Here is a 132405-nt window from a genome sequence, read left to right on the forward strand (position 1 = left end):
AGCTTTTCTTCAAGCCTACTTTTCCCCCTGCTGTGGTTTCAGCTGTTGAAGTAACATTATGGGAGACAACCAAAAGCAGTAACATTGGCATTTGTGGGGAAAACAAGAGAAACACAAGGAAGTGGCTAGACACAAATGTTTTGTCACAAGAACTGTATGTATAAGACCTGCAGCCACAGGGATTTGGGCTTTGTAGTAGTCAAAAGGCGATTAGCCCCTTGCAATATTTACCTGTAGCTGTACCCACTGCCACTAGCTTGTTTTGGAAGTGTAACTGCTTATAACTTCACACATGCTTCCCTACCATCATACCATATTAAATGAGCTATAATTGTAGTCTATTAGAGTGCAATAACCTAAAAGTGATAGTGCATGACAGCACCTGTCAACACATCATGGAGGATTGTACAGAAAGCTGAATTATACCCATTTTATAACACATTAATGAGGCGGTTCATTCTTACCCAGTCATAAATAAACAGGTTTCAATTTCTTTATACACCATGATAAGCTCCATTTTTTTTTTCCCCTTTTGCATTGAGACTCACAGAAGTCATGATGAGATGAGCTATTGCCTGAAAAAAAAGTATCAGAGTATGGTCATTAATGACAGCAATGATGTTATTTTTATTATTATTATTTGCTCTATAAATGTATCTTGGTATGATGCTTCTTTCCATTTTTCTGGAGAATAAAATATAGAAACACATAAAGAAAAACAATATTGGTTCTCCCTAATAAAGTTTTAATATAAAATGAATGAATTGTCTGATTGCTTTAGCAGCAGCCAAAGGATGGACTGATATGGGCAGAAACCTGCTCCCCATAAGATAAATGTCTGTGCCAGGGCCTGGTTCTTCCACATAAACTCTTTACATCAGGTTTGAAACAGGAATTGAAAAGGGAGAGGACAGAGTGTGAGAGGCTTTCAGCTGAATCAAAAGAAAAACAAATGTATCAAAGTGCATGTACAGAGCCCATTATCTTCTGTAACCTGACTAAATCAAGGTGTCTTCTTTCAAATAGCTTAGGCTCCAGAGTCATAAGTAACTGCATGTACTCTTTTGTTGAGTCCATATGAGGAGTGGTTGACACAGTTCCCTGCAAGCGAAGATCTCTCCTCACCAACTCATACAGAAGTCCTGTGCACCAAATACTGACCTGGCGGTCAGCAATGATGAGAGATGAATGTGGAAGGTTGGTCATGTTAGATAATTTCTTTCCTGTTCTTGCTTGCAGTTACTCAGGTAATGCAAGAAGTAACCCATTCAAGCATTTGAAGTACGACATGCAGAGGTAAAGGACACTTCTTAAAAGAGAACACCAATAAAGAGCAGATGGTATTTATAAGAGAGAGAGAGAATATTTTCAATATAAGGAAAACTAAAGGATTGGGAGGAAAGAACAGTGGCATAACCAAAAAAATCACTAAATCCTGTCATTTGCCAGGCACCTCTTGCAGGGCCCCTGTAATGGGTGTCTTTTGGGATCCTGGGAAACAGCTTCTGATCCTTCTCTGATCATTGAACTGCTGCAGGAAGAAGACCAAGCTTGAAAGCACATCTCCCAGGAGGCACACCACACCACAAAAGCAAGAGATTCAGCCTTGGGAGCTGACACTCAGGCAACCAGTGGGATCAGACCCTGATCTCTTTCACCCTCAACTCCACACAGGCCCCATGAGTACCCCTCTGTACCGGCTGCCACCACCAGTTTGTTGCAGGATTGATGACTTTGTAATTCCAATGCAAATTTGTGACACTTACCTGAGTACTCTAATACCACACATTATTTTATTCTAGTTTGTTTATTTCTTAATTCGTCAAGCCTTATTTACTTACTGATACATTACCTTAAACACCCTTACAGAATCACTTCACTTGAATATTTTCTCTGTAATGTTAGATTTATAACAGAGCAGTGGGTTTAGAATTATGTCCTTTGTCTCCAACAGAAGTGAGCTAAAAATCCTCACTTTAAAAAACAAACTGCCATTTACCTCAGAAGTTGTTTCCAAACTTTCCACCAATAAATGCACTATCATGTGAAAGTAAGGTGAAAGGACAGAGGGAACCAGAGTCATTAGGTATTAGCCAAAAAGATCAGGTCAAAATTGTTCCTCACTTTGACTTCATTTGACTAATAATTCTGACTGAATAACAGATTGTTTAAAAAAAATAAATTATTCTGATATTTTTCACATTTTCACAATATTTCAAACTTTTGTTCAAAAGTTTTTTACTTCTAAACTTTTCTAAATTAAAAATGCACTTAATGGGCTTTTCCATTTCCCCATCGAAATGAATCACTAGCTTTGACTTCAACCCCAAATCAGTATTTTAAACTTTTTTTATAAATTTTCCAAGAAGCCAATAAAATATTATGTTTCAGGTCAATCCAACATGAGTGCTTTTTTTTCTTCAGTTTGACCAGTGAACTGAAAAATCAATTATTCACACAATTATTCACACAAGTCCACTTTAAAATGGCTTGCAACTGTCTAATTGTGCATGTAGGTAGGTTCTTACTCTCTGATCTTATTCCTGATCTCCTAATTCTTACTTTTTCCTTTCCTAACTATTGTGGGTTTTTTCTAAGTCAAACTGTAGACCATTACAGGCAGACACTTTGCCTTTCGATATGTCTGAAATGTGTGTGTAGGGCAATTAGCCCTATAGCAGTGGTATAGGGCTGTGTCCGCTACATGTCCATCAGCCCTCCCTAACACCTAGACACCATACTTCTTCACTGCGAGTGACACCCCCAGCATGCAGGATTCATGGCCCTCTATTTTCTGCTGAAAGTAATAATTCAGTTTAATGGACTAATCATTTAACCTTTCGTATTGGACCCATCCACTGCTGTATGAACTGGAAGCCAAGTCAGGCAAGCAAACACAACAGAAACCTTACAAATCTACATAGCAGAGGGAAGCTAAGTCTTTGATTTCAAAACTGGAAAGCAGATGAAAGAAGCAGCAAATTATAGAGAAGGTTGGAAGAGTTTCATTTCTGTATGCTCGCCAATGCTGGCAAAGGAAGAATAGATAAACGAATGAATGGTTCTTGGTGTACATATAATTACCAGATCATTCAAATACATCTTTATCTTTCACTGTCTCTTCCAGCTTTTTTGTTGTTTCATTTGTTTGTTGTTTTTTCTTTATTTTTAAAAGAAATGTGTGGTACTGTTTTCTAGTCTCTGCTTAAACTGGCCTGAGTTCATCTCAGTAGACTTACACCCCATTTTCAGTGTGGTAGCAAAGCTTTCTTTGCAACCTTAAAATAATACCTGAACTAAGATGATATTTGCTGTAAAAATGTTTGCTTTGTCCTCAGAACCAAATGAATATTTCACCTTGACCCAGACAAATTCCAGATGCTGCCAAAAGCTCACTGTAACAAGCAGAGACAGAGAATAAAATGAGGCTTCATTCACACAACAGCCCCTACATTACTCTCAGTCATTCATAACTCCTGTGTTGTCTTGGCTTTGTTTTTTCTTTAATGATTTTTTTTGTGTCTTTGTGAAGTTTCAGTAATTCTCTCCTCAACCCATAACTAACAATGCAGCTGTAACAAACCTGCTTTCAAACAACATGATGTGCAGACTGTAAAATGTTTCTCTCTGAACAAAGTCTCACTGGCAGCCTATAAAACAAGCCCCTTTCTATTTGTGAAGCATTTCCCATATATCCTCTGTACATATAAATCATAGCTCTCTGGCTCTGTGGATGATCGAAGCTGATCCATAATGCCTGCATTAGACTGCTGTGTACTGTGTCAGTGCTTTGAAGGAACAGTGGTGGGGACAACCATGAACAACTGGCATGAAGCTTCCACAGAAATCCAGCTGCTAGCCTAGGTAAGTGACCTTGTCCTGTTCCCTGCCCTCCATACTGTTATTTTCCAACAGCAAAAGCCAGGATAGTAGACCTTCTTTGGGATGCTAGCTTAGAAGATAAAAGATGGCAAGGCCCCAGAGCCCAAGACTAGCCAAGATGTTAGTTCAAGAGAAGACAATATTTTATTGGTGCCAGCCAAGGCCTTCACAACCTCAGGTTCAGGGCACTGTCCCACACAGAGAAGAAATTAACACCTGAGACCAGGACCACAAGAGACAGCTTTAGAAGTTATATCCTACATTGCAAATAGAAAAATGCACACCATTTTGTATGTAGGAAACATATTAAGGTATAAATCATACCTACTTAATTAACTACACTTTGCAGCTTTATATTATTAGCTGCTGAGGGCAACTGGTAGCTTGGCACTGTAGGTAGTGTGGATTACACATGCAGTCTGAACCTGCTAATTGAGTATGATTGAGTGTACGTAGCTCAGCTGGCTGATGTCCCAGACCCTCCTGCACTGCTAGCAAAGTGTCTCAGGGTCTTCTGCTAAACACCCGGTGCAACTATGTAGGTTAAAGTAGTATAATTTCTCTAACCTACAAAAGGAGAACAACTTTCAGAGCACTTGCTCACTGCATGATACCAATTTCAAGCCCTGATTTACAAGGGCTATGCTGGGTTTGGAAGAAGGCTTTCTTCTCCTCACCTGCATTTCTAAATTAATTTTTATCTGACACCAGAGTACCACCCACATTTGACAGCTGACACCCTGCATCATGCTCTGCTCCTGGTTTTGTGAATTCTGTGGAGAGCCCAGGAACAGACAAAGTGCAACAGTAAGTAGATAGATCTGGGAATATGGTTTTGGTGTTTGCTGGGTTTGGGGATTTCTTTGCTACTCCTTCCCTATGCCGGTGATTTAGAAAGCTCAGTACAAATGATACAGACTTGTGTAACACTTAACATCGATTTCAGAAACATCTGAGCTCTCTACAAAAGAAGTTTGCAGTTTAATTAGAATGGCTTACATCCAGCAAATGTGTTCAGAATAAACAAAATTAGAGCATAGGGATGTGGACCTTTTTTTTTTTCACTAATAGTTTCTCAAATAGGGAGAGGGGAGAATTTAATTAAACCCACACAGTCCAAGTTTGTTTAAGAAGCACACTGCCAGGGCAGCTGCTTGTGGTTGGAGGCCAAGGGGAGACCCTGCAGACTAAGTTAGATAGGGTGCATGTTGTCCAATGTGCTAGTGGGAAAAGGGAGGGACTGCTATTGGGCCTCTGCCCAGAATCCTTCTCTTTGTGGTCACAACTCTGCATAAAGTGCAGGAAAGTATACGTGAAGTCTAATTGTCTTCATAGATGATTTCCTACCTTTTGAACTCCTTGCTGAAAGTATCACCAGTAAATCACATTAGCTTTGATCTGAGCCTTTCATAGCACCCAGTAAAACACAGCTTTGTGCACTAAGGCATGAACAACACCAATAAAAGGGGTGCACTTAAGGGCAAGATTTTATGGATCCATCTGCCAAGCATTTCTTCACAAGACGAGAAACACATCATGAGTCTAAGCAGATGTCAGGTCTCACCAAACTGTTTGTTGCCAGCAAAACATCAAGCCATCAGCCTGACCTGGTTTCTACACTTTGGAGCTGAATCTGAAGAAATCACCGAGGCAGTGACTCAGATGGAGCCCTTCAGGGAACAGAGATGATGCTGAGGGTACCAAAGCTCTTTCCCTATTAACCATTCATCAATCACAGTCCTCACCTGCAGAGTTATCTGAGTCCCTCCCAAGCTGAAGGAAAGATGTACATCAGATTCATAATCAGTCAAGGAGATGTCACATTCAACTTTCCTGATCTCTGAGAATGTCAGAGCAGAAGAACAGACATTACCACTGCATAGAAGTGGTAAATGGCACACAGAAAATATTAGGGCATTGCTCAAAGACATGGCTTAGTAAATGGGTCTCCACAATCTTATACAGTTATGAAGTTATTTTAGCTTGAAGCACATTTGGAGGTCATCTGATGGGACCATCTTCTCAGGACTGGGCTAGCTTTGACATCAGTTAATCAGACCTACTGTAGTGAGGGATTTCAATCAGCATGAAGGAGAATATGCCTTTTAGGAGCCTGGCAACATCCTCTGACATTCACAGTCCCCTGGAACAGCCAGAAATTGCTAGAGTTCCTCATGAGGAACTGAGGAGGGACAAGTGTCCCTTGCAGCATCTAAGCTGCCATGTATAACTCATCAAGTCTTACCTTTTGGCTGGAACAAAACTTTAAGAACTGGGCCCACCTCAGTTTTTCCAGCCAGCAATGTAATCCAAACCAGGCCAAACCTTTGTGTCACCAGTGCATCCAGAGCATGCCTCAGAGGAACTTTCTGCGAGGTGTTGAATTCTCCTCTGATTCTTCACACATGCTGTGTTTACTGTCACAAAAGATACTGCACTAGGGTCATCTGGGGTTAAAACACATGTGAACACATCTCCCACTGTCTCCCATTCCTGGTTTTCCTGTCTTCCGCTGTTGCTTTTGATGATGTATGAACTCTTCTTGAGAGAAGTGATCGTTTAACCTCTGCCTCTGCAGGCCTCTGAAGACCTTTTCACAAGGGCATAGCATAGGCAAGCACTCACCAGAAGGGCCCAGGCCCTGGGAGAGAGGTACTATTTGCACAGACAAGAGCTCCTGATTCACACCTAGATGTCAGCAAAACCTGACCACCCACATGTTTGTGCAAAGGGAATAAAAGGAGCAGGAACGTGATCAGATGGAATCGCTAGCCAGCTTTAGCAAACAAGGGCTCTAATTAATTTTTTCCTCCCATTGTTTACTCAGCTTTGTATGTAACTGAGAGCTGAACTGGGCTTATCAGTAATTGCCAACAGTTCTGGAAACTTTATGCATTATTGTGCTGTGTTGCTACACTGGGTAGTGATCCATGAAGATGGCAATGTCTTCTCCATTCATTGCTAAGCAATGTTTTAAAAAATTGGAAAATTTCACCAAGCCACTATTCGAGTTGCTGCAACAGAGGGGGGAAAGAGGGGAAGCAGAGGGCGGTGGTACGTTTCGGATCCAATTATGAAAGTTTCCCGGACCCAGCCGCATGCTACCTCGGCCGCAGTGTCAGAGGATGCTCTGCCTGCAGCCTCGTTCCTTTCCTGGCCCTGAAACTGCGTTTTCCCATTCCATAGTGACACCTGCTGGGAGCAACTGAGCGGAGACTCTCCCGCTGCTCTGCTTGTCAGGGGGCTGCGGAGTACAAAATGAAGGGTCTACGGCAATCAGGCAGACTGATTCTCCTCCTTTCCTTGCAGATTGAGCCAGGCTCTTATCAGAGGGAAAAAGGATCTCCACGGCATGATTAATGCTCAGAGACACTTCTCACGAGCAGCCCTTCTGAAGTCATCAACTGGATGACTGTGGGAGAAAGGAGTGTAGGATACTGGAAAGTTGTTTGGAAGTAGATGGCCAAATATAGTGTGTGTAGCAAGGAGGTTGAAAGCAGGGGTGAATCTGTGCCCGATGCAGAAGTTGAAAAGTTACATGAAAGGAAAGGTCACGTTGCACTTGATGTTTGCTGACAGTCTTTCTGCAAATACTGGACACTGCGGAAAGACAAGATCCTGGGACAGTACCTTTGATCTAATTCATTACAGCCATTTTCGTGGCAGCCTGAGCTGTGGCTTCTCTGTGCATTCTAATCTCCATTCCTCCTGAGGATTTCACTGTTCCTGCTCAGCATTTAGATCCCATCATGCCTGGCATGTGGGCTGCAATGCATGCATGCAATAACCAGGGAAATTGAACAAAAATCTTGCCCTAACCTTACACTTTCCTCTCCCCTACTTGAAGCTGAAGGGAGAAGACAACCTGGCAGGAAAAGTGCCAAAATGTTTTAGAAATAAATGACAGACATCAGAGTCATCACACATTTTCTTAGGCAGGATAGTAATTTCTGTAATGTATTTTTAACTGTGAGGAGTGATAGGAGGGAAACCACTTAAATCTAATGCAAACGGAGGATTTGTCAGTTACGCAGTTTGTATAATGTCATACGTAGAAAATGTTATAAAAGTGGAGGGATTATGGAGAGGAGAGACATTTCTAAAATTGGAGGCCTCCTTTCAGGGTTTAGCCCCCTCATTCTTCCAGATCACTGTGAACATTTTCCTCTGAGGAAGGGCAGGAGCCTATCTCAAAAATTTGACAGCTCTCTGTGCTACATGTTACTTAAGAAACTTCTCTCTCCTTCTCACTGCTACCTCTTCCAGTTTTTGCCAACTGCTGCTTCTCATCATTTCAGTTCTTCAGTGATCCCCAAAGGTTTTAACCACAGCAGGGCAGTTCCCTGCTTCCAGGCTGTTTTCTTTCCTCCCTTCAAGGCAGCAGCAGCTTCTGTGACCAAAAACCTTATCTAATATGGGGGCTTCCTGCCGTTTAGTTTCAGTTCCAGCCTTGGCTTAAAGGTGTTAGAAATGGGACCATTTGCCCAGCCGATGCATGGTGACAGCATCAGTTATAAGCCATGTCTGGAAATTCTTCACAGCAGTGATTCGACAGGGTTAATTGTGCTGACCTCATTTTAAAAGCACTTTGAGATCTTATGAATGAATATAAGCATTTAAAAAACCCCATGTATTACAGTTATTAATATGTATTACTCTCATAGCTAATTATTTAAGCAAGAAATTATTGAAGCACCCGTTTCTAGCAAAAAGGAAAGCAGCGCCACAGGAACAGGAGTCTGGCAGGCTGTAAAGAGCTTTTGCCAAAACATTTGGGGCTGTCCTGCCCCAGAAACCACCTTTGTTGTTATCGAGGTAAAGCAAGACTCCTGTGAAGGGTAAAAGGCTTAAGTCTATGTGAAGGTCGACAGACTTGAAATTCCCAGAATAAACAGGGACGCCAAGAAACCTTTAAATGAATAAAACCCGAGCTAACAGCCAACGCTCCAGGATGACAGGAGAAAAGCCAGGCTCTCATTAGCCCTAACGAGCCGCTTTCCCTGGAAGCCGCTCCTGGTACAGCTCCTTCCGAGGGGAAATGAAGCCCTCCGGTGGCGGCCGGACGCCTTGCAACCTCCGCCCGCCCGCAATCTGCACCGGCCCGAACCGCGCCCGAACCGCTCCCGCACCTTGGCCCTGCTGCCCAAGGGCTCTGCTGAAAACCTCGCGGTTCTGTCGCAGCCTGGCTTGCCCCGTGGCGCGGTGCAGAGATCGCCACAGCCACACAGCCCCTGGCCCATGCCTATCCACTCCAAAAACTTTATTGTCGTCTTCCTTCTTCCCTCCCTCCCTCCCGCCTTGGTTTTACGAGTAAAGAGTGGCCGGCTGACAGAAGTAGGCATCAGCTGATGGGATTTCTATCCTGTATAGGTTATGGCTTGCACAGGGGTGATGTGGCTGTTACCTGTGTTCCCTCTTAAGCCAAACAGCAAATACAAATCTCTATAAAGGAAATACAGGCTGCAGTTCTTCCTTCACAGAGAAATCAGTTGGCAGCCATGTCTGTCTCATGAGGTGAAGGTTTGTTTTTGCCAACTGCTTGTCTTATGCTGGAGGAACAGGTAGCTCATGTGTTATAAATCCTTTCCAAACTTAAAATCATGCCTTCATTGCTCTTCAGCAGCAGAATTCAGGTGCACCAACAAGCTGGCACAGGCCAAATGCATTTTGTTAAACTGCTCCCTCAGAGCCATGCCTTTTTTCTATTTTTGATCAGTTTTCAAACACTCTTACATCTAAAGGTGTCCCTGTGTCTAGACAGACAGGCGATAACTGAACAGGCAGTGTGTTTGTGCTGGAATAAGGATCTGACCAAATAACCCACACAACTGATCAGAGAGTCCCAGATACCAAGATGTAGGGCATTATATTCTAACTGGGGCTTCTACTTTGGTCACTCTAGTTCATGAAGTTTCTCCCTCTCTGAGTGCAGAAGCTCCTTATTAAATTAGAGAGCCCATAGCTGATTTACACAGTCTTCAAGGGAAGCGCTCATTTCACTGGAGCAGCAGAGATATGGGCACAGATTGCCAAGGACAATCTGAAGGGTATTTCACTGTCACCAGAGTATGCACAGAATTTGTTGGGGTTCTTTTCTGCAGAGAAAAAATGTCAGACATGCCTTTTTATAGAAATTAATAATTGGAATATAATGACTTAATATTCCTCTATATCTGAATTACAACGTAATGCTTTTTACTTAAAGGTTATCCAAATATTTTCCTACTGGGTGAATCACAGGTTAGAGCTATGAGAGGGTCTCATGTACTAGAACCAGCTGTCACCATCCTGTCTTTGAGCATGTACGTCATTGCCTTGTGACATATTTCAATGGGACTGTTTGTACAATAAGGTTTCACTAGGTTTTGATTAGGAGTAGAAAAACTGGGCTGATCAGCAATGGGCCTTTTTATTTTATCAGGCTAGAGGGATTTTTTTCTGATAGCAACTAGAAGCAAATGCCTCCTGTGGATTTCATTTTTGATAGAAATAGAGAGTTAGTAGTCTGTCAGAAATGTCTTCCAAGGCAATATGGAGCGCTGAACAGCTTCTGTAAAATACTGTACCAATCTGTCTGAAGAGCCACAACCTCAACATACCACTGAATCCCACTAGGCTCATTTGCTCAGACACAGCTATCATTTGGGAAACCCACAAATTAACAGTGTATTGTGCAATTTCAAGAACAAGAGCATTTGCAGCTACAGTGATGGCACCACAGTACAGGCATACTGGGCCTTGTCTCTGAGGATAAGGCAGAGAGCATAACCCAGGTTACAGTTACTCCTCTGTGACCAACTCTGTCTTGCACACCAGACCTTAGTGATCATCAGCTGTCAGAGTCCAGTACTAAAGCCAACTTCTTCAAGCTAGCTTTAATGTTCACTCTACTTTGCTATATAGACATCTCTGGAGACTGCATTTTAAGTTGCATCTTCCTCCATCTGGTGCACAGTGTGGGTCCTGGAGCAGTTGATGTAGCTATGCAGGCTCATCTCAGCACCAGGCATGTCCAGGACCATTACGTGCACGGCAGCAGCACACTAGTACTTCAAAGCATGTAGTGCTCCCAGGGAGCCTTAACAGCTCTCTTCCTAAAGCTTGCTCCTCAAGGAAGGCTGAAAGGATGCTCTCAGATTATGTGATGTACATGCCAAAGAAATAAGTTGGATTATAACCTTAGCACTAGTCCTGGAACATATAGGAATATGCTGTTCATACTGCTTTGACTAGCAAGTTGCTATTTAAAGTTCAGGGCAAAGCTTTAAGCCCTGAAAAGGTTTTGACGTAATTGCTAGAGTGGGGGGAAGGGGGGTTTGGAGGGGTGTTGATAGGGAGAATGCTAACGAATGACACAGACAGGACTTTACCAAAAAAAAAAAAAAAAAAAAGGCAAAAGAAGGATTGCACATGAAACTTAAATTTCCTAATTAATACCCACTGAAGCTTCTGGGTAAGGACTATCCCATATTTCCTGAGAGAGGTTAAATGCAAGCTGATTGCCCCAGCTTCTCAATTTCATGCATCTAGCAGGGTTAACAATGACCTGGGTGGGAGATCAGTCACTTTATTTCCTACAGAAAATTCTCCTATTCTCCAGTAATAAAATAATTAAATCCTCCACAGTGTAAAGTATATATTGGTTAATTCTTCTTGGGAGTCACTTATCTTGACTTTGTTCAATGTTTTGTAACATTCAAGATTAGGCTCGTTATACTTAGAGCAGGATTCAAATCTATTTCAAATCTCATAATGGCATCCTCTCCTGCTACAAAATCTTGTCCTGGACAAGATTTTGACTATGGAAAGACAAAATTAGTTGCTTTCAGGAAGCAATATCAAAGATCAATGACCACCAAAGCTCTTGGGGGAAGAATGAAAGAGGCCAAATTTCAAGACAGTGCAAATAGTCAGTGAGACTGGAGTGCTTGAAGCTGGTGAAATTTTTTTAAGTCATTCACAAATACTATATCTACCCTTGACAGGTCATTTCATTCCATTTAGCACTTTTTATTCTCTGTGGTTTATAAGCTCTTAAGCAAATGTAAGAGGGAGGAAAAGCTAACGCATCTGATAATACACTATACCAGGCTGACAACCTAACTGAATTTCCCCTGTGGTGCTAGGAAAATGCTGCTCCAAAAAGTAATAATGCAGACCCCCCCAAAAAAAATAATAAAATGACAAAAGGCGGGGGGAAAGGATCATAGAGATCATGCCATCACATTTAATTTCAGAGAACAAAACCTGAAGCTGATTTCTCTTTAGATCAGTTGTATACCAGTTGGAACATGGGTGCCTAGCACCGCGACAGAGTAATATGATCTGAGCTTTAAATAGCTGCCAAATAACCATGTGGTGGCTGGCAGCATTAAATGTGTTGCAATGAGAATGATCTGTTTCAAAGTAAAGCCACATAACAGAGGATAAGTCAATCTGATGTGGTATAGAGAAGGAGGGGGGAACGTTTTTCATTATCTTTCTGGGTTTCTTTCTGTTTTAAACATGCTCCCATCTTAAAGATGCATTAATTTAAGGTCTTTTTCTTAACATGTTTAAAACCTGATCATGCACAAGTTGTTTCAGAGAACATCTCCTTAGGCACCCAGGGTAAATAAGGGGGTGAGGGGGTTTGCCAAATGTGAAGCACCACTACTGAGACTATCTCCTTACTGCAACCCAGTTGAGAGTGGCTGCTTTCCAGTATGAAAGGCACCTTCCCTGTACAGAAGTTCCAGTTTACAAACAGGTAAGAAACAGATCTGAGGCTGAGGGAGCTGGGATTGTTTAGCCTGGAGAAGAGGAGGCTCAGGGGAGACCTTATTGCTCTCAACAACTTCTTGAAGGGTGGTTGTAGCCAGGAGGGGGTTGGTCTCTTCTCCCAGGCAACCAGCACTAGAACAAGAGGACACAGTATCAAGCTGCACCAGGGGAAGTTTAGGCTGGAGGTGAGGAGAAAGTTCTTCACTGAGAGAGTCGTTTGCCATTGGAATGGGTTGCCCAGGGAGGTGGTGGAGTCACTGTCCATGGAGGTGTTCAAGAGGGGACTGGACATGGCACTTGGTCATGAGGTCTGTGGTGATAGGTTGGACTTGATGATCTTTGAGGTCTCTTCCAACCTTGGTGATTCTGTGAAATTACAATGGCCAGGGAGGTGGTGGAATCCCCATCCCTAGAAGTACTTAAGAGTTGCGTAGATTTAGCGCTTAGGGATACGGTTTAGTCAAGGACTGACTTGTCAGTGTTAGGCTAATCACTGGACTCAGTGATCTTAAAGGTCTTTTCCAATGTAGGCAATTCTGTGACACAAATAACTGGACTTCTGTTCCAGGCCCTCCCCTTATCCTCACAGCAAAATGTGGAGCCTTGCAGCATTCTGTGAGGCCCTCTGGGTTCTTTGAGATGTAAAGAAAAATGGAAAAATGAGGTGCAGATTTTGGCAGTGTCTAATATAGGAGATGCTGCCAGCCCTTCACTCCTTCCCTTCATGTCAAATGGCCCTACTGATCCCAACTGTCAACATGCCTTCTGAATAGGTGAGTCACACTGTGGACTGAAAGGACAGACCAGTTTAAACTGGTGACATTAGTAAGATACATAGAGGCAAAAGTGTAAATACTTGTGATTCTTCATTCTTTCTGTCACTTTCAATTGTTGCTAACTGACTTCTGTTTTCAATTTCAGTGTCTCCACCAACTTCAGCTGCATCAATCCTGACTAAGCTAACACAGCAGAATTTCATATGAACATGCTTTGATATTCACTGCCTGGAAACCACACTGCTGAAAGGACAGATAGGAGCAGGAGCCAGAGTAAAACCCAGCTGCTGCATCAGAAGGCAAATAGCTCATTTAAGAGGTTTAGTATGACTTCTTGAAAGATAATAAGCACAACACACTTTGCAACCAGGGGACAGCAATACAGACACTACTTGTGATTGTCCTGCTAACACTTTACTAGCACACTATAGACTGCAGTCTTAGTTGCAGCGGCTAGGCACCTTACAGAGAAATAAAGTAGGCTTTATTGTGCACATCCTCAAAGGAGAACATTGTTTTACCTCACTAATGTAAATATCAATAGTCAGCCATATTATTTCATGAAGGTCAGCTCCAGTCAAACCTCCAGCAGCCACTCCAATGAATTGCAAGGATAAACCAGAGGCAAATCTTTTATTGACTGTTTTTTGTCTGAGACACCTTTGCCATACTGTGTCAGCGTGTCCTCCAGGAATCCACAACAGTTGCACAACAGGCTGGCAAAGGGCATCACAGAGGGACATTCTCCCTCCTTTCTCTCCAACCCTTCTGTGGTGGTTTAGGCTGGGTGCTGGCCCGGATGCCACTGCACAGACCACACCTGGGAGGTCCCAAAAGGGTCCAGTCCAGTGGGTGGTCACAAGAAACCAGGTATTTCACCCATAATTCCCTGCTCCTCTATAAAACATCCACACGGGGTCCTTACTTCCTCTTTTTGTCCCTTGCTGCTGCCTAGGTAAAATGGTGCGAGCTGCCTCCCTTGGGCCTGCCCAGGTCCAAGGCTGGGTTGGGGGGCGGGGGGGGAAGAAAGAGCCCTGGGGGGGGGGTTGGGTGCACCCCCAGGTGGGGATGGGACATTCTTGGGTATGTTCTGGGATCTTTGTCACAGTGCTTGTGGTTTTCTGTAAAACTTTCATTGTTTTTCCATTTAAACTTTCCACCATTTTTGCAATCTGTTTGTCTGAGTCTTTTTTTTTGCCTGTGGTGGGAGAATTGGTCTCCCAAACCACTACACCTTCTTATGTTCAACTCCTTGTTTTCTCACTGTCTCCTTTATGGGCAGTCATGGTCCTTGCCATGTTTGCACTGGACAAGAAGATGATTGTCAGATCAAAAGTAATCAGAAAATGCTTCTTATCTAACTGGTCCTTTTACCATCACTTTTCCAAATATATTACTTAAAACAAAAAACAATATTATTTTTTTCCAATATTACCACAGGCTATTAATCCAGTCAGGCAATTAAAAAAATCAACCACACACACCAAAAAAAAAACCCACCACAACAAAATCAACCCCAAACCATGCAGATTTGTGAGAAACACAGTACTTTGAGCAATTTCACAGAATATTTTGATTACAGTATTTAATCCCCTTTACAATCTTCTGCTCAGCCCTAATCATGAAAATCCCTGCATCGCCGCCAAGGATTTTCTAGACAAAAGCATATCTGGAAGAATGCCATGCAGTGACTCCCTAGCTGCTCTGTCTTCCCCAAGCTCTTGCAAACCCATTCCCCTGCATGATAATCTTTAATGAAATCAGAACAATGAGAGTTAGACTGTGCTTTTAGGTGATGCCCACACACAAATGCCTCACTGCCATCCTGAACACCAGTCCCTTGTCTGCAGCAGCCACTTGTTACCTATTATATTGTTTATCTACATACATATTTTGGGGAGAGCAAACAACCTGCCCTGACCATTTCAGAAGGAACTTAACTCTCAGTTCTATTAGAAGAAGGGGGTATCCCATTAAAGCAAATTGACAGCACTACAGACTATTGCCAAAAGTGTGAGTCTGAGTGAAAAATTTATAAGCACTTTCTACTGACACCAGAAAGGCATCCTGAAGTTTCTAAGGCAACCCTCAGAAACACCCTGGATCTTCAACAGCCATTATGTTCACAGTCTGACCCAAAGGGATACCTCCAAGAGAGACCGCCTCACACAGAGTGTAACTAATTTAGCTGCATAATGGAAAGAGTTATGAAGATGCACATGGGCTGAATTAAGGGCTCCATGGGAGCCCTTGGCTCATTCCTCATATAGTTTATTAGTTGCTGCTGCACACATGGTTAGGTTTGCTGGAAGAAGTCCAGCTCTGAGGCACCTCTCAATTCCTCCAGCTTCTAAAGGTTGCAAGAAAATGGCTCAAGCATATTGTACTTCTAAGCTCTTGTGGAGAAGGACTTTCCCCTGCAGAGAAGCAGACAGGGTTTGGGGTTACCCAGTCAAATAACTCTTGATTATTGAATTTGCCTTCAAAATTACCAGTGAGTATCCTAGACTGTAAAGAGGGCAAATACCGACATACTGTATTGAGAAACAGTATGTGATTGTGTAATTAAGGGCAGGAATATAATACCATATGCACAAGGGACAGGGTTAATTTCAGTATTTCCTGACTAACCAACAGCATTATGGTGAAATCCAAATGTTCTCCGGGTGGCAATCATTTACATGGAGTTCATATACATGCTTATGAATATTTGGTTAAAATTCACCCATCTTACTCTCTAACACAGTAATTAAAAACAATGTTACCTGCCAATTAAAATATTTTTGTGATTTGGTAATTATTCCAAACTGCACAGATCTAGTCTCCCTACTCTGTCTTTGTTATCTTCCTGGTCTATAATGTATAAAGCTCATCTTGACGATGGAAAAATAAAGAAGCAGCAAGGAAGGCTGGAAAGATCCCAATCACAAAATGCAAGCAACATCCAATCTAGCCCACCACATCTCCTAGGTGGGCACTCCTTTCCTGCCTTTTAGTATTGCTTTTAGCATTCGTAACAGCTGTGGAATTAAGCATTGTGAACAAGAAGAAATTAACAGGCAGCCTATACTTTTCCCCATCAGTCCCAAAACATTCTGCATTGAGTTACAAAGTGAGAACCTTGCAGATGGATTTAATTTCAACATGGGGCTGATGCCAGATAAAGTTTCCCCATTGTTAAAACTCCCCCCCATCTTTTCCATATAATGCATATAGCCCCATCCTAACGCCATCTTCCAAACATATGTGTGCGCACACATACACACATACACAGCCAATCCCACAATACAGAACCAAATTCACCTTTCCTGCTGTTTTAGCTGAGCTCATTGCTTTCCTTGGGATGACTAGTAGACGACTTGCATTTGATCTATAATGAAGATTTTTAATATTTGGGAAAATCATGACTACATAAAACACACGTTTTCATGTCCTGGATATTGTCTTCATAATAAACCTTTTAAAATAAAATAAAAGACATTTTACACACCCAGAAAAATGTCTGTTGGAGGAGCCAATTATTTCATTTAAAAAAAAAAAAAAAAAAAAAAGGGTTACAACTTGATTAAAATATTAGTGATGTAATTCAAAGTACAATTTTGGCATAACTTCAGCTAGTGATCATAACTCCAGCATTTTGGATTATAGAATGATGCAACAAACATGGACTTCAGAATACAGAAAGATACAGCCTTCTAATGCATACAGAAAAGAGAAACAGTTACGGTTTTACATTGTGTACAGACTAGCACCAGGTCGCTGTTCATGGCAATTGTCTCCTCTCTTGTCCTCTTCCCATGGATGCTGCATGAACAACTGCACTCTATTTTTATAAAGCGCAGACAAGTTTGCTTGTATTAAAGCTAAGGCAAGTGGTGGAAAATAGGAGAGGGGGTAGTTTGAATTACTGTGCTTGAATGTTTGTCTTCTCCTCTACCTTGTCTCATTCTCCACAAGCAGAAGCACAAAGTAAATGTTAAAAGACAAATGTAAAAAATGTTGATTTGGCCCATTTCATGTTGGGCTTTTGGTTGTAGGAAATTTTTTCCTTCTTCTGTTTGCAAAATTGCAGAAATGCCACTAATACTACAATAAAGAGAACCACATGTCTGCTTGCTAAAGAATTAAAGCCAACAGGTTGAGACTAAAGGTGGTTTCTTCCTGTATTGAGTTTTGTGTCCTTTACCCTTAAACAATTAACTGAAAAACTTCCAGAAGTCTTCCTGCACACTCAGGATTGCCATAACGGTAATAATGTATAAACTTGCATACCAGTTTACAAGTTGTCATGAAGTTTCCCCGGCATTCCTGCAGCATAGCATTCAGCAGGGTAGAACTAGTCTGAGTGTAAATAAATAGCACGCCCTACCAACAGGAACAGCATTCCTGCTAATAAAGCAAAAAATACTCCTACAGGAGCCAGCATAAAAGACCAGCCATAACGTACATAAACGGCAAAGTCTGGGCAATCCATTTTTTTCATGTTTATGTAGTTTTCCAGATCAGCCATTGCCTGGACCCAGATGACATACATCACGACTACCAGTGAAAACAAGACACCTAGAAAAGAAATAACATGTTTTAACAATAGAGACAAATGCTGTGTGCATTTATTGTAACAACCCATGAAATCCATCCATGCTTGAGGCCCTGTCTGCAAGGCAAGTCAGACACCACTGCATATTTTTTGTCTTTGGCTTCCTCTAATAAGCACTATTTCCATCTTGCTTTGTAATTCACCCCGAAAGGCATGTTCCCAGGACAAAAAGTATATCTGGTTTTGGTAGGTAGACCAAAACACAGGTATGTTTACGGACAAAATTCCAGCAGATATTTGCTATTGTGATATGGAGCTGAAAGAGAGAGAATGAGACCAAGTGGAAAAAAATACCCACTTCTGCTTCTCAAACTCTCAGACTGTTTCTATCACAGTCTTTTGGATCAGATATGAAAAGCAGAAAGGAATGAGAAATATTTTCTATAGTCTTCACCTCTCTGTGTTTACTTTTCTTATGAAAAGGTTTTTTTTTGGAACATACTACCTTCAGAGTGTTCTGTTAAAAAAAATGCAGACAAATTCAGCTATATTTAATACAAAATCTTCCAAATTAGAAAAAAATTTCTAATAGAGGAACAAAGCACAACAATAATGAACTGATAACTATGAAGCAGGCTATTAGTATGAACCTTCTACAACAGTTTCATGGAATTAATCCACCACATAATTCACGGCCTTTTCCCAACCACTCCTCTGAGTGGCCTTTGGAGGCCTTTGGATTGTTTACATGTGATAGTAATAGGACCACATGTACTTACAAACTTTGTTAACCTCTTTGTTACTATACACCAGAAGGAGATATAAGAAGTATCAGTTGCATTCCTAATATTTCCTTTCACTTTAGAGCAAAGTGGACACTTGAGAAATGCAAGCCTGCAGTAAAATGCTCCAGCAGAAGATTTACTGGAAAACTGAGTACGAATTTTTTGCATGCTACAGCTTGTACCCACTTGCTCCCTGAGCTCCAGCTGTCACACCACAGTTAAGCAGTAGGGCTATCTAGTCCAACATTAAAACATTTGTGAGACACCACCCTATCCTGGTTTTATCTCAGGTCTTGTAGGTGCCTCATTAAAACCACCAGTCAGTGCATATTCCTGGGAACACTTATCGCTGAACTTGAGACTACAGGCTGTAAAGCCACAGAGCGTAAGTCAAAGGTATTTGTGGCCTCTTCTCCAGCCTCCAAATACTTGCAATGCAATCTTGAACAAATGTGACACTTGTAGCAAAACCCATGAATGAACTTTGTAAGCATCCACAGACAGGCATATGTCTCCCATCCCACCTGTCCTGATAACCTTTCATGGGTACATTTCCATATCCCCAACCTGAGATGCTACCTCACCACCTCCTTTCCCTGCCCTTCCTATCCATTTGCCAGGGAGCAGCTCTTATCAGTCCCTCATTGGCTACAGAAAAAATGAGACAGGTTAGCTGCAGCAGTTTAAATTTGCAGTCTGGTGACATTCTTGTTGGTGCTTTATGGTCAAAATGTAACTAATTTACATTCTGGACATCCTGAACATCTGACACGTGAGAGCTCACAATTCCGTGCTTGTGAACACTACATTTTGAAGCACATCATAAAATGAACAGAAGTAGTAGTTAACCTGAGACATAATCAAAACCTGACTTTAAAGCCCAAAGGATCCTCAATTTTTATGAAGCTGAAAGAAAGTAGAAAAAGTAAATAAAGGAGGCAGACAGATTCCCTGACTGTGAAATACACTTCCAAGATTACATTTTTTGCTAGGGCTCAAGTTCCTAACAAAGTTTGAAAGAAAAAAAGCCAATATTCAAATCTAAATGACATAAATTTTGAAAGTATTTTACCTACGTAAAATTCAATTTTCACGAAATTTATCACTGCACTTGTATTAAATACAAAACCAGTGAAACAATCAGAGAGAAGAATCACCTTAGGGCCAGACATAAAGAAAGAGAAATTAAACTGAAGACTCTTCAAATACAAGTCAAATCGAGCAGAAGATTCCCATAAGAGAACATCTAATGATAACACATAATGTAGGCAACATAAAAATTAGAACCAAACAGAGCTAGTAAAATGTCATGTAAACTGCAAAAAAGATTCAGGGCCAAATTCATAAGAAGAGTTATTAGAGAGATGGAGGCGTTTTTGAAGGTTTCAAAACTTCAAGAAAAAAAAGAAAAATATTATAGCCCAAAAATTTTGAATGGCACATTCATCATATGTAAAAAATCCCTATGCATATTGGAATTTGCCTTCTCAGATGACTATGCCTACACATTTTCAAATGTCTGCAGTCTTCTATTTATTGTCTACATCAGGACAAACTCAATCTAAAACAATAATAATCACAAAAAGTACTGATGCATGCTCCATTACTGTAGCAGCAAGTAAGTATAACCAGATCTTGCAAAATGGAATAACCTCTGGCACTCTGGGCTGATACAAAGTTAAGTAGTCAGTCAGTTAGTCAGAAGAATCTGCCATTAAAACAAGATCCCATCAGTGGTGTTTCAGTCTTGAAATGGGCACCCATTGCACTTTGGGCAGTCCAAAGCAACACCTTCTAAGTAGTTAAACTGGAGCAAGCACCACGTAGGTGCAAAATAGTCTGGCAGTGCTGCCAGTGGTAAAACAACTTCAGGGATGCTAAAATCCACCCAGTAATTTCATAGCAAGCTGTTAATACCTGTGTGTGGCAAATTGTTGGGTATGGAAATTTGCTGAAGAAATGTATGTCAAGCAGAGATAAATGTCCTTCTTTAAAACAGAAGGGGGAAAAAGGGAGAATATGAAACCCTCTTAGTTAATTAAGACACTAAAGGAGTATTTAAGGGTTCTCACTATCTGCTAATGGAAGCTAATTAGCAGGAATATTGTTCAGCATGTTCAAGAAATGGCTTGAAAAGTAGAATCAGGCTAAGTAAAAAGTGACCATGTACTGTTGCCTCCAATTGCATTTCATTCATTAGTGCTCCTTTGTCTAATTTTCACAGAGCTATGATTTAATGTGAGTTAAGCACTTAGAAGTTTACTGGATACCTATTTATTCTGGGAGATCTGTTCCTGCAGTCTTGCACTATCTGTTGTGCATATCATGAACTCTCTTAGCCAAACTCCATGGCAAAATTACGAAGATTGAAAAAAAAAAAAACCCTTTGCCATTTTATGAAGCAAATATTTTTAGGAACAATGTGCTCTATGATGTATTTCCACATTTTCAGCATTTAGACCTTTTGCATAGCATGCAGGTGCCCATTTGCCCTTGCCCTTATATTCACTAAAATACTGAATATAAAATAGAACAGCAGTTGCATGAATTGGAAATGATGGCAGAAATTATTCCTAGAACATGAAGTATGTCTGAGAGAGATTAAGACAAATAAATACTTCCCTTCTCCTCTGTTTTTCTTGATTCTTTTTCCTTTTGGCCCTTTTTTTTTTTTTTTTTTAAAGCACACATTTGATACACAGCCCTGTGCAGTGTGATAAGACATGGACGTCTCTGAGGTCACTCTTTTCCGTCCTTTGCATTTATTCTTTTGAATTTCTTTCAAAGAAATACTTGTGCATATTGCAGAGGAGAAAGAATACAGAACCTTTAGAAATGTCTATGAATTCCAGAAGCAGTTTGCTGGCCTTTAGTAGTTATTCTTCCCACGTAGAAATGCCTTTCACTTGTCAATGGTGAATGGCTGTTTATGGCATGAATCTTTTACTATGCAGACATGAAGACAACAGGTGCTAGAAAGAATGATGTGAGCTTTTTTCACTTGTGCCTAAAGTTTAGAACTCTTTCTCTCACTTGAGGAAAACTTGTATGTGTGTATATATGTATTTTATTTTTTTTAATTTCATTTTTGTGTCCTTGTCTTTATTACAGATTCCACCTTGGCCTCTTGTGACTTTTATTTAAAAAGTATGGCTGACATTCCACTCTGAAGTACATGCAAAGGATCCCACTTAAGAGTTCTGGGAGCTGGCATGTATCTCTGCAGACAGATTTTTGTCCTCATCTAGGAGCCAGAATTAAAATATCAGGGTTTTTTCACTCTTTTGACAGAAAGCAGGAGTTATACTTGTACTTCTAATCTTGCTTCTTCACAAGGGTATAATTCTGTAATGCTCTGAGGGCATCTGTAATGCATCCTGGAGGCTTGGTTGTTTGACAGCAGGAAAAGAGGACAGTTTTCACTGCCACTCAGGCATGAACAAGCCCAAGTTAATTATGGACTTTAGTGATGACTGTTCTACATGATTATTTTATGGTACCTAGGATCTACGGCACCTATGTATCCTATGATCTCTGAAGCTACTGTAAGGCTTCTTATAATTTGCACTCCTGTAGCTGCTCCTGGTCAGTCCTCTGATACACATGGACATGAGGCTGCAAAGACAGGGCTGGTGTCACTGACTGCTATCATTGAAACAACATGCACTTCTTCCCCACAGGTGTAGCATTTGTAGTTTCACCTGCAGCCTCAGGTAGTTAATGTGGTTACAAAGCTTAACAGGGAAACCTGCCAGTCAATAACCTGCCACTAATATATTGTGTGTCTCTACTTGTGGCAGCTCAGCTGAACCACTCACTAAGAGAAATGGACAGCCTTTATTAAGATTAGGATGACGAAAAAGTAGGTGTGTGACTCTGCCACAGACCAGACATCAGAATTGCTCTGATAGGGCAGATTTGCTGCTCTCCTGGGCACCAGTCACACAGCACTGTGAAGAGGCTTCTGAGGTTCCTTTGACCCTTGGAGACCCTTTACAGTTCATCCACAGTGGCACCAGTGATGCTTACAGAGATACCTTGAGTGGGTGATTACAGGGCTGTGAGAGATAAGGGCATGGGGCCCACATGATGATGGTCTCAAACCTGCTGCCCAAAGGATAAATGCTGTACTAAAGTCAGTATACACTGTGCATCAGCTCCTAGCTTTGTACCTAGTACCGCAAGCACTTTGGCTCCTGTGGCCACAGGACCTCTCTGAGATATGAGAACTGCTGGGGAGAGGTGAGTTCTGTCAAACAAGGTAGGAAAAGAGCAACAAGCTCAGTAACCTTGTAAGAAGAGATACAAGCAAGGACCATTGGCAGATGGATGTCAAAGCCTCCAGATAAACAGAGTGAAGAGAATGGAAAGCACAGGGACAGAGCAATGAGGCAGGTTTGCATTAAGAAAGCAGTGCAATTGAAAGTCCATCTCAACTGCATGTACATAAATGAACTACTGTTGTAATAACACAGCAGGACTTCAAACTCATGCTGTCACTGGATGATGGATGATGCTACTGCATTTGCAGACACAGTGAGACAGCCTGTGTGACTGGAATGCTTTGCTGGATAGATGCAGACTCTTTAAAAACAGTCACTTAATGTGGGTGGGATGCTAGAGTCTGCAAGAAATATCTTGAATAAACAGAGATCTTCTAAGTAACAGAAGCTTATTGCTTAAGATCAATGAGGTGGACAAAAAAGGCAGTGGTGGGCATCTGCTACAGGCCACCCAATCCAGAAGAGGAAGTGGTCTGGAAAAATAGTTACGATTTCTGGTTGTTGCAAGAGATTCAGCCACACCAGTATCTTCTAGAAGTGTAATGCTGCAGAGAGCAAGCAACCCAGGAGGTCAATAACTGAACCACCAAGGGTAACTTTTAGAAAGAGGTATGGAACAGACCTGCTAATGGAAGTGGTTTGCTGGGCCTGCTATTCACAAATAAGATAAAACTGGTCAGGAATATGATGGTATTAGCTGTGGTAATAAAGTCATTGAATTGCAAAGTTTAGTATCCTAGGAGCAATATGGAAGGGACTAGGAAATTAAAGACCCAGAACTTCAACTTGAGCCTGTTCAGGAAACTGGTAGGTAGTACCCCAAGGAAGGCTGCCCTAAAGGACAAAAGATTTCTTGAAGGAAAAATGGGCTCAAAAGTACTGGTTGTTCCTCACAGACAACTTCCTTAAAGCACAAGAATTGTCCCTCTCAGTGTGCAAGAATTCAAACAGGTCTGGTCTAAATGAAGGTTAACTTCATAAAAAGATGTCTTAGCAAGGACACTGTCATCATATTTAAAAATAATATTATTTCCCTTTACTTGTGACACCTTATCTAGAAAACTGTGTCCAGTTTGAGGCCCTATGATGAAAGAAAAATACTGATAAACTGAGGTGACTGAGGATAAGAAGAGGCTGAACAAATTGGAGAGTTTAGTCTGAAGAAGAAAACAGTTTTCATCTTGCTAAATGGGGGTGGACTCTTCAGGGACCTGCACTCTGAAAGGATGAGATGCAATGGTCACAAGCTGCAGCAAGGACAGTTTCGGGTAAATACCCCCATGTTTTTCAAAATTAAGGTGGTCAGACTGAGACAAGTGCCCAAAGCTGCTGTGGAACATCAGTTATTGGAGATTTAAAAAACTTGACTGGATAAGGTTCTCAGTTGCCTGATCTAATTTTGAAGCTAGCCCTTCTTTGAATGGGAGGACAGACCTTGATTGCCACAAGAGGTCCTCTCCAACCTAAACTCTTACTGTGTCATTCAGGGACAGGGACTAATCTTGCTATTTTCTCCAGAACTTCCACAGAACAACCACCTTATCTAACATATTTCTCAGAAGCCTACTATTCTCTTCAAAATAACAGCTACTTGAACTTTGTGATAAGACAGAATCCAAGCCCTTTCAAAACATTGCATATAATTTATTATTTTGTTTCAGTTCAATATGATGGTTTCTGTCTTAACACTAACTTCACCTGTGGCCTAAATCACATTTTCCCATTAGGTTTCCCATTAGGTCTATAATTAAACCTTCACCTTGGTAACAAATGTACTTGTGAGAAGAGCTAAGAGCAACAAAATTCTGACTTAATGTTTTTGTGGGTGATCTGAAGTGTTGGATAGGATAAAGATATTTACAGTAAGTGCCTTCCCCAGGCAGCTCTGTCTTACAGGTGGGACTATGAGTAGATGCAGAAGAGCCTGGTCAGGAACCATATGCCCTTACCCAAGCCAAAATTTCTTATGCAAGCTGAGTGGTCCCAGGGTCTGCTATTCTGCTGTCACCACTAGCTTTCTGGCAAATCATAGCAGGATTTTGCAAATATCTTTGCTATTCAATAACAACAGAATTAATAAAAATAACAGAGCTCTTCTCTGAAGCCCTGATTGAGAACAGTGCTGATGCTGAAAGATACTACACAGAGAGTAAAAAAACAGGATTTCCCTTGAAGAATATATTCTCTATAGGGAAAAAAGGTGAGAAGAGCAAATAGGCAGACCCAAGGTCACACACTGGGATAATAAAGTTCACTGAACAACACACACTTTAAAAAAACCAGTCTCTCTAGATTGCTTCAGCAAAGGAAAGAGAGGTGTAGAGTTCCTCCACAGCGCATTCATCTGATCCAATTAGGTCCCTCTTTCAGGATGAAATGAATCCCCAGCTGGGTGAACTTCTTACGTATCTACTCTTTTTACTGCCAATGAATGTTACTGCTTCTTGCAGGCACCCTGAAGAAGCCAAGGGAGACTAGCACAGACTTGGGGATCTAACTTTCCCCTACCTAAATGAGGGCAGATGAACCAACACAAAGTGGAGAACACACACATTGCTTTGCACCTCTGCACATTGGTTCCCAGTGTCTTTCATGTGTCCTTTTCACTAACAGTCTGCTGCTTTCTAGTGACAGCTGAGGTTTTTTACAGATTGGGGAAAAGGGAAAAAAAAAAAAAAGAGCAGGACTCACACAGGCTCTTATCCTGCATTTTAGTGACAAAAAGTATTGAAATATCTAAGGATTTCTTTCAGACTATGAATATTTTTTGTGTCTTTTAAAAGTGTGGGGGAGTAATTCTCAAGGGATGAAATGCAAATATGCAGGAGGTTTTTTCAGCAAAAATATAAAATACGTTCCACAGTTCACTGAGGGTCCTTTAAGAGAGAATAATGATCACTAGCTGTGTGTGAGGAGCTGTGAGGTGAAGTGGATAAGCAGGGCCAGCAGGTCAGTAATAGAAGCAGAAAGAGAGCTACTGCCTTCTGATCCTGACATGAGTGGTCTACCATGTAACACAATAGTTCTCTCACAGGGCTGCCTCTCCCCAGGCTTCATACAAAGAAGACTAATGATTGAGTGCATACTATCATTTACATCCTACACAGCTGTATCTCAACCACCAGAGTGATGTCCTCCCAGACTTTTCAAGGTTAACTGAACAGTATCCCAGAGAGCTGCCCATATCAACTGAATCTGGGGAGGATGCATCCTCCATAGAACATGTGGGTTATGAGGAAGGAGGGAATTCAGTTGTTATCTTTCATTCACAGAGGTTTAGAGCTTCCACTTACTCATATGTGACAACTTTTTTGTGTACTCCAATCACATCCATAACATTTCTCCTGTACTGGTCATGTGAATGTGCTTTGTCCTCCAACTTCTTTAGAGACCACCATAATCATCTTTTGTGTCACTGAAGGAAAAAACCTCCTCTCCTTAGCTATAGCTCTTAAGAATCCTACATGGCAGCATCCATAAAGATGCATTCTTTTTCCAGCTAAATAAAAAGTAGACTGAGATTACAGTGTAATTCCATGATTTGTCCTGGATGTTTTGTTTTGGTTTTTTTTTTTTATCTTAATCCAAAAGTAGTTTTTAGAATAGCTTCATAACTAATTGTTGAAAGAATCATCTTCAAGGTAGGCACTTCACAAAAAATGGATAGAAGCATATGCTTTTTCTTTCAACCGTGATTAATATAATTTGTGGTCAAGCAAAATGAAAGAAATACCTTAGCCTTTCTATTCTTTAACTGACTGAATAAACACTATACCCACCAGCAACAATGAAAAAGCCTCCTCCTGCTTTGTATAGAATGTGGCTGGCAAAAGGAGCTGCACAGATGATGAAGAAACTAGCCATCACAATAGTGAGCACTCCCAGGAGCATAAGAACAGTCCAGAAGCCTCGATAAACTGGAGAAAGGGAAGAACAGGGAAAAAAGAATACAACACTTTTTAGTACTTAAAGAAGTGACATATGTAGCTAACAAAGATTTTTCTTTTCCCCTCCTGTTTTCACTTGTTTTACTAAGAAGTGAAACATTAATTCTGTTGTGCATATATGTTATATATCATGTGGACCAAATTAGATTTGAACATCAGCCTTTATCTGATGATCATGGAAAACAGGCTGTAAGGTAACATGAATTAAATCTATCTGCTTAATATTTAGCAGTAAGACTTGTAAGATAGTAACCTGAACAAATATTTGCTTTTTAGAAAATAGTACACCAAAGCTCTAGCAATGATTCTTTGGCATAAATGATTGGACTGACAGGATACAATTGTTTTACCAAAACTGTCTGGGAGAAGTAAAGAGCTGCAATATCTTGACAATCTTAGTGCTCAGGCCATATCACCAATAGAAATCTGTAAGTTCTCTACAATTTATGACTGTATAATTCTCTTTATATATAGTCATATTCTATAGACAGGTATTTACAGCAGAAGAGAAGGGAAGATCAAAAAATGTAACATGGGTTTATGAAAAAAACATTTTTAAACCAGCTTATTCCTGTTCTAAAGCTCTTGCTATTTTATTGCATTCAAAACTTGGTGTTTCAGAAGCCCCTGTCAGACAGTGCCAAGCAGTGCTGAATTAATGGATGCAGCTGGTGATAAATGAGCAGAGAGTTTTGTGACATACTCTGGCCAAAAGAGTCTTTCTAACAGTTATTTTTTTAGCTGGCTAATTGCACCTTCATTTAACAAAGTCATCATTTTACAAATGCTACAAGAGTGACATAAATTTCTCCCATGAATTTAAAAATTGGTACATTAACACAACCCATTAGTAAAATTATGAGTTGCAAAGATCTCCACCGTCAGATCTAAAAATCTTGAAGCGCTGACAATTCAGTCAATGAAAAACATTTCCACCCAACTGAGGGAAAGCATATAAGCCAGCTGGCAAGTCAGGAGAAATGAGTCACAAAAGAAACTGCCATTTATCATTTGACAGCACCTATTTACTGTTATGGCAAAACACAACCAAGCAACTATTATACTGGTTCATATCCTGAAAGTTTCAAATTCATACAGCTTGCTAGAGCCAGACATTCTGGAATAATTTGGGTTTGTTTTAATTTGAAATATGAAGGTGCATTAAACATTATCAGCTCATGCTTCTCACTAATGTGTTCCAAAAATCTACCTTTTTTAAGCTGATCAGCTTATCTCATGTTAAAGTATACACCATCTTGCTTATATCAGCCCTGTAAATGTATTAGCTAGATCAGGTTCACCACACCATATTAGACACACTTTGTAAATAGCTTCCTTTTTAATCCAGGCAGATTCAGAGACATAATTTTCCACCACACTGATCAGCAGATTTGGGCAGAGAAAGGATGAATGTGTCTGAAAGTAGCTGGAAGAAGGGTTAAAATTGTGTTTTGGTTCATATCCAATACAAGTCTTCTTTCTACATAAACAAAAAAAAATACTGCAATAAATAGTAGGTAAGAAATAAGGCTGTGGCTCAGCAACGTCGTTAAGTGTGTGTTCTGCTTTAAGTACTCTACCTCTTATGGGATTTAGACACCTGTTTAAAGTTAAACACATAGTGAAATGATTCACTTAATGCAAATGGACAGTGAATGGAGACCTAGAAAGGTAAATCTCTCAAGTCTTTCAGTCTTGGGTCTCTGAAGCAATTTCATATTATTTTACTCATGGGGCTACTTTGCTAAGCTTCATCGCAGTCCCCAAGTCCATGGGACATTACTTCCTCATTTAAAACCTAACACCGCTAAATCAGTCTATAACCACCCAACTCTTTTACATGGATGGCCCAAGGTACTTCAAAGTCATGCTACATAATAGGACACATAGGCCAAAATTGATCCTGAAAAAGCTTTCTTCGATATCATTATGGTCAGTCATTGCTTCTATTTCCTGAATAGATGAGGACACAAGATTCTCCAGTATTACAAATCAGCATTAAATTTTGTTATCTGCTTTTCATACAGGAAGCTCTGAATTCTGTTTTAGTGACATTTTATCAGAAAAGCTTGATTTGTTCAAATATTCCTAGAAACAGAACACAAAAGGAGTAAAAATGTAACTGATGAAAATTTGTTTAAACCTCTCTGTAACAATACAAGTGAGAAGCTGCTTCTCTGCTCCAGTGGCATAAGTGTTTTATGCATTATATGTAAAATACTGATTTGACCTAGCTATCACCTGAGATAAGTTTCCATTCTATTTCTCTTGAAATAATTTCCTCTAGAGAATCATGGATAAATTCTGATGATCCTAATATTTGTTTATCCAGATAACTCCATCATAAAACATCAATTAGAAAATAGAGTATACTTGAAAGGCAAGAAATCTGCAATGATCTCAAATATTTAACTTTTCAAGGAAAAGATTGCCCCCTCTAATTTGCAAGACAGTAAGTTATTTGAATTATTTGTGGCACGGGTCTGAGGAAACATGCTAAGAGCATTTAGACTTATACATATATATATATAAAGGGACTTTAAAAGCAATGATTTTTTTCTGTAGAGAAAGATAACTTATTTCATACTCAGACCATATTTCTCATCTTCTCTGCCCAGGTGTGCAAGATCAGTTCCCACAGCACTAATCATTCAAAATTACAATGCAGCTCTACTGCTGTCATGTCGTTTAGTTGGCATCTATAGATGAACAGGAGAGATGGTTGAAATGAAACCTTCCTAAGAATGCACTTAGCCTTTAAGTCAAAGACTTTGCTGCTCTGAGACTGAGGTGAGCAATATCAGAAAAAGTGCAAAAGAATTAGCCTTCTTTATGTCCCATGAAAAGGGCTGACACTGTGATCCCTGCAGCCTGTTTCAAGAAATAATGATTCACTGAACCTACACAAAGTGTTAACAGAAGCTTGGACCATTTCAAGTCTCACTGACACAGTTCATAAGACAGCTCATGTTCTGGTCCACATGACAAGGACTACCCTTGCTTCTGCAAGGTATTTCACAGATATGTTTAAGTTAGCTACCTCAAATGCATGCACTACTCCAAGTATTTCCTACAACAGAAGAAATAAAGTACAAGCACTACCACAGAGTCTGAGGTAAACCTATCTGCAGTGTTAATCTTAGATACTATTGCTCTGTGTTCCAAGAGTGATAAACAGAAGGCTCTGTAACTTGTCTCAGTAAGCTGCCCCTTTGCCAGTTACAACATTTGCCTTGGAAGTGACGTGCAGGCCTAAAAATAAAATAGTACTCAGAAAAAAACAGGAGTACACACGGCATGCTTGTCTTTGAGCTCTGCACCATTTGGCCTTGATACTATGGGGACATTATAGCTGCAGTATATTCCTACAAAACTGCACCACCTGTAGTTTTCACTTGCTATTTGCTTTTCTCACTAAAGATTCAAATTTAGGTCCCTCTGGACACTTCTGCATCATTTGAAACTAGGAGTACTTGGTTTTGAGTAAGTGAGCAAACTTCAGAGAAATGGATGAAAATTCTCAAAAGCATAGTAGAATCCAGCACTGATTACAAACTGAAGCCAAAGATACATATCTTAAGATGGCACTGCTGCAGGATATGAAAGAGAAGCAGCAATATATTTCACAAAGTTAGACAACTGAGTCACCTATAACACACACTTGTAGTGCAGGGGCCATATACACCTCTAAAGCTCCATAATTGGTTATCCAGGAACACATTAGTGTCCTAGTTTAGAGCAGGAGAGATGCTCTATTGCCCCAAAACGAACAAAAGAATGATGCTCACACAAATGGATTGGGTAGCGATGGAAAGTTTAAATGGAAAATCAATCGAGATTCATAGAATCAATAAGGTTGGAAAAGACCTCAAAGATCATCAAGTCCAACATGTCAGCCAACACCTCATGACTACTAGACCATAGCTTCAAGTGCCACGTCCAATCCCTTTTCGAACACCTCCAGGAACGGTGACTCTACCACCTCCCTGGGCAGGACATTCCAATGGCTAACAACTCTCTCTGTGAAGACCTTCCCCCTCACCTCAAGCCTAAAATTCCCCTGTCACAGCTTGAGACAGTGTCCTCTTGTTCTGGTGCTGGTTGCCTGGGAGTAGAGACCAACCCCCACCTGGCTACAACCTCCCTTCAGGTAGAGCAATAAGGTCTCCCCTGAGCCTCCTCTTCTCCAGGCTAAACAATCCCAGCTCCCTCAGCCTCTCCTCATAGGGCTTGTGCTCGAGGCCTCTCACCAGCCTCGTTCTACAAAGAAAACTACAAAGCATAGTGGTGAACATATCCCAAAGCATACAGCTCCCTTACACCACACCCAAAAATCCCAGGCTTCCTTTCTCCCCACCTGAGGATGCACCCAAAACCCCCAGGGCTCTTTCTTCCCCTTCCACTGCTAGGCTGGTCTCAGGCTGGCCAGGCACCCCCTCTGCCCCCCTTCTTATCCTGGCATTAGGCCTAAACAGGCCAAAGAGGCCTGAGATACTGCCCCATCGTTTACCCAATATGGAATCATCTCCCACACGGGCAGAGAATGAAGTGAAAGACAATGACTTTGCAATCAGATTTACAGGGTGCAGGATTTATGGGTAGAAATATGCTATGTCCTGTGAACACCTACTGTGCTGGACACTCTCAATACTGGAGGTGTAACTCTGTGGCTTTAGTTTAGAAGGAACCCAGACTGAACTGCCACAATTAGCTAATGACATAATGCAACACCCATCTACTACCGGAGATGTTAAGATTAACCTCATGAAACCAAACCATGTATTTTATTAGCCATGCTTAATGCAAGTGTTTTAAAATCTCAGCTACTGGCCTACACATTTTCTATGGATTATGAAAAAAACCACACACCAGCCACTTAATATTGAATTGAATATCAATATGAACTATTAAGCACCACAAAGCTGAGGCACTTTTTCAAGCATGTATGAGTACAGTGTTGCATACACATTACTACAGGAAAAGTTGTCTTGAATTTTCACTCACAAGCACACATCCTAAAGCGTTGGGATTGTACTTCAGAACATGTCTTTAATGCAAGAAATATCAAAACGCTTTTGACAAGAGTATTGCCACCCACTACATAACATATAATGAAAGGTGAAGTGTCTGAACTGCTCTAAATCAGGAGTATCTTCTCTGCAGATAAACAACTGTAAATGAGATCACAGATCTCTGCAGTGCATGAGACACTCCTGGCAACAGAGTAAACCTTACAAAATTTTTCTCAGTTTAACTCAGTACCTTTACTACCCTTTAGTAGTAATCTTCTTTTTAATAATCTTAACAGTAAAACACATACAATATTCACAGTATTAACACATTGCTTTTTAAAATACTTCTTATTTTATCACTGCTTGGTGGCTGGGGAGTTCTGCTTTAGTAAATGTACTTTATTGCAATCTCTCACAGGCAATTATGAGACTGTATTACATAACAGCTTTTTTGTGTGTGTCCTAGAAATAGGTTACTGCTAACACTTCACTGTACAATTTTTATTTTCAGATTTCATTTCTGATATTTTATAGATTGCTTTAGGTCAACTTTGACCCCGTAAAAAACCTGCCAAAAAATTTGATTACACCATATTAATGTAAGAGCTGCTAAACCAGAATTTTCCTTCAGACCCATAAACATAATGTATTCTACACTATATTAGGCACTACCTCAAATGCTGACACTGTGCACAGCACTGGACTAAATAAGATACTAATAGTCAGGAAAAAGCATATTAGCAGCTACAAATCAGAGTATTAAAGTAATGTGTCAGTGCAGCCCCATTAAATGGCTTCCAAGTAATTTAAAACAGTTAAGGAAGTATTGTTTGTTTTTGAAATAAAGTTGGGGGGAACAAAAACTATATAAACTCATGACTTGTCTAAGTGCTAGATTTTGGACCTATTTTTCTTAGGAATAATCTCACTGCACCCAACAAGACTACCTGTACAAATAAGGAGTTCTTACATTTTTCAAAGACCAGCCTAGTATTGTCTTGTAGTCAAAGAGTTTTACAAAAGTGTGGTAGTCCTTGAATGTCAGTGTTCAGTAATCTAATTACATGATACTATGCATCAATATAGCTAGCAGCATATATTTAATAGAGCTTGCAGTAGATTATTATTTAAGTACCATACTATTATGTTTTCAAAACGGCCTGATGAGATACCAATCTGATTATGATTATATAAATATATGTTTATTTCAGAAGGTAGAGGTCACTACTCTGGCACTTTAATTGTTATGAGCTAATTTTATGTTATTTATTACTAGACTGTAGTTTGTTGCATGTTTCTGAATCATCATATAAATGAATCTGCCGGCAACACACTGAGGCACTGCCTAAGCTGCACACTATAATAGCTCTCACTATAAACCACTTCACCATCACAGAAAGTCATAGGCCTGAGAGGATGGATTGAGCCTTTTTAGTTCTGGCCCAGAAAAGCTCCAAGCCAAATTCCTACTGATAGTAAAAAAAAAGGAGTTATATCAGCAAAGATATGGTCCAGGCACTGCACTCAAAAAGCATCAGAGATTTTATGTTCCTCAGGAAACTTGTCTTGGAGTGAGCCCTACTAACTAGATGGTAACATGGCATGCCACCAACAAACCACATTTGTGTTTCCACTAGGGGACAGCAGTTAAATTCAAATTCCTCTGATCAGGTCTCAAAGTCTCCTAAATCAGTCTGTAAAAGAAGTCTTGTGCCTTCACTTGCTCACAAACAGTTCTGTCAATAGAAAGTCAGAGATTTTTAGAAAAATGTGTTGTATACATGTTTGATTTTTCTAATGAAGTTTAAAGCTTTTTATTCAGCTGTTTATTTTTCTACCAAAAAAAAAAAAAAAAAGGCAAATTAAATATTTTTCAGATGACAGAATATTTCTTCTTATCCACTCCTAATTACAAGTGAATGTGTGGAACTCACTAAAAGTAATGATAAAGTTGTGTGGGAAATTTTTGAAGAAGAGCGAAGTTCTTCAGGGGTCAGTACTGGGACCAGTATTATTCAATACATTCATGAATGACCTGAATGAGGGCACAGAGTGCACAGTGTGCACTGTCAGCAAGTTTGCTGATGACACCAAGCTGGGTGGAGTGGCTGACATATCAGAGAGTTGTGCTGCCATTCAGCAGGACTTGGACAGGCCGGAGAGTTGGGCAGGGAGAAATTTAATGAAATTCAACTAGGGCAAGTGTAGAGTCTTGCACCTGGGAAAGAACAACGCCAGGTATCTTCCAACCAAAATGATTTGGTGATTCTGTGATTTAAGTGCAGTTTCAGTGAAATTTTATAAATTTGTTTGCCAAAACTCATGGGCAGGACTGTCAAAGTAGACTAAGCGAGAAACAAGTTTTGAACTACCAGAAGAGATGATGACATAACCTTCTTCATAAAAAGTTGTGAAAGATTCTTGAACAAACATACCTAGTCTAGTAAATAACTCACTTGGATGCTGAAAATGAACAGGAGGCATAAAAAACCTCTCTTCAGATTTAATGAGCTCAAAAGCAATCCAACTGTATCTATTTATATAGTAGGAATGGCTTTGAATATACTCTACCTGGGCCAGCATCTATAATACAGTTCTACCTATTTTTAATCTCCAAATATGAAATATAGATAGGAAAATTATATTTGACCAGTAGTTCTTTTGGCAAACATTAACTGAAATTAATTAAAGTTTTAATGATATTCCTTCTCCTTCCTTTATTCTTTGTTTGTCCACTTCTGTGTAATCATGCAATATAATTTGAGGATCCTTTTTGAATGTATGAGCGAATAGTGGAATACAAACTCAGTCTATATTATTAGTAGCTGATAACTCTGTCACTTTCAAATGGAAAGAGAAACTGTTCTAGATGTGCTGTGAAGTTACAGATAGATCTCTAAACAGTGAATTCTGAATTCTTCCTGGACAAACAGTTCATAATTTCCATAGATTAACAGAGCTATTATCAGTCCAATTTATTTTCTTTTTCATGTCTGTACCATAAAAATTGGATTCTGAAGGCACTTCAATGTTAACAAAGGCTTAATTACAGCCTCAGGACAGGAAGGGATCACTTAAGTCAGTGAATCAGGGAGCTCATAGCCGTGCAGCATCCACACATCACAGGTTATTTAAAAAGTCATGTATATTTGGAGTGATTTACTTCAAATATGTTTGCATAAAGCCCTTGATCTGATTAAATTTGACCAACATTTCAAAGTAGTTTTTAAGATTTGTTAAAACCAGGCATTATTCAAATATAAGGTCTTAAATTACTCTATATCTGCATATATAAATATCAGGATCTTTGTTACAGCGCTAGTTTCTCAGTGTTAATATCTTTATTTAACATAGCATGTATTTTGAAATATTACAGAGAATACACATATATTTAAAAATAGCTTAGTTCACCACACAAAACAAAACTGCCTAGTGATGCGGTTTTAGGCTACAACATTCATGTATTGCACACACTGTTCAGAGGAACTTCAGTGCCTCAGTTCTCTACAGTGTCAATGGAGAGGAGCTGATACATTCAGCAGTTGGTTCCATATATCTGAGTTTGTGGAATAAACTTAGACAGTACCAAGGCCCCTCTCCTCCTTCCACATGTAGTAACTATTTAAACAACAAAACAGTTTTATGGGAATACATGAGATGAAGTACACGTTTAAGGGATTCAGCCTACGGAAGATACTTTTTATGTTGGAGAAAAAAGCACTAAAAAGGCAATGTCTCCTTTTTCTAAAAATTACTTCCATTCTGCCATCATGCTTAAAGCAAAATATTCATTTAAGTGCTTTCCTACATAGTGGCTTAAATATGCATGTTGGAACATTAGGAGAAGTATGAAACACCAGAACTCTAGTAATTAAACTGTATGGAGTGATAAGGCTGTTTTATACTGAAGCATCCAAATTGTTCACTTAAAACTATAGGCATTGTATCCATTTTCAGCCAGAAAAATACTTACTGATTGCAGAGTCATAGGAGGTTGAGTTGTGTTCATCTCGAATAAGAGGAAATGGTGACAGGTAAGCATGAGTACAATTCTTAGAAGGTGACTGGTTAGCTAGATGCGAAAGAAAGCTAAAGATTAATATTTTACTGGATTGACAATAAAACGTTTTAAGCCTGTACTTCAAACAGGTAAACTGAGTTTTGTAGGCCCAGATTCCAAGTTCTTTCCCAGGCAATAGCTTAGAGTGGATTTGGTTTGGTAAGAGGCACCAACCTTGTTATCCAGGCAAGGATATTCCTTAATGGGCAACAGAGATTTGTACTGCTTTACTGTACTCAGTAAAGCATCCTTGCTGAAAACACACTGCAATTTATATGCAATGCATACTAATGCTTTTATATGTATATGTGCCTGTCTGTTGTGAGGGATAATTATGCATGCCCCACCATAAGAAAAAAGACAACCAGGAAATTACTTTCCCTCTTGTGAAAGAACAATGGAAAATACCAAGGCACTTCAAAAAGTTTACAGTCTCAACAAATAGGAGTTTAGTCTATGGAATCAATATCCCCAGAGAAGGGTAATCTCACCCTTTATAATAAATGCTTATAAAAATATCACCTTTTTCCTTGTGAAAGATAAAGGCTGACTATATCTTAAACCACATTTAAATTTCAGATTCCTGACCACTGAATTCTCCAGATAAATAACAAGGGGAAATTAACTACAGTGAATAATAGACTGACCACCTAAGACCAAGGAATATATTTAGCAAAATAGGGGTTATTGCAGTCAAATCTGTATGATGGCACCTGCTTTTCTCAAGGATTGTGGAAATCTTGCAATAAAGAGAGGGAGCTCTGTACCTCAGAGGTGGGGTCAAAGACCAGAAAAGAAGGTTGTTTGACCTCCTCTTCATGGAAGATTTTGGTTGTAAAATACTATCTGAATCCTAGCATATATTGGAAGATTGCAAAAGGTCATTTGTCAGTCTAGTAGAGGAATTCTCATGGACGTTATATGCCTTACATACTTTTCACATGTCCTCTTAAATCACTTGTAGAACTAGTTTGAAAAACTCTCTGAGCGAAAATTCATGGACCATCCTAACCACTAAGCTCTTTTTCCTTACCTTACAAAAATAAACAGTCTGTTTAACAGTAAACAGCAGGAGGCTGTCCTGACGAGAATGGAATCAAGTTAACAGGGCAGCCATATCACTCATAGCATAAGTTGTTAGTTAAATACGTATTATTTTGTCCCAGGGTTTCTTTCAGTACCGATTACAAACACATTTTTCAAGAATTTATTTTAGAGTAGCTGAAGAACATGATCACCAATGAAATCCAATGATTCACAACATGGTAATAAAGCCCATAACAATTCTGAGAACAAACTACTGTAGATAATTTAAAAGGAAAAAATTACTTACTATACCAGAAATTCCACATGCTGGCATTATTCTCTCCTACATTTCCACTAAACCAGCACCTCCAGAAGAAACCTTCATGATGGAAAGTGGCCTCTTCTCCCTATGGGGTAGAGGGAAAAAAAAAATTAAAAAGAGACAAAAATAAAAAAAGGGGGGGGGAGGGGGGAAGCCATTATAATTCAGTTTTTAAATGGCTGAAAGTATCAAGTTCCACTGAAATTAGATGTCTAGGTAAAAAACGCCATTATCATAATGAAACACAGCCTACTCAAATATAAATTAACTATGAAATACCTTACCAGTTATACATCATTTGAAAACAATGACATATTGCAAAAGGAATTTGTCTTTTGTGATATTACTAGAGTTGATTACAACTGGTTACAAGAGGTTTTGAAGCAGGTTTGTAAGCCTCCAGAAGGCGAAAATGATTTCACACACAAAATAAACACATCAGAGAAACCTAGAGATGAATAATTCTTGTTATAAATAAAAATGTCCATACTAACCCCAACATCTTCAGGTGCTTTTGAACATCTTCCTATTTCTGTAGCGAGAAGCCAATAATCAGTTCCAAATGCCACCAAAAACAGCAAAACCCCCAGAGCCGCAAAGAAGCCTCCAAAAAATATCCCCACACTCAGTTTCATTATCAAAGTTCTTCTAAAGAAAAAAGGTTAATTATGCAAGAGAACAGTAAAATAAATAAAAGTATTGGCAATGTGACAAAAAAGCTGATTGGAGAATACAGCTCTTATCAGAAGAAGCTTCCCTTGATCTGACTTCCTGCCTGTGCCCTTCTTCCAAATGCCCTGTGAGATGGTGTTTGTCCCCTAATTTTTGTTCCATGTGGCTGACTCAAGACTGACAGATGGAAAGGCCCTTCTATTTTAGGACACTGATGGCAGAGCTTCATTATGTTTCTCTGTCTGGGCAAGGCCAGTCAGAAATAGCTGACCTTCCCCTAACTAATCATGGATTGACTTGAAATATTATTGCAGCTGGTGCATCAACATCAGTGAAGATAGGGATGGAGTTGAAATGGGTCTGTTCACCCATTCAAACGAACAACATTACAGAGCACACAGTAGCAGCAAGGGCTTACGAGGTTCAGGCATGGTGGTGAATGTTTCCTTGGCTACTAGCAGGGGAGGAAACACACCAAACACTTTGGAAGTTACCATGTCACATTACTAAACGAAACTTCAGAATTTTTTTAAGGAACTGTAAGACATGGTAGCCAAATTGCAGAGATGCTTGTGAAAAATCCTAACCTTTATTAAGAATACAGTTAGTTTAAAAAATTTACATCTTACACTTAACAGCAATAGCTTTAACAACACTAAACGAAGCATTGTCTTTATTCAGATGCATCTTATTTGCATATAGCAGAAATGCATGCAATTAAAAATTCCTCCCAGAATCTGATAAAGAAACTTCAATCTCTTTATAAATAGAAGACATTGGTCCATTCATGTGCTTTGGCTCCTTTGGAAGGTGATGAGGTAACATATTTAAGTTGTAAGGACTCAATGCCCAAGAAAAGGCTTTTTCAACAACTTTTGCTGCCAAGCAGGCTTTTCCAAACATCTCTAGCGGATTACAGAGCCTGCTTCTTTAGAGATTTGTTGAGTTTATACTGATCCTGTACAGATCTACAGATCCTGTAGTCCTTACCTAATAAAATTTCATTGGAATTATCTATAACCAGACTAGAAAATGTTCCACTGGCATCTCATGCTGGGAAGTGCTGGGATCAAGAGAAGGATGAAGTCAGTTTATGCCAGAAAACATAATGTCACAAAATTTTATTGCAAGACATTTAGGCTTCCAGAGGGACTCCTACTTCCGATATTCCAGTATCTGTTTGGACAGTGCCACAGTGTGCTCAAGGAAAGCAAGGGAAAGACTGTTTCTGTTACCTCTCCTAATTTCCAGACAGATGAAGTAAAGACGTGTCCTCAGTGTTTTGCTAACACTACATTATATGCCTAATGCCATATACACATTTGTTACAAGTAATATTTCTTTCAAATCTGATGCTATACTAACCTCATACACAAGCACATCTGATGTTCTGTAGTTTTTTTGCACTACATGGTCTCAATGTATGCAGAATAGTAAAGGAATTTTCAGTCCAACAGACTCTTCTTGCCATATCTGCTTTCCCTAACAACCCCTGATGCAGTTCACTTTTCTATAGCAGTAAGTGATTTCGGAAATATCTGACTTTGGAAAGTGATGTTTTACCATCTCTACTGAAGGAAAAAAAACATCAGGAAAAATAACTCATAGAATGTGCCATAAAAGCAAAGAAGGTATTTTTTAGAAAAGCATTACTTGCAAGTTAGAATAATGCTGTAACTTTTAGTCAGCCATCAAGCGCTCAGGCAGGTGGATTAGACGATTGCTGTAGTTCCCTGATAACTGAAATAGTCTTATTCTATTCTGTTCTACTCTAATGTGTCCAAAGAAAAAAAGTAGGGTTCAGTTCAAGACTAACAAGCCCAAATTTAGACGATATCACATAAGCTAGACACCTTTCTGTTATAACCAATAGTGATCTAGTCAATACAACCAGGGGATCCTGAAGAGTGGTTCAGCAAAACCTAGATTAGACTGAGAGAGCTCAGTTCAATCATTCAAGTAGACATCTATGTCTTGTTAGTTCACAAATAATAAAAGAAACAAAATTGCTTGTTTCGGTCTTCCTGTATCTACCTGGCTTCAGATTAGAAGTACATCAGCCACTCTGTGAAAACATTTCTGAATGACAGTACTTACTCTCATGAGTAGCTTCACTGAAATCAGTTTGCCTTAAAAGCTTCACTGAATTCCAACAACAGCTGAATCAGCTGCCTGTGCAGTACAAGTATTTATATTTAATATACTGTACATGCACTCTGGTCTCAGTTTAGAATGTTCATCCTGAGAGGATCTAATTTAATTATTCTCTTTTATATTTATGGCACATTCTCTGGCAAAGCCATCTTTCAAATACTCTAACATCTCCAGTATTATGCCCAGATATGTCAGGAATGAATTGGAAGCCATGTTAAGACTTGCTATGTCAGGTTATAAATTCATCTTATCCAATACTTGAATACTCACTGAAAGTCTCAGGGCACCTTCTATTCAATAAAATAAAGTTAAATTCTAAAGGTTCCTCAATAGAAGAGAGAAAGTATCAAGGCAGGGAAAACAAGGCCAGGCTTAGCAAACCAAAACAATCATTATTCTGAAACTTAAACAAGATTGTTACCCAATTCCTCCCAAAACTCTTAACTTTCCACAGAAAGACAAGTAGTTTAAACCAAAGTGTCTAGGCCAAATTTATCTCTACTATAATGACAATGAAGTAATTAAATAATTTTTAATATACAGTCTGTTTGGCCACTTAAGTCAAACATTCATTGATTTTTTTGAGGCACAGGGTGAAGACTGAAGGCCCTCATACAGTGGATGGATTCCAACATTTAACAAATCTGGCAGAAGTTTTATCGTTTAGTTTATATTCATTTTCCAAACAGATAGGGCTAAACCGATTCTAAATCTTCCTATTTTATTTATATATCTAAATACCTCCACCATCAATATAGTACATAACCCCCTTCCTGTATACTAGAAAACAAGCAAACAAACAAAACCCCCAACACATAAACAAACAAAAAACCCCAACCCCACAACTATCTAAAGGGGAAAAAAAACCAAACAAACCCAAGCTTGATTAGTTTATGGGAAGCGGAAGTTGTTTATTTGCTTGTTTATGTTTGTGTGTGATTGAGTAAATGTCATGCGTGAATGTTTGGAATTGGCAGGCAGCTCCTTATCTGTGCTGGCAGAAATGTCCATGATCTAAAAAGAGTCTTTAAGAACTGGCTGCATGTATCACTATATACCAAGAACCAATTTCAGCAGCTGCCTCAGAGCTGAGTCCTTCTGAGACCACAATGTCCATTTACTGTTGAAGAAAAACATTATGTATAGCAATAGAGTATCTCACCTGCTGATACAGATGCTCATCCTGGCCATCCTCCCCAGCTGGACAGTATGTTATCCATTGCACCTACATAGTCAATTGTCAGCTGCATGCTGGGCAGACATACAGAGTATAGTACACCTTGTCCATTAAATCTCTCAACAGGATTCATCTTACCTAGCACTAGACAGCTGCAGGGTAGATGACTCCAATTAAGCTGGTCACTTCAGGTTTCCTTTACAGTCACATTGGCACTTTTACAACGCAGCCTATCTGACCTATTTTTGGATTACTACTTCAATGTGCAATGAATCATAACCTAAAAGCATTATTATTTTTTTTTCTCCCCCCTTTCTGCTTACTAGGGGCTGGGCTTACTGGAATCCTGGAATAACTAGTCTGAGATATGATCACTTTAACCTCAACGCCACAGCAAATCAGTCCACAAATCACAGAATCACATACTGATGCCTGAAGGGACCTCTGGAGGCCACTTTGTCTAACCCCTTACTCAAGCAGGACTTACTAGGGCTGGTTTATAGAGACCATGTCCAGGCAGCTTTTGAGTATCTCCAAGCCTGGAAACTCCAGAGCCTGCCTGGGCAACCCATGCCAAAGCTCAGTCATCCTGGAACCTCCCATCTTTCAGATAGTGTTCATTCCCTTTGGTCTGTCACTGGACACCACCAAATAGAGCCTGGCTCTGTCCTCTTTATATTTCCTTTAAGGTATACATATTAGTGGTCCTTCTGGGCCTCCTCTTCTCCAGGGTGAACAGTGCCACCTTTCTCAGCTTTTCCATTCAGGACAGATGCTCTACCCACTTCATCATCTTAGTGGTCCTTCATTGGACTCTCCTCAGTATGTTCATGTCTCTTTTGTACTGGGGAGCCCATAAATTAACCCAGCACTCCAACTGTGGCCTCATTAGTGCTGACTAGAGAGAAACTTGCTGGCAACACTGCCAAATACAGACTAGGACACCATTCACCTCTCTGCAGCAAGCGTACATGTTGCCTTGATTAAAACCTGAAGAGGTTGTAGAGAGGACAAGTCTTCTGCACATGGATGAAATCAAGCCACTCTGAACACAAGTATCACTGAATCATTCATTCTGCAGGAACTATACCAACTTCATGAAGAGACAGATGATGGTAGCTACCTTTCTTCTGACTAAAGGGCAAAAGAAGCCCATAGCCCAGACACAGCTTCAACAGGAACTCTAATAAAGCAAGAACAACCTTTTTGAGGCATTCAGTCTACATAGGTTTATGTATCCAGATCCCTGCATCTGCAGGAGTACATCATAGGCACACAGCCACTCAAATGAACAAAACTGGAAAGCATATATTCTATTTGGATCCTACCTCATTTATTCTTTGTGCTCAGGACTTCATTTTACAAACCATTCAGCCACAGAAAGGAAGAGAAAACTTTAATATGACTGTGACTAGGTCATCATTTCACATATCCCATTCTGCATTATATATTACATTAAATCTATAGTGGATAGGTAAAAATATGGGAAGACACAGTATTTTTTAACCAAGTCATTGTCCAGGGATAACACAGTCTGCTCTAACAAGCAAGGCCCCCCACCCCACACACAGACAAGAGGAAAAGTAACACAAAAAAACCCTTATGGGTTGAGATAAGGGGTCTAATGAGACCATGTGCTATACAATGACCTTAGCAAAAGCAGCAGCAGCAGCCAGTGATAAATGGTTCCCCCCTGTGATGGGTTATGCCCACTTTGAAAGCAGAGAGGGAAGGGTTCTGAGAGCCTTGCTCTCCCTGGAGGGGGTTTCCCCCCTGGGAAACAGAGTTAGTCTGTTCCACTCCCCCTCCCTGTCCAGCAAGCATATGAAAAGGAAGCCACTGCAGCCATTTGCTCTCTTTTACTTCTGACTCACCAGGACAAAAGGACTAAGAGAGTCGCTGCTGTCTTCCTAGTTCTCTGCCATGTGGTCGAGCCAGGCCTTTTCTCCCTGCTCCATCCTCAAAGGACTGTTGGTTTTGTATATACTCTCCCTAACCATCCTTGTTCCTTACCCTTGTGAATCCTTCCTGTTATTGTGATTTATATATATGTGTATATACATATATATTGTTACTTCCAAACCAACTCCAAGTTATTTCTAAGTGGATTTACCTCCTCCCTTTTTTTCCTTATCCCCCTTTCTTTCCTATTTTTTTTTTCCTTAGCTGGGGGGGGGGGGGGGGGGGGGGGGGGGGAAGCAAAGGAGGGATTCTCAGTCTTGACCCCCCACATACTAGCTCTTAAATCCCAGTTAAGGCTCAAACCACCACAGTATTTTTGGCACTCCAACGTGGGGCTTGGAAATTAATATTCTATTTGTAAAGTATTACTTTGTTTGAGCGAAAAGGATTGGAAGTAGATATGTTAATTTTGAAGAATCTGATGTTCCAAGCTTTTGCATGTGTGTTTGGCTGGATCTTTTGGACCCATATCTACAAATTAATAACTTACCACGTGGTGTGGCTAATGATAGAGATGCTGTTCAACTGGATAAATCTTTACCAATGCAGTTGGGCATGTACCTCTTGAATTCTTTGAATTTTACTGGCAGTGGTAATTTCTCTAACATAGAAAATTTTCCTTAAGCAAGCCATGAAACTAACAGTGTAGATAAAAATGTCTTTGATGGAAAATTGCTTTACATTACAATATGCTCTATATGCTTCAATATAATCCTTATGGGGGTATTTCCTGTGACCATGCTGGGTGGGCGTAGGGCTAACCTATTAAGAGCTCTTTGCAGAGTGATGAGGCAGTCTTTTGTAACCTCTAACAACCAGAAGGGTGTGTGCTGTGAGCACCAAAAGCACTGTGTAAACACAGAGGGAAAGGTCAGACTGCAGAGAGTGCTGCCCAGCAAAAAGGGACTCCCAATCTCAGTCTGAGCCCGGGGCACAAGGGTTTGCCCCACCACCAGCAGTTCCACACTTAACCCCTGATGCTCCTGCCCATGCAGTTTCTCTAGCACCTGTCACCACACACAGGAAAAAGAGGCAAAAATCATCTTGAAACACAGATGGTGAAGAAGGCACGTTGGAGGGGCCTAGCACCTCACAGAACCCAGAAGTGGATGAGGATGACCCGGATCAGGAAATAATGACTGTTACATCTCTGCCCAGAAATGAATTAAGGCAAACTTGTCTGGATTACGCACAGAAAGAGGGTGAGCCAATACTATACTGGGCCCTGAGATGTTGGGATGAGGGGGTGGACACTGTGGACCTGGATAAGAGGGAGGCAAAGCTTTTAGGCTCCCTGACTCGTGATGTCGGCCTGGACAAAGAGTTAGCCAAATGCAATGGAACACACACTCTGTGGGCCCAGATCTTCAATGCCATCAAGAGCCAGTACTGCTCAAAAGATGACCTGCCCTGGTCCCCAGTTAGATGGACAACTATGGGACAGGGCATTCAGTATCTGAGACAGATGGCTGTGCTGGAAATAATTTATGGAGATGGCCAGCTCCCCTTGGACCCAGATGAGGTGCCTGTGAGATGGTCCTTTGTAAAGAAACTCACCCAGGGTGCCCCTCAAAAACATGCTCACACATTAGGAGGGAAATTCCTGACTGGACAGGATGGAAGTCCTAAAACTGTCTGTGAGTTTGCTAATGATTTAAGGGAATATGAGGACAGTGTAAACCAGAAACCCCTAATCTGAGTTACAGAAACTATGGCTAAAGACATTGTCAAAGAGATTAAGGCCTCTATGTCTGAACTGAAAAAGGAGAACGATACTTCTTTTTCCCCTTCTTCTTAAGAATGGATCCATGTTTCAGGAATCAGGAATAGGCGACCTTCCCCTAGGAGATTACCCCAAGCCTGTTGGGGTGTGTCAAGGGAGTCTCTGTGGAGGATCCTCTGTTAACTGGGAGAGAACATGGACACCTGGCATGGCCAACCCACCTCTGCCCTCTGGAACAGAGTGCGGGAGTTGCAAGGTGGCCACAATGGGGATAACTCATCCAGGAAAGGGCTGCCCCAGTTTCCTGGAGTGGTCTCTCTCACTCAAGAGACCCTTCTTCTAGTAACACAGGACCCTGTGATAAGTGTGAGCATCACCGCCAGCATTAGAGGTGCCCTACCTCCAGCCAGGTGGAGGCCAGGAACAGCAGAGTGTACTGGGATGTGTATGTGAAATGGCCTGGCACTTCAGAAGCCCTGAAGTACTGAGCTTTGGTGGACACAGGGGCCCAGTGCACCCTGATACCATCAAGGTGCAAAGGGGCTGAGCCCATAAGCATTCAGGGAGTCACAGGGGGCTCACAAGATTTGACTGTACTGCAGGCTGAGATAAGCCTGACCGGGAATGAATGGGGAAAGCACGACATAATGACTGCTCCCGATGCACCTTGCATTCTTGGCATTGACTTTCTGTGGGAGGGATGCTAGGGGGCGTTTGGGGTAGCAGCTGTAGAGACTGCAGGCAAAGAACAGCTGTCTACCACACCCAAACTGTCAGATGACCCCTCTGTAGTGGGCAGCCATAAGGTGCAGGATTTGAAGTTACCTATTGCCTCTCGTGTAGTATATTGCAGGCAATAAAGGACGAACAGAGACTCTCTGCACTCCATACACCAACTGATTCAACAAACAGAGAGCCAGGTGGTGACCAGCAAGGTGCACTCACCCTTCAACAGTCTAATATGGCCAGTGCAGAAGGCAAATGGGGAATGGAGATTGACTGTGGCCTACCGTGGCCTGAATGAAGTGACTCCTCTGATCAGCATTGCCGTGCCGGACATGCTGGAACTCCAGTATGAGCTGGAATCGAAGGCAGCCAAGTGGTATGCCACAACTGACATTGGTAATGCCTTTTTCTCCATTCCCATTGCAGAAGAATGCAGGCCACAGTTTGCTTTCACCTGGAGGGGAGTACAGGACCAGTGGAAACAGTTGCCTCAAGACTGGCTCAACCATCTGCCATGAGGTGATCCAGACTGCCTTAGAGAAAGGTGGAGCCCCTGAGCATCTGCAGTTTATTGATGACATCATTGTATGGGGTGAGACAGCAGAGGAAGTTTACCAGGAGGGTAAGAGCATAATTTGTATCTTGCTGGAAGCTGGCTTTGTCATAGAGAGAAGCAAGGTAAAAGGGCCTGCCAGGGAGCTCCAGTTCCTGGGTGTTTGATGACAAGATGGCCATCGCCACATCCCTCAGGAGGTGGTGAACAGGGTAGCCACTGTGGTGCAACCCACGAACAAGAAAGAGACACAGTCCTTTTGGGGGCTTGTGGGTTTCCGGGAAATGCACATTCCCAGGTACAGTCAAATTGTGAAACTTCTCTTCCATGTAACATGGAAGACAAATTATTTTGTATGGGGACCTGAGCAACAGGTAGCATTCAACCAGACAAAATGAGAGGTGGCCCATGCTATGGCTCTGGGACCTGTTCAAACTGGACCAGATACTAAGAATGTGCTGTACACTGCAGCCAGTGAGAATGGTCCCACGTGGAGCTTGTGGCAGAAGGCTCCTGGTGAAACCAGGGGCAGGCCCCTAGGTTTCTGGAGTAAGTGGTACAAAGGCTCTCAGGCCAACTACACTGCAACAGAGAAGGAAATCCTAGCTGCCTATGAGGGTGTCCGGGCTGCCTCTGAGGTAATTTGGACTGAGTCACCTCTATTTCTAGCTCCAAGGCTTCCAGTCCTGACCTGGATGTTCAAAGGGAGAGGCTCAACCCCACATCATGCCACAGATGCCATCTGGAGTAAGTGGATGGCCCTGATAACTCAGCAAGCTTGGATGGGGAGCTTTGAATGCCCTGGCATAGTGGAAGTGATCACCAACTGGCCAGAGGGTGCTGACTTCAGAATGCCACCAGAAGAGACAGTGACTTGTGCTGAGGAGGCTCCCCCATATAATGATCTCCCTGACAACGAGAAGAGCTATGCTCTATTTACAGATGGGTCCTGCCGGCTTGTAGGAAGCAAGCGGAGATGGAAGGCAGCTGTCTGGAGCCCAACAAGGCAAGTGGCGGAAGCAAGGGATGGAGAAGGAGAATGCAGTCAGTACGCAGAGGTAAAAGCTGTCCAGCTGGCACTGGATGTATCAGAACAAGAGAACTGGCCAGTGCTTTACCTCTATACTGACTCTTGGATGGTAGCAATGCCTTGTGGGGGTGTCTGAAGGAATGGAGGAAGAACAGGTGGCAAAGAAAAGGGAAGCTTGTTTGGGCCGCTGACCTGTGGCATGATATCACTGCCTGCCTGGACAGGCTGCCAATAAAGGTGCGACACATCGATGAACACATCCCCAGCAGCAGAGCCTCTGAGCAACAAAAGCAGAACCACCAAGCAGATCTGGCTGCTAAAATTTCCCAAACAGTCTTGGACTGGGAACACAAGGGCGAGCTGTTCTTAGCTCACTGGGCCCATGACACTTCTGGCCACCAAGGGAAAGATGCCACATACCGGTCGGCTTGGGATATATCAGTGGACATCTCCATTGAGGCCATCTCACAGGTTATCCATGAGTGTGACATCCGTGCTGCTATTAAGCAGGCTAAGCACATGAAGGCTCTGTGTTATGGGGGGAGATAGTCGAAATATAAGTACGAAGAGGCCTGGCAGATCGACTACATCACCCTTCCTCGATCTCACAGTGGCAAACAGCACATACTGACCACGGTGGAGGCAAGTACAGGGTGGCTGGAAACCTACCCAGTACCTCATGCCACTGCCTGCAACACCATCCTGGGCCTAGAGAGACATGTCTTTCCCCCTCCCCATCTGAGCTCTTAAATCCCAGTTAATCTATTCAGTATTCCTAAGGTTGGAAGAGACCTCAAAGATCATCGAGTCCAACCTGTCATCACAGACCTCATGGCTAGAGTAGGGAGGACACTACTGCCCACTGCAGGCTTGAACTCACGACCTTCCCATTAAGGGTCTAGATCCGCTACCAACTGAGCCACCTGAGGGGGTAAAGGCTCAAACCACCACACCTTCACCCAAGCATGCAGCAGCCAGCCCAGCAGGAGACTAACATGCCAAAACCAGAAATCAGAAGCAGTAACCAGAACAGAAAGTCTCTCATGTTACAATCTGAACTCCAAGCCCCATAATACTCTGTTCCAGACAGCACTTTCATTTTAGAAGTTGGTGTGATGGCAGCATGGTATTAAATACCCATCTGTAAATTCAACTCCGCCCATGACAATCATAACACTGATTCAAGGAGTGATGCACCCATATCCCTGCAAGTTGGGCAACATAACTAGAATCATCATAGGCACAAGAAGATGCATCTGAGTTTCTCACCTCTTTGTAAGTGCTCTAAACTTTTCTTAAAATTATAGAAGAGCCAGGCCCACACCATTAATGTTACCTGCAGTGCTTAAAAGACGAGACTCACCTCACTTCCAATTTTCACATATTTGGAATTTATTCAGAAGGCCATGAGGATCTAGCCTCCTACAGATGAGGACTAGTGTACAGTCTTTTCTGTACCGTTCCAGTGCTCCAGAGCCCCTGTGGTTAAAAATAAAACCATAGGTTATGTCCATGTGTGTATTTGTGTGTGTGCATGTGAAATAAGGATACTATAGTACTGAAGGAAAAGAACTGGAGTCAACAGGAGTCCTCCAGGCCAGGATCAATAGTATCTGAACCATATGTGACATACTTTTTTTTTCTGTTAAACATCCGTTGAAAGAAACATGGAAAGCACATGGTATTAGTTATGCTGCCTTGGAAAATTCCAGAAGGGAAGAACTTCAGGAAATGGCTTAATGGCCATGGTGGTGTTAGGTTGATGGTGGGACTCAACGATCTCAGAGGTCTTTCCAACCAAAACCATTCTATGATTCTATAACTAGGCCCAAGACCTGGAATAATGCCTTCCTTTAATAAGATTTTTAGAAATGCTTTCTAAGTCACTGTCATGCCCACCATCACTAACTGCTTTGGGGGCAGAATCAATTAAGTGATTTCTTTCCACACTCCTTACAACTGTAGATCTTTTCAGGAAGAATACTTTAAATGTCTAAGATTAACAGCAGTTTCCAAACTAAAGTTCATTTACAGTAGCTCTTAAAATGTTCTGGACTGCTAGATTGTAACTCTTTCTATTGGGCTCAACTTGCATGTAAAAAGTTGAAATTACTATTGAATGTTACCCTAATGATCTGAAGCAGTAAACCTGAATGAAATAAGTCATTGTTAAATTTGCTAAATTTGATGAAAAAAATGTACATTTGGGGGCTTGACCTTAGCTATTTGTAACACGGGAATCCAATAATATGTTCCATTTACTGAAATAAATTGCTGTAGTTGTCTTAGAACTGTCTTACAAAAGTATTTTACAAACTTTAACAATTTATAAGGTTTAAAATTTTCCCCTCTGTTGAAGGTATGAAAAGATATTTTTTCCAAAACGTTATTAGATTTTAGATGATTTTCATCAGTGCTTTCACTTTGTAATGTCTTGGAGCACACCCAGTCAAACAACTGGCTGAGGAAGGGCAGCTGCAGACTGCCTCAGTCCTTTGATTGGCAGGTAACACCAAGCACTTACCACAATGGATGTTTTCAGTAAAAGGCTGCAGATCCCTCATCTCCTCTGCTCATTAGCAAACAAGCTCAGGCATTCTCCCTCAGACTCATTTCCTTCACATTCATAATGTGAATCAAGCCCACTTAAGCAAGGCTGAGAATGGTCCAATGTCAACAGTGTAAGAAACATTTCTTCAGCAATTAAAAGTCTCTTTTTCCTTTTAAATCCTTTACATTTAATCCATACTGATCTTCAATTAGGACAGCAGAACTAGACAAATGTTGCATTACTATTCAGATTAAATAATTGAGACCAAAGTAACAAAGTTTTCCTGCTTTTCTACTTCAGGCTCCTCTTTAATCGAAAAATGAGGTTTGCTCATTGGGCCACAGAACAGCAATAAAAGCTGATGGTCACAGCTTACTTACTATGACTACCACATTAATCTCATACTGGCCTAAACAGATGCACCCTCTAAACATGCAGCAGGCATTGTTTCTAGATATGCCTTTACATTTAGAACACTTACATATCTCAGATTGCGTCACTAGATTGCATAACTTTCCTGGTCTTAGCATTATCCATAAAATCAAATTCTGATTTTCTCTCCTCTCCCAGGTATTTCAAAAAGGGCTAGAAATGAGAGGACCATCTAGACATACTCCTTCTTCAGGAGAGGCTATCCATTCACAAATACAGTCTGAAGAAGTATCAAACAATCCTGATCCCACATTCTGGTCGTCATGTCTGAGTACGTACTGCTCTACAGGCCATAAGAATCATGCAATAACAAGTCAAACACCTTAAAGTAGCAACAAGTCAAATTTCTTAAAGGAAGTGTACGTCATTGATAGTATCATTTTAACCAACCAATCTATGTAATTCTGCTCCCAAAGATATTAGACTGGTTCTAATTTCCTTAAAGCTGTAGTAAATGGTTTTCATTGTCTATTATTTCTTTAATTGTTAGCCAGTTACATTATCAGCCATACCATTGATTTATTTGGCAATTTTTATTTTTAGATTTATTTGGAAGTCTTTGTCTTTAATTTTATAGTTGCAATGACAGAACTTGAGTAGGAACCCCCAAGGTAGCAGGAACTATCTGTCTTCAGATCAAAGGCAAGACAGATTTGCCATGCTACTATATATTAATGTCTTCTTCTTATTATGCAAAAGAAAATATGTAATATATATAACTTTTAAATAAGTTAACCAAGTTTGGCAGTACCAAATCAGTATGAGATTTGTAAAAGGAAGAAACACCTATATGTCTGCTGAATGCTTTTTTCCCCTCTATGAATAATTTGCACTGACAATATTGTTGAAAAATAAAAAAGTTCAGCTATTCTTCTTTACAAGCCATCCTGCATGAAATAATAGGGAATACAATATTCCTGCCTACAATATTTTGTCCTTATTATCATTAGAAATCATGCTTAACCAACCTGATAGCTTTCTATTATGGTGTGACCAGCTCAGTACATGAGAGCAGAACAGTGGATGTTGTCTACCTTGACTTCAGCAAGGCTTTTGACATTGCCTCTCATAACGTCCTCAGAGGTAAGCTTAGGAAATGAGGGTTAGATGAGTGGACAGGGTGGTGGACTAAGAATTGCCTGAATGACAGAGCATAGAGGGTTGTGATCAACAGCACAGGGTCCTTGGAGGCTTGTGGCTAGTGGTGTTCCCCAGGGGTCAGTACTGAGTACTGTCTTGTTCAACATATTCATCAATGACCTGGATGAAGGAACAGAGTGTACTTTCAGCAGGTTTGCTGATGATAAAAGACTGGGAGAAGTGGCTGACACACCAGGAGGCTGCACTGTAATTCAGTGAGACCTGGACAGGCAGAGGTGAACCTCATGAAGTTCAACAAGGGCAAGTGTAGAGGGGGAAGAATAACCCCCATACATCAGTACAGGTCAGGGGTTGCCCTGCTGGAAAGCAGTACTGCAGAGAAGAACCTGGGAGCTCTGGTGGACAAGTCACACCATGAGCCAGCAACATGTTCTCATGGCCAAGAAGGGGTGCATTAAGAAGACTGTGGCCAGGAGGCTGAAGGAGGTTCTCCCCCACCTCTACTCTGCCCTGGTGAGGCAGAACCTGGAGTACTGGATGCAGTTCTGGGCTCCCCAGCTCAAGAAGGACAGGGACCTATTGGTGAGAGTCCAATGGAGGGCCATGAGGAAAATTAGGGGACAGCAGCATCTCTCTTAAGGGGAAAGGCTGCAACACCTGGAGCTCTTCAGCCTGGAAAAGAGAAAACTGAGAAGGGATCTTATAAATGCATATAAATATCTAAAAAGTGGGAGTTATGAGAATGGGGCTGGGCTCTTTTCAGTGGTGGTCAGTTCTAGGTCAAGGGGCAACAGGTCCAAACTAGAACACAGGAGGTTTCACTTGAACTTAAGAAACTTCTTTAGTTCAAGGGTGATGGAGCAGCAGAACAGGCTGCCCACAGAGTTGTGGAGTCTCTTTCTCTGGAGTCTCTCAAAACACACCTGGACATGTTCTGTGCAACCCAATTTAGGCATACCTGCTTAGCAGAGGGGTTGCACTAGGTGATCTCCAGAGATTCCTTCCAACCCCTACAGGCCATTCTAAGATTGTATTATTATACTGCATTATTTTCATCTCTGGAATCTGAGAAGAATGCAGAATTGACAACTCTGGTTTCTGAGAGAGACTGGCATTTACATAGAATCTCAAAGATTTCACTTGGGCTCAGTTTCTGCACAAAAGTCAATATGCCTAACAGCCGAGGAACAGCACTTAACTCATGCAACACCGTTTAATAATCCACCTCTTTAACATTTTCCTCTGATAAATCTTTGGACCATTTTAATTTTTGCTACGAGAGTTAAAATGACCAAGGCTAAAAATAGTGCACCCCTGAGCAGACAGTGTAATGTTAATTCCCATGGTGGTCTAATATTTCAACATTTTTTAACCAGAGGAATTGTATGCCACTGTGATCTCCATTAATGTTAGATCCAGAATTTTAAAAGTCTGAGATGTTTTGTTACTCAAAGTGGCCTCAGAGAGGGGTAATGGCTTCAAACTGGAAGCTAGATTTGGATTAGACAATAGAAAGAAATTCTTCACCATGAGGGTGCTAAGGAACAGGTTGCCAGCAAAGCAAGGGAGGCTCAAACCCTCTAAGTATTCAGAGCTACATTGGCTGGGGCCTTGAATAACCTGGTCTAGAAGAGTTGGAACTAAAAGATCACTAGGGTCCTTTCCAACCCAAACCACCACTCTATGATTCTATGAAATTAAAGATGCATTTTTTAAGTCATTTATGAAACACCAAAGCCATGGAGATATTAAACAACTGAGTTATTCTGGAGACTCTGTTAATACCTTTGTGCCTTGGTATCCTAGGAACATGTCTTGCTTTCCAGGTTTGGTTGTTTGTCAATTTGGGGTCTTTTGAGGGGCAAGTGGCGCCAAGCTTAATTCCTCATAACCACAAGGAAAAACCACATTCCCTTCCCGTGATCTAAATCTGTTGAAAACCCTTGATTCTGTGATATTTCCTCTGAAAACACAAAGAAGTAAAGTTATCCTTTCGTCATTTATTAAATATTCACACACTTACTAACTGCTGCTAAATTAAAAAATTTAAGTCACCGTCATTTTTTGAAAGTTTCTTCTTACTGATAACTAAAATCAAGTTGAAATACCTCCTCTTCCTTGTGCATTTGGAGGACCTTTTTAAAGTCCTTAAAACTGTGGCTCTTTCATTGACCCCTGGGCTAGCAGTGACACAAAAAATCCCCTTTGCACACAACATGAAGGCATTCTGCACATGAGTTGCCCCCAGCATGTCCAGCAGATGGAGAGAGGTTCTCCTCTGCCTCTACTCTGCCCTAGCAAGACCTCACCCGGTATATTGCATCCAGTTTTGGGCTCCCCAGTTCAGGAGGGACAGAGATCTACTCGAGAGAGTCCAACTGAGGGCTACCCAGATGGTTAAGGGAGTGAAGCACTGCCTTATAGGGAGAGGCTGAGAGATCTGGGGCTTTTTAGTCTGCAGAAGACGAAGGGGGGTTTGATAAATGTTTATAAATATGAGCGCCAAGAGGGAGAGGACAGGCTCTTCTCAGTTGTGCCTTGTGATAAGACAAGGGGCAACAAACTACAGCACAGGAAGTTCCGCCTCAACGTGAGGAGGAACTTCTGTCCCGTAAGGCTCACTGGAAGAGGCTCCCCAGAGAGGTTTTGGAGTCTCTTTCTCTGGAGACTTTCAATACCTGTCTGGATGCATTCCGGTGTGACCCACACTAGGCTATATGGCCCTGTTCTGGCAGGGGGGTTGGACTCGATGCATCCAATGCTTCCAACCCCTAACATCCTGTGATCTTGTGATCGCAGAGATTTAAGAATGCCACTTTACTTTTTTGGACACAAAGGTGTTACAGCATAACAGCAGTCAACAATTCCAGTTACCCCTGACTTAAACTGAAACACACCAGAGCAGCATACACACTAAGTGGAAAGAGGGATACCATTCCTCCCCGGCTCCCATGCACCAAGGCGTGAAAACACTTTGTGATCATAAAATTTGATGAAAGCACCGGGTTGAACCGTGTGAGACCCAAGCAACAGCACCAGTGGTGGGCGACAGCCAGCATGAAGGAAGCCGGCTTGACGGTGCACAGGTCCAAACGTCTTCTACAGCAACGCAAAGTATAGTGCAGGGACCCATCACCATGCCTCCAAAGCCCCTCCCCCCCTATCTAGTTCTTCCCACCCTCCTCAGAGCCTCACGCCCCGAGCTCACAGGCTCCAGACACAAACACGCAGGAAGAGGCGGGAAGGGTAAAGTCCAGCTGAGGGGAATGTAGAGGAAGCAGCGAATCCGATAGTCTCCGAAACCTGCAAAGATCCTTTATTCTTGCTTCTTGCCTGAAAAAGACGAAACACGAAGAATACAGTCGTGAACGCAAAATCAGAACACAAGTCCTCCTTACTGCTTCTTGCCCCACCGCCTCTTTCCTGTCACGCTGCTGCCACTGCGCATGCCCTGCGCCGCCGCCCTCGCGCCAGCCACTACGGGGCGCGGGTACGCGGCCGGCGCTGGCCGAATGGAGGAGGATGGAGGCCGTGGAGCCGCGGCGAGCCCGGCGTCTGCCACCGCGTCCAGGCGCTTCGTGCGTTGCCTTTATGCGGTGGGCTTCCTGGTAAGCAGAGAGGCGGGGTGCGACGGCGGTGCCTTTCCGGCGCGGCCTGGGACAGACAGCCGTGCCTGAAAAGGGGAGTGCTCCCCGCCACCCGCTGTCCGGCCCCAAAGCTACAGAGCAGGCGTTGCAGGAGCCGTGTTGGAGGCAGAAGGGGGAGTTGGGGAAGGCTTCGTATCCGTTAAGTCCCCTCGGTGTTGTCAGGAAATGCTGCAAAGCCTGAAGTCAGGCAGACCCTGCTCATGTCGTTTGCTACTTCCTGGTGGGGGGCCCAGGGTCCCCTCTTGGCGTTGGGTTTTGAAGTACATCACTTCAGCTTTTATCTACGCAGTCTGTCTGTACAGACTGCAGCGCAGTCTGATAGAAAGGCGTGATTTTTATCCCGTGAATGCCCTGGAATAGTCCAGCACCCTTAAACCCGAGGCTTGCATTATGCTTATGAGGGAGCTGTTCCTTGAAATACCAGTGCTTAATGTAAGCTAAAAAAAGCCACAAACCAAAACCCGGGCCCGGAAACAAAAAAAAACCAAAACAAACAAACAAAAAACCCAGCCAAAAAAAAAAAAAAAAAAAAAAAATCCCCCACCCAAAACAAACTGTGGGGAGTTTTTCTTAAAAAAAAAACCCAAAAAAACCACAATACCCAAACAACAAACCTTGCTGAAAAACATACTATACAGGCTTTAAGGTAGCAATTCATGAGGCTCAGGAAAGTGTTATTTAATTAAATTAGAAGGTATAACTTGGAAAATGAAGATTAAATGAGTACAAACTTGCACTGTGAAATGTAGATGTATTCTCTTCTCTAACTTTAGGCTGGGCTGCAGCAACAAGCTCTTGATTTGAGTCTTGGAGCAAATATGCTGAGAAAAGATGTGTTAGAACAAGCGTTGCTCCGTAACTCACTTGTAAACACTGTGTTTCTCCAATTCTGTAATACCTTGCTGAACTGGAGCGTGGACTACCCACTGAAATAAACCAAGAAGTGTCCTTGTAGAAGGTATAGAGCATGGTCAAATAGGAAAATATAGAGCTCTTGCAGTCCAGAAAGCCATCAGTATCCAGGGCTGTATCAAAAGAAGCATGGCCAGTAGGTTAAGGGAGATGGTTCTCTCCCTCTGCTCTCATGAGACACCACCTGGAGTAATGTGTCCAGCTCTGGAGACCCCAACACTAGAAAGGCTTGGTACAGCTGAAATGGGTCCAGAGGAGGGCCACAAAGTGTAATGAGTGGCAAGAGACAGAAGGTCTTATTTCCAGTCAGGTTAGAACCTCTTGTTTCAATTTAAAGAAAATCTTTTTCCCCATGAGGATATTCAAGCAGTGGATCAGGGAGGTCTTTGTCAGTTTTCAAGACCCAACTAGATAAAGCCTTCAGCTATTAGGTCTGACCTCAGAGCCAGGCCTATTGTGAGCAGAAAGGAGAGTTAGAGACCTCCTATAGTCCCTTCCAAGTGAATTAGTCTATTATTTTATAGTTGTGTATGCAAGTGTTTGGAATAGGTTATTGAGCTAAGTTTGATTTATTGAGGATGTTACTAAGTCATGTGGTCTGTTTGCTCATGCTAATATATTTAATAATGTTGATGGCAATTTCAGCCATCAAAAGGTTCATAATAACAGGCTGAGATTTTATTTAATGATGCATATTGTTACAGTTATTCTGGCTTTGGGCATTCTATGAATGGCTAGCTTAGTTCAGCTCTCAGAGTCACTGATAAAAGGTGATCTCAATCCAACAGATTTGTTCTGTAGGATTCTGCTCTGATACAGGACACTGTGCTGTGCCAGGAGTGTAGAGTGAAAGAACTACTGGGCTGCTCTAGTTAGTTTATCAAAAGATAAAAAGTCAAAGGGAATAAGTAGGAGGCCCTTGTCCTCTACAGGACAGGCAACATCCTTTGCCTTCCTCTTACAAAACATTTTTCACTTGTGCTTTGCTTATTTCTCTTTCTTGTCTTGTCTTGTTTTTTTCTTTTTATTTTTTGTATGTGTGTTTTTGGTCTGTGATTGCATTTCTTAAGTTCTACAGAAATGCAGTTTGTGGGTAGATTTACATCTACCAGGACTTTGGATTTTCAAAAAATACTGTCTTTGCACGTTAAAAGTATTTTTGGGTGATTGAAATTACAGACCACTTTGAATTTAAAGTACAGGTACCAAGTACTTTCCTTGATTAACAGATGAAGTTTTTATACATACTAAGGGATTGTTTAATGTTTAAATATATATCTTCAGAATGATTGTATCTGGTGGAGGAAAGAGGATTGCCATTTTCATAGCATTAACTCCTCTGTGAAGCCATTGTTTTATTTTTGAGTTTATGTGTTTTTGTAATTTTGTACATACTGGATGCATTGTAGAGGCTACGACATACCACGCTGGCCACAAAAAGTTTTCTTTTGATCTTGTGTTGATAGGGAAATAATTATTTTTATTTTTTTTAATGTTAAGCCAGGTTGCCAACATCTTTGTAAAAGTGATTGGTTTTTAAAACTTTTTCTGCCTTCTTTTCAGGATTTGTTTGGTGTGAGCATGGTTGTTCCTTTAATGAACCTTCATATCAAATCTCTAGGAGCAAGTCATACAGTTGCTGGAATAATAGGTGAGTTGCAGTACTTGATTGATTTATTAAAGAATGTGACTTGGATTATCCCTTACTGCAGATTGGCTGTGGTAACGTAATTCTTCCTTGCTGATAGCCTAATAAAAAATAAGGCGGATTTCCAAGTAAAACTGTAAGGGTGGCCATACTTACCAGACCCAAATACCTTTCCAGACATGCATACTCACAGCAGCCAAAAGCAAGTGCTTGGGAAAGCACACTTGGAAAGAGCAAGGAAGTCTTGCAGTAATGCTTATACAGGTAACTTTTCCAGCATCCAAGAATTCACAGCTCAGCAACTTTGGGAGCCAGAGGTGTTGCCTTTAGTTTTACTGTTGATTTTTATTACCTTACGTTTTTATTTTGGATGAAGTTTGGCACTTCACATGAAATAATTCTGGTTCCTCTCTGTGAGCTGACAGAATAGTATTTTAAACAGCAACTCAAGGGTATGTTTTCATTTCAACAATCTGCTTTGATTTTTAACTTTACCCCAAACCCTGGTTTCATAGTTTCATAGTTTCATTCAGGGTTGGAAGGGACCACAAGGATCATCTAGTTCCAACCCCCACGCCACAGGCAGGGACACCCCACACTGCATCAGGCTGGCCAGAGCCTCATCCAGCCTGCTCTTAAACACCCCCAGGGACGGGGCCTCGACCACCTCCCTGGACAACACATTCCAGGGTTTCACCACTCTCATGGTGAAGAACCTCCTCCTCACATCTAGCCTGAATCTCCCCACCTCCAGCTTCATTCCATTCCCCCTAGTCCTATCACTACCTGAGATCTTGAGAAGTCCTTCCTCAGCCTTCCTATAGGCCCCCTTCAGATACTGGAAGGCCACAATTAGGTCACCTCGGAGCCTTCTCTTCTGCAGACTGAACAGCCCCAACTCCTTCAGTCTGTCCTCATAGGAGAGGTGCTCCAGCCCTCTGATCATCCTTGTGGTTTCTTTCATTGAGTTTGCTTGTTTTATGCTACTAATTGCCACAAAATTCTCAACCTCCACAATCAAAGAGGAGGATAGGCGATTTCTTCAGGGCTTCTGTGATGCCAAGTGGAAAGTGATTAGTGCCTCCTAGTAATAAAACTCTTTCCTGATTCTGAGAAAGGGTTTGTAAATGCCAGGGTCTGTTTTGTTCAATAGCACCATCCTTTTGCATGATACAGTTTTACACATTTTCAACATTTTTCCTTCCTTACTTTTTTTCGTCATTCCTGAAACTGTTTCCTTAGCTGTGTGCTAAACTTGGTTTGTCCTGCTCCCTCTTTCTATTCTTCTAGTAAATTATTCCCAGAATTTGTCTATTTCCACATTTAAAATTTTGTGTTTTCATTTTCTAAAGCATTGTTTAGTTTTTAATATTGGTATTTTATTTACTTGTTTTAGGATCTCTCTATGGTATAATGCAACTCTTTTCCAGCACATTCGTGGTAAGTTACAACACTGCATTCCTGAGTATACTGATAGTTTTATAGATTTTACAGGGAAAAAGGATGAGGTTAATAAATATTTCTTGACATTTTTTGGCAAAACAAACTGTTTGTAGTGTTCAAATAATAATATTTTTTTTGTTAGTATCCAGATTTTAATTTGTGTGGAAAACGTTTGTTTCAGAGCTAAACAGAGTACAGTCTCTAGACAAAAACTAGAATACAGATTTGGGCTCCTAGGTTACTGAGCACAGTGTAGTCATACAACATTCTCTTCAGTGTTGATCCTAGTAGAGCAGTTTCATTCAGTGTAGTAGCCTGTCCAGAAAGCAGTCTCAAGAGTCAGCACTTCATAAGCCTGTTATTTAATTTGCTTTCCCTGCCTAATGAGCAATTCCTTGTAATTTGCCATATGGCCTAAATTCATGCATTACATCTTTGAGCTTTGTTTGGTTCAATTTTCTATTACCCTGTGAGTTTTTACAAACTAATCTAAGCAAGACTGCAAAGACTAAACCTCTTGAATGCATGCTTTACGTTAGATCTCATGAGGTAAAATGTTTTCACTGTGAGGGTGGCAGAACACTGGAACAGGCTGTCTGGGATGTTTGTGGAGTCTCCCTCTGCAGAGGAACGCCTGGATGTATTCCCGTGTGATCTGGTATAGGTGATACTGCTCTGGTTGGGGGCTTGGACTACGTGATCTTTCAAGGTCCTTTCCAACCCCTATCATTCTGTGATTCCATGATCTCTATATTTAACCTGAAGCATCTTTACTATTACCCTGGTACCTCCTAGCTTTCAAGAGACCAGATTTTGAGCATTTCAAGAAAAATACTGTTTCAGGGTTTGTAGTGCAGGGCACCTGGAATAAATTGCTTCTATATTATTGTGGTATTTGCTTTGAACAGCAAGTCCTTTGCTTGCTCTCTTCAAAAACTATTTCCTGTTTTGAATCAAGCTGACGTGTAAACTTGCATTTAGCACACTTATCGTTTGCCCTTCTCATAACTACTTCCTCAATCTCTGTGCTCAAATGGCTCATGGCTAAGATCATTCTTTTTAGGATGCTCAACATGTGTCCAGTACATAGCAACCATTGATGAAAGGAACTATTTGTTGTGATAACATTTTCAGAGAGCTTCTGTTACTAAAATACCATGGTGTTTATTTTAGGGCTGTATTTTTAGAAGAGAGAAAATGTTTTTTTTTAAAAGCCCTGTGCATGATCACATAAAGTAGAATCATAGTTTCAGCAGGTGGACTGCCAGCAGGGCAGAGTTCTGAGTTTTGAGCATTTAGGAACATTGTGTAATTCAGCTTTTATTGACAGTCCTTTGATCTCTTTTCTCAGTTTAATTTAGACGTACTGATTGTTCACTGTACATCACTGTATGTTAATAAGAAGCTAATCTTAATTTCCTGCTTTGTGAAAGGGCTGCTGGAGTGATATAGTAGGAAGACGATATTCCCTGCTCGCGTGTATTCTTCTCAGCTCACTGGGATACTTCCTTCTTGGAACATCCACCACTGTGCTCTTGTTTGCCATTTCTAGAGTCCCTGTAGGTGAGCAAACATTTTGCAGTTTAAATTCTCTTTAGTTTCAGCTAGAAAGTCATGGTATATGGGTGGCTACATAGCATCATCACCCAGCAGCGCTAGCTGAACATTAGTTATGGGAAAATATGGCCTGTAGTTTTGATTTAGGAACTGCTAATATGGTATCTTAATTTGAAGACAATTTGCTAATTAATAATGTGATTGATGTTTGATTACTTAGTAGAAGTAACGCACTCTAATGCTACCAGCACTGTGACCAACAGCATTGCCCTGGTCAGAGGGAAGGAACACAAATGGTTGTCTTACTAATATTCCCCCAGTATGCTTACCCTTTTGTGCTCTTCTTTTGCCAACCATCAATTTCCTATATGAATTTGGTGCGTTAACAATCCTGGAAGTCTTCATAGTCAGCAAACTTGGTACAGAGCTAGATTCATAAATAGAGACGATATTCCTACTCCACCATTACCTAACTACAAGTTCCTATTTTAGCAGTTATTTTATTCCCAGCGTGCTTCACCACTCAGCTTAGTTCTTTGTTCAGCAGGGCTGCAGGAGCACTCCTTCCACAGAGACACCTCAACAATACTGATTCCTAAGTCCAAATTCCTGTACAGTCAGAGTGGTTCTTCGTGGTTCAACATGCTGCATTGAAACATTTGTGGTTAATGGGATCTTAAAAATAGCATTCACATGGATTTTGACCATTGGTACTTCATGTACCTGCTGGACTGAGCAGTACCTGATTATTATTTTGTTTAAATTATATTGCAGGTATTTTCAAACATACACTCTCCATCTCTAAAGCCCTCCTTTCCGACTTGGTTTCTGAGAGAGATCGCCCTTTAGTAATGGGACGTTTCAATGCAGCCTCTAGCGTGGGCTTCATTCTGGGGCCAGTTGTTGGTGGCTACCTTGCAGAGTTGGAAGATGGCTTTTATCAAACGTCATTTATCTGTGCCTCTATCTTCATTCTGAATGCTGGTAAGTTGCACATCCTACTTTTGCATCTTAGGTCCCTTCGTTCCTCGCTTTTGTGTTTATGCCATATGTAATACTTACAAATTCGTGGTGCATTTATCATCCATGGCACGCATGTTCTGTGTAGCGATACTACCCTTTGAATTTGAACCTGTGTGGAAGGGTAGGAATTTTGAAAGAGTTAACCTCCAGGTACTTCTCCTTCGTATTGTATACATCACTTTTACATTCAGAGACAGGACTATGAATTTTTAATATGCCCAAGAAGACTATGAATTAGAATTTTGGCTTTAGTCTTCAAATTCGTTTCTATGTTGTGATTGTGTCACCTCTGTGGTTCTTGTCCTTTGCTTTCGCTGCTTTTAGAATTGAACTGATACTGTGAATAACACTAAACTTGAACTTTGTAATATTTTAAAATTAAATGACTGTTTAAATCCTTTTTTGAATGTTGGGATTTTTTTTTACATCAAGTAAATTGTTACAATCAGACTAATGTCGTTCCCATGAAGTTAATACAATTGAATGAAATCCACTGATTTCTTGGTCTATATAGGTCTTGTCTGGATGTTACCTTGGAGTGAAGAAAACCCTGGAAATAGGGAACGTCAACAAGACAACAAAAGAATGGACAGTTTCTCAGCAAAACCAAATCATGACAGGCACTTAAATTCAGCAGCTAGCAGAGCCGTGGCAAGTGAAAGTCTTTTCTCATCTCCATGGATCCAAGTTGTAACAGTACTGAAGAGGATTAAAGGAATTGCATGCTCTGATCTGTGGGATATATTTTTAGTGCGGTTCCTGATGTCTGTTGCTATACTGCTGTACTACAGTAATTTTACTCTGGCCTTGGAGGAGAGATTTGGGATGAAACCCTTGTTCTCTGGATACCTAACAAGCTATAGCAGTGCACTTGGAGTCCTGGCTGGCTGTCTGCTTGGACCAATAACAAGATTCTATCAGCACAACACTTACAGACTTTTGTTGCACTCTAGCACTCTTACCTGCACATTGATTCTCCTGTATGCTTCAGCACTGAGCATATGGATGGTTATTTTGTCTTCCACGTTCTTAGCCTTTTCAACTACTATAGGTCGTACTTGTATCATTGATCTTGAACTGACCATTGGTGGGAACAAGGCAAGTGGTACGCTCCTAGGTGTTGGACAGTCTGTGACCTCAGTAGGACGTATAGTTGCCCCACTCCTTTCTGGTATTTCTCAGGAGTTCAGTCCTTGTGGCCCTCCAAGTCTGGGGGTTGGACTAGCTTTAGTAGCTATTCTGGTAATGAATGCCAACAAACAAAAATACTGCAGTAGTGGAGATGTTAAGTTAAAAGATCAATAGGTGCAAATTTGGATTGAATAGATCTATTTTACAAGAAGGACAAACTGAATCAAACTGGGATGGTGATTACACCTGCCAGACTTGGACAGTAGTAACAGTACCTTTTAGGAAGACCCCCTATTTTCACATGGAGGCAAGTAAATATAAACATTTCTGCTACCAGGATGTTACTCTAACAAATGTTATTGTGACTGGTACCACTGGAACACTTGTGAGAGTAAAAGGTGTTGCTGTGTTGTATTGGCTGGGATTTTTTTAATGGATTTTAACATTCTTGGAAGGAAAAAAGCATTACATGAAATACACAAGTCATGCTTGTGGCTCACATTTGAATGGATGTTTAGATTGATGGATTATTCAAAAGCAGAAACTGGTTCTTATTATTTAAACATAGCTGAATTTTTATTACTTAATCAGAGAATTTCCATTATAGCTCATTAGCTTTAATTTCTTGTGCTGTGGTCTACTGTCATTTGTCTGCTGTGACAAAGGTTAGTTAGCAGGGTGTTTGTTTATGTAATTTTGTTAAGCATACTTTGTCCAAAAAACTTGGTGCACAGCATGTGACCTTGGGCTGGCCATTCAACCCCTGCTGTTTCCTGGCCTTTCCCCAGGTAACAGAATTTGGTATATGCTAACTTCATGTATTAGAAGATCTAAAATGGACAATTACAGAACCACGCAGGATCATTCAGACTCAAACTGTGAATGTAAACTTTATTGGAACTTGGACTGGTGGTTTCCAAGCAACTTTGTTGTAAATTACTTGTTAATATTTCCTGTGCAATTTTCTACCTTCATTCTACAAATAAATTAGGTTCTCAATTCTTTTGAATGACTGTTAAAGGCATGATGGATGAAATAACTAGCAGTAATTAATGGATCTGGATTAACACGTGCGCTTTCTCTCATCTCTGGAGGCATAAGTGACATTTTAGTGACAAGAGAAAAAGCAGTTGTTTTTTGATATTTTAGTCTTCACTTGTCTATACTGCCTAGCTAGTGAGTGGTTACTCTCAAAGTTGTACTCAAGAGTTGTAGCACTCTCCTATGCTCTTTGCTGTTTAAGGTACTGTTACTTGTCAGTCATCGCTGTTTCTATTTCATTTGAAACATTTTAAAAGTGTTTTGAACTGGTAACATTCCATATGCTTTTCCTGGTATTACTTGAAAGTGCAAAGTCAGCTGTAATTGTGTAATTGTTGGATTGTGGGAGGGTTTTGTTAAAAAGAACTTGTTTATCTCCTTGAACACATCCATTCAAATAGCATTGCTGCTTCAGGGGAGTCGTACATAGTGTTTTGCCTTCTTTTAAATTTTATTTTATTTTATCCTTTACCTTTTCCAGTGCTTGCTGTCATTTAAATCTTTTTTGAAATCTCAGTGATTTCAGTGGCAGCACAGTGGGAATATGTGTGGAACTCTGAGTTGTTTTAATTTTATGTGTCAACGTAATCAAAGAATCATAGAATGCCAGGTTGGAAGGGACCCCAAGGATCGCCTGACCCAACTGTTCTAGGTGATAGTGTAGTTTAAATGTGATGGCTGAGCACCATGTCAAGCTGAGTCTTAAAACTAACTAATGTAGGGGAATCTGCTACTCTTCAGAGATTATTCCAGTGTCTAACTCTCCTCATGGAGAAAAATCTTCTTCTGGAATCCGTTCGGAATCTTGCGAGGAGTAGCTTGTATCCCACTATCTGTTGTCTTTTCCATGTGAGAAGGGGAGTCTTCATTGTCCTGGTAGCCATCCTTTATGTACTGGCAATGTCTGTGTGTCATCTTATGATTCCAGTACATATCCTCAGAGTTCTTTATTGTAACAATCTGTGTTTCATTTCTGCCTAGGAACTTGCGGCATTTTCAAGTGTCTTTTCCACTCTTACCATGCTTGGTGTATGTCCCAAAATACTCTTGCCTTAAATTTCCTCTTCTTTCCAGCTTTTATAAAGCTGTTTTGTTTTTGTTTTTCACCTAAAGCAACCATTCTGTAAGTCAGGGACTTCTGTTTTGCAACTATAGCAAGGGGCAAAGGAAAAGGATAGGGAAAAAAACAATAAAAATTAACATATATGAAAAGTCAGTAATTTTTCCTGTACTTGTTTGTTACAGGAGATAACATAACAGTTACCCTTCTAAGCTGCTGCACTGGTTATAAAGATGAATTCTGTAAACACAATGAAATTCAGTTTATATTAACATATACAGCTGCTTGAATATTGGTTATTAAGACCACTAAACTTTCCTCTGTATATATCAGTGCAAAACGTGCTTTCCACAATGAGCAGGTATTTTTATTTGGAAAATCTGTGGAAGGCTGAGGTCTCAGGGACATACTGCAACTGATGCTACAGTATTTTACTTGTAGACTAACATTATTTCTGAAGTGCTGCAGAAATTATTGTTTGTAAAGCCTCAGTTGCAGAAAAGTTGCACTTTTGTAAAAAAAGAATATGAATGTAAATATATATATAAAAATACTCTCTCTGTATATATATATAAATAATTTTGTGGCTGTATTTCCCCCCTCCTCCCCCTGCTGAAACAACAGAACAAAATAGAAATGTTCAGGTCAATATGAAATACAGATATTTGTTGTGGTTTTGTTTTCAGTTTGTTTTCCTTCAAGCTGCTCCTTAAAGCAGGTCATTTGGACCTGCCTGCTTTTCACATAAAAAGCACAAGAGGTGGCTTGACGGTGAGTAGGAAAGGAGGAGTGACAAAAAATAGAGAACTTGCAGTTTATGAGGTGGAGTGCTTAAAGCTACTGTTCCCACTGCTTGGGCAGCATGTTTGGATCCCTTATATTGCCTCAGTTGCCAAAACCCTGCAACAGATCTGAATATAGACTAAAGAAAAGTTTCTACCTGCAAATGACTGCAAATTTTTGCTTGTTATTAGTGTTGGATTGTTTCTCTTAGCCTTGAAAGCAGGCTTGGGGTTTTATTTTGCTTTTTACATTTTGAAATTCTGATTTTTTTTTGTACCTTTCTGACTTTGAATGATTAGCTGACATTGAAGAGGCTGTGTATACACTATAGGAATTTATTTCTGTAAAACAGCTGATAGTATACAACGTACTGAATTTGTTGCTTTTACAGGATGAAGCAAATGTAATTCCATGTTGGTGTATGCTGCATACTTTTGAAGATATCCTTTATAAACAACAGTTCTGCAACTTTCAGTTCTTGTACTGTTTTCTTTTCCCTGAATTTACTCGCTACAGCACTACCACATCAGTCGGGGACAGTCTCATTTTCTGAGAATACGTTGATTGTTGAGCAGATAATGCAGCACCAAACAGGACATGGGCAAGCATTGCTTGTCATGTGGTCTGTTCATCACTTCAAGTGCCACTACATTGTAGCTAATGCGAACCTCTGTGGTTCAGATGCTGCCAGCCCTCAACTGGCTGTGGAATACCCCTGGTTAAGTGATGCTGTATAGCTTGACACTTCAGGATTTGAAAACCCAAGACTCAGCTGTGCTTTTACTGCTGTAATTTCGAAGACTCATTCACGAAGAACTTATCATGAATCTTCTAAGGTAGTATATTGGAGCCTGAACTTGGAGAATCAAATTATTGGAGTGGAGCTTGGGCTTCTCATAAAAATGAAAGCGTTTGTAGAGCTCATTTTAAAGGGATGTCTTGAAAAGCTTCTGTGTTAATTTTCGAGTATAAAATAAGCAACACTTATAGTTATTTTAAAATCCTAAATTATCAAAGTAGTATTTTTGAGATGTGCTGCATGATAGGTTCCATTCCATCAAACTTGTAATAAATAGGTCTTATATATGAAAACTAGGTGAACTGAGGTATTTTAAATGCTTTATCCTTTAAAACCAAGTGCATTTCAGGTCATGAACCAGCAAGACTCACCAGAGCAACCAACCAGTATAACTCTTGCATTCCCTTCTGCAGTGCTAGTCCCTCATACTCTTGTTAAATCTCACAGGATGAAAAGCATGTCAGCGCCTGCCCACTGGGGAGAGGACTGTTGCTAACCCAGTCTCCCATGATGTTGTCCTATTAGAAGATGCATCTACCACCTGCAAGAAATCAGATAGCTAAGATTCTCACATGGCTCAGCACATTATCGAAGGGGGGCAATTTCCAGCCCCATTTTTAACTCCCAAATCCTAAAGTTCCTTCAGCTGATTATAAGAGAATTAGGGTGCCATGCTTTTTTTTTTTTTTTTAATCACAGAATCAGGGAGGTTGGAAGAGACCTTCAAGATCATCAAATCCAACCAATCACCCAACCCTATCTAATCAGCTAGACTATATGGTACTACATGCCTCATCCAGTCTCAAACACCCCCAGGAATGTCAACCCCACCACTTCCGTGGGCAGCCCATTCCAATGGACAATTGCTCTCTCTGTGAAGAACATCTAAAATCGAGCCTAAACTTCCCCCTGCACAGCTTGAGACTGTGTCCCCTTGTTCTGTTGCTGGTTGCCTGGGAGAAGAGACCAACCCCCACCTGGCTACAACCTCCCTTCAGGTAGTTGTAGACAGCAATAAGGTGTCCTCTGAGCATCCTCTTCTCCAGGCTAAACAACCCCAGCTCCCTCAGCCTCTCCTCATAGGCCTTGTGCTCCAGACCCCTCACCAGCTTTGTTGTCCTTCTCTGGACATGTTACAGCAACTCCAACATCTTTCCTAAACTGAGGGGCCCAGAACTGGACACAGTACTCAAGGTGTAGCCTAACCAGTGCTGAGTAGAGTGGCACAATGACTTCCCTGCTCCTGCTGGCCCCATTGTTCCTGATACAGGCCAGGATTCCATTGGCCTTCTTGGCCACCTGGGCACACTGATGGCTCATGTTCAGCCTACTGTCAACCAGTATCCCCAGGTCCCTTTCTGCCTGGCCACTCTCCAGCCACTCTGTCCCCAGTCTGTAGTGCTGCATGGGGTTTTTGTGGCCAACATGTAGAGCCTGGCACTTAGATGTGTTAATTCTCCTGCTGTTGGACTCTGCCCATTTGTCCAGCCTGTCAAGGTCCCTCTGCAGAGCCCTCCTACCCTTGAAGAGATCAACAAGAGATGGCTCTGTATATTAGAGAGTCAATCTCTGCCACACAACTTGTGGTGGAAGATGAGGTAGTTGAGAGCCTGTGGGTCAAAATCAGAGGACAACCTAACAAGTCTGACATCCTGATTGGAATCTGTTACAGACCACCCAACCAGGATGAGGCGGCTGATGAGTTGTTCTACAAGCAACTGGAGGCTGTCTCAAGATCATCTGATCTTGTCCTTGTTGGTGACTTCAACCTCCCAGATATCTGCTGGGAACTTAATTCAGCAGGGAGGAGGCAGTCCAGAAGATTCCTGGAGCGAATGGAGGACTGCTTCCTGACACAGCTGTTAAGCGAGCCTACCAGGGGACAGGCTCTGCTTGACCTGCTGTTCTGCAATAGGGAAGGGCTGGTGAGAGATGTGATCGTGGGAGGCTGCCTAGGGTGCAGTGACCACGAGATAGTGAAGTTTTCAATATGCAGGGAGATTGGGAGGAGCACCAACAGAACCTCCACCTTGGACTTCCGAAGGGCGAACTTCAGCCTATTTAAAAAACTTGTCTGCAAAGTCCCCTGGGTACCAGCCCTCATGAACCAAGGGGTTCAGGAGGGTTGGACCTACTTCAAACAGGAGCTCTTGAAGGCACAGGAATTGGCGGTTCCCATGTGCCGGAAGGCAAGCCGGCGGGGAAGGCGACCAGCCTGGATGAGCAAGCAGCTCCTGGAGGATTTAAGGGGGAAGAGGAGGCTGTATCACCTTTGGAAGGAGGGGAAGGCTTCTCGAGGTATGTTCAAGGAAGCTGTTAGATTATGTAGGAATAAAATTAGGGAGGCTAAGGCCCAGCTGGAACTGAAGCTGGCCACCTCAGTCAAAGATAATAAAAAGCATTTTTATAAATATATTAACAATAAGAAGAAGGGCAGGAAGAACCTGAACTCCCTAGTGGACCTGGAGGGGAACACAGTTACTGAGGATGAGGATAAAGCTGAGGTCCTGAACACCTTCTTTACCTCAATGTTTAACAGCAAGGCAGGAGTTCAGGACGAGTGGTCTCCGGAGCTGGGCGTTGGGGTCGGGGAGCAGAGTAATACCCTGGAAATCCATGAGGAGTTAGTTCGGGACCTGCTGAGCCACTTGGATATCCACAAGTCCATGGGACCAGATGGGATCCATCCTAGGGTGCTGAGAGAGCTGGCGGATGTGCTAGCTAGGCCACTCTCCATCATTTTCCTCCAGTCCTGGCTCACTGGTGAGCTCCCAGATGACTGGAAACTGGCCAACGTGGTCCCCATCCACAAGAAGGGTCGGATGGAGGAACCTGGAAACTACAGGCCAGTCAGCCTGACCTCAGTGCCAGGGAAAGTGATGGAGCAGATTATCCTGGCAGCAATAACTGCGCACCTGAAGGATGGCCAAGGGCTCAGGTCCAGCCAACATGGATTCAGGAAGGGCAGATCCTGCCTCTCCAACCTGATCTCTTTCTATGATCAGGTGACCCGCCTGGTGGATGTGGGGAGGCCTGTGGATGTGGTCTACCTAGACTTCAGCAAGGCCTTTGACACCGTCCCCCACAGCAAACTGCTGACTAAGCTGTCAGCCTGTGGATTGGACCACTACACTCTGTGCTGGGTTAGGAACTGGCTGGAGGGCCGGGCCCAGAGAGTGGTCGTGAACGGTGCCGCATCCAGCTGGAGGCCAGTCACCAGTGGTGTCCCCCAGGGATCAGTGCTGGGCCCTGTCCTCTTCAACATATTCGTTGATGATCTGGATGAAGGGGTAGAGTCAGTCATCAGCAAGTTTGCAGATGACACAAAGTTAGTGGCAGATGTTAGTCAATTAGAGGGTAGAAAGGCTCTGCAGAGGGACCTCGACCGACTGGAAAGATGGGCAGAGTCCAATGGGATGGCTTTCAACAAGTCCAAGTGCCGAGTGCTGCACTTTGGCTATGGCAATCCCATGCAGAGCTATAGGCTGGGGTCGGAGTGGCTGGAGAGCTCCCAGACAGAGAGGGACCTGGGTGTGCTGATCGACAGCCACCTGAATATGAGCCAGCAGTGTGCTCAGGTGGCCAGGAGGGCCAATAGCATTCTGGCCTGCATTAGGAATAGTGTGGCCAGCAGGAGCAGGGAGGTCATAGTGCCCCTGTACTCTGCTCTGGTTAGGCCGCACCTTGAGTACTGTGTCCAGTTCTGGGCTCCTCAGTTTAAGAAGGACATTGAGACACTTGAGCGTGTCCAGAGAAGGGCAACAAGGCTGGTGAGAGGCCTTGAACACAAGCCCTATGAGGAGAGGCTGAGGGAGCTGGGATTGTTTAGCCTGGAGAAGAGGAGGCTCAGGGGTGACCTTATTGCCCTCTACAACTACCTGAAGGGTGGTTGTAGCCAGGAGGGAGTTGGCCTCTTCTCCCAGGCAACCAGCACCAGAACAAGGGGACACAGTCTCAAGCTGCGCCAGGGGAGGTTCAGACTCGAGGTGAGGAGGAAGTTCTTCACCGAGCGAGTCATTCGGCATTGGAATGGGTTGCCCAGGGAGGTGGTTGAGTCATCGACCCTGGAGGCGTTCAAGGGGAGATTGGACGTGGCACTTGGTGCCATGGTCTAGTCATGGGGTCTGTGGTGTCAGGTTGGACTCGATGATCCTCGAGGTCCTTTCCAACCTAAGTGATACTGTGATACTGTGATACTGAACACCTGTCCCCAGCTTGGTGTCATCTGCAAACTTCTCAATCCCCTTGTCCAGATCATCAATAAAGAGATTGAACAGGGTGGGGGCCAACTCTGATCCCTGGGGGCACTACTAGTGACTGGCTGCCAGCTAGCAGTGGCACCATTCACCACCACTCTCTGGGCTCAGCCCTCCAGCCAGTTCTTAACTCAGTGCAGAGTGCACCTGTCCAAGCTGTGGGCTGCCAGGTTGGTCAGGAGTTTGCTATGGGGGACAATGACAAAGGCCTTGCTGAAGTCCAGGTGGACTACATCCACAGGCTTCCCCACATCCACCAGGCAAGTCAAGTACCTCTCTCAATTTATCTGGCCGTTTAATAAATGGGCCAAGAGGGAGGTTACACTCTGATTTGAATTTTATAACTTCCTCATGGTCATTCATTACTGACAGTGTCAAGAACAGCTGTGGATTTATCTAGAAAGTTGTATCATGATCCTTGTGGTGGTTCAGGCATGTCCCAAAAGGGTCCAGCCCAGTGGGTGGGCACAGGAAGCCAGGTATTTCATCCCACAATGCCCTGCTCCCCTATAAGACATCAGCAGGGGGTCCTCTCTTCCTCTTTCTTCCCTCACCGCTACCTGGGTAATGGGGTAGACTGTCTCACAGCCCCCTCTTGGGCCTGACTGGGCCAAGGCTGGGGGGGTGGGGTGGAGGGAAAGAGCCCTGGGGGTTTTGGGTGTACCCCCAGGTGGGGGGATAGGGTGCTTTTGGATATGTTTTGGGATCTCTCTCTTTTGTCACGGTGTTTGTGGTTCTCTGTAAAACTTTCATTGGCTTTTTTTTCCATTTAAACTTTCCACCATTTTTACAATCCGTTTGTCTGAGTCTTTTCTTTTGCCCGTGGTGGGAGAATTGGCCTTTTCAACCTATCACAATCCTCTAAAACACAGGATAAACAAAGTATTGTCTGTCCTCTTGCGTACTCTGGATTTAAATACCACCTGAATCTGGTAGTCCGTAACTTCTCTCTACTGTGTCCTAATGCAGTTATTCCTTTTCATGCTTGGACTTGATACTTGGTCCATTGTATTTTCTGGCCTGAGCCTCCAATCTGTTATTAGCCTTTCTGTGGCCATGTATTGCAGATGTCATGTGCATATTCTAACCATATCAAGTGTTCTTGTAGTACAAAAAGCACTCCTACAGCCAATTTCAGAATCCTTCATTTTTCTTCAGGAATTGAAGGATGTTGGCAAGAACCTAGACAATTTTGTCAGTGGTGACTAGCTGAAGCATTTCTTGCATTTGTCAGCCTTAAAATGCTATTGGTGTCTAGGATTAATAGATTTGGCATCTCTTGATGCAGGGTGTGGTGTGCTTGCTCTCAGAGACCCCAAGATGCTCTTCATAAATAGCACGTGTGTTATTTTGGTCAAATTTTTATCTTTGTTTTCCCATGTGATTTCTACGTGGCTTCAATGGAGAGGATATTCTTAAGTTCCTAAATTGTTATGCTGCATGGTTTTCTTTCACTGAAGACTTTTGATTTCAGTGGAGCTTGCATTATATTCTACTACCAAGTAGGTCAGCCCTTTAGAATTTTGCCACTTCTGATTTTCCCTTTCAAATCTCTGCTGAAAACAGATAACTGAATGTCTATCTACTCTCCAGTCTTTGCTGTACCTACTTTCTTATCCTATTTACTTTCAATTTACAGATCTCTCAGCAGTCAAAGACAGAAAGAAATTATCAGAAAACCCTAATTCAGAGTGTAACATACATACTTTCCTGCTATCCCTAAAACTGGACATTTAAGTACCGTGCTTCCTCAGCAAGACAGTAAAATATCAATACTGCAGAGTAAACTGGGAAGTCCATCTGGAAACAAAAAATGTGCATGTTGATTTGGCGTGTGTCCCAGTCACTGCTGCTTTGTGGTTTCCTGTGAAAAGTGCAAAGATGTCCCCAGTCAATACATGACTTTCCCCATTAGATGGTGCTCGAGGACAGATTTATTGGGCATTTCATTCTCCTGCGCACAAACTGATACAATATGAAGGAAGTCTCCTCTGCTAGCTGAAGTTAGATGGACCTTTCAGAAAGATCAAAAAGTGCACTTGTATGATTTTGTGGTTTGGTTTTGTGTTGTTGTTTTGTTGTTGGGTGGTTGTTTTTTTTCAGTGCAGAAAAGCCAAACCTCTGACCCAAACTAGACAAAGAGTTGAATGGGAAGGGCTACCTGGGATTCATCCTGTGTCACCTATTGCTGTCATTGCTACTTGAAAAGGAGAACACTCAGGAAAACAGTTCACCAAGATGATGAAGGTCTAGACCCAGCAGTAGTGGAAAAGAGCCTGAAAAGGGTGGGAGGAGCAGGAGAGAGGATAGGAGAGAGCACTTGCAAGGAGTCAAGAGTCCCAAGAGATTTGTGGTTCTGCTTCAGACTGTCAGAGATCTGCCTTGATGCTTGCATTCTATGATTCTCAAAGTGTGTTGGAAAGGTAACAGCATGCTAGTGTATTTTGAAGCACTAAGAGCTAAAGACCATATTTAATAAAAACTACCTCCAATCTGGTGTGCTTGTGATAAATGGTACCCACGTTAAGTAACAATAATCTGAGTATGCACTAAGAGACAACCAGAAAAGCGGTGAGGTTCCCAAAACCTGCATTCATTATTTAAAACCATGCCATAAAATACAGTAACTGTTTGAAAACAAGGTTGAGTTTCCCAGATGCAAGCCAATTGCTTGATCATTGCAAGCACATGAATGAAGAAAGCTTCACAGGGGGAAAACTCAATGTTGATGTACAAGATTTCACATTTATTTAGTCAGGTTTTAGATGGGCCTGATATAAACCACCCAATCTAATCAGTCTGATCTGCAAGGAGGACACAGTTTCAAAGCTGAAATCCACACTCAAGGCTTCTTTCTTATTCAAGCATGATCCCAAAAATGCATTGACAATTTTACTGATGAAACATATTTTCCTGATGAAAGACAAATAGAAATTTGGTTCTAAAGCTTGCTGGCTTGCTTTGAGTCCAGTTTTACTTCTAAAAAAGGGATGATCATTAACGGATAGCTAAGTATTTTCTTCCACAAAAATAATTTCTTGAGAATAGCCACAAACATTTGACTGAGATCTCGAGAGTTCGTATACCCATGCCCCTGAAGCTTAGACTTTGCATTTCATACAATGCAGAAACTTCCATAGTTGGAACAGAAGAAAAGACTGAAAGAAAGACTCACTTTGCCAATAAAAGGGTTTAGGAAGGTTTGACATTTTTAATACATATATGAAATAAATATTTTGGAAAAGCTGTTAGAAGAAGGAAAGTCTCAAATCCTCATTTATAAAGCTAATTTATTAATCCCATTCATGAACCTTTGAAATATTTCTGCCCTGTGATTTAAAAAGGAAATTCTGATTTTTAATAATTTTTTCAAAACAAGCTTGAAAAAAACAAAAAAAGAAAAATAAATTAATCTTATTGCCCACAGCTTTAGAAATGTGCTAATGAAAAAAAAAGAAAAGTTATGATTTCACAGTGTACATTCTTCAATTAAAATTATTGACTTTATAACAAGTAGAATGGAAATGATTTCTGTATTGTGCTGAAATGTGCATTGGTGCCAAGGCAAGCTCAAAACTTAGGACGGATTAAGTGGGACAGAAAGTGCAAATTCCTAAGAGCTATACAGTTAAGTATAATTTATTTTAATGCACCCTCCCTTCATATATGCATTCAAATGGCAGCCATTTATGCTAGGACGAAAACATCTGTGTTTCTTATGGGTGTTGCTAAGGTGCATAGTGACTTCAACTGATTTAAGGGCCCTGCTGTGCTACTTTTCTGTACAAACAAATTAAACAGAACATTTTTGCTCCTAGGAGTGCATAGCTCAGACAAAGTAAAGATTATCTTTCTGCTTTTACAGATGAGGAAACAAAAAATAAACCAAGTTGATCAAGGTCACAAACACAAAGTGAATGAGCTTTCTTGAGTCTAAGTGGTCCCTTCCTCAAATGATACTGCTTGCTTCATCTACACGCAGCACTCTGCAACTATTCTACTACTGCACTTGCACTGCAGCCAAGAAATGAAGGTGCAAAAAAGCAAGTTTGACTAAGAATATTGTTTATCTGTTTCTTTAAGGGCTTCTGGTGTCCTTCTAGGTGCTCTCAGCTCTCATTGACATTAGTGAAAATCAAGGTAATTCATACTTTGGTGATCTTTAGTACCTTTCAAAGGTCACATATTGCAAACATTTAAGAAAGTAAAAATTCAAGTTATGCAAGTCTTGTCCCTGTTTCAACTCCTTTCTATAAACTGCATTTGCAGTTTTGCTCCTACAGCTTGTTTCTTCTTTTCTTCCTCTTTTTCTGTATCACAGTTCTTTGACCAAACTGGGCTTCAGGAATATATTTAATCTTCTTACAAAGTCTATATGATAGGTGCATTGTGCAATTTTCAGTGTTACTCATATTAAAGCTCTGGTTAAAACAAGTATTAGTTAATTATAAATAAAATCTGAAATGATACAAAGTTTTTTTTTTAATGAACCCATTCATCACTGGACTTTCAACAATGATAACTGGGTATTGAACTTGTGAGACTTGGTTCCACAGTAGACAACGTGATAAGGCACATTTCCATGCTATCTTAATAGTGGAAATAATGTAATTAAAGCATTGGCATAAGTTACTCATGAAAGAGATTAAGATTTTTTTATGTCTTTGGTTCCAGTATTCCTTTCATTTAGTCAACGGCATTGACTTTCATCCAAATGGAAGCGGTTAGATCCACATTGAGGCCTGTTTGTTTACTTTAACGGATCCCATAGTCTGATCAGATAGTTTAGAATCCTAATCTGATATGTCCATGGTTATTACCAGTAGTTCTTGTATTGTTATGTTCAGTATGGCTGGTTCTCAGGCTTATTTCTCTGCCTTTCCCCTTGTGATGCCTGCCTAACTAACCGTGGTGGTGGCATAGGTCTTGCTGACCCATGGTCTGCAGTCAAATCTTCCCTACTCAAAGTGCCAAATCTTGGTCTTGTCAGCAGTGGCTGCCTGAACCCAATGGATGGCTGGGGCAAAGTGCTTGGCTCCTGCTGCTCTCCTTGTCCATCCTGGCTCCCGTCAACTTCATTCTTCCACTCCACCATAAACTCAGGTAGTGGCCTCTGCTGTCTCAGTCTCTGATCTCTCAAGATTTTCCCTGCTCTTGGTCTTAGATTGAGCACAGTTGTAGCGGCATCCAGCTCAGAGTCACTGCTGTCACCAACTGTTAATTGAAAAGACAATTAACATTTTAGGTGGAAAATATTACCAAGCAACAGAAGAAAACTTCCCTATGTTTCTTAAATTCAGTGCTTTTCTGATTAGACACAATAATAGATACCTAACTGCCACAAAAGAGGATAGATCTGAAGTACAAACATCCCTCCCCTCAAAACTGATTTTACAAAACTACTCAGCTGCTCCTTAGTTGCTTAGTGCTCCCCTGTTCAACTTGACATTTCCCCAGTTCCGTCTCTGGACATGGAAAAACCTGTCTCTCTTGGAGGTATTTGAGTTCTAGTCCCCACTTACATCCAAGCAGGATACAAAAAGGAAATTTCTCACCCTCACATCCCATGAAACCTAGCCTGAGAGTTATTTCTAACAAAGGGTCACCCAAGGTCAATGTACAGACAAAGGAGGAAACATCCCACCCTTAATACAGCTGAATGTAAGATACAGAGGAAAATGCACAAATGTCACAACTTGTAAGCGTTACAGACTCCTGCATCCCCTCACAACAGGAAAGAAAATGGACAGAGGAAAGCTGGCATAATCATTTAGGGGATCCTCTTAAATGATGGCTAGCAGGTAAACCAAGCTGGAAACTTTCTGGATGTGTACGAGTGCACATATTTTCCCCAGCAGGCTTCTTTTAAATGGATTAACATCTTCATCAAAACTTGCACACTTCAATCATTTGATAATCATTTTAATAATCATGTATGACTGGTTCAGATTAATTCTTAGACTTAAGTCAGATATGGTATTTTAAATATATCAAAGTACAGAACTGTGTATTGTGCAACTGTCGTAAGAACAACTTCCATTAGTAGCCTACATGTTATTTCTTTTAAAACATGAGGAAGGGGCCAACAAAATATATTGCCACATAATTGTCCACTCACTTAGATAATTATATATCAAGGAATGTCTGCATTGGACTGTGTTTGCAGGCTTTTTCCCCTTAAGTATGTCAAATAATATATTTTTTGACAGTTGAATAATCCAGAGGCACATTTCCTCTTTAATTCTGGGTGACAGCGGGTGACCTCCACAGACATAACTGCAGAATAAAAGGCATCCTACATTCAGGAAAGCAAAGATGTAATTATTAGCAGGCAAAACGATGGTCTATTGCTAAATAAATTTGTAAGGGTGGAAAACTGACTGGACTGGGAATCAGATCATTATAGTGACTGTGCAGAGATTTAGTCTTCCCAGCAAGAGATCTTAATGGTTGCTTGCAGTGAAAGGAAACGCTTCTGAGCATGGCATAAACATGGTAGTGCAACCAGTAATAATCAAAAGTAATATATAGATTTGGTAAAGTTTTCACATAAAATGGCTGTCTTCCCCCAGATTTGGATTAGGCACTGGCTGTAGAGCTGTGCCCAGAGAGTGGTGGTGAATGGTTCCACATCCAGCTGGAGGCCAGTCACTAGTGGTGTCCCCCAGGGATCAGTTCTGGGCCCCATCCTGTTCAATATCGTTACTGATGATCTGGATGAGGGGATTGAGTCCATCATCAGTAAATTTGCAGCTGACACCAAGTTGGGAGCAGGTGTTGATCTGTTCAAGGGTAGAAGGGCTCTCCACAGGGACCTTGACAGGCTGAACAGATGGGCAGAGTTCAACATGATGTCACTCAACAAGTCCAAGTGCTGGGAGCTGCACTTTGGTCATAACAACCCCATGCAGTGCTACAAGGTGGAGTTAGAGTGGCTGGAGAGCAGCCAGGCAGAAAGGGATCAGGGGGTACTGGTTGACAGCCAGCTGAACATGAGCCAGCAGTGTGCCCAGGTGGCCAAGGCAGCCAATGGCATCCTGGCCTCCATCAGAAATAGCGTGGCCATCAGAACAGGGAAGTCATTGTGCCCTTGTACTCAGCACTGGTTAGGCCACACCTTGACTCCTGTGTCCAGTTCTGGGCCCTTCAATTTAAGAAGGACATTGAAATACTTGAACGTGTCCAGAGAAGGGCAACGAGGCTGGGAAGAGGCCTCAAGCACAAGGCCTGTGAGGAGAGGCTGAGGGAGCTGGGGTTGTTTAGCTTGGAGAAGAGGAGACTCAGGAGAGACCTTATTGCTTTCTACAACTACCTGAAGGGAGGTTGTAGCCAGGTGGGGGTTGGTCTCTTCTCCCAGGCAACTAGCACCAGAACAAGAGGACACAGTCTCAAGCTGTGCCAGGGCAACTTTAGGTTTGAGGTGAGGAGAAAGTTCTTCACAGAAAGAGTTGTTGGCCATTGGAATGTGTTCCCCAGGGAGGTGGTAGAGTCACCATCCCTGGAGGTGTTCAAGAGGGGACTGAATGTGGCACTTGAAGCCATGGCTTAGTTCGTCATGAGCTGTTGGGTGACAGGTTGGACTTGATCTCTGAGGTCTTTCCCAACCTTATTGATTCTACGATTCTATGATTCTATGATTTTGTGTGAGTGTGTATTAGAATTCAGGAACTCTAGTATAAAACATTTGTGAGTTGGAGTGGGGGTGGGGGGGAAATATAATTGTCATTGTTGGTTAGAAACCACATCATTTTGAGAAGACCTCGTGTCCTTATTTTCCTCTCCAGTTTGGTTCTCACAGCAGTGTCATCTACATTGGCCCCAGTGAGAAAAGAAACTAAATAGGCTCATAATCCAAGAGAGAGATCTGGACATTATGGAATAAAGACAAGGAGAAAAAGACACAGCAGTGTTTCTGCTGCAGAAGTATTTCAGACTGCTGCTTGCTTGCATGAACTATGCCACTATGGCATTTAAACTGAGAAAGCCTTTAGGACCCATTGCTTTTAATGCTCGAAGACCCCTGGAAAAATCCTTGGAAAAACTTTCCTTCTACGTAGACAAAATGACTTTAGCACGGTAAGAGACATCTGAAAAATTTTCATTACCTCTGGAATTTGTTTTATTTCTCACTCGTAGTTTCTCTGGGAGTTTAGTGTTTTTAGGAAGTGAAAGGAATCTTTTTGTATTTGCAGCAGCCTGTGTGCAAAAAAATATGAGAAAAGTAAAGTTAGTGCAGATTAAAGTAGCTGCATAATGCATGTTAAGATACACAACTGAAGCTTGAACAGCTTTATGTAGCTAAACAGCTGGATACTAGTTTGGGATTAGCTAATATGTGATCTTTTACTATACACTCAAGTTAATGCTGATTGCTGGTCAAGGTTTGTGCCAACTAAGGTAAAGACTGAGTAATCTCAATAATCTTAAACAAAGGAAAGCATAGTGATACGGCCACTGAGATGAAAGTTAATAAATGTATGCCCTCTAACCTCAGCCTTACCTGTATAAGTTTTCCTAAGGAAGGGAAAAACTACAAGCATGGCACTACTTCACACAACTCCAATTTGAAAATTGTACTAATCACCTGCAAAAATCAGGTTGAGACTGAAGCTTGGGCACAAGAACTGATCTGTATTCTGGTCCTGAAAGTGCTTTATACATGTAAATGACTTTATACAGTTGACTAATCACACTGAAGTTGATGGGGAAGTTAGGCACCCACATGATCATTTACCAGTTCAAGGCATAAAATCTTTGTTTTTCTAAGACTAAGCTCTAAAGTCCTTGGGAGCAGAACACACCTCATACTTCCTGGAATATGAGAACTACTTTCCAAGACAGGTTTCTTTTTTCTTTTTGTTTTTTTAATTCAGAAGTTTATCAAAGACATCCTTCCTTCCATTTGTTACAAAGATTTTTTGCAAAATCTTTACAGTCTACCAGTTTTCCCCTGCTTCAATGTTGCATATGCAAATGAAACCTGAAAGGAGATTTATTTCCTTGAAATGAGAAGTTTCTCTTCTTTGGATATCGTCATGATGCTCAGGGCCACTATGCACTTCTCTGTGGTGGACTTACCAATGCATAAATATTTTTAAAGTTACAGCCTGTGTATTTTAAACAACTGTCAGACACTTATTTCTTGCTCTGGCCCCAAAACATCTCAGTCCTACTACACCTCTTCATTATTCCCCCTAAGTAAATAATTTATTATTATATCACAAAGACAGCATATGTAACTGTGGTTGAGAAGGCAAAAAAAAATCCTTCAGTAACAGACTTATTATCTCAACACCACAGTAGCCCCGGTAATAATCAAAAATGAGATACAGCACTTATTAGAGACATGCTTCCAGCCTCAGCTGCTGAAGGACAACTGTATCACTGACGACAACAGTCGCAAAGTATTTCTATGAAATGAAAATATTTATTTATAGGATGGTTAATTTCTCTGATACCTAAAATGCAAAGATGATCTGGGGGATCAGCTTCCCTGCTGAATCACTGTGCTTCATTCAAATATGGTCTGAATTTTACAGTGAAAGTGTTGCAGAACTGCCTCAGAGGGTCAAATATTATCATGCCATGCTTGTAGTGCTATTCTGTGTCAAAATCTGAAGTCTTGACTACACTTTATAAATACTAAAGAGCTCACAACATTTTACAAAGTAAGAACTCACACAGACTAGCTCAATTGAAAGTTCTGTTTCCTGTATTTTGTTGCATACTGTAAGTAGTTTTACTATCTCAAAGTTATTTTTTATCTCCATCATCCATGCTTCATCAAAATTCCAATAGAGAATACTGGACATCCATTAGAAGTACACTGTGTACAGAATCTATTCAGCTCTTATGAGATAAAATCATGGCAGCAGATCCTACTCCCTTATCATATTCTACAAGACTGAAGCTTTGCTGAAGAGGTCAACGAAGGCACCAGAGCAGGTTGTCCCTATGTGCTGAAAGATAAGTAATTGGATAAGAGGCAAGCCGTTCAGGACGACTACAGAGTTGTTGTGAGTCTATGCAGGGAGAAAAGAGAAGGACCAAAGCCCAACTAGAAATTTATCTGGGTTCAGCTATGAAAGACAATAAATATTTGTGCAAATATATTAGCAACAATAGGATAAGTAAGGATATTCTCCATCCTTTATTGCATGCAGGGGAAAATATAGTAATCAAGGATGAGGAAAAGGCTGATGTACTCAATACCTTCTTTGCCTCACTCTTTAGTGGTGGGACCAATTGTTCACTGGATATCCAGCCCCAGCCCTCTGAGCTGGTAGATAGAGACAGAGAGCAGAATAAAGCCCCCATGATCCAACTTGCTGTATCACTTAAGACATACACAACTCTATGTGGCCAAATGGCATACAGCCAAGAGTACTGGGAGCTGATGGAAGTGCCCACCAAGCCATTTTCCATCATTTACTGGCAGTCCTGGCTAACAGGTGATGTCACAACTGACTGGAGAATGACAAACATGACACTCATCTACAAGAAGGGCAAAAAGGGAACTACAGACCTATCGGTCTGACCATGGTGGAAGACCATGGAGCAGATCGTCTTGAGTGACATTATGCAGCATGTGCAGGACAACAAGGGGATCAGGCCCTGTCAGCATGAGTTCATGAAGGGCAGATCCTATCTGATGAATCTGATTTCCTTCTATGACAAGGTGACCTCCTTGGTGGATGATGGAAAGGCTGTGAACATTATTTACTTGGACTTTAGTAAGGCATTTGACACTGTCTCCCAGAATATCCTCCTGGCCGCTTATGGCTTGGATGAGTGGCCAGGCTCAAAGACTGGTGGTGAATGGAGTTAAATCCAGTTGGCAGCCAGCCTCTAGTGGTGTTCCCCAGGGCTCTGTTTTGGGGCCAGGCTTGTTTAATACCTTATCAATGATCTGGATGAAGGGACTGAGTATACCCTCAGTAAGTCTGCAGATGACACTAAACTGGGAAGAAATGTTGACCTGCTTGAGGGCAGGAAGGCTGTACAGAGAGACAAGGACAAGCTGGACTGATGGATCCCAATGCATGAGATTCAGAAAGGCCAAGTGCTGGATCCTGCACTTAGACCACAACAGCCCCATGCAATGGGACCTGGGAGTGGCTGGAAAGCTGCTCAGCAAAGATGTGGAGGTGCTGATCAACAGCTAGCTGAACATGAGCCAGCAATGTGCTCAGATGGCCAAGAAAGCCAGCAGCATCCTGGGCTGTAGAAGGAATAGTGTGACAAGCAGGGAAGTAGGGAAGTGATCATGCCCCTGTACTCAGCACTGGTGAGGCCACACCTTGAGTATTGTGTTCAGTTTAGGGTGGGGCCCTCACTACAAGAAGGACATTGAGTTGCTGGAGCCTGTCCAGAGAAAGGCAAGGAAGCTGGTGAAGGGTTTAGAGAGCAAGTGTTATGAGGAGCTGCAGAGAGAACTGGGGTTGTTTAGTCCAGATGAAGGGAGACATCATTGCTATCTCCAACTACCTGAAAGGAGGTAACAGCAAGGTGCATGTTGGTGTCTTCTCCCTAGCAAAAAATGATAAGGCAAGAGGAAATGGCCTCAAGTTGCACCAAGGGAGGTTTAGGTTGGCTATTAGAGTAAACTTCTTTACTTGGATTTATCAAACACTGAAATAGGCTTTCCAGGGAGACGACTGAATCATCATCCATGGAGGCATTTAAAAGACACAAAGATGTGGTGCTAGGGAACATGGTTTACCACCATACTTAGTAGAGACAATAATGGTTGATCTTGAAGGTCTTTTCCAACCAAAATGATTCTATTATTCTATGATAAATTAAGATACTCATGTATGCAACTCAGAGTGCAAATGTGACATTATATGTGCAAATTTTTTTCTGTGTTTCAGGAGATTTTTGTTTTCTGCATGACATTTAGCTACAAAGAGCTGCTTTCTATAAAACATCCAAAATGCAAGTACCGGTCTTTCTCTTGACAGGCTGTTCGTTTTCCTCAGGCTCTCCCTAAGGCTGTGCCGCCGACGGATAAGAATTTCTTTGGCCTGTTTTTCATTTGCATCAGCAGCCAGGCTGTGTCGGTTGTATGACATTGTCTGAAATATAAAAGCAGTGGTCACATTCTGAAAAGCATAATGTCAAATATATTGAACTATATGGATAGTGCCAAACAGGTTCTTGAATGTTTTAATGAGCATTATAAACCCTCGTGTACCAAATCATACTGCAGATGATTAAGAACTAGAACAGTAATGATGCCAGCATTTTTTTCAGTCATGTGTTTCACAAGCACTTGTTTGGTTTGGTTTTCTTTTTTCTTTTTAACCTGCTGATATTTATAATGAAAAAGAAATTGGAAAAAGTTGGCTTAATGTAGTGTTTACCCCCACACTGTACTTGCTCAATCAATATGTCAATGGAAGAGACACATTTGAAAATGATAAGAGGAGTCACCTAGAGGGAAGTCATTTTTATCTCCAGCAAGCTGAAGCTTGCTCCACTTCTGAGTGTTTTCCAAGGGCTCAGGCATTTAAACTACTTAGCTACAGGAGGGTAAATATGAAATGTCCTTTTGCCTTTATGTCACTGTTTTTCCAGCTCATCACCTCTGCTTTTAATATAAATAACTTCACAGCTGGAGGCAAATGGGAAATCTAATCCTGCATCATGAAGTGACCAAAATACTGATGTAAGTGGACAGTGTTGAGTTGAATGTGCACCTATGATCTTCTTTAAATTACATAAGTATATTGCAAGTAATATGATAAAACATTAAGCTTTATCGATACTATAAGGTCAAATAAGCTATTTACATAAAGGACTGTGAATGTGTTGCTGTGCATACAATAAGACATGGATTCATAGGCAATGGAAGTAACTAACAGCATGAATTATTATGCTATGGTACAGCAGGTGTACTAGCATGACGATATGTTAGGAATGTAATCAGTATATTGAAAGAGTAGTGGGATATTTAAGCATGCAAAACTTTGTCCTTACTCGATGTCGTATTTGGTAGAGATTCTTTGTTAGTATTTCCCGCATGTTTTCCATTTCAACAGGAGAAAGAGGCTTTATCTTTCCTTCATGATATTCACTGTGGCAGGATGAAAAGGGGACAATAGAGGGACAAGAGAAAAAAAACATTTAATTTTTTTTTAATGGTTGGGGATTACATTTGAACCATTTCCCTTGTAAAGAGTTGGAAAGAACATTTCAAAATATCTGAGAAACAGGTGAAAACACAATGTGCAGGAAGGAAATTTCAATCTCATTTGAGTCACTGGTAAGGCTCAAAACTCAATCTCCAAAATTTGATATAAATTACATTAAAATGAAGATTTGGTTAAGGTACTATTCAAAAATTCCCTCAGGCTTTCCCTGTAGCTATTTGCAGCAGATGGGCAGGCAGTGATTCAAATCCAGCTCTGCTCTACATGGTAAATCAATGTTCCTATGAGCAGCTGCCCTTGTAAAACTATATAGTCTGCACCAGCACAGCCCACCAGGCACTTCTATGCCTGAGCTGCAGGCAAAACGGTCTTGCGTTGTATCGATTTACTTAGACATTAGATACAAAGTGTCCTAAGTCAAAGTGATCATCCTGCCTACAGGCTTAGCTGTGAAATAAATTATGTGACCCACATAAAATGTTTGCTTGTTTACCTGAGAGATCCCGAAGATGGGACCTTACTTATCATTCCACTCTCTGCCATCTCAATAGCATGTTTGATTTCCAGCTTCTTATATAAAGAAACAATACTGGATTTGGGCTGGTTCTCCCGGATTAGAAGTCTTCGCAAGTATTTATTGTCAAACTTTTTAAACCTGTACAGGAGGCAAAGCAACCCAACCAGTTAATTTTTACTGTGCACAGTTAAGGAAAACCAATATACTGTACCTAATCCAATTGTGAAGAAGTTTATTCCCCTGGAATGTGTCTGTTCATATTAACAGCCTGCTGCTGAGTAACATAAAAAAGGGTCAAGTTCATCTTTGCTTCAGATAGTTTTAACCTGTGTTTTGATTAATACGTTAATGGACAGTCTCCCTAGCAGCAACCTTCAACTTTTAGATATTCTGTGTTATTAGACAATATTATTTTTAATTCTCCATTTTCAGTGAGACAAAGAGAACATTAAATATTTACTGTAATAACAAATAAAAGGTTTAAATTTGCACCACCTGCTTTTTCTTTGAAATTTTAATTTGCTCTTGTTAAACTTTAGATGTTCTCCCTCCTTTAATGCAATTGCAGTCCTCTTGGATGTTTGGTGAAAAAAATATTGATTACAGCTCGGGTAATTTGGTTTGTCAGAAAATATTTTGCCTTCTGGTGATTTGCCTTCTGAAATTATTCTTCAGTTCAGGTCCAAAGGTCATGAAGAGGTGGGACCCTTCTTTGCTCTGTAATCTGTTAATTAAAGGTCTCACGCAGACTGGAGGAGAACCAAACTGAGTAAAGGAAAGTTCTATCCGTGTCATGCATCTGTCAGAAGAGCACCCTCACTGTGCCTAACAGCACAGCAGATAACGTGAAAACATGAATTATTCAGGTATTGCCAGTGGCAATATTCTTAAATGACACAAAAGTCTTAAATGTTATCATCAAGAACTGTGGAGCTGCCTGATATTAGGATCTCTCACGCACCTCATGCCAGCTAGTGCCTTGATCTTTCTAGAGAAAGGCCCAAAGCTTTTGTATATATTCCATCAAATAAGAAACTAACCCCTCACTTAACACTACAGACACATACAACTTGAAGGAGGAAAGGTGGACAGGATGAAAGGGTCATCAATCACACAGGAAATGCTCTGGAATTGTCAGGATTAGGGAGAGGACACACACCCTCAGAAGGTACTTTATTCTTGAACCAGAGGGCTGCCTTTCTTCCCAGTTGGAAGATTTTGTACTGCTTGCCTGTGGCTTACTCAAAAGACAATGTTTTTCTACTTTCCTCTTGTAACCCACATGTTCCAAAAACAACCATCCACTTTCAAGAATAAAATGCTAAAAATGAAATAGGATGCACAACAGCCTTTCTTTGTTGCTGCTGAGCCAGTTCAGCCCCTCCTGTATAACAAAGATATTTAAATGCCATTCTTACTTATCTCTCCAAAAGTTGTGACCCCAGTGTCCACACACATCTTCAATTCCTGTCTTCACATGGTCAAAGAACTAAAAGGGAAACATCAGTTCATTACATATAACATCACTTTGATTGCCTTCAGGCATTAGTAGATTCTAACTTCAAAACAGAAATGTGTAGCTAGAATTCAGGGTGACAATTCAATTCAGCTAAGTGCAGTCTAACCGAACTGAGAGCCAAACTCTGTTTTGTTTCACTGGAGCTTCCTTAGCTCACATCCCTAAAAGGACAGAAATATATTGCTAATTTCCTCAAAATCAATCTACCTGAGTCTGAAGGTTTTTCTCATATTTTCACTTCTTCTAAATTCCCTAAACACTCAGGGATATGCCTGTGAGTTATGCAGGGACTTCCCCAGGCCTGACAGTGAAACAAGTATGGCTTTGCGGAGGAGAGCACCTGACTGGACAGCAGCTCCCTACATCAGCACCAGCCCCTCAGGGTGTCCAGGACAGAGCTGAGATACCTACCTTCAGGAAATGAGCTCCTGTTTTATGGAACTGTGGTCTAGCCTTACCTCAAAGCATCTTGATCACCTAATATTCCTCTGCATATTATAAATTACAAAATAGAGAATCAGTTTGCTTTTAATTCAAGTACTACCATAGGGGTCTCTCAAACAGCAGGAGAAATCTTGGTAGATATGTCTAAAAGGATAAGCTCTGAAAACAGGAACTCAAAACATGGATAGGCTGGAGAGTTGGGCAGAAAGGAACTCAGTGAAGTTCAACAAGGACAAGTGTAGAGTCCTGCACCTGGGCAAGAAAGTCCCAAGAGGGACAATGGTATCCTGGGGTGCGTTAAGTTTAGTATGACCAGCAAGGTCAAGGGAGGTTCTTCAGCTGTTCTAGTCTGCATTGGTGAGGCCTCATCTGGATTACTGTGTTCCGGTTCTGGGCTCCAAGTTCAAGAGAGACAAGGAACTACTGGAGAGAATTCAGTGGAGGCTATGAGGACATCTAGATATACTTCCATGCTGAATACGGCCCTTATCATTTTTGGAATATCAAACTACCTGCCACAAGTAGGCTACAAAGAGAAATACATTCAAGAACATGTATGGCAAATAAACTCGAATAATTGGAGATACATAAGGAGGCTGATGATGTTAACATTAAGTAAGTTTAAGAGTGTGCTTAGGAGGAGTTTACATTTTAATTAAACTAACTCAAATGAAATGTAATGTAATTAAAGTGGTAAAGGTTTCCTAATGTTGCCAAATTCTAAAATAATATGTATCTCATATGAGAAACACACTACAGGAAGTTAATCTACCTCAAAAGGGAAACAAGAAAGTGAAGACTCCAAAATAATGATACATAATAATGCTAATTTTGGTAATTGCCAAAGGTTAAATGTAAGCTTTACAGTTATGTTGCTTATAACAGCTATGAAAAAAAAAATATCTAAAAGAGTGTGTGCCTCTCTGTATACTGAAAGTCACTAGGAATTTCATCTATATGAGGGTTTTATCTGAAGCTGCAGCATACCCTGTTATAAATTTCTTCACTGACAGCAGGCTGCTTTTTATTTGACCTTTTGACATCAAGAAACTCCACCAGTGGGCGAATTGTTATTCCCTGTGAATAAGGAAAAAAAAAAAATTAGTTAAATAATTCTGAGGGTGTTGTCCATAAAGAAAAAGCAAAACCTTTCACTCCTTTCCATCTCTGTCAACTTGAAAATGGCTATAGATACCTTTTTCAGTTCTGGATACCATAGTATTTTTTTTTCAGTTCTGTTATGTATTAGAAAACCCCTCCCTTGTTTTCTGAATTAATAAACAGATCCTCCAATCATTCCAAAGCAAAAGTATGAAGTCCTCATTTTTAATGATTGTTTCCAAAATGGAAACTCAAAGATGTATCAAGAGTAGCAATAAAACTGCTATTCAAGGTCATGATACAGAGACATGTACCTGCAGGTACAGTCCTTGCTTGACTACACTCAGAGAAAGAACAAAAAGCTCTGCCTATCCTAGAATGACATAATGGTTTTGAACAATTATTTGTGGAAGAACTGACATAATTTGTTTATTTGTATAGGCTTACTGGCACAGGGGAGAGGAATTGATGTCTCATGGTGTTAAGATCAGTCCCTACTATCCTAGACAATCAGGTAATTTTTATTTTATTTTTTTAAATAAATGAATCAAGCTTTATCTTTAAAGTAGTTAGGTTTCTTTGCCCCATTGCTCATACTGAGCACTCATCCTGAACCTCATTGTTCTGATAATTAGAAAGCTGCTTCTTAATTGCATCATGGTCACTTTGTACCACTTTGTTCTTCTGCCAACATTTGTCTTTTTAGTTTAAAGAGTGTTCCTTCTCTTCTGGTATTCACTCCTTCATATAAACAGTAATTACAGTCCCTCTTCTCCTTCATTTTGCTAAGGCCAAGGCATCCTGGACTACTTTCACGTGACAGGCTCACTAGGTCCATGATCACTGTAGTATATGGCACTGTTCTCTGATGGAAATATCTCAGTATCTATCTACAGAAATCTATAGAAATACCTATCTTGAGATCAACTTTACCTTTCTGTCCCCACAGCATTAGTGGCTTTAATTCTACCCCATTATCAACTAGTATAGCTGAGTCTTTTTCCCTATTTGTTTCCAAATGAAAGGTCACCACTTCATAAGAGAACCCCCTACTAAGACAGTCCCAGCAAAAAAGTTTGCACTTATTAATGTTAAATTTCTCTCTATTGTATTGGCCCTCAGTTATTTGTTTCTTTCTACATGATACCCTATCTTGCTGTCACCCTGAAAACACCTTCCAAAGCCTCTCTTCAAGAAAAGAGTCCTGCAGTTATGTGCCACAGTCATTAACAACAATATTAAATGAAACCATCCCCAGGAATCATCCATGAGGAATAATAACATCTTTGCATCCTATTTTTGACCATGGTGGTCAAACACTGAAGCAGATGCCCAGAGAAGCTGGGAAATCTCCATTCACACACATATTCAGGACTCAGCTTGACATGGCCCTGAGCAACACCATCTAGCTTCAAGGGTGGCCTTGCTTTGGGCACGGGATTGGACTAGAGACCTCCAGAGGTGGTTTCTGGCCAAAAGAACCATACACTTCTGTTTCCCTTTAATGGAAAAACTGTCAGCTCCTTCCTCATTCACTTTGCAACCATGCTACTGTGAATCTAAATTTTGGTTTAATAAATATTTAAGCTAACAATCTCCTATGTATGCCCTACCCCCAAAGATTTTACAGTAGTCAAGTTAGATGAGATTACTCTAGCAAATAAATTGCCTTATCAGGGAATGATACCAGGTTTCCCTTTGGTAAACCATATTGCTTTTCCTAACATATTCCATTTGCCTACATATTTTAAAGTACTCTCTCCTTCAAAATCAGTTTTCATAGCTCACATGATAAGGTCAAGTAACTGTCTTCCAACTGCTCCAGCCACCTTCTTCCCTTTTCCCAAGAATGAGCACAGATATTTGCTACTTTCCACAGCACATTTATTCATGAGAAAGACAGGCTGAAAAAATATTTGTTTTTCAAATTCCTTTTACTAGTCTCAAATCTCTGTCACTGCTCCAGATAATGACTAGCCTGGTGTGTTTATTTGAGAATCTTAACCTCACAGAATCACAGAATCATGAAATGTTGTTTTCAGTCACTTCCCTCTCACTTGTCACTCTTGGCCAGGCCTCCACATCCAGGATAACACTACAGTCAAGTTCTACACATTCTTCTACATGCTTTTGGATGCATGTTCAGTTGGTTTGCAGCACCACTGCCTAATGACCAGATTCAAACACTCCACCTCTCAGTACTCTCAGTGTTTTCCATTCCCAGCTCACTGCACACCATATTCAGCACTGAACTCCTGAGTAAATGCCCAACTTTAAATATTCTTACAAGGAATTAGTGCTGGAGCTGTACCCAGATTATTTTTTATCTCTACTCCAACCTCACTAGGTATTAAACGCTTAATACTACTTGCATATTAGCATAAATACTTAATAACTGTCATACTTCTGATACCTGTCTGTGATATGCATGACTCTTTTTTTTTAACTGTGACCATGGAGAGTATCTTAAAATATGTTTCTTGCAATAAATTAGGATATTCGGGGGGTTACCCACTGCTCATTCACAATTTGTCTGTCCAGAGGATGAAATGCATTACCTGAATGAAGACAGTAAAGAATATCACCACAATAACAGCAGTGATGAACAATTTCTTCCTGGGAAACACAGCAGGAGGAAGCAGAAATACAAGTGAAAAACAAATAGCTCCTCGGAGGCCTCCATAGGCAATAATGAATTGGTCCTTAAAAGTGAGAGGAATTGTCCGGAACAGGTTAATGATCTTAGTCAGAACAAAAACACCTAAAGGAAAAACACAAACCCAAAACAAAACAAAACAAACACATCAAAAGAAAATTCAGGGAGGAAGAGAGAAAAAAGGGAAATTAATTCATATAGAAATCCCTCACAATACCAATATTTTTTTAAGTCACTTTTATTTCCTTCTTACCTATATATTATTGAAGGAATTAGATGTTACTTAGCAGATCAAAAACACCATTAAAAAAAATGTAAATGGATAAAGGACATCATCTTAAACATATTTTGTGAGCTAACCACATGGATTGAGCACCTGTAGCAGCTAACTGATCTTCACATGATAACTATCTGTTAGGTTCTGAACCTTTAGAAGAGCAATAAACCTGTGTATCAGTATAGAGTAAGATTTCTGATATTTTTTAAATAGGATTTGAGGTGCATTTGAACACTTTGGCTTGTCACTGCCATCAGCCTATGCTTTGAATCCTGCAAAGTCCTATTCACACAATTTTATTTGCATATACATGAGAGATGCAGGACTGGAGATGGAGGGAGGAGATGTCAGTGCATGCTGCTATACTGAAGGTAAAGGTTCCAGTGATGTGGTAGAGCAAAGGCAAAAAGGCAGGTGAAGGGGGCAAGTTCTGGGACCAGGAAGTGGGGAGCAGTTAGGCTGCTCAGCTGCTTTTCAGCACAAGGTATTAATAGTGGCACTGCAGGTACAGAACAGAAAGTAGTCTATACTAATGAACTGGAGAGAGACTTCAGAGCTGGATGTAGAGGTGCAGAGGCAGATGAGAGCATAAGCTGTCTTTAGCCATGGAGAGATAATCATTGAAAATGAAACTGGGGCGAGGGACAGGTTTAAGACCTACAAGCCTGACCTGCACTCAGGTCTCAAGGTAAAGACTTGTTACTACAAACTAAGAAGGATCATTCAGTTTCTTATGGAGTTTTTTTTCTTCACAATATATATCTGAATGTTGACTACAGAATTTCCTGTTTTGATGGTATTTAGGGCTATGACTGGGGAAATTCTGAAGCTAGGAAACATAAATTAAAAAAACTTAGAACCTGTTCAATTGTTGTGCAATGACTTTTTTTTTTTTTTTCTTTTTAGCCAAAGTAACTTCTCCGTAAATAAGTATTTGCTTAAATGCATGTATTCTGAACAATAAGTAAATTACCTCTGTCTCTAGATGGGCAGGATCAGGACAAAAGTGATTTTTGAGTTCTATTTTGGGGGAAGGTGGAAGCTGACTCAGTGATATCAGACATATGGGACTTTGGCTACATTTTGGTACTTTCTACTTGAAACTTAAAAGTTTCACTTGGAAAGAACATTGACACATAGTCTGAGACTTGCTTACCCAGAGCCCTCCAGATTAAACAGAAAAGGAGGGTGAAGCTAACAAAGGCCCAGTTCCACTCATGGTTCTTCCCAACTGTAGACACTCCCATGAAGATGAAGATTAAGGTCTCACTGACACTGCTCAGCATCTTCATGAAATACTTAATTGTTGTATAGGATTTCTGAGAAACATTTTCCTCCACATATTTATTCATAGTCATGGCACAAGCTGTAATTCTGAAAGACAAATATTATCCTATATTTCATTGACATGATTTCTTACAAAAATTATTTCATTGGCTTCATTTCTACAGAATATTATTCACATTTCCATAATCCTCTTTAAAATATTTATTTTATTCTGTAACTTATTCTATAACCAATGTAAATTTTATAGACTTTGGTGAACCTACAGCTTTGGGCATGAGCTTTATTGGGGGGTTTTGGTGGGGTTTTGTTGTTGTTGTTGGTTGGTTGGCTGGTTTGGTTTGGTTTGGTTTTTTGCCATGGTGGGGAGGTGTCTGAGAGGACATAAGTGTACAGAGAGATTTGTCACATATTGCATCTGCATGATCTCTGCAGAGGTCACTCGAACTCTGTTTTGAAGAAGGCAGAGCTGCAGAGAGCCAGAGGCAGCTCTAGAAAAATACAATTGCTGCTTCAATTCCTGATAGAGGACATCAAACAGGGTAGCAACTGTATGTCCTGGAGTAGGGCTTCCCTCCCTTTACACCAAGGGTTGTCTTATCAAACAATTGCCCTCATCAATGGCAGTGATGTAGCCAGCTCCCCTTTCCAGGCAAAGTAAGCAGCAAGGCTACAGTTTATCATCCTCCACCACTACTGGCCCCTGCTTACTTTGCCTGTGCATGGGACTGAATAGGAGAAAAACACCACCACAAATCACACTGGTGCTGTTGCACATTTAAATAGCCTTCAGATTAATGAAATGGGTATCTCAGCTGATAGGAGATATGGCTTACTGTAAGTACACTTACAGGTCCAAGCTTTGAGTATGTTTAGTAAACAGAGTTTCCTAATCAGTAAGAAGAGCAAAGAATTACATTGCTAGCTGTACACCACTTGCTCACTATGGTTGCCCATGATGCAGGGATGGCTGAGGACCACTTAGCTACAAAGCTTACAAGTTTAATGACAGTTAGCAGAGTTGACTGGAGGTTAACTTCAAAGTGATACCTCAGTGTAGGGAAGCATAGTCTGAATTGCCTAGTAATGATCAGCATGGGCAACTAAGATAAGGGAACTGTGAAATAGCTGTCACTCCTGATTCTATTGTCTAGGGCAAAACCATGTCTTCTCCGATTTCCCAGTTAAAAAAATTATACATACCCATGCATAGGTTCTCAGTGAAACCATGGCTTTCTGAATATAGCCCATGAGGACTTGTCCTATGGTTATTTACCCCAGTTCCATCAGGCTCTCAGTTTATAATTTTTTGCCAACATGGGGAATATCTCTTCTTACTGAAATCTCCACACATCTCTCTGTTGTGGAGGGGGATGGTAGGTTTACGAGCATATCTTTGGAAAAAGCTGAAGAACACTTTCCCCTGTCTCATGGAGATCCCACTGCAGAGAGTCTTCCGCTGAGCATGTCCTGTTTCTAAGACAAGAGCCCCATCTCTGAATAACTCAAACGTCCCTGAATGTGAGTGTAAATGGAAAGGCAGACTGGGAGAGCGCTCAGAAAAAGCTCACTGACATTATGAATGCACATCTAAGTTCTTTATTCTAAAAGAAGGGATTTAAAGTACATATATATTTCAAAGCACAAAGTGGAATCCCAGAAGCAGCAGAAACTTCAGAAGGACTTTGACATAGTAAACTTTCTTAGTGTTTTGCAAGAGACTGTCTATAGCAGCAGTTGAATCTTTAGTCTCTAACAGACTGAACGTGTTTCTCTTAAATAATTAGTCAGTTTTGTCCAGAATTTCCTTCTCTTATGTGAAGTCAGCATGGTTTGTTTTGGAAGACAATAGACAAGATCTGAAACATAGTTTTAGATCTCTGACCTCACCAACACATCCACATACCCAAAATGACTAGATAGCATTACTTTTGAGAGACAAACATGAGAGGACACCTGGACACTGGGAAAAGACACAGCATACTTTACTGATGTCTATCAAGCAGCACAGCCTCTGCAGGCACATGATGGTGATTAAAACCCAGGGAAGAAGGTCTGATTTGGGAACACATGCAGTAAAATGCAGAAGGTACAGGCTTACAAATACAGATGGAGAGGGTCTGCTAGCAGAACATGTGTCCTAACCTGGCCTTCACCTTGCATTTTCCACGTGTACTTTGTGATGGAGAGGCAGATGTAGTAAAACGGCCATTACCACACAAAAACTTGCTCCAGCTCAAGCAAACTCCAAGACTAAGAAGGAAAGCTTGAGTAAAACTATCCCAGACCACTATTTGCATTTAGCACTAACATAACTGTCAGCTCTCTCCTCATTGCCAGCTGATTTCACCACAGCCAACAGAAAGAATCTCTGTGGCCCAAGAGTAGCATGCCATCTGGGAAGCAAAGCTTATCATGGTTTCATGGGATCTGCCATGGAAGAATAAACATGCAAACTTCCTCCCTACAACACTCAGTGGTTTAGGTAACTTTTCTAGTCCGAGCATGTGGTTGGGGCAACGGAGGTCCTCCATTTTTACCAATACTGTCAGACTGCTGATGTTCTTCACAGTTCTTTTCCTTGTCCTGATCTCACAGTTGCCCTGAATGGGGACTGTCACTACAGATAGCACTAACATATGTGCCTGCTTATCTTGGGAAGAAAGTGGAAGAGGGACCTGGGCCATATATGGGGCTTTTATCTTGACAAAGAATGATGACTTGGTGATGACATGCATCCAGCCCTGAAAGCTGTCAAACATTCTTAGGTTCTTCAGTTTACACATAGCTCTGGTGGTCAACCTTAAAAATGTATATGAGTAATATTTTTCATCCCCCAGAAGTCTCATATTAAGTGGCAAACTCTTGTGCAGTTCTTCACAAGCTGCAGTCTGCAGTGACAGACCTGCAAATATTTCAAGTTGTATCGTGAATTGTGACAGTCCTTCTGTGCAAGCACTGCTTATCTGCACAAGTATAACAAGTCCAATGTATCCTAGATACCTCCAGCTGATGGTGCACACAGTGGAGCTGGCACGTGCAAAGGCACCAAATGTAATATAGCAAGAATGTAGTGGAAGGCTGCAAAACAGCCAATTCTAGAGTCGCAGTCATTTTAGAGTCTCAAAGCTGCAACTTACTGCCCAAAGCATTGGGGCTGTCAGATCTGCCTCAAAAAAACACAATAAAACACTCTAGTACTATTTATTGCCTTTTAAAAAATAAATACCTTTCATGATTATAGCCATTCAGGAAAGCCCTGCAGCTGGGGGTAATATGAAAGTGTGCTCTGGACACAGTTTGTTTTTGGATCCTGAGGTAATGGAGAGACTGTAAATAGATGTCTGATAAGAATCTCTCACCAGATTAATCAGGATCTTTGCAGGATGTAACTTAAAACACCTACTATGCTTAACCACTAGAATTTAAAGGGACAACACATTTTGCATTCATTCAATTAGTGTTGACTAATTGTGTTGGTTCACCAGTATAAAAATAGTGCTGCCCTTTATTTGTTACTCTTTGGGTCAATAATATTTCACCGCTAACCAATGCTTACTTTATGAATACATTATCTTTTCAGAGTACTTATTTATGTTAGAAAAAAACCTGTTGAAATCTCTTTAACTTGAAAACAAGTCAATACAGTGTTAAAATTTAGTATAATTTTTTTTTAATAGGCAAGATTTTATGCACATTAATATAATATGTTATTCTCAAGTTAATGTTTACTGTCACAATAATGAAAGCAAAAGCTTAAGTGTAGTTTATTTTATATTTCTTACGCAACTATATCAATTCTGGCTGCCATTTCTGTGACCTGAGGTACTTGCCTTGGTCAAGAAGGGGAGAAAAAAAAAAACAAACAGTTTATTGCAATTTATCTGCAACTTTCCATGCTTCTGAAGAACAAAAGTCCTCCTGTACAAACAGAACAGTTTCTGTCATGACTGCAATAAACTAGGCCACTAAGTTCAATCCTCAAGTTTCCTTGACCTATTAAATTTACAGTCCTTTCAATGTTTCATCCTTCCAGCCTGATAAGTCACTGTTGGAAAAACAAAACAAAACAAACCCAAAACAAACAACCAAACCAAACCAAACCAAACCAAAATAAAACAAAATAAAAACAAAATAATAATAATAAAATAAAACAAAACCCAAATCAAACATAACTAAAACCAAAACCAAAACCCAAAATAAAACCAAAATAAATAATAATAAAATAAAATAAATGCATAATAACATAAATAAAATAAATAATAACAATAATAAAAACAAAATTAATAAATAATAAGTAAATAAAAGCAAATAAACAAAAAAGGAACATGTTTAAATAGTTCTGCTGCTTCATGGCCTTAATGAGTCAGCAGAAAAATGCACCATTATAATTACAAATGGAACCAAGCAAATGCAGTTCAGATTCACATCAGTATGTTTTTACCCCTGTGATCCTGATTCAAGCTTGCCTCTAATTACAGAAGGAGCTCTTTTTTCTGCTTCTGAAGAGGAGTTTCTCACTGCAGCTCGCAGGGACATCGTTCAGTCCATTTGCTAATTCATCCAGTTAACTTGATGTAGGGGTTCTACATGGATGCTTCAAGAATTATTTGTCCTCATGAAGAGTACACAGACTTATCAAAAGAGGGACAAGCACCTTTTATTTTCCTCTGTTCCTCTGCCAGTGAATTCCTTGCTTGCACAAAAATGAGCCAGTCTGTGTATGTAACTTATTTATTTGATAACACTGTACGTTCCTGCTCGTGTCCTGCTGTTAAAGTGGTGTAGGGGCGTGGGTGTGTACAGCGCGTAAGTACAAGGTCTCACTGAGTATCTTTATGAACCTGGTTATGAAGGAAGTGGGAATCAGTAGTTTAACAGACTCACGATGATATGGGTGAACAAGGTGAGATCAGACAATTACTCTCTGTAGTCTGAACAATAAATGGCCTACAGAAGCATATAATGAATGAATAATCCAGGTTCTAAGGGCCACTCCAAGGTCACTTGGTCCAACTGCATGCTCAAAGGAGGGCTGATTTGAAGTCAGATGCAAGTAATTGTGCCATGAGCCATTTGCTGCAGAAAATGACAGGGAACTCAATTTTGGTGTATGTTGCAGTGTGCCACAGAGTAAAATACTCTCTGCAGTTCAAAGACAAACAAAATCTGAAAAGCAGGTTTAGATTTACTCCAATGGGTTGCAGGGAGGAGACACAATTTACATCTCTTGACATCTGAGACACAACATGACTGCAGAGAGCCTTTCCTGCTCCCCCTGGGTGTTGCTGACAGCTCTATGCTTTTTTCAAAAAGAGAGGGTCGTATGGTAAGATAACTTATTTTCTACTGTGCTGCTGGAGGAAAAAATACTTGGTTTTCCTCTTCTGTTTTGCATCATCTCAGGGGCCACTGTTACAAATGAAAATGAATGGGTTGTTAGTACCATGGGAAGTACTGGTGTGTTGGTGGCAGGCACTGGTATGAGGTGGGTCCATTGATCCAGCAGACCAGCAAACCCACCATGCCCTTTCCATTGTAACCATGATGCAGCCTAGCCAAATTAGTGTTTTCATACTCAGTGCCACAATTTTTCCCATGTACAATTTAGCCACACATCTTTGGTTTAGAAGCCCTTTAAGTATTTGATCATAGGATGTCAAGGACATTTGTCTTAAGAAGTGGAGGAAACTAGAAACCGCATAAATGCTATTAATAGAGGCTAGGGAAAGAGATGGCACATTTATGAACTCGGTAAAAATGGATGCATATGTTACTTTATTTAGGCTCATATCAGAGGAAGAAACCCATGCAATCTTTAGCTCTTTACTTACATTAAAGTACTAACCCCTCCCATTTCATGGCATTTTTCTGTTTTTATACCAGTGAAATCATCATCTGTAAGCTTCCATGCAAATTACTTCCCAGCCCCCAAAAAACATATATTGGTATGACTATGATATCAAACCTATCTTCACTTTCCTGAAAAATAGTCATCAGAAAAGTATTAGTAAGTATTAGTGATATCCAGAAGTAACATCTCAGCTTTCTTAAAAAGCTATGCTCCTAGTGCCTGAGTGACTCATATTTGCCACTAGAACAACACAAAGTCATTAAAGAAGTCTGGCCTTTAAAAATATTACTTGGAACCAGAGCAAACCATTTCAGTATATCAAATGTCATAAAGGCTCTTTCTAACATTGAGGTTGTTACAGTAAACAGCATGAAGCAAGAGGCTGTGCTCTGTCTTTACTGAAGCCCAGGAGTGAAAAAAACAGAGGAATTAAAATATTTTTATCTTTTCAAAGTCAGAAAATCAGTATTATTTCATACATAATGATGCATTCAGAGGGCATTATTACACCAGGATATCAACTAACACCAAGATTCTAAACTAAAGGGTTATACCACCATAGGACTAGATTCTGCAAATTTTATGTACACCCAATCCTTACTGTGCTTGTAATCCAGCAGGAGTTTCTTCTAATGATATATGCATTGTTTTCATTGAATGGTACTTACTGGCTACTCACATGACTAAGTGTAAGACACAATTTCACAATATATTGGCATGAGAAGTGAAGCCAGTTCATGAAGCTCCTAGCTGCCACTCCCACTTCCTCCCAGCCACCACTTCACCTACATCCCTGTGGGCCACCCCTCAGACATGCCCTTATGACTAGTTGTAGGGTCACACAAGGACACAGGTCACCAAAGCGATCCTGGTTAAAAATAATACCACTGAAAATATGTGGGATTATTTTTAACTTGGAACATTTAAAAGATATGGTTTATGGTGCGATGCCATGAACAGTTTTAGTGACACAGCTGGTGTGGTGGCAAGCTGAGAGAATGAGATAGAAGTGGGAGGGGAGAGGCCGGAAATCCTCAAGCCAGCATTGCTGCCATGTGCAGTGGAACGATGCCATATAGCAGGGTTTGCAAAATCCGGTCACCCCTGCAATTTCCTTTGGCATTCTTACTTGGGTGCTATTATTACTGAAGTTTGGGGTACTTACGCCATGATGCCCGACAGATGAAACATTTCAGCTGTTATGTATGACAAGTAACTGTACAGGAAGACAAAGAGTGGCTCAATCACTCGGATTTTATGGGTGAAACGGGTGGTAAAGGCTGCTACAAATCCCAAAAGGATTCCAATCAATACTCCACCGATCCCCACTACAAAGAAGTTAGCAATCCCAGCGAATATGTCAATAACCTGAATTGTGCGCATCTGGCAGAAAGACTTGAACAAATTGTACAGGACCTAAGAGAAAAAGAAAGCACATTATGTTTCTGAACTCCTCTTAATTTCCTTCATGCCACTGAGTTCCTCTGCTTCGATACTGAAATTTGAATTTCGCAATCTACCTTGTACTCACTTTTGAGATATGCTGTTTACCTATGGCACATTGTTTTCCATCCATACGTATATATCCATATCACAGAGATATACAAAGAACAGTAAATATCGTTACTCCCATTTTTTGAAATGAGACAGATTTATTAACCTATGCATTTCTGCAGGCCAGGAGCATAGATTTATCTAAGCTTTCTTTACATTCATTTATTTGCGAAGCTCCCTATTTCTCCAAAAATAGCCATTTCAGATTTTTCCCAGAAACAAAGAAATAAAAAAGAAGGGATTAAAAAATGCATTTTCATAATGAGTGAAAAATCAGATTATTACATAAGACACTAAGAGCTGCAGTATTGAATTAGACCATAGGTTTACCAGTATGGGGGGAGGAGGGTCAAGAAGGGGTGGATAGTGACCACCTCAAGGAGTACTAGAAACATAGCATCCATGGAGTGCTCTTTCTCTAATTTATTAAGCATTATGAATCTGGTGGTTTAAAGACTTTTAAAATGTCAGATTATTTCCAGAGGTTTGGATTTAATTTCCATTAACAGACCTGTTACTGTGTGTTTGCTCAGTTTAATTTTCAGTGTTTATAACAATCCTTCAAAACAAATTGAGTCAACAGGATTATCACATTTTCTTAGCCAGAAAGCCCTTTTGTTTTACACAGGAAACAGAACAATGTAAACTCTCCATTTCTCTAAAATTCAGTATTTGGGTTACTACAAAACAGTAGAATCAGTTACTCTTAAAGAAATCTTAAAGGATGTGCCCGTTTGCAGACTTCCTTGGGAGATTTATGTATCACGTGGTGCTGCACACATGCTCCCAGCCATGCAATACCATGACTGCTACATATCCCCTCGTACAGATCTAAGATTGGTCATAGGCACCTATTTTTATCACAGTGGGGTCACAAGTTACATGGTCGTAATAAATACCTGACTAACAATTTTGGACAGCTTGCAGGAGTTAAACCTCCACCCTGTTTGTGGATTTACTAATAAATCAAACAGGTTTCTCTATCAGAAATGCAACTTGAGAGAACAATGCTTTATCAGTACTTGCATTGTGCCAACAACGTAGGTGTTTGTATAGTGACTGGGAGGGATTTGTCATATTTGCAGTCTCATTCTTTCACATGACAGAAAGTTGTTAAGCTCTTGGGCAAAATTTGATGGTCTTACAGAGGTAAAAGTTTTCACTATAGACTAATGAAAAGACATTTATTATGGGTCACTCAGGCCAAGTGAAAAGAAGGAATTGAAAAAAGAAAAGAAAAAAAATCTTGCAGAGTAAGCATGATAGAAGACAGTTACTTCAAACTTAGCATGGCCATCAGTAATTTTCATTACAAAGCAACAAACAGGACAAGAGCAGGAGCATGAACAATCTATTTGGTAACAATGGTGTCCTCAGGATGACTTCACATGGAAGAAGTGTCCTTTTTCACCTGGATGAAGCTTTTCATCTTGCTACATTGAGGCAGACTCCCAGCAGTTTTGCCCTATTCCTTGTTACTATGTTCTGTGCAGGAAAGGAAAGTAATGGCATAGGTTCCACTGTTTTTCCACCTGTTTTGATTTGTGGACGTTATGGATTTGCATAAAGAGGATTATACCAGAATGAAGCCTATTGAAAACAGGTGTGCCGTTTTTAGTCACTTTACAAGGACCTCTCAGGCCATAGACTCTCAGGATTTCATGAATCACAGACTGAAGCAAAAACACTATTGGCTTATGGTTTTGGTGTTTTGGGTTTTTTTGTTTGTTTTTTTGGTTGTGTTTTTTTTTTTCTTGCAAAGAGATGAGTTTCCCTGAGATACTTGTTGAAACTTGTTGAGACTACCCTAGAGTTGTGCTGTTCTTCAAGACACCTACAGAATTTGACCTGGCAGAATATTCGCCTAGGGAAGATTGCTGTTTTCTGTAATTGGAATTATAAGAACCTTTTTTATTTTCAAAAAAGTAACTCTATAAATACATATAAGGCAAGTCTCCAAAGTAAGGGTGCTGAGAGCTGCGTTTAATGCTCTTCTGAAGCAACAGCCTTTCCATAACCTCATCTCATCCTCACAAAGAAGTATTCACCCTACAAACAGAATGGAGCCACATACAGATATGTCAAGTCTGTGCTTGTAAATTATTTTAAAGTAAAAAAAGTAACGTTCAGCTTTGTGCCTCATATCAAAACCAGACTGCCATGGTAAAAGCAGCAGCTGGGACTATGAAATGAGAGCTATGGATTGTCATGAACATGATTTTAATACCATTCCTATTGTTCTTTATTTACACTGCTGTAAACAAGATCAAAATCAAGTTCACCTTACGGCTCTCCAGCAATTCAGTTTTACTGCTCTCTCTAAAAGTTCAGGTGAGTTAAACAACACCAACTCTGGTCACATTTTGTAATGCATTTGGTACGAGAACAGGTTTTATTCCAGGTTCGAAATTTGCATTTAGTCAACACCCTTCAGCTGAACTTGCTGAAGGTTACACCAAGGAATATTAGTCACCATTCACTTCTTAATCTTGTTTCAGATTATTTCTGCTCTTCTTAGATACTAACAGCTTGTTTTCACTAGTTCCCAGTTACTAGGTTTTAATTCTGAAATTACTTTAAAGGACTCTAAAATAATATTTTCAGTACAGATGGAATACAGAGCACTGCTGTAATGTTTTCTAATATGAGAATAATATTATTATAATGAAACTGGCTCCTTTTGTGTGCGTGTGTGTGATTTTAAGACTAGAATTGGAATTTGAACTTCTAACACTCAGTTCTAACAGTGGTGTCTCCATTTAATATCACTGTGCCAGTTAATGCTGACCTGGTCTTTTGGTAAAGCACACACTCTGAACAAGAAGCCAACTGGCAAACATTGTCCTCAGCCAAATTCAGTCACATCATCTGAATGCACAGACATATAGCAAAAAGCTATGAGGCATGAAAGACTTCCTGAGAAACACAGCAGAATTAAGATTCCTGAGAAAGCACACTTCACTTTGTGACTAAATTGAAGGTGTAGTAGACAGGCATTCTGAAAAGGGAAAGCATAGGTGGCCCTGCTTTCCTAATAAAAGCTTTTATTAGGAACATCTAAGGAGAGTAAACAGAGTACAGGAATGACTTAAAGTATTTAGAAAACACATTTAATAAAGCCACACCGTTCTGCACTGCCTATCTGTGTAGCCCCTCAGGTTTTTGGTTCTGCAGTGGCCATAGGAATTAGGTAGCTTCTACAGATGGCCTGCCTGCATTCAGCTCCCTTCCTGCTTCAAATCTGCATCCCACTGGAGGCAGCTGCCATGATAGGTAGTAGTCATGGGGTTCCAGCACACAAAAGCTGGAAATGCTGAACTCTGCATGTTAGCTCTCTTAGCAGCTCTCCTAGCAACACAACACAGGCAGAGAAAGTGACAGCATTTACAAAGTATCATCTCCTTTGAGCAGACAGCTGTGTAATCCTGGCAGCATCACAGTGAGGACTGGTCAGTCATCACTGCTGTGGGCAGGAGAGAACCTCTAAGGGTGCCCCACAGGAGACCTGTGTGACAGCCTGGGTCATGTTTTAAGTATGATCATATGATTGCAGGTGTGCAAAGTCATAACAAGGAACTATCTGGAGACCAGTGCTTAGCATGTGGAAAACACTTGACCTCCTGCCAAGTACTACCTCTGAGCGATAGCTGGGAACTAAGATGGAAGGTACTCCAAATTCTTTTTGGTCCTTCATGAATATATGTATGACCAGTGCATTACTGGGCTGGTCCTACTGACTCCTCAGAGTATCTCTCCTGGGTTAGGGCATACGGGCAGGAATGTCCTGAGAAAGGACTACCTCCAAAGAAGGCAATAATGATACCTACAGGAAAGCCATGCATCACAGTTATTAAATTGCCATGCCAGCATCCATAAAAATGGTGGTTTGGAGTAATTTGCCATTGGCAATGGCACACATGAATACTTCTGTCATCATGATCCAGTGTTTTCCTAGCAAATCTTGTTGGATTAACTGCTGCTCCAGTGGCACAATGATTAATTCTGTGACTAGAAAGAGTAATTTCCAATAGAAGTACACACACATTTAAAACAAAACAAAAACCCCCAAGGTTTTTCACTGACATAAAACCAGACCTTTGTTTTCCCCAGAGAAACTTGCATGAAAAGAATTCCATGGCATGAGTGGCAATTAACAGTGACTAGAGAAAGACACAGATATGAGTGAAATGATAAGGCTTTTGAAACTCAGCATTTACACCCATTTATTTTCAGAACAGGCTTAAATATCAGTTTACCAATGGTAGGGAGTTTCAGATGTAAGATAATGAGTAAAGCTAGGCTTCAAGTCAAGCCCATAAGAGAGGATGCAACTCAGCTCATTGGATAAAACAGAATCAGTTAAAGCAAGAAGAGAAAGTAGAGAAAAAAAGCCAGTACTCTCATGGATATACAAGACATTATCAGTGCCAAGGGCCAGGTTAAATTACGTGATATACAGGTGTTAAGCAAGTGAGGAAAAGTCCTAGAAAATGGGAAAACCAAAGAACAATTCTTTATAGAACAGGATAGGAATAAGAGGCCAGTGGCAAAGATAGGGAAGGTACAGACCCAATTTATTAATCTTTCAATCTTCTGGCATATGAAAAGCTGGACCTCTATGTCTCACAAAACAGCAAGCATGCCAGGACACAGCTGGTAGAAGGAGGATTACAAGCAAGGCATGAGTAAATGGGAGTAATGTCCCAGACATGGAGTAATCTGGTACAAACAAGGGTGACTGGGGGTGCTGATGGCATTTGCAGACTTCTGTCCTCGGGTCAGCATCACAAATCCAGTTCAGATAGTTAATAATAAGAAATTACAGCCTCCAGATGGCTGTCCTATCTCATCTCTAGCCTGAAAGAAATGTTTTGGTGGTCTCAGGGCAGTTCCAACTGGATGGGCACATGCAGCACCTAAGTACTTTGCCATTTCAATGATCTCCCCATTTTCCCTGAGAACGTGCTAGGACAGTCTATATTGGCCCTTTTCCTTCTCCTGTCCAACAATACTTCTGCAGGTGAGGAAGGCCTACAGTTTCAAATTACAGAAATAACAGAATTCAAAGACACACAAACTAAATAGATCAGGCAGCAAAATCCTTGGAGCGAATACACATTATTCAGGTATCATGACAATACTGTAGTTTTTAAATCTAAAGTTTAGAGAATGACACAAACACATTAGCATTCCCTGACTTCCATCTATTGGCAAACTGCAATACAAAGATACAGATAAAAAGAGATATAAGGGAGTAGCATGCAAGAAATCATTTATAATTTGTATCAACTAATCATTTAACATGTAACTTACCACAGTTATAGCATCATTCAGCAAAGACTCTCCAAACACCAGGATGTAAAGCTGTTCATTGACATGAATATTTTCAAAAACAGCTAACACCGCCACTGGATCCACAGCTGAAATGAGGCTGCCAAAGAGCAAATTCTGCAGCAGTGTGATATCAGTCAAACCAAAGGCACTGATCTGGCAAATTCCATAAAGTGAAATTCCAATGCCAATGGCATTCCAGAGTGTGCCCACCACAGCATACCAGAAAATGGTACCAAAGTTCTCAAAGAAAAGACGAGTTGGCATAAAATATCCAGCGTCCAGTACAATGGGTGGTAAGAGATATAAGAAAAACACATCACTGTTCATTACAGGTGGAGATTTCTCGTCTGCTCCAAAAATAATCCCACCAAGAAGCAATCCAACCAGAATGAGGAGACAGCTTTCAGGTACTATCGAGGGCAACTTGTGGTAGAGATGAAAGCCTTCCAAGGAAATTCAAACACAAGAAAGTATAACGATTATTTGCACAGAATCCAAAAGTTTATTCTGGATTCTGCTATCTTAGTTTCTATAGTAAACAAATAGCAATCTCAGAGCAATTTCATTTTCATTGCAAAGTCTGAACCAGACCACTGCAACGGGCCAAAGCAAATCTGTCAGATAAGGTAGTTAATTCATTTAATTTGGAGGAGAGACAATTTAACAGCTAAGCCTTCCAGTTAATGCTAGTCTGGATAGAACAACTATGTGCAAAGGTTCTGTTTGTGAAAGTGTGGGATTTTTTGCAATGTGGAATCCCCCAGAAACACAATCCAAACACTTTTCTAGGGCAAATTATATCTAGATTGTGTGTGTGTGTGTTGGTGTCCATAATAATCACCCTTTCCTGCATGCAGTTTCTTAAATGAATTTAAGGAGTACACTAATTAAATTTTTAAAAGTCTTTCAGGGTCTCAAAGCTAGGGAGGCAAACTAGCACATGTGACCTGCACCCAGTCACCCACGGTCACTTCCCCAGCCACCATGAGGAAGCATTTACAGACACAATTATCCTTTTAGCTTTAGATGAGCCTCCAAATTAATTTTAATTTCATAAGGGGCAGCATGTTTTCCATAAAGTGACAACAAGTTGCAGCCTGTATTATGACACTCATTCTTCTGCATTATGTGAATAGTGGTAGTGTCAGGAGTGTTTCACAAAAATCTGTGCAAAGTACTGAGGAAAATAAAATGTAAAAGGTTCTGGAAGAGGACAATGTTGGATGTTCCTTTGTCTACTAAAAATCTCAAAGCTGTGCAGCTTTGATTTAAAGATTCCCATTACTTGTAGAAGTTGGCTGCTGTAAGGATAATTTTGGTAATGAATGGGAAAAGTTTTGAAGAAACTTAACTGGTCAATGTAATGGAAGGATCAACCTTATGCACCAAGGTCACATTTCAGGTCCTGGTGATGCCAATCTTTACCAGACTCCTCCTTATCTATATTTGGCCCACATAATTATATAGAAAACTCTCCACACCCACAACATCCCACAATTCCTGCCTAACTAAAAAGCATTTAAATTATTTTAAATGAGAGCCGCATGGAAACACTGGGTGTGGTAATAACGGGCATCTATTTCAGTCAACCTCTTTCAGCAAAAATCACCCCAGTAGTCGAAACAGTTAAACTAGTGCAAGCTTGGCATAGCTCACATTTTGTTAATTCTCCTTTCATCACAGGTGAGGTAAAAGGTAGCCTGAACTTATAACTAGGAAAAACAAATGAAGGACCAATGACCAATCTACAGATTTTTTACTTACATATTCTATAAATACATATACTATGTATATTATATACATATACTATGTGTATTATATACACAGATGCATCCTAGAATACTTGTATATTCTATAAATATTAAAGCTGGTTTTAAAAGTAAGCAGCTCAGGGTGCATTTTTTTTCCTTCCTGGATGAACACAGGATGCTTTTAAATATTTAGAAACACAGCCTACATGACTTGTTAAAAGAATTGCCAAATTTGCTGGTGAACAGTTTATGGTTTGTCTTGGTTTCTGCAGTGGCAGGACACCAAAATTTCCAATGCAGTATAGAAGTTTCCCCTGAGTAAGTAGATTCTGTAAAACAGCTTTTTTAAGCCCTTCAGAAGTATTGTAATTTTCTCAATAAAAATTGAAAAGGAGGGAATTCTTGTAAATACAGCTTTTAAATGAAAAAAAAACCACCAACCCAACCAGCTGTAATGTGATGACAATGAAATGTCTATTGTGAATATAAAAATAAAAATACTTTTCTTTTCTTCTCTACAAGTCATTCAATGGAAAGTTCATATTCTTAGAGAGCTTTTGAGACTCCATTTCATCCTTAAAAGTAATGGAAAAGCTTCCTCTAGGTTAAATGTGTTCTTCATCCATATAAACAGCATTAAAACTCCTAAAAGACTGCCTGTCTCCATAAAAAGCATTCAAAAGTGACTAAGGATGGGCTGTGGTTCCCCATTTATGGGCAGATAGCCAGGATTTAGGATCCAGTGCACATCAAGTCAAGCACAGGTGCCTTGAAGGATGACAAACATCTTCCCTGCTCTGACTGGATCTACGGGAGTCCTATGGGAGCATATCCCGTGCAATAGATGAATACTCAGATTTTTGTGCTGAACCCAGGACTACAGCTACACTCTCCTCTGACTGTTTTTGGGCTCCTGATTATGCAATGATTCAACTTCAACAGCATGGAAGATGTTTACCCTCAGGTCATTGGGCATTAGGAAACTTGCCTAAAGTGCAAATTCTCTAACCTTCAAGCTAAAAGTCCTTACACTTCTGGTTTCCTACTTCTTGGGTGAAATCCAGTGCACTTTGATGCTAGAAGTGCAAATGGGACACATACTTTTGATTTGTTCATGGGCCTTCTGAACACCTTAAACCTTTTTTCAGGACAGAAGCATTAGAAGGATATCAGCTCAGTTACCAGAAGCAGCACTTCTAATCGTGTATTTGTGTTTAAATATAGCAATGATGGGATCAGTTAGACAATATTTTGCAGGTTTACTAGCATAAGAATTAAGTAAAACTGTGAGATAGGTAGACTAGTCTCATGCATAGAGACTGTGGCATACTTCAGGTGCACCGGGTCCCACCTCATACACTCAAGGACTTCATCAGTGTATTAGTAACATACCTGCTATATGGTTTCACAACAGATAATAAGTAGAGGCAGTTAGAAAGTAACAATTCCAAACAAGGCAATTTCTTAGATTTCAAATGTGCCCCTGTTTTATGCCAGAATAAAAACCATCATGTTTCTAATGTCTTTATGAAAATGCACCGTGTCAAAATGTTCAAGTTCTGCTTGACAACTTCAGTGTTTTCTTTCTTATGCTCTTTTGCTCTCTTTAAACATAGCCTACAATAACATGATCACAGGCAGGATCTGAGATACCTTTCAGATGAATCCCCTACAAAAATTAGAAAAACCTGGAATATTTCAGCTCCAGTTAAACTGCACTTTTGTGAAAACACATTTGTTTAAAAAGCCTCCAGATGGGCAATAAGCAGGTGCTGCAACAGAGTTTTCCTTGGAATCCTTCACAAATAGTGAGACCTATTATTAAATGTGACCCTATCTTTTGAGCTCCTTGCACCTGAAAGACTCTAAGGCTCTGTTACAAAGTTTGCTACTCAGCAGTGCCAAGCATAAGCATTCAGCACCTAGCCCCAGAAAGGAATTTGCCATGGCAGATTAAGCAGCAAAGTTTCCTGGGCAGTACATGAATCTTGAGGTGGATTTCATGCTACCTGGCATGACAGGAGTGAGATGCCCGTGCTGCCAGGAGGAAATGCTGCAGAAAGGAAAGTGCCAAGGAGCTTCCTATCTCACAAGGCTGCTTTGGGGGCTACAGGAAAGTGAGATGGGCTGGAAAACTAATCTCAATCACTTCGAACTGATACACATAACTAGGTCTGCACAACTCAGTAGGACATGGCAGAGCCAACAATGCTATGTCTTGGTGGTTAAAGAACTACCTGTATGGGCTACCTCTAACCAAAAAGAAGTCACAAGTAGGTGAAAAATTGATCCTGTGGGAATGTGTCTTAGGAGCAAGGGGGGCCTGTCCTGGGGAGGTTTACCTGATGCACTCACTGGATAAGAAAGCACAGACAGAGCTCCAGGAGCTAGAACTGGGTGTTCCTAATTCCAGTCCTGGAGTGAGGGCGCCTGCAGATAGGCGTGGTGAAGCTGAGCACTGCCACACCTAGAGCCTCTCCTGGATCTGGCCCTCATTGCTTGTAACAGCAGAGGTAGTGTCCTAGATTAGCCACACTAGCTTTTATTTGGTATAATGGTAGGGATTTAAAAATTACACACATTTTTCCTCATACTGTTTCCTTGTTCATCGTACTGCAGTCAGATTGGAAAATTAAAGCAACGTTGGTTTTCCTTTTTTTGTAATTTTTAAATACCTATGGAATAGCAAAATGTTGTGGTAGTCAGAATGTATAGTCTCACAGAAATTATATATTATTTTGTGTGTATGTGTGTGTACATGTCACAAATGGCTTCCTTGTAATCTTTAATAAAACAGAAACTTTTTCACTAGTCTTAGTTTATTCAAGAGTTCTTGATGTACGTAAACTCAGAAGCCAGAACAATTTTACAGTATTCAACTGGCTAAACTCTATACCAAACTCTGTATTTTCTGGCTATTTCACTTCATGATATATTTGAGTGTATCATATTTGAACTCTATCCTGATTCTGCAAACACCTTAAAACATCAAGATTAAGCATGCATCTTTAATGCATTAAGATGCATGCATCAAGACACATGCATCCTCAATGCATGCAATACGCAGTATTTCTGCAGATAGTAAAGAAGCCATAGCAAGTTGCTTGGGTAGGGGATCAGCCCCCCAACTATAATGCTAGCTGTGCCAGGAAACAAGTGCAAAATTTTTGGTTTGCAGAATCCTGATTTTCTGATCACTAACCAGAATGTGACACAGACTATTTAAATGTCCCAAGCACAAGTCAAAAGTTCTGTCAAAATCTTTTATCGAAATTAATATGGTTATGGGGTTTTTGGTTAAAATCTGAGCTGAACAAAAAACAAAAAAACACACTTTGGAGGCAAACAACTGGAGTATAGGTAAATCTTATTTTTCTTCCCATGGCTTTACACTTTACAGCATCTTCTAGTTAAGAAGATACAAAGTTTGTCATTTTCAGAGATTTACTGGTTTGTAAATGGTTCTCTAGCACACCTTTACCTGATATTCTCAAGATGACTGTCTATACTAGTTTTTCTCTCTGGAACTGAGAAAGCGTCATGTATAAGCTGCACGAAACACTGTGAAGCTATGCAATACAAATATTTTCCACATGAGGGAAGAGGTGGCCTTTCTTAATTCACTGTGGTCTTTCTGATCTTTCTGAGGACATAGCTGAATGGTGGGAAAGTACAATGGAGAGGCTTACTCTACCCTCATAAATATTTACTTTCTATCGATCCACTGTTCTGTTCTGACACTGTCATTATACCCGACGTTATTTTAAGAAAAAGAAGAGAGTGATCAGATGACAGCAGGGTGATCTCGGCAAAGCCAGTCGCTCAGTGCACCCGGTGAACTCCGGGTTTTACAGTCCTCGTAGCCCGGGGTTCACGCGCTGCTGCGGAGGGCTGGAGGTAATCTCTTTCTCCTCCGCACCTTTCCTAACCCAGAAAACCCCACCTTTTGCCAGCTAAATCACGCCCGGGCATCCCGTCCCGAGGAAGCGCACCAGCCTCCGGCTGTCCCCGCACCCGCGACCCCGCCGTCAGGCACAGACCGCTTCAGCCCGGCTGCCAGCGGCGGGCCCAGGGGGCAGGTGGCCCAGGAGAGCAGAGAGGGAGGGAGGGAGGTTCACTCGACGGCCCCGCTCACCGATCTTGGCGAGAGAGGCCAGCAGGATCCAGAGGGTGATCTCGAAGGGGATTTGCACGTGGGGATAGTCCAGGGTGAAGACGTGGAGCCGCGTCTCCTCGAGAGCGGTGCCGCTGGGGCTCGGAGGGGTACTGGTGCCCATCGCTGAGGCGCCGGGCAGCTGGCTTTCCGAGGTGACCCCCGCCTCGGCCACCCCGACCGCCAACGCCGCCAATACCGGCACCAGCCCGGACGGCAAAGGCACGAAAGGGCGCGGGGAGACGCCGCAGCTGCCCATAGCGTCGCCGTTCCCGGCCCGGCGTGCCGCTGCCCTACGGCCCCGTGCCGGCCGCCGCCACCATCCCGCCGCCGCGGGCACCTGCCGCTGCCGCGGTCCCGCTGACTCCGCCTCCTCCTCCCCGGTGACTGGGTGAGTCCCGGCCAGGCGCGGCCGCCCGGCCGCGGCACCCCGCTCTTCCCGGGCCGCCCCCGGGGCCGCCCCCACGGGCAAAGCCGCGGGTTGGCGTCGTTTCTGCCGGCCACCGCCCCCGGCCACCCCCACTCCCCCTGGGTCGGTCGGCCACCTGGTTGCTGTCAGATGCAGGGGGAGCTTCTGGGCGGGGGCCGGGCCGCAGGCCGTCGCCAGGTGCTCGGGCTGGGTGCGGGCCAGGTTGCCACCGGCGCGCGGTGCCCCAGCGCAGAAGGGTGTTCAGGTACCCGAACACACATTTCCACCGCCCGACACATGATGAGACCGACGGGCCTGTGGAGCTATAGACAGCGATGGAGAGTAGGCCTTGAATTGAGCATTACTTGCAAAGATTTGTATGCAGTAATATATACACATAGACGTATTTATATAAACCAATTTAAAGAGTTAACACACTCTGGATGGAAATGTAAATGCCTATATATGCATATATGTATACAGTCTATGTATACAAAAGTAATTTAAATATATGTATCAAGAGACTATTTACTTAGTTATGTATATACATATGTAAAAACATATTTATATATACATATGAGATGTGTATATGTATATATATTTCAGTAAATTACGTTTTACATATGTATATACATATGCATATGTATGTGTACCTATGTGTATATATATGGTTTGCCATTACCAAATACAGTAAAGGTGCTTCTACCAAATACAGGAAAGACAGCTTCATGTTCCCACTAATTAAAGGTTAAATTCTGTTAATTTTGAGAGCTGAAAGAACACATTCCATATATGTATGTAGGTTCATATAAATGTACATATGTGGAGCACAATATAGATTACATATTGTGTAACACATGATATATAATTATATAGTATGTTATATAATATGTAATGTATTGTATAATATATAGTAATAAATACTATCTATATGTTGCCCTGTATCAAACAAGTGGTAGACACAGTCCTGTTCCTGTTAATATTTGCCTTCTGTTAATTCAGAAGTTTAGAAAAACACACTGTACAAACATATATGAGTGCTCATACATTCTTATATATGTGTATATAAATATATTACTAATATATTTACACGTGTGTGTTGCTAACATAGAACATGTAATTGGCAAACCCCTGATCCTGAAGGCATTGGGAATGTGCCATGAACTTCAGCACAGATGGTATTCTATTCTATTCTATTCTATTCTATTCTATTCTATTCTATTCTATTCTATTCTATTCTATTCTATTCTATTCTATTCTATTCTATTCTATTCTATCAGATCCTGCTGAGCATCAGATCTCCGCATTTGTGAAAGAATGGAAACTCCACCATAATGTGCTCATGTCTTCATCACTTTGTGAGTAAAGAGAGTATTGCAAAGTTCAAAGTCACACTGTTCTGCCTGTCTTTATAGCAAAGCATGACTTTCTTTACTTCAGATGAAATGAAGTAGGTGGTAAGAGTTCTTTGTGGCAACAAGTATACAGTGGCTACTGTTTCTGTAACAAATTAAAGCTCAGAATAAATGATCTGAATACCTGTAGCTGCCCCTTATCTGCAGAACCTGAAGACAGGGCACTCTAAGCCTATGGGTATAATGATAAATTTAAAAACATTACACTAATAAAAGTTTGGGGTTTTTTTTATCTAAAAGTCAGCCAGCAGAACATGTTTGAACATCAATCCAGCATACACACCATCTAACTCTCCAGCTGCATGATCTTCATGGGTTCTTTAATTTGTTAGATTAGAGTCTCTGAAAGAAAAGAAAGAAGCGGATAAATATTGACAGTCGTGAGGACATTTCCTTTGTACAGAAGAAAAATACAAAAAGAAACTCCCCTGTCATTCCTAAATATCATTGTACCTATAAAAAGACCATCCATAAGACAAGAAGTCTAACCTTCAAGTAAAGGAGATAGCATTACCTCTCATATGCAAATAAGGCATCATAAATTTAAGGTTTCATTATTTTATGACCTTTCCTGCAGGTGAAGAAAAGCTTTCTGAAAAATGTGATTATGAAAGTGAGATGATACCTGCTGTCCTATGAGAAGTGTTACAAATCCTCTGCAGTTATCTGACCTGAGCCTTCACATATTGCACTGGACTCAGAATTATCTTTGATAATGTAAATCAAAAAACATTGGCAAAGGCAAGCTGGCCAAGGATATTTGAAGCAGTCTTATTCATATACTGCCCCATCAACTCTTTCTGCTATTATCTCATAATCTTCCTCTATGCTGGGATTCATATTACTATTACACAGTCAAAGTAGAAATATCCTGTAAAGCATGAAACTGGACCACTGTACAATAGTTCTGCAGTCATTTGGAAATCATTAACAGCTGGCTGAGGATTTTCAGGTTGTCACAAGAGAGGAAGAGTTTGGAAGGGAAAGTCCTGAGGCATGAGAGTGTAGAGAAAGTCCATTCTCATGGAAAATATTCTTCGTTGCTTTTCATTACAGGCAATGAGGGATGACAGAGTTCAGGATGACAGAGTTCAGTTGCTGTGGACTGGCTGAAAAAGAGATGCTTTGGCACCCAGGTCATGCCTTTACAGACACAAAATTTCTCCTAAAAAGAAGAAAAAAAAAATACAAGTGGGGGAAATGTGATTAATCCTGAAGGTAGTGACTTATATGCCAGTGATAAAAAAGGAACTAACACATTGACACAACCCCCCCAAAACTGGGTAAGTAAAGAAAACTGGAGTTGAGATTAATTACTAGAGTTTATACTGACTATTGTTACAACAGAACAAGAGGACACAGTCTCAGGCTGAGCCAGGGGAGGTTCAGGTTGGATGTTAGGAAGAAGTTCTATACAGAGAGAGTGATTGCCCATTGGAATGGGCTGCCCGGGGAGGTGGTGGAATCACCATCACTGGAGGTGTTCAGGAGGAGACTTGATGGGGTGCTTGGTGCCATGGGTTAGTTGTTTAGGTGGGTTGGATTGGTTGATGGATTAGTTGATGGGTTGGACACGATGATCTTGAAGGTCTCTTCCAACCTGGTTTATTCTATTCTAACATGAAATATTCTAACAATATAATTAATTGTTTGAACAGATTGTACAGATGAGAGTATCCAATGTTTGGATAGGAATTGCTTTTACAGGGTAGCATGGTACAGCAGGGAAGTGTACCATATTTGACTTTGGAAATCATTGAAATAGGTGCAGTGAAGCTCAGTACAGTATCAGGTGCTGAAGGTCTCATGAAGTTTCTCTCAGTATTTGCAGTACATGGTGCTTCCCCTGTGTGCTGGTCCCACAGACTGTGAAGGCTTTCACCACTGGTGGAAGGTCATTAAATCCAGTCAGAGATTTGCCTGAGACAGCAGAGTGGAGTATGACACTCGCATTATCTCTGTTTTACCCAAGCTGTACAAGACAAAAGCAATAGCTTCACTTCTTCCACCACCACTGGCACTGCACCAGCCCTGCTGGTACCTGCACAAGAAGCAGCTCCCTCTGAGGGTATGGCCAGGGACATCATCATATGGAGCAAAATGTTCCTGAGTCTCAATGCTGCCTAGGGAGGGGAGGGAGAGGGGTCCCCTCAGCCAAGAAGAGTGATAAAGGAGACGTGAAGGTGTGTCCCTGGCGCCACCATGTCTCGTTATGGCTCTGCCCCTGACAGCTCAATACATCTGCTCCCACTTCAGAACAATTTTCTGTCGGGTCGCTCCGCACCATTTCAGTGATAGCACAAACAGAAAGCACGTACACTATACTTGCCTGATTGCAACTGATCCATAGAGGACCTTCCCACAGTTCCCCCATCAATGCCTCACTGCCTGTGCTGTGCTGTGCCATCTGCACCCTTGTGTACTTTCATCTCTCTAATTCTGCTCACAGGCATTGTCTGTTTTGCAGATAACAGTGCTAACAGCATTTCACTTGACAAAGTGCATGCTATTTTATACATCAAGATTCAGTTTGTTTACCTTTTAGTCCATTTATTGATTACTACTGGAAATTACTACCAGAGCAAGGAACTGCTCAGGCTACCCACAGTGTGTTGTTTGGGAAAGGGAGTCATTAGCAGACACACCACACAGGTTTCCAATAGCTTGGGTGGTTCACACGTGTGTTAATGACAGTTTAGTTTTACTTTTGCTGTAGTAGGCATTAGGACATTTTTGTTATAGGCATGGCTTTGAGTTACAAGGTTGTATGTCATCTCTTATCATTAATTCAAAGTAATCTGTACAGTAGGAAGAGCTTTAATCTTACTGCTGTTAGCAAAATTGCATTCACAATGAAAAAAGAAATGGCAGATTTAAACAAATAAGATTTTTATTGTAGCATAAATTTAGCTCCATTTTAGGGACTCCCTGAAAAATCGTGAGGTTGTGTTTTCATTTTCTGACCTTTCGTGGATATCAGGAAGCATTTCTAGAAAATGTTTTTGTGATTATTTCAATAACTGGATCTCCTGTGAATAATGTTATAGGTGTTGTCTATGATCAAAAAATTATAAATGATTGGCGGGGAAATCACAAGTATATGAATAAATATTTGTCCATAATTTTCATTGTTCTTTTTAGTTTTACATTTTTAGTACATTAAAGAGAGGAGCTTTTAGGTTGCATACTTCTTAGATTTTTCCCTACAGCAGTATAGCAGGATCACAAAATCTGCATTCTGGGTTCAGAAGAAAAGTATACATTCCGCTCTTCTTCCTAGCCGTTTGTCTAAAACAGGCAAAGACTTTCTTCAATTTTCCCCAAAAGTATATTACTGGAGGCTGAAACATAGACCATCTTGCTGAAATAGATTAGTGTACTACTAAAACAAAGAAGGAAGTTTTAGAGTTATTTCAGATTAAAAAAAAGGCTGTTCTTGACATCTGCGGCTGCATAGGAATCACACTAACGGAGGGAAAAACCATGCCTGTGGTACATGAAACCAGGGTGTTCAAAATACCAAGGGAGAGCAGACAGCAAAGAGGTAGCATAGATTATTGGTTTGAGGGGGTTTTAAATTTGTTTAGAAGTAGCTCCAGTGGGTATTTAAGGATCTCAAAATACAGACATGCCTGATCAAGAGCTGCTCCCTTTGGGAGGGAATCGGGTCACTCACCTAGATACATGTCTCAAAATCTCTCTTCCATTAGGGGTTAGATGCTTCTCATTAAGGCCTTGACAGTATAACTCTGCCTCCAAATCTACTAATTAGTGGGGAAAACAATCTCAGCTATCAAGTAATTTACTATATGAAATCAGTAATCCATTGAGCATCGGTTTTTCCAGAGCCTTTTCCAGGGCTGCTTAGCAACCAATCCCCATAAACCAGGTCCACCAGAGGCATTATACCTTCCTCATACAGGCACTTTAATGGCAGCAATTTAGTTGTGCAGGTTTGAACTTTGGAAAGCTGTTTTAAGGTGCTTACAATGTTAACTTTTGCGTCTGCACAACTCTACTTTTAAACTAGAAAGTGCTGATAAAGGGCACAGGTACTGGTAGCCACCTAATTTTCCAGAACTTGAGGAGTGGCAGGAACAGCAGGCTACATGACCACAAGGCTTCAGAGAACGAAAGAAGTAGCATAGCTATTTTTCAGTCTTCAAAGTCAGCTCCATGATTGAAGCAGCAGTGAAGCTGAAAATGAATTTCTAGTGCAGAGTGGTGATGACCAGCACTGAATTCAGAGTGATAAACTCAGGTTTTTTTAGGATCTCCTGAGGCTGCACACAGGAGCTACTGCCCCACAGGACCTGTTTCATTTATTCCAGTGTGAAGTCCTGAGGGAGCAACATGCTGCTCCTTCTGTGGATTATGGGCAACCACCGCCCCAGAGCCAGAGTATCAGAGTAATTGCACCCCTGTGAACATTCTCCCAGACTTCTCCTAAGGCCTTCCCCAGCCAGCTCATTTGTATACAGGGACTTTTGCTCACCATGAGTAAGCACTTTCAGCAGGTTCAGCCAGGAAGCTTTGGGAGAGCATTTTGTGACATTTCTAGTTCCAGAAGGACACTTAGAACCAAAGAAGGCTAATAACCCAGGAAGTTTAATTTTGCCATTACTTGAAAGTAAAGTGCACCTCTTTGGTTAATAAAACAGGCAGAATCACGAGAAGTGGCCCCAAAGGGGTTTCTGTTGTTTTTCCCTTCTTTCATTACTTGTGTTTCATGTGATCTCTGTGTCACTGGAAAATGATAATGTTGGGCACATTTGCTGGAAACCCAGAACTGGAAATGACAGACTAGTTTCCATGTCTTAAGGATTAGAATAACATAATTGTTTAATAGCTAAGCAACATGTTTAATGTTTAAACGGTGAATTCCCTCTTTAGCTCATTCTGCAACAGGGCATTTAGTCACTGAATGATTTCTGAGGCTGTGTCCCCATGCTGGCTGTCAAAAGTAGCCACTGTTCTCAAGCCTAGCACCTGCCACTGCCAGAAATACAGAAGTACTAATTTAAATGTTTAACTCAGGCCAGGGGGGAAGTTAATGACTACAAGAATGCCTCCAGATGCAGCTTTACAACGTCATCATAACTGACAGATTTTTTCCTTTGAAAACAGAGTTTAATAGGTTTATAAACATATTTCAAAATGCTTTTCCATGAGTTCAAGTTTTGGAGTTGGTGACCAAAGTGATTCCTATAGTACTATGTCTATATTTACAACTGTGGGACCTTTTAAAGTGTGGAGGAGTACCCTCCTTGCAAGGGTCAGGGTAAAGGCTGAGCCAGTCCTAGAGTTCTGGGAGGCTTTCTGCTGAGCTATGTTTCCTACTTGCTCTTTGTTAGTAGATTAATGGCACAAGTGTGTTGAACAAATGCTACTTACAAAAAATGCTGAGGAGTTGGTTGTTTTGTTGCTTTATTTTAATGAAGAAAATTTAATTTAAAAATGAATGTTACACAGTTTTTCAAGCAGTTTTGAAGCAATTAAAAAATGTGTCCATGCTGTGCTCTGTCTTGTATCAAAGCATCTGGCACTTTATTATCAGATTCTCCTACTGTTACCAGTTTCTCTGACCCAGGAGTTTCCTTCTTGCACTTAGCTGGTATGCAGAGTTTAAAATCTGCTTCCCCTTTCACTGACATGAGCTGGTTTACATAGGCATAGCAGATTAGATTTAGGCCCTTGATATGGACTTCTCTAAGAGGACAGGAGGAGTCTAGAAATGTGGGTGTCTAATGGGGTGCCTTACAGAATGTCATCATGTTGTACTAAAGAGTAGTTTGTGCATTGATGTAGTGGTCAGCCAAAGAATTAACACAGGGTTAAATAGTGAGCATGTGTTATCTAAAAAAAAACCAACAAACAAACAAAACACCAAAATAAAAACCCACCCTAGAGTCAGTGATATTTTCTGGATGCTATGTATAACTTTCTATTGGGCTTCAGAAATACAAATTTTAGTGGATTGAGTTTATGTTTTTCTTATCTCTCTCTGTTGTCCTCATTATTTCTCTTTCTCTAGCTGACTCAATGAAGTTAGACATTTTTTGCATCTCATATGGTACTGTATTTTCATTGCAGAAGGTTAATAAACCTTTGTAGAACCTTTAACTGTTGATCTCCGGTGCTTGGTTTTACGACCAGTAGACAGCTGGTGTGAACACAGGTTTTCCATTTGACTTAGAGGGAGTTTTGCTTTAAATCTTACATAAAATGTTATATGTGGCTTATTTTCCATTAAAATGAATGCAGTTTATTGTTGTTCCAAAGTCATGTGTAAAAATAAACTTGCCTTGCCTCTTCATGTAATCCTGTCCTTGGGTAAATTAGGGTGGAACAATCAGGTAAGAAATTAATGAAATTCATTCATTCATTCATTCATTCATGGAGAAATATCCTGCATGAAGAAAAAATGTGTTTAGAAGAATATAGTCAGTGAGGCTGTAAGCATTAAAAGAAATCCTTTGTGATGAAGTTCCCTGTAGGCACTGTAAACATAAAGTGAAAAGGACCATGGATGTTAAACTTTGCCTCTTCACTTTGGAGATTAAGTGCACAGTGTTCAGCTACACATGAAATCTTCCTTAACTTACAGCCTGATTTTTAGCACTAAGTGGAATAGCATCAGTACGTGGGGTTAACAAAGCCTCAGTCTAAAACATTGAGTGTCATGGTGGTTAGAGAATGCAGAAGCCAGGCATCAAAATAATTTGTTTTATAGAAAGAGCTTTTTCTTGACCTCATTATACATTATACAATTTTTCAAAGAATTTTAATGACATTTTCATGTGGGAAGATGGCTTTAGGAGTGGGAAATGTGGACATTTCACCAGAAAACTTCCAGGTGAGTGGAAACTTGTTAACAAACTAATGGTTGTTGGCTTCTACAGAGGCAAACTGGACACATTGACATCATGAGGAAGATGGCAAGTCTTCTTTGTCTCAGTAAAATGACTTCAGTTAATTTTGAACAGCATTTGATAAACTTTTTAAATGCAAGGCATACATATTATGCTAGTGGAAATATCTGATGAACCTTTCCAGTGGTCACAAACCTTTGGTGATCATCAGTACCACTATGACTCCCACAACAATGTTTTGGGTTCTATTATACTGAAATACTAATAGCTCAGTAAAGAACAAACTTACTGTTTCTGCATAGTCTAACAGTAAGCCTCTTTTCCCTTGTATGTAGATATTTAATATCTATATCTGTGCATTTACACCCCCATATATATTTATATAGTTTTATTTATATTTTATATAAGCTCCATGTAATTAGCTTTGATCAACAGTCTTACATTTTAAATTGCTTTTCCTTTTTACCTTCGTGAATGCAGATATTGCAAGTGAAATCTTCTGCTGTATTTTTAAACCATTTCATCTAAGCATAGATACTTAAATGTTAAGAGTTCCCAAGAATCCCAAGTATTTTTAAGTTATTTTAAAAAGCAGCAGGATTTGATACCTTTTAATCAGAGAAAAGGCTGCACAGGGTAAAAAAACAAACAATAAACAAATAAAAAAAACCTTTTTCACAGGTATAGCAGGGAAGTGCAGAGGAATGGTAAAGTGCCTTCCAATGCCTACAACAAACAAATCTACTCATAGAAGCTATGTCAGGATAGCATTACTTTTTAAAGAAAATCAAATGCATCTCCTTGTATTCTAACCTGTCTCTGATTGCTTTCTGGTGCAGCAATCTTTCTTGGAACATTACATAATGGGGAAAAAAACAAGAGTGGAGTAATTATGTTTGTAGCCATTATCTACTGGTATTTTTTTAAACTCCTGTGTGGCACTCCATCTATGCCACCTGAAGAAGGAAAGTGCTGACAAAAATTTGAATTAGGAAAATTTAAAAGAGAATTGGCAAAAGGAGTTACCATCACTTGATACACAGTGATAAGTAAATCCCCTTTTCCATTTGCAGGTACCATGGAAAATACCAGGGAAAAACAATGTCTGTTTTGAGGAAAGGAGCAGAAGTTGCACATCCGTCCTGTACAATCAACCCTGGCTTGTCTTGTGGTGCAGTAAATTTGTCACATAAGCAGTTTGGTTCTCATTTCAGCCAGATCAGTACGCTGGTGCCAGTTCTGTAATGGTAGCAAAACCCATCCCACAGCATTTGAAATAGATCAGAAGAGAGAGTTATCTGAAAAACCTCAGAGAAGATGAATCAATCTGACCTGTGTTTTCTATCACAGAAGTCAAATTCCTGAAAACTTGTAGCCGTGTGAAGTCCAGCAGTGAGGAACAGACAATTTTTTGATCCTACACATAGCCCAGCCCTTACAGTGAGAATCCCAGACTAGCTCAGGAAAAGATACACATGGACAGATATGTTTTTGGGGGCAAAATATCTGGGCTTCTTAGCTGAACATGGGCACAGGGATCATGATACAAACACAGCTGTTCTGGTTTTGGAAATTGCTTTTTTAGAGGTAATCCAACTGTCTGGGTACAGAACTGCTGTAAAAAAAGTATCAGCATGCTTTTAACAACTGTTCACAAAGTCAGCCTTAGCACAACATAAAATATGTACAGATGCTACTCATAGAAAGACCAAAATCTATTAACCCCCTTCAACTCCACAGTGAGAGGCAGTCATAATTTTATTTTTAGGGTTGCTCATCTGTCCTTTAGCAATGGCATCTATGTCCCAGCTTCACACCCCGGTCTCTATTTAGGGATCATGGATAGCAGAAGACACTTCAAAAGGGCCTGCTTGTTGCTTCTCAGCACAGGCCCATCAATCACTGCATATAGATGCTGCCTCTTACAGCTGAGCATGAAAGGAGGCCTTCTTTGAAAGTGCTTCTTCAAATACATTGCAAGAAAAGTTAAGACCAGAGGCAATGTAGGCCCACTGCTGGCTGCCTTGGTGACAGAGTTGCTAAATGCCATCTTTGTCTCTGTCTATACCGCTGGAGGTTGTCCTTGGGACCACAAGGCCCCTGAGGAGAAATTTTCCTTGGTTGCTAAGGAGTGGGTTAGAGAACAGTTAAGTCATCTGGACATCCATATATCCATGGGTCCTGATGGGATGCACCCAAGCATGCTGAGGAAGCTAGCAGAGGTCATTACCAGACCACTCTCCATCATCTTTGGTAAGTCATGGCAGACAGGAGAGGTGCCTGGGGTCTGGAGGAGGGCAATTATCACTCCAGTCTTCAAAAAGGGTAAGAAGAAGGACCTGGGTGACTCACCTCCATCCCTGGAAAGGTGATGGAGCAACTTATCCTCATCACTGTCCTTAGGCATATCAAGGACAACAGGGTCATTAGGAACAGCCAATATGATTTTACCAAGGGGAAATCAAGTCTGACCAACTTCATAGCCTTTTATGAGGACATAACCATGTTGATAGATGATGGTAGAGCAGTGGATGTATGTGGTGGGTTGAAAATTCCCCCCAACATTAAATTTGCCAGACTAGCTCAGTTGGAAGAAAATTAAAGCTGTATTTACGAGCAAAACTACAATCTACAATGAAATGCAGTGAATATGTACAAGTATACAGTATTTACAGTATTTACATGTATTTACAATTAATGAACAGCACAAGGACCCCCCTAGTCAAAGGCCAGGGGAGCTGCTAATAGCTTCTCCCTCCCTGCCTCCCACTTACCCCACTATACACAAAGGGATAAGAGAAAAAGCAGAGACATGTTAGAACATAGCCAAAACAACGCAGCCAAGGTCAAGCAGAAGCACAAAGTTAGTATCTCCCAGAACAAAGAAATGAAAAGAGAGAGAGGTTTTGTACAACTAGTTAAGTCTTTTACCTCTTCCAATGGGATTGTTTAGAACTATCATTATTTTCCTTTTTACACGCAATAGTGATTTATTTACATTCTACTACTTTCTGTTCAAGATCTGTGAAAATTTTTAAAGCCATAGCCTAAAACAACTACAATGTGGTTTATCTTGATTTCAATAAGGCATTTGGCACTGTCTCCCACAGCATCCTTGCAGCTAAGCTGAGGCAATGTGGTCTGGATGATCAGGTAGTGAGGTGCATTGAGAACTGGTTGAAGGAAAGAAGTCAGGGAGTTGTGGTCAATGCAACAGAGTCTAGCTGGAGGCCTGTAGCTAGTGCAGTCCCTCGGGTCAGTAGTGGGACCAATGCTGTTCAATATATTCATTAAGGACCTGGATGAGGGCACTGAGGGTTGTGCTGCCATTCAGTGGGATTTGGACAGGCTGAAGAGCTGGGCAGGGGGAAATTTAATGAAGTTCAAAAAGGGCAAGTGTAGAGTCTTGCATCTGGGAAAGAAGTGTAGAGTCTTGCATCTGGGAAAGAACAACCCCTTGGAGCAGTATAGGTTGGGGACCGAGCTGATGGAGAGCAGTGAAGGGGAAAAAGACATGGGGGTCCTAGTGGGTGGAAGGTTGACCATGAGCCAGCAATGTGCTCTTGTGGCCAAGAAGGTAGATGATATCCTGGGTTGTATTAGAAGGGGTGTGGTCAGTAGTATCACAGTATCACTAAGGTTGGAAGAGACCTCAAAGATCATCGAGTCCAACCTGTCACCACAGACCTCATGACTAGACCATGGCACCAAGTGCCACATAGGTTCTCCTCCCTCTCTACTCTGCCCTGGTGAGGCCACATCTGGAATATTGTGTCCAGTTCTAGGCCCCTCAGTTCAAGAAGGACCTCAGGGAACCACTTGAGAGAGTTTAGCACAGAGCCATGAAAATGATTAATGGAGTGGCACATCTTTTTTATGAAGAGAGACTGAGGGAGCTGGGGCTCTTCTGCTTAGAGAAGAGGAGACTAACGGGTGACTTCATTCATGTTTATAAACATGTAAAAGGTGAGTGCCAAGAGGATGGAGCCAGGCTCTTCTCGGTGATGCCCAATGACAGGACAAGGAGCAATGGGAGGAAGTTGAGGCACAGGAAGTTCCATGGAAACAGGAAGAAGAATTATTTCACTGTGAGGGTGACAGAACACTTGAACAGGCTGCCCAGGGTGGTTGTGGAGTCTCCCTCTCTGGAGATATTCAAGACCTGCCTGGATAAGTTTCTGTGTTACCTGGTATAGGTGATCCTGCATTGGCAAGGGGGTTGGACTAGATGATCTTTCAAGGTCTCTTCCAGCCCCTGACATTCTGTGATTTTATGATTGATTGTCTGGAACATACATCTGAAGCCAGATGTGGTGGATTCCAAATCCTCATTTGCCCTGCTGCTGCTATTAAAATCATGGGCCAAGCTGAGCAACGTGCTTTCTTCCTCATTGCTTACTGCAAGTACCTCTATTCATGATGGCTTTGGCCATTGCTAAGAGACATGTAGCTGTGTGGATTGTTCAGGTCTTCTCCAAGTGATTAGTCACAAATGATGAAGGAGTGATGAATGAGGGGTTGTACTACATGGCCTTCAGGAGACCTTTCCTACCCATTCTGTGATTCTGTGGTGAGAAGGGATTTTACATAACAGTTGTTCAATGGTTGCTACACTGGAAGCTTTTGACAAAGCTTTCTATCCTGCAGTTGAGCCTCATGTTTGTCCCACCTGCAGCATGCTAAAACAGGATGAGCAGAGAGATGCAAATTGCCAAAGTCATAAAGGTCAAAAGAATGGCAGGTTTAGATACAATTTTTGGAAACAGGCATAATTGTTAGGGTTCAGAGCTGGCACTGCGCGGAAAAGTTGGCTTCTAACTCAGGAGGTCACTCAAACTCTTGGTTTGGACTGTCCTGAGAAAGCATGCCCGAATGCCTCTGTGTGAGGCCAAAACCAGAAAGTATGTAAGTGTCCTCATTGTAAAAAATCAAGCAATTGACCCAACCACCAATTACTGCAGGATCCAGATAATCTCCACATACACAGAGGAGGAGTAGTTTGGGGCCCTTTGAAAGAGGCAATCCTGCCTTGTTGAATTCAGTTGCAAAAAAAAATATCCAAATCCAAACATGATTTTACCCTCTATTATATTCTTGCCAGTGTGTAGATTTTTGGCTATAGATAAGGATCACCCAGGGTTTATGTCAAAGTTTATTTTCTAGTAAGCCTGTAGCAGCAATTAAAGTTCCAAAACAGTTTTCACATACTAGTAATTTAAAGAAAAGTACATCTCTGAAGATGTAATTTTCCATTTTTGATCTCCATCCAAAGATATTCTTTAACTTTGAGCAAATTCCTGTCAAACAGTTATAATTGTATGAAAAAAGATACTTTTGCAGATGTAAAAAGAGATGACTACTGACTTTTTCCTTTCTCTTCTATAAGATAAGCCAAAAGAGCTGACAGCTGAAGACTTACATAAATAACCACTCAGGATCTTGTTCATAAATGCACTGTAAGATTAAACTGGAAAAGAATTAAATTATAAAGCCTGAATGCTAGACAATAAGAATATATAGTTAAAAATGGCAATAAGCTCCTCTGATATCTTTTGAGTCCCAACCTGCTTCCTAAACCATGCCTGAAGTAGCAAAGCTGACACATGTTGAACTGTGGCTCAACTTTAGCACAGACATCAGAATACAGGTGATTTCAGTAGCTCAATAATATATTACAAACGTTCATTTTAGAATTATGTCAAGCAACCTAAAAAAAAAGAAACATTGTCCTATCACAAGGTAAGCTTTGCATAAAATAATCATTCTTTATATAGACTTGTTCTATGTATTATTCTAACACAGAATTACTTTACTTGTGTTTTATTTTAGAAAGGTGAGTGGGTAACTGTAGTCCTTTAGCATGCTTTATTAAAGGACTACAGAGGTCTTTGTAGGATGCTAAATATATTGAAGTAAAGAAATCTTTGATCCAGCTTACCTCCCCGCTCGCCTCACATCCTGTTCACTCTCCACAAAAATTTGTTGGTCTCATGCAAAGTGAAAATAACGGATGTAATTTCTGAGAAGTCAATAAAGATCTTTGCCAGGATCATTAATTATAAATGAAAGATATATTAACAATTCCTTCACACTGGACAGCATGAAATTCTCAAGTAAGCAACTATAATATTTGGCTTTCTTGTGAAATTTCTATAAAATGTCACATTGTTTACAAAATAGAATTGATTTTGAAGTTTTATATTTTCTGTATCTTAATGACTGTCACAGCAAGTACAGCTCTAACATCTGGTTAATGATATTATAGTGCACTAATCTATTATTTAATTATCTGATTTCTGATTTTACCTATATTGAAGTAAGATATTGCTTTATGTACAGCTTGTCATACCATGTAATAAAAACCAGGATGAGTTTGGGAGGGTTTTTTGCCTCCTTACACTTGCAGAAATTATTCCCTACAAAGCTTGAGCAAGAATCCCATAGTGTCATTAACATTATCCACTTATCTCATGTGAGAATGATGTTTTAGGATCAGAGGGACAGCAGTGGTTATGGAAACTATACAAAAAAAAATACTAATTCTTAGGCTCTGGTGGAGGCCTTAATGAATAAAAAATCTTGAAGTTGAATAAATCAACTTTGTGATCACGGTCAGACCTACTATAACACCAGATACAGAAGGAAAAAGGAACCAATATGTATTGCTGTGGCTTCTAGAAAAGCCAAATAATGTGGATTCCAACTGTTTACTGGGCAGCTCAGAAACAAAAAATAACCCTCATTCATTGCTCTGTTTAATATTAAGTAGTCCTTAGCAAAGGAACAAGTCTGAAAACAACCAAGGACATAAAACAAATCCCAAATTTCCACAAGCTACTTACCTCTTAATGGTGTTTTTCTTTCTTATTTCAATAATTTTAATAGCACAGGATCAATCCTTCAGTGCTTGGCTTTACTGAAACTACACCCAACCTTGAAGTTAAGCATTAAGATCCAGATCTTGGTATGTGTTTACATGTTTAATTATTTTCCTGGATCAGAACTACCTCATAAAGACACATTACAAATTCTTGGTCATAAAAGCATGACAATTCCTAGATACTTCTCTCTGCCACAGGCAGCCTCCCAACTGGACAACTTCTTAGCCTCAAAACTTCAAGAACACCATGTGTCAGGCTGCCACAAGGAACCAGTCACTAAATTCAGATCATATAAAACACAGAATCACAGAATTGTCAGGGTTGGAAAGGACTCAAGCATCATCTAGTTCCAACCCCACTGCCATGGGCAGGGACACCCTCCACTAGATAAGGTTGGCCAGAGACACATCCAGCCTGGCTGTAAAAACATCCAGGGATGGGGCTTCCACCACCTCCCTGGACAACCTGTTCCAGTGTCTCACCACCCTCATAGTGAAGAACTTCTTGCTGACAGCTAATCTAAATCTACCCTCCTCTAGTTTGGATCCATTCCCCCTAGTCCTATCACTACCTGACACCCTAGAAAGTCTCTCCCCAGCTTTCTTGTAAGACCCCTTCGGATACTGGAAGGCCACAATAAGGTCTCCTTGGAGCCTTCTCTTCTCCAGACTGAACCACCCCAATTCTCTCAGCCTGTCCTCACAGGAAAGGTGCTCCAGCCCTCTGATCATCCTCGTGACCCTTCTCTGGACATGTTCCAGCACATAGAGGCATGATGGTTTCTTTTGGTTGTATAAACTCCTGGAATGCACTATAACACTTCAAAAACCCACATCTTCCTTAGTGTGTTATGCTCTCTGTCTTCATGCCAATCACTTTTAATTTCACACTAAAAAAAAGGAACAAATTATCTGAAAATAGTTTTTAAAAGGCAATGATTCTGATAAGGATTTTGACTTCATTAGGTGTTTCTTATGCAGGCTGCCAGCCAGTCCCTTTTAGTATGGTTTCCTTTGGGTCCTATTTAATCCTAGCAGAGGATTTGAATGTGTCACCTTTCAGTTTTGGCTCTTTAAATACATTGCTTAATTCTATCAACAGAGGTCACTGCAGCTCTTTTTTCTCTTTAATGAAAGCCTGCTTTTTCCAACAGATAAGGCACAATTAATGCTCTCATCTAGCAAAGTTTTAGTTCATCAATTGAAGAATGGTACAGGAAAATTTACACATAGTGGGAGGCTGGAGGAAAACCAAAAAGTATAATAATAAAGAGAACTCATCTGAACTTTGGAACTTAACCTAATTCAAACTTTTTATAATAATGTGTGGAGCTTTTTCACTATATCCATCTTTCTTTTCATTACCTAGGAACAAGATCTGTAAATCTAGTCTTGGCACCAGCTGCTGTATCTGCTCTGGAGTGCTTGGTAAATCAGTATCAGATGTTTGTGCATTAGGGAAAAACAGAAAAAAAATTCTGAAAGAGCTCCTTCAAATTCCTAAGACTTGATTAACAAATTCACCAGCAGTCATCACTTTCATTTGAATCTGTTTGCATACTTATGGAAATGATGGGGAAAGATTTGGGGCTATTTATCATTAAGAGGAATTCAAGCCAAACGGTCCATCTGAGCCAGCAAAGTAACGTGAGCTTTGCAATTTTCTATTGCTAAGCCCATTGCAGCAGATTGAACCAAATACGCTTGCAGACAGAATCCTTTAGAAATAAGCAGAATATAGGAGTTGTACACAGTGAAACATTGTTAAATATATGTATGTAACTTTTAAATGTGCATATGCAGAAATAGCTTAGTTTATTGAGGAGGAAGATTTATCTGAAAACTAGATGCCTAGCTTTCAAAAGATGCTTTTCTTTCATAGGTGCCAAAATCACCCAAATGATCAAGGCAGCAGAATTCTGTTACAGACTCAATAAGCTGTGTTTAGATGTTCACAGCAAAGGTGTCTACATGTGGAGCGGGTGCCTAAGTTTCCAATGGAGTCAGTGGAATCTGAACTGTTCATCAGATCACAGCAAGGCAGCCATCCACATGTTCAACTGATTTATGACCTAAGTGCCATTCGCTACCTTGTGCACATCCCCTCCAACTCCAGCACCAGGGATGCATTTCAGCTGATGTAATGGTACTTCCTCATCAGACCAAAATGGAGAAGAAACAACTTTCAAGAGTCTCTGTTCCAGGTTTCTAAGGAAAACATGTATATTCACTTCTTACAAGCCCCTTCAATGTTACCAAATGTTTGTAGCTATGCAAAACACATAGAACTTATGTAGTTTTTTAAAAGGAACAACAGTGAATGTTTGGGGGGGCAGGGGGATGAAGAATTACATATTTCTTACAGATATTTTATGCATAAATCTTAAATATGGCAAAATTGCTGATATCTTTTAGGACACTGAGTGGTTGTAAAAAGCAGGTCCTGATGCTTAGCTTTAAGCAAAGTACAAACAATGCAATTTCCGTGTGGATTATTCCTCTCTTTTGTGGTGAGAGCTGTATGAACAGTTTCAACTTGCTGTTTTGTTCCTTTCTGTAGGTTTCAGTCACCTGAAAGCCTAAAGGAAGTAAAAGCAGAATTGGAGTCAAGGGACAACGGTCTCATATTCTGTTCCTGGCAATGTTCCTGTGTCAACATATACACAGGACTCCTTTGCTCTGTGCAAGTTTCTCCACCTTTTATGTGCAGTTTAAGTGCTGGTATAATTCTCAGGATGCCCTGCCTCTGAAATGTCTGTGCCTTGTGTTCACACAACACCTGGAAGACCCTGTACACCACTGTAAGTACAATCAATATTCATCAGGAGGTAATGTCAAAGACAGATATATCTGACCAGTTGACTTTCCTTCATATAGTATTTTCTCACTCAGTGCAGGTGCCACAGTTTAGTCATGGGGTCTGTGGTGATAGGTTGGACTTGATGATCTTTGAGGTGTCTTCCAACCTTGGTGATTCTGTGATTTCTTTGATGTGATATCTACCCTTAAATAAAACCATGAATAAAGGTAGCTAGAGGGCTACATATAGATTTTATTCCAAGATATCCCAAGGAAATAGGAGCCTTTTATTTTGACATTTGTTCATGACTATTTTCACCCCTAATCACTGCTGATAATAGAGTAGAGCAAGGAGCAAAGGGTGTTAGGCCTAGTACCACCTAATGAGTCTAAATGAGTAACTGACATACATGCCAGCAAAGAAACCAGCCTAACTTCAAGCTTGTTTTATGATAATTTTGTATTTCATGGAATGATCTACTGATGGGACAGTACTGAGCAGATGTTTAGTGATCTGACCTGTGTCTGCATGTGTAAAAGTGATGTTGCAGGTGACTTATACCTAAGCCTCCATCTCACTATGGCTGTTCTTAACAGATACTTCTTTTATCCTGTCTTGCTCCCACAAGGACAGTAGAAAAAAGGGAAGTGGTGGAGGCCCCATCCCTGGAGACATTCAAGGTCAGGCTTGATGGGGTCTGAGCAACCTGATCTAGTTGGGGATGTCCCTGCTTACTGCAAGAGAGTTGGAATAGATGACCTCTAGTAGTCCTTTCCAACCTTTGATTCTGTGATTCTACAATTCCATGTTTAGTTTGGGTGTCTACTCCTGACCAGCTGTCCTCTATTGGTGTGGCTGCAATCCACCTCTGCAATAGAAGAAAACTCTGAAAATCAGAGCTTGACATTGTTTTCTTCAGTATGTGTGTCATTTCCTATGACTGAAATGTAGTAGAAACTCGATTTTTTCCAGGAAGGAGTGTGGACTAGAAACAAAGAAGAATCAATATTAACTTTTGAAATTTCATATCTATGAAACCAAAGCAGGAAGGAAAAAGGAGTTTCACCTGTGATTAAGATTGAGACAGATTCTCAAAAGGAAGTGAATCAGGCAACTTAGCTCAATATATTTCTGGTCCTCATAACTAATCCAGAATATACTCACATTACCTTACACTTCTAATGTTAAGGTTCTTAAGTACAGTGAGTTTGGCAAAGCAACAAAGGTAACTGTCCTACCTTAAAAGCAAATAAAATATAAAGATAAATTAATCTGGTTTTCCACTCTTTGTGTTTTATCCACATATGTAGACAGAAAATTAGAAAAAGTACATGTGAAAGAAGTAAGGTTGGAAATATTTGTTATGTTTTCCAGAGTCTCCTGCAGGCTTTCAAATACAGCTTCCATTCATACACACCAACAAAATGGTTTTTTGGGGGGTCTGATGGCTGCAGGAAAAACCTTAAAAATGTCAGTTCTCAAAACTGACATACCATCAAGAAAAAAAGAATAATTTCACAATCTTCTGTTATGTAAAAGTCAAGTTTTTCATCCATAGCAATTTGATGATTTCCTCTGCCGGTATTACTGTCTGCCTTTCTCTGACTACCTTGTTCATAAGAATGGATTAGGTTATACTTGTGCTGAAGATCATATTAACTTCTTCTCTACCAGCATCTCCAGCCTGAAACCTTGGCCTACTTTTCTGAATTTCATATAACCCTCTGTTCTAAACACATCTGAATTTACATCTGAATTCATCTTTTAATCTGGCCTACTTTCTTGGCCCACACACAGAACAGTAAATCAGTCCATCTAGGCCTTCTGCCAGGGCATTTGCTCTACAGCTTCTCCTCTCTGGCTTTGATGGACATACACTTGCTCCATTCACTTGAGTTTTGTGCCATGTTATGAAGTAAATTATCTACCCAGCTTCTGTGCTCCTTTGCCAATGTCATCCTTTAGTGTGGCACACAAACTGCTTTTAGATCCTTTATAGCATCCTTCCCTGACCTTCTCACTGGCATTATCACACAGCAAGTACACTGTTCCCCCAGGTAGCATACAAACAGCAGCAGAAGTCCTGACTACATAGTTGCAGACATTCCCAGTGGGCACTACCCAACATGGAAGAGAGACCATGGCAATGCCTTCTTTTAGTGCCCTCTATTTGATAGTACTTCTGGAGGTCACAGCCTGGGCACTCCTTGCACTAGCTGCTATTATGTTGTGATTACAGGCTCTTCACTTGCGGCTGTGTCCTTGATGGCAAGCTTCCTGAAGAAGAGATTCTCCTTTTACTACATGCTCCTAATTGCCTGTGATACTAGTTAAAAAGCAACAGCTGCAGTAAGAACAACAGGATCTAACAATCACACTGTGAATAATTATGAAAGTATTGCCAGTTGCTTACAATGTACTATTGACCTCAATAATTCCCTCTCTTTCTATAGCATTGTATTTGACCATTATTCCCTTTACTATTAAAAGATTTTCTCATCATGACCGTTATTATTGCCTCATGTTTCTCACTGATGCCAAGTTCCGTTCCAGTGTCTCCTATCTTCTCTGCTGTAAAAGCTATTCATTATTATTGCTTCCTGAAACTCACCTGTCCTGCACTATCCTCCTTTCCCAAGGAAATAGTCTTAATTCCTTGAGTTTCTTCCTCTATCTTGAATAATTATTCACCTTCTGGGCATGAGTTTCTTATGCCAGTTCATCTTATATCAGAGTACACTTTAAATTCCCCAATAAATAGCACTGTAGCTGCTTGGGGAAAAAAAAATTCTTGAATTAACTTACCTTTGCAAATTATCAGTAAAGGTTTCCTGGATGTGACCTGGGTTAAGGAGTTTAAAAATGCCCACACACAAGAACTTAAATCCACAATCAGTAGATTTAACATCATGCTCACTTTGGTTTCCTTCATGGACTAGGCCTGACAGCCTATGGACACAATAAGTTCCTTGTAGTGAAACACTGATGTAGTTATTACTATTTAAAATATAACCTTCGTGCTTCTTTAAAGAGAACTCTACAAGTATGAAATGGCTATGAAAACAAATAAAACAGTGCAACTTTATATATTAGAACATACTTTACACAGACATCTGTCCCATTGTTTCTGGACTGATGGCCAGCAAAACTGTGAACAGCAAATAAAGGCAGAGTAGGAAATTTTCTTACAGTTCTATTTTCTAATGGCTAGGAAAGAAAACTAAAAATAGACTTTACAAGTTTGAGAGCCAGACTACAAAAGCTGGGAGAGCTCTGGTAAGTCCTAGATCCCCATTGGCTTTAACTCCCTAAAGATTTGGCTCACTGTTTTGTCAGGGGAAAAATTGGGAATGAACCAAGACGAGGAGATTTGACTCCAGCTATGCATTAGTTTTATTTGTATTATAGAAAGACTTTTTTTTTTAGTTCTAATTTAAATGTTCATTAGAAATTGAATGCTTTTCTCCCCGAGTACAATGGGCCATTATGTAAATGCACCCTGACTTATAATGTTTATTAAAGAATTTCTGAGACAATTTTAAGTGTGCCTGTCAAACAATCTCTTTGCAGAGTCTCCTCTTTTCTGTGATATTTGTCTATACCCCTTCCATGTCACTCCATAAATTCCATTAATCCTCCTCATCTCACAGAGTTTAT

The 132405-nt window shown here is 40.8% G+C and overlaps 3 protein-coding genes across 4 annotated transcripts; 1 reads left to right on the forward strand and 2 right to left on the reverse strand.

The window, feature by feature from the left end:
* Window positions 1-16922: 16922 nt before the first annotated feature.
* TMEM182 (transmembrane protein 182) lies at window positions 16923-53426 on the reverse strand. Of its 2 annotated transcripts, XM_068137947.1 has the most exons (6): window positions 53260-53426; window positions 48754-48869; window positions 37379-37478; window positions 35959-36057; window positions 26806-26943; window positions 16923-17981 (listed from the first exon to the last, which is right to left on the reverse strand). In XM_068137947.1, exons 3-6 carry the CDS (start codon window positions 37395-37397, stop codon window positions 17758-17760), a joined length of 480 nt encoding a protein of 159 aa, XP_067994048.1. In that variant the 5' UTR covers window positions 37398-37478; window positions 48754-48869; window positions 53260-53426; the 3' UTR covers window positions 16923-17757. The 2 variants fall into 2 exon arrangements, with proteins under 2 accessions (XP_067994048.1, XP_067994041.1); XM_068137940.1 differs by lacking the exons at window positions 48754-48869; window positions 53260-53426 and adding an exon at window positions 37888-38237.
* A 1293-nt stretch (window positions 53427-54719) lies between these two features.
* MFSD9 (major facilitator superfamily domain containing 9) lies at window positions 54720-66193 on the forward strand. The gene is made up of 6 exons (XM_068137928.1): window positions 54720-55082; window positions 57597-57684; window positions 59078-59121; window positions 60558-60687; window positions 61456-61665; window positions 62219-66193. The coding sequence occupies exons 1-6, from the start codon at window positions 54921-54923 to the stop codon at window positions 63007-63009; spliced, it is 1425 nt and encodes a 474-aa protein (XP_067994029.1). The 5' UTR covers window positions 54720-54920; the 3' UTR covers window positions 63010-66193.
* A 7772-nt stretch (window positions 66194-73965) lies between these two features.
* Window positions 73966-110750, reverse strand: LOC137441098 (sodium/hydrogen exchanger 2-like). The gene is made up of 12 exons (XM_068137959.1): window positions 110355-110750; window positions 104448-104911; window positions 98746-98996; window positions 91599-91816; window positions 90068-90270; window positions 87396-87485; window positions 85864-85934; window positions 84422-84583; window positions 83756-83852; window positions 82720-82851; window positions 78880-78970; window positions 73966-75988 (listed from the first exon to the last, which is right to left on the reverse strand). The coding sequence occupies exons 1-12, from the start codon at window positions 110629-110631 to the stop codon at window positions 75618-75620; spliced, it is 2427 nt and encodes an 808-aa protein (XP_067994060.1). The 5' UTR covers window positions 110632-110750; the 3' UTR covers window positions 73966-75617.
* Between the last annotated feature and the right edge of the window lie 21655 nt (window positions 110751-132405).

This window comes from Melanerpes formicivorus, unplaced genomic scaffold (genome assembly GCF_026170545.1).
Source record: "Melanerpes formicivorus ecotype bairdi unplaced genomic scaffold, bMelFor1.0.p_v2 SCAF_1, whole genome shotgun sequence".
NCBI classification, from domain to species: Eukaryota; Metazoa; Chordata; class Aves; order Piciformes; family Picidae; genus Melanerpes; species Melanerpes formicivorus.

Coding starts and splice junctions, on each gene's coding strand:
- TMEM182 (XM_068137940.1), bottom strand. CDS start 38,028: ATGAAACTGAGTGTGGGGATATTTTTTGGAGGCTTCTTTGCGGCTCTG. Junction 36,058..37,378: donor CATGTGGAATTTCTGGTATA/GTAAGTAATTTT, acceptor TTTCGCATCTAG/CTAACCAGTCACCTTCTAAG. Junction 26,944..35,958: donor CTCCTATGACTCTGCAATCA/GTAAGTATTTTT, acceptor CCCTTTCTCCAG/TTTATCGAGGCTTCTGGACT.
- MFSD9 (XM_068137928.1), top strand. CDS start 54,921: ATGCCCTGCGCCGCCGCCCTCGCGCCAGCCACTACGGGGCGCGGGTAC. Junction 59,122..60,557: donor TCTTTTCCAGCACATTCGTG/GTAAGTTACAAC, acceptor GCTTTGTGAAAG/GGCTGCTGGAGTGATATAGT. Junction 60,688..61,455: donor CATTTCTAGAGTCCCTGTAG/GTGAGCAAACAT, acceptor ATTATATTGCAG/GTATTTTCAAACATACACTC.
- LOC137441098 (XM_068137959.1), bottom strand. CDS start 110,631: ATGGGCAGCTGCGGCGTCTCCCCGCGCCCTTTCGTGCCTTTGCCGTCC. Junction 90,271..91,598: donor TTTAATCTGGAGGGCTCTGG/GTAAGCAAGTCT, acceptor TTTTTCCTTTAG/GTGTTTTTGTTCTGACTAAG. Junction 78,971..82,719: donor GCCTGTCAAGAGAAAGACCG/GTACTTGCATTT, acceptor TTTTGCACACAG/GCTGCTGCAAATACAAAAAG.